The 144,179-nt window shown below is 37.5% G+C and overlaps 1 protein-coding gene and 1 pseudogene across 1 annotated transcript; both read left to right on the top strand.

Moving 5' to 3' along the window:
* Positions 1-1,044: 1,044 nt before the first annotated feature.
* Positions 1,045-2,134, top strand: LOC122452811 (annotated as a pseudogene).
* Positions 2,135-45,055: 42,921 nt separating this feature from the next.
* Positions 45,056-92,379, top strand: LURAP1L (leucine rich adaptor protein 1 like). Its single transcript, XM_043487019.1, has 2 exons — positions 45,056-46,037; positions 91,630-92,379. The coding sequence occupies exons 1-2, from the start codon at positions 45,753-45,755 to the stop codon at positions 92,002-92,004; spliced, it is 660 nt and encodes a 219-aa protein (XP_043342954.1). The 5' UTR covers positions 45,056-45,752; the 3' UTR covers positions 92,005-92,379.
* The last annotated feature ends 51,800 nt before the right edge of the window (positions 92,380-144,179 follow it).

The raw sequence follows: 144,179 nt of genomic DNA on the forward strand, positions 1-144,179 counted from the left end.
AGATTTTTAAGCCAAAATTGATCATATGTATATGTTTTTTAATTCATCTATATACAAAAATATTATTAATACCATTCTATGAACCTAGTCACAGGAAAAATAATTTCTTCAACAGCGACATCTTCTAATTCTTCCACAGTGTTACCTTCTAATTCCTACTTACTATTCAATATATTTGTGACTTTTTATTGTCAGTTCTCTATTGATAGATATTCAGGATGTCTGCAGATTTTCCTTCTATGAAATATCAAATTTTATTAATTCAACCAAATGAAATGATCTGACTCAAGCTGCTAAAACTTATTAAGGCTAATATAACTGGTTAAAACCCCAGATGTAGGGCACAGGTCAGCTGTGGTTCAATCAGAGCTAAGAGTTCTTGTCTCTGAGATCCTTTTGGGTCTGCTTTTGTCAAAGGGTCTGCTTAGTCCTTTGGCTGGTGAAGAAATGAGAGCAACAGTTCTGGGTTTCATACACAAACACAACAATATCCAGAACAGCAATCGCCTCTTTCAGGGCTCCTAACAAAAGGTCTCTTATGTCTCATATACCCACTTGTGAACCATTTCCTGAGATGGGCAGAAACCCATCAATAGGTTGGCAAAGCCCAGTGTTTTTCAATAATCATTGGAAACAGAAAGTGGATTTACCATAAGACCTATGAGGCTCTGCAGGACTGGAATAGAAAAATGTCAGCCCTGAAACAAGAGGGGTGAGATGGATAATTGAATGCAAGTTAAAAATACTTGGGAAGGGGAAAATAGATTAGATAAGCAACCAGTGATGTTCACTACAATAAATAATGCAGCAAACACCCTAGGAAAGGAAAGGTTGAGGTCCATGTGACTGTATTAGGTTAGTGCAAAAGTAACTGTGGTTTTGCATTGGTGAAATTTGCATTTGGTATTGGAATACATTGTTAAACATACATTATTAAACATTATTAAAAATGCAGCTATGTTATACATCATTTTAATGTGTATTTCTTACTTTATGTTTTCTGCTAATGACTTATTACTGTTTATTTTATATTTAGTTTAGACCATGGAAATGATATTAGACAAAAAGCAAATTTGAGCAATTTTCTTATTTGAATTCAGAATGGGTCTTAAAGCAGCAGAGACAACTCGCATCATCCGCAATGTGCTTGGCCGAGGAACTGCTAATGAACTTACAGTGCAGTGGTGATTCAAAAAGGTTTGCAAAAGAGAAGAGTGCCTTAAAGATGAGGAGCACAATGGCCACCCATCACAAACTGACAATAACCAACTGAGAGCTATCATCAAAGCTGATCCTTTTACAACTACACAAGAAGTTGCCCAAAAACTCAACATCGACTATCTTATGGTTGTTTGGCATTTGAAGCAAATTGGAAAGGTGAAAAAAGCTTGGTAACTGGGTGCCTCAAGAGCTGATGAAAATCAATAAAATTGTCATTCTGAAGTGTCATCTTCTCTTATTCTATGCAACAAGGAACCATTTTTCAACTGGATCATGATGTGCAAAGAAAGTGGATTATATATGACAACTGGTAATGACCAGCTCAGTGGCTGGACACAGAAGTGCCCAAGCACTTCCCAAAGCCAAATGTGCACCATAAAAAGGTCATGGTCATTGTTTGGTGGTCTGCTGCCCATCTGCTCCACTGCAGCTCTCTTAATCCTGGAGAAACCATTACATCTGAGAAGTATGCTCAGCAAATTGAAGAGACGCACCAAAAACTGCTATGTCTACAGCTGGCTTTCGTCAACAGAAAGGGCCCAATTCTTCCCACAACAACACCCCACCACACATCGTACAACCAGCACTTCAAAAGTTGAATGAATTGGGCTACAAAGCTTTGCCTCATCTGCCATATTCACCTGACCTCTCACCAACTGACTACCACTTCATCAAGCATCTCAACAACTTATTGCCAGGAAAATCCTTCCACAATCAACAGGAGACAGAAAGTGCTTTCTAAGAGTTCAGCAAATCCCAAAGCATGGATTTTTACACCACAGGAATAAACAAACTTATTTCTCATTGGCAAAAATGTGTTGATTGTAATGGTTCCTATTTTGATTAATAAAGATGTGTTTGAACCTCGTTATAAGGATTTAAAATTCACCATCTGAAACTGCAATTACGTTTGCACCAAAAACTCCAGTCCTTTGGCCACCTCATGCGAAGAGTTGATTCATTGGAAAAGACCCTGATGCTTGGAGGGATTGGAGGCAGGAGGAGAAGGGGACGACAGAGGAGGAGATGGTTGGATGGCATCACCGACTCTATGGGCACGAGTTTGAGTAAACTCTGGGAGTTGGTGATGGACAGGGAGGCCTGGCGTGCTGCGATTCATGGGGTCACAAAGAGTCAGACACAACTGAGCAACTGAAGTGAAGTGAACTGAATACACAATTATTTCCTTAGGAGTTATTCCAAGAAGAGGAATTTCTAGAGTAAAGGAGATTGTTTTTAATGTTTGTTTTGGGTTTGTTTTAATATAATGCTGAATTTCCAATTAGAATTGCTATATCAATTGATACTTCTTCCAGCAGTGTCTGAGTTTCAGGAAGTGAAGTATCTATTAGGCTGGCAAAAAAGTATATGTGACTGATGACTGATAAGACTAGACACACAGGCTGGACTGAACTATGGATATCTTAAATGCCAGAATGAGGAATCTGAACTTTACTAAGCAAATATTTTTAACTCTTTTAAAAGATTTGACATGCTATTTTTTTTTCTAAAAAGGGTTTTGAAAGGTTTAAATATATAATATTAATTAAATATAGATGTGGGAGCATGAGAAGACAAGACACACTGGAAGAAAATAGTTGCAAAAGATATGTCAATAAATGACCACTATCTAACATGGGGCTTCCTTGCTGGCTCAGACGGTAAAGAATCTGCCTGCAATGAGGGAGACTCAGGTCCAATCCCTGGGTCAGGAACATCCACTGGAGGAGGGAATGGTAGTGTTGCTGAGAAAATCTCATGGACAGAGGAGCCTGGTGGGGTATAGACTGTGAGGTTGCAAAAAGTTGGACATGACTAAGCAACTGAGCATGCCCAGCATGCTCATACATACAATATATAAAAAGATCTCTTAAACAACAATAAGAAAACAAGCAACCCTACTAAAAAATGGGCGAGAGACCTTAACAGACCTCACAATAGAAGATACATAAATGGCAAGTATATGAAAATATGTTCAATGCCATATGTTGCTAGAGAATTAAAAAAAAAAAAAAACACAAGTTACCACTACATACCTGTTCAGTTCAGTTCAGTTTCTCAGTCATGTCTGACTCTTTGAGACCCCATGAATCTCAGCACACCAGGCCTCCCTGTCCATCACCAACTCCTAGAGTTTACTCAAACTCATGTCCATCGAGTCGGTGATGCCATCCAGCCATCTCAGCCATCTCATCCTCTGTCGTCCGCTTCTCCTCCTGACCCCAATCCCTCCAAGCATCAGGGTCTTTTCCAATGAGACAACTCTTCACATGAGGTGGCCAAAGTATTGGAGTTTCAGCTTCAGCATCAGTCCTTCCAAAGAACACCCAGGACTGAGTTCCTTTAGGATGGACTGGTTGGATCTCCTCTCAGTCCAAGGGACTCTCAAGAGGCTTCTCCAACACCATAGTTCAAAAGCATCAATTTTTCGGCGCTCAGCTTTCTTCACAGTCCAACTCTCACATCCATACATGACCACTGGAAAAACCATAGCCTTGACCAGACTGACCTCTGTTGGCAAAGTAATGTCTCTGCTTTTTAATATGCTATCCAGGTTGGTCATAACTTTCCTTCTAAGGAGTAAGCATCTTTAATTTCATGGCTGCAATCACCGTCTGCAGTGATTTTGGAGCCCAAAAAAATAAAGTCTGACACTGTTTCCACTGTCTCCCCATCTATTTCCCATGAGGTGATGGGACCAGATGCCATGATCTTAGTTTTCTGAATGTTAAGCTTTAAGCCAACTTTTTCACTCTCCTCTTTCACTTTCATCAAGAGGCTTTTTAGTTCCTCTTCACTTTCTGCCATAAGGGTGGTGTCATCTGCATATCTGAGGTTATTGATATTTCTCCCGGCAATCTTGATTCCAGCTTGTGCTTCTTCCAGCCCAGCATTTCTCATGATGTACTCTGCATATAAGTTAAATAAGCAGGGTGACAATATACAGCCTTGACGTACTCCTTTTCCTATTTGGAACCAGTCTGTTGTTCCATGTCCAGTTCTAACTGTTGCTTCCTGACCTGCATACAGGTTTCTCAAGAGGCAGTCAGGTGGTCTGGTATTCCCATCTCTTTCAGAATTTTCCACAGTTTATTGTGATCCACACAGTCAAAGGCTTTGGTGTAGTCAATAAAGCAGAAATAGATGTTTTTCTGGAACTCTCTTGCTTTTTCGATGATCCACCGGATATTGGCAATTTGATCTCAGGTTCCTCTGCCTTTTCTAAATCCAGCTTGAACATCTGGAAGTTCTCGGTTCACGTATTGCTGAAGCCTGGCTTGGAGAATTTTGAGCATTACTTTACTAGCGTGTGAGATGAGTGCAATTGTGCAGTAGTTCGAGCATTCTTTGGAATTGCTTTTCTTCTAGCAGGTTGATAATGGAGAAGGTTGTGCATGTGTGGTGACAGGAATTACATGGAAAGTCTCTGTACTTTCTGCTCAGTTTGCCATGAACTTAAAACTGGTCTAAGAATAAAGTGTGTGCATGTATGTGTGTGTGGGTGTATACATGTGGCTTTTTTTTTTTTTGCATAAGATAGTAGTACATGCTTTAGAAGATTAAACCTGCAGTGTTGGTAAGGAAGAACTGAAAGTAACCAAAGCTGGTGGAAAAACACAGGTAGAAAGCTGCTGTAATCATCCAGACACAAAGTCTTAACATAATAAATTAGGAGGGTGTCAGTAGGTTACAATAGGCTACACATTGAAAGCAGAAGAACAGTGACATTTGCCATTGGATTGCCAATGGTGGATGTGTGGGGATCAATCTCCTACTGAATATTCACGGAATTTGAGGAAAACTGGATCTAATTCCATCATTCTCAGTTGGTGAAAAGTCACTTAGAGCTAACTTTTGTGTACCTTTACTTCCTCATATGCTGTAATTTCTCATTTATACTTTTACTCAGACTTATTGCATTATTCAGCAATCTTTAAATAACACCATGTTCTTTCATGCCTCTATACCCTACTCAATCTATTCTTGAAAACTAACATAGACCTTATCCTGACAGAGTAAGTTTAAGATAATAGATCTGCCACTAACTGGCTGTGTTACCTTGGGCAAGCTAATTCCCATTTTTGATTTCATTTTCTTCACCCATAAAATTGAAGCGATAAAATAAAAGTATATATTTCATAAGAATATTGAGCTAATTAATTGAGATAATATAAAATATTAAGCAAAGTGCCAGGAATGAACTCAATATATAATAGATTTTTCTCCTTTTCCAATGATCCTTCAAAACATACAAACACACACACAAACACACACATGTTGACTCTATCAACCTTATTTACTCTCTATCCAGCTCTTTTTAAAAGCCTGCTCTTGTATAAAGACCTGACAAAGTGATTCTTATAAAAGTGTAAATAACTGGTAACCGATGGAGTGTTCCTTGAGGTATTCACCAGATAATCTAGACTGCAGGCCAAAAAAGAAAAACTTTTAAAAAACCTACAACTGAAATTTAAGTATAAGGTGATGACTGCCAAAGGTATTTTCCTAGGCAGGAATCTTTCCCAGTGTTCCTTAAATGCTGCTACTTCCCTCCTGCTCAAACTGCAAGGCCTTCCATAGCACCACCAAGCCTTCACGCCTTCCTCCTTCCTCTGCGTTCACTGGTGTATAAATCAGAAATCAGACTGCATTGCTATCATTTGTATGTATTTCTTACCCACCAGCCTGTGAACTACTTTAGGAAAGGACTTAGTTTTCTAAATTTGCAACCTGGGGCCTTGCAGGGAAGCTGGAAATCCATGGAAATGATATAAAAATTATTGATAGCAAAGTATCTGTCATTTTATTAATTTAGTGCAAGACAATCCTGACCCCTTCTTTTCTGGAGGCCATATCTGTGAACATAAATATTCTAAAATATTACCATTGTCACAGATAAGTTCTGAACTATTTCATGGGTTTTTGGCAAGAGAAGGCATGGTCCTCTTTCTTTCCTCACCCATATTATATCCCCAATTTAACCTTGATCTTCAAACCTGAGAGTTAGAGGGTGGTGCCTTCTGTGGCATATACTTACACTAAGTGACACATAATTTTCTTTATTTTTATTAATGAAGAACCAGTCTGACATAGTCAGGCCTCTGTCAGAAAAATGAGCTTGTCACGGTAAACTGAAAATAATATGCTCCCAGAGATATGTCCATATACTTATAGTTCAGGAATATGTGAATGTTATCTTATTTGGAAAAATGGTTTTTTGTAAACGTATGAACTCAATGATATTAAAGTAAGGAGACTCTTCTGGATTATTTTGGCAGGCTCTAAATGCCACAGCAAGTGTCGCTATAAGAGACAGGCAGAAGGAGATCAGATACACAGAGAAGAGGAGGCAATACAGAAACGGAGGCAGAAGTTAGAGTGATGTGGCCACAAGCCACGGGACATATGAGTCACCAGAGGGTAAAAGAGGCATGGACTCGATTCTCCCCCAGATTCTGCAGAGTGAACATGGCCCTGTTGACACTTTCCATTTTTGACTTCTCGTCTCTGTGATTTTAAGAAAATAAACTTCTCTTGTTTTAAGCTACCAAATTCATGGTGATTTCTTACAGCAGCCACAGGAAACTAATCAGGAATGGAAACTAAAGCAGATAAGCTATCAATGACCTCGGTAACGTCAGACATTGTCCATTTCCCTGTATTTCTCCTATAGAGAATGCCCAGGTTTTTAATCTGTCCTATTCTTCTTTTTCTCAATGGAGTTTTTCTCCTCTGCTACCTATAGTTCTCTACCTCATAGTTCCCATCAGCTCTTAGTCTGTGTTACCTCATAGTTTTAGCTTGCAATTCATTCCACCTACAATTGATACAATCATTCTTCTCATCCTTTATGTGTTCATTCCTATCTCTACCTGCCAAGTCATTTCACTCCTTTCCAGTTCAAAATCCTAAAAGAGTGAAAATAACTGACCTAGCAAATCATACATTACTTTAGATTTGTTTCTTTGGGGTTACAACTACAGTCCTATCAGCTACAGCTCATGTCTCACGGCACCAAATGGCTGCCTATGGCTGGTCCTTCGGCAGGGATCCCATAAATATGCAATTTCCCCTAAATATGGCTGTAGGTGTGACCCTCTGTGACAAACAGCCTGTCATGCTTCTTATGTTCAGAAAGTTATAAACAGGCTAGTGGGAGACTAATTCACCCGTTATCATGGACACAGAGCTTTCACATGACCTTTCCCTTATAATGCCTAAAACCAAATGGGAATTTTGTAGTCTCATGCCATAACAGGGTTCATTTTCCTGGACCCTTGGGTTAGATTTTACATGTTTATTACTGGAGTAGTTTTGACAGAAAAATAACAGTGCTTTGACTAATCTATTTTGAACATATTTGTGTGTCCTTAAAAAGTAAAAGAACATGTCTGTCAGATTACAAGTCGATCTAGGTGTACATACATCAGAGGCTCAAAGTTATTATGAAAATGGAATGCCGAACAACCATTACTAGCAATACATTAGATCATAGCTTTACATTGCTGTGCTTTTATGAGGTCATTTTACTAGACTGAACAAGTAGCAAACCTATCTGAGTTAGGACAGTAAGAGGAACTAAGCGTGCTTCTTTTTTCAAGATATCCTAAGTAAAGTTGCACTTGGGATGCAGGAAGTTTCAGAAATACTTTTGGGGGATTTCCTGAAGGTGGTTACTGAGATCCACTAATAATTTTAAAGCAGCATTTGGCATAGGAAGACAGCAGCAACGAGATATGAAGCTATACACAAAAGCACACGCACATTCAATAGCTCTAAATACAGGCAACAGGACAAAGACCATTGTTCACCTTCCCAGTTCCATCTGCTTGCACTCAAAAGGTAATTCAAAATGCTTTAAACATGATACCTGTAGGCATCAAGGACAATGAAACAGAGATAAAAAATTTAAGAATATTTGTAGTTTACCTGCCCTAATATTTTAGTCATATTTCCAAACTTGTACATCTAACCACCATTTTTTAAAAATATTTAATCATATTTTCCCTGTGCCATTTCATTTATTGTTATTTAAATTTTTACTTAATAGACTGTGTTTCAAAAAATGCACTATGACAATTTAGACTTATAGTCAATTAGTATAAGAATGAATGATCAGAAATTACATAAAATGATCAGGTTATTTTGATGAAATAGTAAACTATTTTTAGAAAACTTTTATTCTGCTAAACTAAAATGAGATAATTCAAAGCGCTGTTTTTTCTAATGTAGGTATGAGTTTACTCTGGATCTGTGTTAACTTTAAGTAGCAAGTCTGATTACAAAGTTGACCTTTGGTCTGACGTAAGCACATCTATAGCTCCAAGTATAGAGACAAGCTGTGTGCAGCCCTGGAGCTTTAGAATCACAGCAGCTGGTCTGACCTCCAGTATCCTCATTATGGGAATCAAATTATACACACAACGCTCAAGGAGATCCCTTCCAAACATGTTGGCACCTCCAAGACTTGGAGATTCCCCTAGAACTCCCACCAGAACTTTCCATCTCACTTCTGTTTTTCCATCTGAATAAACTATTCTTATCACATTATTGGCCCAGCAATGACCTCATTTTGAAGGTGAGCCCTCAACATGTTCATGTAGAAGCACTGCATTGTGATTCAAGTCGGTGGTGGGTGTTTAGTCCCTAAGTTGTATCCGACTCTTTGTGACCCCCATGGACTGTAACCCACCAGGCTCCTCTATCTATCGAATTTCCCAGGCAAAATAACGGAGTGAGTTGCCATTTCCTTCTCCAGGGGCTCTTCCTGACTCAGGGATCCAACCCCATGTCTCCTGCATTGGCAGGCAGACAATGCAGGCAGACTCAGACTTTACCATCTGAGTCACCTATAATTCAGGTACATCCCTGTAATTATATCTTAAATCAACACATCTGTGGTTTTCCTCAAGCAGGTGACAGGGAACAAGGAAGTGATGGATATTTTAGTAATATTCCACAGAGTATTTGCTTAAAGAAGCAAATACTGTGTTTTAGTCTAAATGAGTTGCAAACCAATACCAGATGAATAGTCAGTCTGTCAGTCAGTTAGTCAGTTCAGTCGCTCAGTCGTGTCCAACTCTTTGTGACCCCATGAATTGCAGGACGCTAGGCCTCCCTGTCCATCACAAACTACTGGAGTTTACTCAAACTCATGCCCCTAGAGTCGGTGATGCCATCCAGCCATCTCATCCTCTGTCATCCCCTTCTCCTCCTGCCCCCAATCCCTCCAAGCATCAGGGTCTTTTCCAATGAATCAACTCTTCTCATGAGGTGGCCAAAGTATTGAAGTTTCAGCTTCAGCATCAGTCCTTCCAAAGAACACCCAGGACTGAGTTCCTTTAGGATGGACTGGTTGGATCTCCTTGCAGTCCAAGGGACTCTCAAGAGGCTTCTCCAACACCACAGTTCAAAAGCATCAATTTTTCAGCACTCAGCTTTCTTCATAGTCCAACTCTCACATCCATACATGACCACTGGAAAAACCACAGCCTTGACTAGGCGGACCTTTGTTGGCAAAGTAATGTCTCTGCTTTTTAATATGCTATCCAGGTTGGTCATAACTTTCCTTCCAAGGAGTAAGCATCTTTTAATTTCATGGCTGCAATCACCATCTGCAGTGATTTTGGAGCCCAAAAAAATAAAGTCTGACACTGTTTCCACTGTCTCCCCATCTATTTCCCATGAGGTGATGGGACCAGATGCCATGATCTTAGTTTTCTGAATGTTAAGCTTTAAGCCAACTTTTTCACTCTCCTCTCACTTTCATCAAGAGGCTTTTTAGTTCCTCTTCACTTTCTGCCATAAGGGTGGTGTCATCTGCATATCTGAGGTTATTGATATTTCTCCTGGCAATCTTGATTCCAGCTTGTGCTTCTTCCAGCCCAGTGTTTCTCATGATGTACTCTGCATATAAGTTAAATAAGCAGGGTGACAATATACAGCCTTGACGTATTCCTTTTCCTATTTGGAACCAGTCTGTTGTTCCATGTCCAGTTCTAACTCTTGCTTCCCAACCTGCATACAGGTTTCACAAGAGGCAGGTCAAGTGTTCTGGTATTCCCAACTCCTTCAGAATTTTCTACAGTTTATTGTGATCCACACAGTCGAAGGCTTTTGCGTAGTCAATAAAGCAGAAATAGATGTTTTTCTGGAACTCTCTTGTTTTTTCGATGATCCAGCGGATATTGGTAATTTGATCTCTGGTTCAGTAGCAGACATCAAATGTTTCAAAAAATACCAAGGGAGAAAAAGCCAAAGTTAGAAAAATCTTTAATTATAATATTACTTTGCTGAGTACTATAATAGTCATGCTGCGGAATTTCATTTCATTGTGGAAGACAAGCATTGCACAGGAGCATGGATTGTGAATGATTACAATCCAACAGAGAGAGTAACATAAGTATAATGTTGCCCATAGTATAACGTGGACAAAATGGATAGCACTTGGGATATTAACTGAGTATTATAGAAGAGAGAGTGGTTCTGCGTCTTCAAGGACACTGACTTCAGGGATATGAGCTCTCTTACAAAACATTTTTCTTCATCTCAGTTAGGACAAAAGTCCACCAATAGAGTCTACTTCTGCCTAGCATTAGTAAAATGAGATTCTAGCACTCTATTTACAGCCATTAAACAATGGCACCAAAAAAGAAAATGTGTGGAAATTTAGGCTTTTGGAACTTTTAAGTCTAAAGACACAAAGCCTCTTTAGTTGAACTCATTTTAAGTGACAAAACTTGACTGGATTTTGAGGCAAATTTGGGTCCAGCGTGAATCAGTTTGATAATCTTGATAATGTATCCTTGGAATTCATTTATTATTATTTTTAATGGGATGAAGCCCATTACTCCCCATTACTCATTGTTGTTCAGTTGTTAAGTCGTATCCAACTCTGCAAACCCAGGCACTGCAGCACTCCAGGCTTCCCGTCCTCCACTGTCTTTCAGAGTTTGCTCGAACTCATGTCCATTGAGTCAATGATGCCATCCAACCATCTCATCCCATCCCCTTCTCTTCTTGCCCTCAATCTTTCCCAGTATCAGGGTCTTTCCCAATAGTCAACTCTTTGCATCAGGTAGCCAAAGTACTGGAGCTTTAGCTTTAGCATCAATCCTTCCAGTGAAAACCCAGGGTTGATTTTCTTTAGAATTGACTGGTTTGATCTCCCTGCAGTCCAAAGGACTCCCAAGAGTCTTCTCCAGCACCACAGTTTGAAAGCATCAGTTCTTTGGCACTCAGCCTTCTTTATGGTCCAACTCTCACATCCCTACAAGACTAATGGAAAAACCTTTGACTAGACAGACCTTTGTTGGCAAAGTGATGTCTGGGCTTTAAATTTAATACACCGTCTAGGTTTGTTATAGTTATCCTTCCAATGAGCAAGCTTTTAATTTCATGGCTACAGTCACCGTCAGCAGTGATTTTGGAGCCCAAGAAAAGAAAACCTGTCACTGTTTCCACTTTTCCCCCTCCTATTTGCCGTGAAGTGATGGGACAAGATACCAGATACCATGAACTTGATTTTTTTTTAATGTTAGGTTTCAAGCTAGTTTTTTCACTCTCTTCTTTCACCTTCATCAAGAGGCTTTTTAGCTTCTCTTCACTTTCTGCCATTAGAGTGGTGTCATCTGCATATCTGAGGTTGTTGACATTTATCCCAGCAATCTTGATTCCACTTGTGATCCATCCAGCCCAGAATTTCACATGACGTACTCTGTATATAGGCTTCCCCAGTGGCTCAGTTGTACAGAATCTGCATGCAATGCAGGAGATGTGGCAAGAGCATGGTTTGACCTCTGGGTTGGGAAGGTGACCTGGAGAAGGAAATGGCAACCCATTCCAGGATTCTTGCCTGGAAAATCCCATGGGAAGAGGGGGCTGGGGGGGGGCACAGCTATAGTCCATGGGGTCATAAAAGAGTTGGACACAACTTAATAAATAGACAATAACTCTGTATATAAGTTAAGCAAGCAGAGTGACAATAGATAGTCTTGTCACAGTCCTTTTCCAATATGGAAAAGTCAGTTGTTCCATATCTGATTCTAACTATTGCTCCTTGACCTGCATACAGTTTTCTCAGGAGTAAGGGAAAGTGGTATGGTATTCCCATCTTAAGAATTTCCCACAGTTTGTTGTGATCCACACAGTCAAAGGCTTTAGCATAGTCAATGAAACACAAGTAGATGTTTTTCTGGAACGTCTTTGCTTTCTCCATGATCCAGTGAATATTGGCAATTTGATCTCTGGTTCCTCTGCGTTTTCTAAATCCATCTTGTACATTTGGAAGTTCTTGATTTATGTACTGCTGAAGCTTAGCTTGAAGTATTTTGAGCATAACCTTGCTAGCATGTGAAATGAATACAATTGTATGGTAGTTTGAACATTCTTTTGCATTGCCCTTCCTTGGGATTGGAATGAAAACTTATCTTTTCCAGTCTTGTGGCTAGTGCTGAGTTCTGCAAATTTGTTGACATATTGAATGCAGCACTTTAACAGCATCAATTTTTTAGGATTCACCTTTGTGGTTATCTGGGTCATTAAGACCATATTTGTATAGTTCTGTGTATTCTTGCCACCTCTTCTTAATCTCTTCTGCTTCTCTTAGGTCCTTAATGTTTCTGTCCTTTATCCTGTCCAACCTTGCATGAAATGTTCCCTTGATAGCTCCAATTTTCTTAAAGAGATCTCTAGTCTTTCCCATTCTATTGTTTTCCTCTTTCTTTGTATTGTTCATTTAAGAAGGCCTTCTAATCTCATTGCTATTCTCTGGAGTTTTGCATTCAGTTGGGATAACTTTCCCTTTCTCCCTTGCCTTTTGCTTCTATTATTATTATTATTACTAATAATGCTGTGAAGTCCATTACTCCCCATTACTGTTAATGAGCATAGTTTTAAATGAACCTAGTCTCTCTTTCCCTCAGAGACCCTTTAGGAATCTTAATCAGATGCTGAAGCAGTAACATCTGCTGCTCATTTCAGATCTTCTTAATGGGACTTCTGCATCTCTCACAATAGAATAATATCATTTTATATATAGCCTCTGCCTTCAATAAGACTCTTCAGAAAGAATGTTTAACAACCCTCTTGACCTATGTAATTCATTATAAAAAGACTGTAGCTCTCCCTCATGCTTAGGTGGGCTGAATAAGCTATGTCATGAGGGCTTCCCTGATGGCTCAGGGGTAAAGAAGCCACTTGCCAATGCAGGAGACGAGGATTTGATCCCTGGTCTGGGAAGACCCTACATGCTACAGAGCAACGAATCCAGTGTAGCACAATTACTGAGCCTGTACCCTGGAGCCTGGATGCTGCAGCAACTGAAGACCACATGCCCTAGGGCCCATGCTCCGCAACAAGAGAAGCTGCCTCAATGAGAAGCCTGTGCATGACAGATAGAGACTAGGCCCTGCTCGTTGCAACTATAGCGAAGCCTGCACAGCCACAAAGATACAGCATGGCCAAAAATAAGAAATAAATAAATCCGTCATGAACCAAATTTGGGATCACGTTATCTTCTTGTTGGCTTCGTGTTTCATCTTCTCACAAAATCTGTGAGGAGTAGAGCCCCTTAACTGGCATAGGCCGGGCTTTAATTATTTTATCCCAAGGAGGATTCCATCAACCAAGCCTGCCTTGGAAAGCTTGGGACCACTGTCATGCCTCTGGTCACTCTGGTCTCACACATGCCCAGATGAGGAGAGGTGGTATGCTATGCAGTCACCATCACAACCAGCTCACAATGTTTCCTACAAGGGGAGTCCATGAACACCTCTTCAGAATCCTTTTGGGGTGCTTGTTAAAAATACAAAGTATTGTATCTCAACCCAGATCTACTGAATGACAGGGTCCAAGGGTGGTGCCCAGGGAATCCACACTGTCCAAGGAATCTTAGACACATTCATTTGAGAACATGAGAGAAAGTAGGATGATAATATTATAGTTCCTAAACAACAGTGGTTATCTAAATGTGGTATCTAGTTATTATTGGGAAATTAATTTGGCCTGAAAATAAATTTAAATGCAGAGAAAGCTTTCCCCCTCCCTCCCCTTTCTTTAGAAACTCTAACTCAATGAAACCCATGTCATCAGAGTTGACTTAAATCTAACAGATTGAATACTAGTCCATCTGGGTTTTAGTATTTTTATGTTCCTACTTAAAATTGACTGCAATTTTGACTTTGCAGCAGAAATCTATGACAGCATTTCAACTATATCATTAAATCTGGTGTGTAACTTCATAACCAGTAGGAACATCTGGGAACCAAGCTCTACTACAAGTCAAGTTTTAAGTCTGTTGCCATTGGCATCCAGGAACTGGTTTTTATGCTGCTCTAGGAGTCAGTGAGAAAAATGTGAGTAGAAGAGATGCTTTAGTGGTGACATATGCTTCTGTGCAAGTTTTATAGCTCTCGGTACAATTACTTGATTATTTGCAGGGAGTCACACTACCTTTGCTTAGCAACCATTTTTCTTGTGTGGTCATTTTCATGTTAATGTGCAGCTGGCTAAATATTTCTTTAACTACCCATAAAAAATAAACACTTCATGCAGTGAGATCACAGCCTGGGTAAATGAGAGGACGAGGGCAAGAGGGAGTGAGAAAGAGAATGAATGGACTAGACCACTCAGTTGACACTTGTCTCAGAAATCTGATCTCTCACTGCATTTTGAGAGGGCAGTGGCTGAAAGAGGCTGAAGGATGGAAGGCACACTGGACTGTAAGACAACAGGTCACCAGTCTTCATTCTACCCTCTTACTATTTGTGGGATTGGATAAATACTTTAAATCGCCAACCTACCATGTCCTTTTCTGTAATACAAAGGAACTATGTGCCTCAAGGGTTCCTTTAATTTCTAACACTCTAGTACTAAACATAGAAAACTTTCTCTAACTTAGTAGAAAAGTAAAATACATCACAGAAATTCATTAATTTTATTTATGTTCAATAATAAGGAGCAGTGGTTCAGAACTTTTTATGGATGGGAAGCTCTTTTTTTAAATAAAATACAATAAATCTCACATGGAAGTATGTCTATTTTGTTTATAGATGGATTAAAAAACAAAATCTAATTCTTCCAGAAATTCCCAAATACACTTAAGTAAAATTTTATTAATCGGAGCAGCATCCACATACTCTTGAAAAATAACACCTATAAAATAAAACTCACTCAGTATAAAAGCAATGCTTAGTTTATATAAAGATTTTTGGATCCCTTGAACTAACTCCAAAAGTAAGTGAGGAACTACCTAAATAGTGTATGAGAGATAAACCTGAGCATCCCTAAATAGAAGTTAGATCTTTGCATCTCAAGAAGATATCAAAAAATAGAGAACCACTCAAACAAAATGGTCAGGACTGTCTTTCTGAGGAGGTGGTATTTGGGGCTGAAATCTAAAAGAACAGAAAGATCTAGGCACACAGCATTAGGGTGGTGCATGCCAGAGACAGGGTACCGCCTGTGAAAGGTCCAGAAGATAGAACTTGCTGCACTTGTAATGCTATAAGTAGGATGGCCTGACTTGGGGACAGACAGATGAGTGTTGTAAAAAAAGTCTTCTGGTTCACTGCAAAGACGGTGGATTAGAATAAGCACAAGAATGGAGTGGGAAGTTGGTGTTAGCAGATGTAAACTTTTATGTATAGAATAAATAAACAAGATCCTAATGTATACACAGATAGTTATATTTAATATCCTATCCATAAACCATAATGGAAAACATAAAAGCAGAGAATATAAAAGTGAAGAATGTATGTGTGTATATACATATGTATTACTGAATCATTTTGCTGTACAGTAGAAATTAATACAACATTGTAAATCAATTATACGTCAATAAAAAATATTCGGGGGAAAAAGGCTATGCACAGGAGATAACAATTAAAGGTTTTAAGCAAAATAGTGACACAATGCAGCTACATCTTGAGAAAAATAAATTCCACTGCTATGAAGGTAATGGATTGGAATGAGAAGAGAGACCAAGTGAACAGGCCAGTGGAGACTTGTGCCATAGTCCAAGGAAAAAATTATGATCATCTAGAATAAAGGTGAAGACAGGAAAGACAAAATGGAAGAATTTGAGATCACATGGAATTAACAAGACTTGATGATAGGTTGTGCACTGGGGATAACGAAAATTGGGTAACCAGAAATTACTTCTAGTTTTCTGCCCTGTATTACTGGGTGACTGATAATTCTTCTAAGATGTGAAAGAGGAAATTAGCGGAGTGGGGACAAATACAAATTATACTTGAAAATTTTGTAATAAACTATGCAATTATTATTTGGGAAGTAAATAAGAGCATGAACAGGAAACACTAGGTGCTAAAGGAGAATGTGTTAATTAACTGCAATTTTTTCAGATAAAAATATTCTAATAAACCTGTACGATCTCTCAGGGACGTCAAACTTCACTGTCTATACTCATTTGACTCTTGTCCCCTTTGTACCTGTGTTCCCAGTGGGGACTTGTGTTTCGGTTACTGGCAGCCCTGGGCTGGAGGCAGCATGCTGGAATGGGGAGTGGTAAGTGAGTGCTTATTAACTAGTCATAACAGTATCCACCCACCCTGTGACTTCATTTCTGCATTAATGGAAGGGTGGGTGGGTTGTCTGCCTAAGAAACAGGAGACTAAATTATTATCTTAAGCCTAGCAGATGCTGGAAAATGCAAGAAAGAACAGTTTCCATATCTTTATTCAGAAAATTTTCAATACAAAGGAAAATTTTTAAGATCTTTACAGTGAACCTCTATATATCTATCACTAGATTCTATCAGTAATATTTTAACAAAGGTGCTTTATAATGTATTTATCCACTTATCTATCCCTCTATTGATTTATCTTAACTTTTAATGCATTTCAAAGTAAACTGTGAAAAACAGTACACTTCCCACCCTACTTACTCCAGTATGCATACCCTTAGAGTCAATGTTTGTGTTTTTCTTTCAATGACAAATTATATATGTAATGCACAGTTCTTAGCTGTACATTCATTGAATTTTGATAAATATTTACATCTGTGAAATCCAAATCCCTATATGTCAACATAAAGAAAATCAACATTATTCCAGAACATTTTTCCACTCTTTCCAATTCAACCTCTGCTTCCACCTCCCCAGAGGCAACCACTGTGCTGATCTTTTTCATTCTAAAATTAGTAGAACTAATAGAAAAGAATTCATACTGAATATACTCTTTGCGTGTGTGTGTGTGTTTTATTGACTCAGCATAACATTTTGGCTGGTAGTAAAGAGTCAGCCTGCCAATACAGGAGACACATGAGATGCAGGTCCGATCCCTGGGTCAGAAAGATTCCCTGGAGAAGGAAATGGCAACCCACTCCACTATTCTTGAATGGAAAATTCAATGGACAGAGGAGCCTGGTGGGCTACAGTCCATGGGATCACAGAGTTAGACACGACTAAGCACAAATGCACACACATATGTAACATTTTTATTTGTGTAAATTTTGTTTCTCCATGTTGTATAAATCAGTATTTTATTCCTTTTTATTGATGAGCAGTATTCCAATGTACCATACTATTTGATGGATATTTGAAAAGTTCCAAACTTTGCTATTATGAATAAAACTGCTATGAATATTCTTAAGCAAGTTTTTTTTGTAGAAATACATTTTTGTTCTCTTGGATAAATAACTAAGATTAGAATTACAGAGTCATTATGTAGCTGCATGTTTAGATTTTTTAGTAACCTCCAGAACCCTTCCCAAAATAGTTGTACCATTTTATATCCCAACCAGTAAAAGTTTCAGTTGGTCCACACTCTTACCAACATTTGGTTTATTTATTTTTAAAATTCTAGATGTCTCAGTGAGTTATCACATCACTGTGATTTTAGTATACATTTTCCCTGATGACTAATGGCATTGACAATTTTTTGTTAGATGTTCATTACCATTTGTATAATTTCTTTTTATGAAATATCATTCAAATCTTTTGCCTATTTTTTTAATCGGGTTGTCTCTGTTTTTAATTATTAAGTTGTAAGAGTTCTTTATGTTTCTTTGAAACCAGTTCTTTCTCAGGTATATTTCTTGCAAGTATTTTTCCTGTCCTGTGACTATTTAATATTTTCCTAATGATTTCTGTTAATTAACAGACGTTTTAAGTTTCAGTGAAGTCATTGTTCTTTTTCTTTTATGGTTATTTCTTTTTATGACACAAATATCCTTTGTTTACCACTGAATCCAAAGAGATCCTTCCATGTTTTCTTCCCAGAGCTTTTTAGCTTTAGCTGGGGACTTCCCTGGTGCCTCAGACAATAAAGAATCTGCCTGCATTGCAGGAGACCCAAGTTCAATCCTGAGGTCGGGAAGATCCCCTGGAGAAGGGAATGGCAACTCACTCCAGTATTCTTGCCTGGAGAATCCCACAGACAGAGGAGCCTGGTGGGCTGCAGTTTATGGGGTCACAAAGAGTCGGACATGATTGAGCGACTAAGCACACACATAGGTATATGTTTTGAATTTATTTTGAAGTATGGAGTAAGACAAAGATGAAATTTATTTTCTTTTTTATAAAAAAATGATTATCAAGTTACTTGGTACCATTTCCTGGAAAGACTTATTTCCCCAGACAAGGAATTGCCTTCCCACCATTCCTGTACTTCTTTGAAATACATTTTAGGGGGCTGGGGGGGAGGGTACAATTTTATGTTCTTATTTACTTTAAAGAGAAATGTAAAATAAGTGAGCAGTTCTTACTTTGTGCAAATATTACAAAACTTTCCTCATCCTCCCCCAGCAAAAGCCAGTCATAATAGACCAGTTGAATCTGGCCCTTGTTGTCATCTTCTTTTCGCAGACAAATTCTGTTTATTACACTGAATAGAACAACTCTGTTCTCTGATGAACAGCTCTGATGATTCAGAGATCCAGGAAAGCGATGAGTTAGCTTTGATTCATGGGGCACTTCCTTTAACGCCACTCACTAGCTGTGGTTTGTGGGTGGCTCATCTCCTACCACTCTCCAACAAATACCCTGCCTTTGACAATTCTGAAATCCTTATATCCAAAAAAGTTCAGGTTTTTCTCACTTCCAGGGATCTGAATGTCTTATTTTCTTTGCTCATAATGCCTTTGTCCTAATGTCTAAGAAATTCTATTCATATCACAGGGACTTTCTTCAACCTCCTCGACAGTGTTAAATATTCTCTCCTGGATGACCCATGCACATAGGTCATAATGGATTATATCACTTATCCACAGTCTTCTGATTATTCATCCTGTATTTATCTCTCCTTCTCACATATGGCCTTCTCAATATCAACCTCTAGAAAGTATAAACCTATCTTTCTTTGAACCTTAGTAAGTCAAAACAATAACCACAACAATAGTAGATTTTCTGGATGAAAGAATTTAAGTTTTCCAATGTAGTTTAAATTTCAAACGTCTTTCACCTTACACTTAAGTATATTTCTATTTATTAGATCTCACAGCCTTTGATCATTTGGTTTGGAAGCTGTAATCATCTTCCTATGTTCCAGAATAGAGGGGAATAAAACTTCCTGGAAAGAATAACAGACACCTAGTAGATATTTTTAAGCTTCCTTATATATGAAGATTGAAAGAATGATTACAGTAGGACCTTTGAGGCACATCTTCTCAAGAAAGTGTCCTACATGAAATCTACTGTTTACAGTCTACACACTAAACTTCTAACACACTGTTGAGATTCTGTAAAGAAAATACACTAATAAATAGATGGAGCCCCACGTCTGCTGTTGACTAGCTATGTGTGTATATCAGTGAGGGGAAGCTGGACTTTGCTACAGTCATAGCTATCTTGAACACTGTAGTTGTCTCACTCACACTGCAAGACTCATCATGGGTCAGCCACAACCCTTTTTTCATGTTGCCTTCACTCTAAAAATCAGGAAAACTGCCATCACTGAGAAAAAGGGAAAAGAGACAGACATGGCAATCTATACCCTGACTCTTAAAGCATCTTTCTGAGAATGTCACTCACATTACTAAAGGCCACTCCTGAGTTAATCAGAGCAGAATCTTCAGTTGGGGGGATATTTAGAATGCAGTATTTGGTGAAAGTAATTCAATCTACCAAATAAATAATTTTATAGAAAACATATATTGTACCTGAATCTCAGTTTCCTCAAATACAAAATGACAACTATGCAATGATAAAATAATTTACTTCATAGGGTTATATGGATTAATGGAGACAATGGTTTTTTAAAAAATACTTAAGCATGTTTCTACAATAGCCAGGACATGGAAGCAACCTAAATGTCCATCAATAGATAAATGGATAAAGAAGATGTAGTACATACACACAATGGAATTATTACTCGGCCACAAAAAGAAATAGAACAGTGCAATTTGAAGAGACATGGAAAGACAAAAGTAAATATAATATTGCTTATGTGTGCAGTCCAGAAAAATGGAACAGATGAACTTATTTGCAAAGCAGAAATAGAGACACAGATGTAGAGAACTCATGGATACCGAGGAGGGAAGTGGGGATGGGATGAATTGGGAGATCAAGATTGCCATATATACACTACTATGCATAAAAGAAATAACTAATGAGAACCTACTGCAAAGCACAGGAAACTCTGTGTGGACGGAAATGCGAGAGAAATCTAAAAAAGAGGGGGATATGTGTACATATCACTGATTCACTTTGCTGTACAACAGAAACTAATATAACACTGTAAGGCAACTACACTCCAATAAAAATTTAAATATTCATTAACTAATTAAAAAACACTTAGCATGATACCTGGCATGTAATTACTGCTCAGTCAATGTTTGCTTAAAACATTGGAAAAAAGAAAAAGGACCTTGGTTGCTCTATCTGTCAAATAAGTAATAAACTCAAATAGCTCAGTGGCGTCAGGGTGTTAGCTGCATGGTTAAAACAACTAGAGATAATTGAAAAGTGTTAGTCGTTCAGTCATGTCTGACACTTTGCAACCCCAGGGGCTGAAGCCTGCCAGGCTCCTCTGTCCATTTCTCCTCTGTTCATTCTCCCTTGGGAATGGCTATCCACTCCATACTCTGGCCTGGAGAATTCCACGGACCATACAGTCCAGGGGGTCACAAAGAGTCAGACATGACTGAGTGACTCACTTTCACTTCTCTCTGGGCCTTTTGGGATGCTGTTCTTGTGGAATTCCCCAGGTTAGAATACTAGAGTGGGTAGCCATTCCATTCCATTCTCCAGGGTATCTTCCCAACCCAGGGAACGAACCCTGGTCTCCCGCACTTCAGGCAGATTCTTTACTTGAACCACCAGGGGAGCCCAAGAATACTGGAGTGGGTAGCCTATCCCTTCTCCAGAAGATCTTTCCAAAAAGAGGGCTTATTCTGATGTTGCCTCACAGATGCAGAATATCACTTTCCATGTATTTTATAAGTCAAGTAAATCACTAAGGTCTGCAGTGTTCTTATCCCCTTACTAAAATAAGTTAGCTAAAAAACGAGGGTTTTGTTACAGGGAAAAATATTATAATAGGTGAGTGGTGGCTTATTTATTTATCTCACATTTCCCTAATGGCTAATTAGGTTGAACATCTTTTCATAAGCTTATTTGATATCTGCCTATGCTCTTTATGAAGTGTCTGTTCGGATTGTTGACCCATTTTTAAATTTGCTTTCTTATTAAGTTTTGAGAGATTTTTAAAGATATACCCTAAATATGTCTTTTGTTAAATATGAGATTTATAAATTTTCCCAGTCTCTAGTTATCCTTTTATTCTATTTATAGGCCTTATGCAAAAAGTTGCTGTTTTCTTTTTTTAATTGATGATGTCCAATTTACCAAGTTGTTTTATTTTTCTTTTACGGATCATGTTTTTGGTGTCAGGTCGAAGAAATCTTTGTTTAACTCAAAGTCACTACGTTTTTTCTCCTATATTTTCTCCTAAAATTTTTGAAGTTCTAAATTTTAAACTTAAATCTATAAACCATCTTGGGTTAATTTTATATAGTGTGAGGTATAAGTCATGGTATGACATTAGCAAAAAGATTTTTTTGTAGATGTTCTTTATCACCCTAAGGAAGCTCCCATTTTTTTTCCTAGTTTGCTCAGAGGTCTTTTCATGAATACTTGCTAAGTTTTGTCAAATGTTGTTTCTGCATAAATAGCTAAAAACATGTGGTTTAACTTTTTAGTCTGTTAATATGATGGATTACATAAATTGTTTTTCAAATGTTGAACTAGCATTCCGTCCCAGGACAAATCTTACTTGGTTATTATATATTGTTCTTTTTATATGTGGCTAGACTCTGAATTGCTAATATTCTGTTGAGGATTTTTGTGGCTATGTTCATGAGGAAAATTGGTCTCTAGTTTTCTTTTCTTGTACTGTGTTTTGGCATCTGGGGAATCCTGCCCTCATAAAATGAGTTTGGAAATAATCTTTCTTCTTTAATTTCTTGGAAGATATTGTGTAGAATTGGTTTTTTGATTCCTTCTTCAAATGTCTGGCAGAATTCACCATTGAAACCATCTGGAACTGGAGATCTCTGGAAAATTTTAAACTACAAATTCGATTTCTCTAATAGACATAGATGTATTCATGTTACCTACTTCTTTGTTGAATTTTAATATTTCATAGCTTTCAAGGAATTGACCCACTTCATCTAAATTATTAAATGTATGTGCATAGAACTGTTCTTGGTATTTGCTTATTAATATTTCAATGTCTGTAAAGGTATATTCTTTTCATTGCTAAAAATGATAATTTTGTCTTTTTGGTAATTTCAGTTATAGATATATCAATTTTATTGGTTCTAATATAAAATTTCCTATTTCATTTTTTTCCACTATTTTGTTCTGTTTTCTGTGTATTTCTGATCTACCTTATAATTCCTTCTGATTTCTTTGGGCTAATATTCCTCTTCATTTTCCAGTTTCCTAAGGTGAAAACTTAAATTGTTGATTTGAGACTTTTCTTCTTTTCCAACACAAGTATTTAATGCTACAAATTTCCTTTGAAGAACTGTTAAGCTTCATTTCCTTTGAAGAACTGTTAAGCTTCATTCATATATTGTACTTGTATTTTCATCCAGATCAAAATAAAAATATCTTTCAATTTTCCTCAAGGTTTCATCTTTACTCATGGATTATAAAGAATAATATTTTTATTTGAGGATTTTCCAGCTATCTTTCTGTTATTGATTTCTAATTTAATTCAATTGTTTTCAGACAATGTACTTTGTATGAATTCACTTCTTTCACATTTGTTTTTTATTTTATTTATTTTTTTATGATGTAAGATTTGGTCTGTTAATATATTGATGAATGTTTCTTGGACACTCAAAAAGAATGTATATTCTACTGTAGTTGGATAGGGTGTCCCATGAATATCAGGTAGACCCAGCTGACTGATGGTGATGTTGAGTTCTTTATACTTGATAAATTACTGTTACCTTGTTTCAACCAATATAAGAGACAAGTTTCAAAAGTTACCTTCTAGCTATCTTTTGATTGGTGTTTGAATTGTATCTTTCTTCATCCTTTTATGTTTAACACAGTTTACTTAAATCATATGGGAAATGTTGAATTGTTGTAGTTGTTTTATCTTTTTTTAAATATTTACTATTTGGCTACACCAAATAATAAATGTTAAAAAAAAAAAATACAGTCAGCAAAAACAAGACTGGGAACTGACTGTGGGTCAGATCATGAACTCCTTATTACCAAATTTAGACTGAAATTGAAGAAAGTGGAGAAAACCACATTCAGATATGACCTAAATCAAATATCTTACAATTATACAATGGAAGTGACAAATAGATTCAAGGGATTAAATCTGATAGAGTGCCTGAAGAACTATGGATGGACTCCTGACATTATACAAGAGGCAGGGATCAAGACCGTCTGCAAGAAAAAGAAATGCAAAAAGGCAAATTGGTTGTCTGAGGAGGCCTTACAAATAGCTGTGAATAGAAGAGAAGCGAAGGCATAGAGAAAAGGAAAGATACAGCCATTTGAATGCAGAGTTCCAAAGAATAGCAAGAAGAGATAAGAAAGCCTTCCCCAGTGATCATTGCAAAGAAATACAGGAAAACAATAGAATGGGAAAGACTAGAGATCTCTTCAAGAAAATCAGAGATACAAAGGGAATATTTCATGAAAAGATGGGCTCAATAAAGGACAGAAATGGTATGAACCTAACAGAAGCAGACGATATTAAGAAGAGATGGCAAGAGTACACAGAAGAACTATACAAAAAAGATCTGCATGACCCCAATAATCATGATGGTGTGATCACTCACCGAGAGCCAGACATCCTGAAATGAGAATTCAAGTGGGCCTTAGGAAGCATTACTAAGAACAAAGCTAGTGACGGTGACAGAATTCCAGTTGAGCTATTTCAAATCCTGAAAGATGATGCTGTGAAAGTGCTGCACTCAATATGCCAGCAAACCTGGCAAACTCAGCAGTGGCCACAGGACTGGGAAAGCTCAGTTTTCATTCCAATCCCAAAGAAAAGCAATGCCAAAGAATGCTCAAACTACTGCACAATCACACTCATCTCACAGGCTAGTAAAGTAATGCTCAACATTCTCCAAGCCAGGCTGCAACAGTACGTGAACATGAACTTCCAGATGTTCAAGCTGGATTTAGAAAAGGCAGAGGACAAACAGATGGAGAAATATACCATGTTCATGGATTGGAAGAATCAATATTGTCAAAATGGCTACACTACCCAAAGCAATCTATAGATTCAATGCAATCCCTATCAAGCTACCAACAGTATTTTTCACAGAACTAGAACAAATAATGTCACAATTTGTATGGAAATACAAAAAACCTCGAATAGCTAAAGTAATCTTGAGAAAGAAGAATGGAACTGGAGGAATCAACCTGCCTGACTTCAGGCTCTACTACAAAGCCACAGTCATCAAGACAGTATCATAACTAGCACAAATACAGAAATATAGATCAATGGAACAGAATAGAAAGCCCAGAGATAAATCCACAAACCTATGGACACCTTATCTTTGACAAAGGAGGCAAGGATATACAATGGAAAAAAGACAGCCTCTTTAACAAGTGGTGCTGGGAAAACTGGTCAACCACTTGTAAAAGAATGAAACTAGAACACTTTCTAACACCATACACAAAAATAAACTCAAAATGGATTAAAGATCTAAATGTAAGACCAGAAACTATAAAACTCCTAGAGGAGAACATAGGCAAAACACTCTCCGACATAAATCACAGCAGGATCCTCTTTGATGCACCTCCCAGAATATTGGAAATAAAAGCAAAAATAAACAAATGGGACCTAATGAAACTTAAAAGCTTTTGCACAACAAAGGAAAGTATAAGCAAGGTGAAAAGACAGCCCTCAGATTGGGAGAAAATAATAGCAAATGAAGCAACAGACAAAGGATTAATCTCAAAAATACACAAGCAACTCCTGCAGCTCAATTCCAGGAAAATAAGTGACCCAATCAAAAAATGGGCCAAAGAACTAAACAGACATTTCTCCAAAGAAGGCATACAGATGGCTAACAAACACATGAAAAGATGCTCAACATCACTCATTATCAGAGAAATGCAAATCAAAACCACAATGAGGTACCATTACACGCCAGTCAGGATGGCTGCTATCCAAAAGTCTATAAGCAATAAATGCTGGAGAGGGTGTGGAGAAAAGGGAACCCTCTTACACTGTTGCTGGGAATGCAAACTAGTACAGCTGCTATGGAGAACATTGTGGAGATTTCTTAAAAAACTGGAAATAGAACTGCCATATGATCCAGCAATCCCACTTCTGGGCATACACACTGAGGAAACCAGATCTGAAAGAGACACGTGCACCCCAATGTTCATCGCAGCACTGTTTATAATAGCCAGGACATGGAAGCAACCTAGATGCCCATCAGCAGATGAATGGATAAGGAAGCTGTGGTACATATACACCATGGAATATTACTCAGCCATTAAAAAAATTCATTTGAATCAGTTCTAATGAGATGGATGAAACTGGAGCCCATTATACAGAGTGAAGTAAGCCAGAAAGATAAACACCCATACAGTATACTAACGCATATATATGGAATTTAGAAAGATGGTAATGATAACCCTATATGCAAAACAGAAAAAGAGACACAGATGTACAGAACAGACTTTTGGACTCTGTGGGAGAGGGCGAGGGTGGGATGTTTCGAGAGAACAGCATGTATATTATCTATGGTGAAACAGATCACCAGCCCAGGTTGGATGCATGAGACAAGTGCTTGGGCCTGGTGCACTGGAAGACCCAGGGGGATCAGGTGGAGAGGGAGGTGGGAGGGGGGATTGGGATGGGGAATACATGTAAATCCATGGCTGATTCATGTCAATGTATGACAAAACCCACTACAATATTGTAAAGTAATTAGCCTCCAACTAATAAAAATAAATGAAAAAAAAAAAAAAGAAATAGGCTACTTGACACATTAAAAAAAAAAGAAAAGAAAAGGCAGAGGAATCAGAGATCAAATTGCCAACATCTGCTGGATCATTGAAAAAGCAAGAGAGTTCCAGAAAAATATCTACTTCTGCTTTATTGACTATGCCAAAGCCTTTGACTATGTGGATCATAATAAACTATGGAAAATTCTAGAAGAGATGGAAATACCAGACCACCTGACTTGCCTCTTGAGAAACCTGTATGCAGGTCAGGAAGCAACAGAACTGGACATGGAACAACACACTGGTTCCTAATAAGAAAAGGAGTATGTCAAGGCTGTATATTGTCACCCTGCTTATTTAAGTTATATGCAGAATACACCATGAGAAACATTGGGCTGGATGAAGCTGGAATCAAGATTTCCAGGAGAAACCAATAACCTCAGATATGCAGATGACACCACCCTTATGGCAGAAAGCAAAGAAGAACTAAAGAGCCTTTTGGTGAAAGTGAAAGAGGAGAGTGAAAAAGTTGGCTTAAAACTCAACATTCAGAAAACTAAGATCATGGCATCTGGTCCCATCACTTCATGGCAAATAGATGGGGAAACAGAGGAAATGGTGACAGACTTTATTTTGGGGGGCTCCAAAATCACTGCAGATGGTGACTGCAGCCATGAAATTAAAAGATGCTTGCTCCTTGGAAGAAAAGTTATGACCAACCTAGACAGCATATTAAAATGCAGAGACATTACTTTGCCAACAAAGGTCCCTCTAGTCAAAGCTATGGTTTTTCCAGTAGTCATGAATGGATGTGAGAGTTGGACTATAAAGAAAGCTGAGCACTGAAGAATTGATGCTTTTGAACTGTGGTGTTGGAGAAGACTCTTGGAGAGTCCCTTGGACTGCAAGGAGATCCAACCAGTCCATCCTAAAGGAAATCAGTCCTGGGTGTTCCTTGGAAGGACTGATGCTGAAGCTGAAATTTCAGTATTTTGGCCACCTGATGTGAAGAACTGACTCGTTTGAAAAGATCCTGATGCTGGGAAAGACTGAAGGCAGGAGGAGAAGGGGACAACAGAGGATGAGATGGTTGGATGGCATCACCAACTCAATGGACATGAGTTTGAGTAAATTCTGGAAGTTATCAATGGACAGGGGGCCTGGCATGCTGCATTCCATGGGGTCTCAAGGAATCGGACATGACTGAGTGACTGAACTGACTGACTGACTGAATTTGCTATACCAGGTCTTAGTTGCAGCATGAGAACTCTTATTGGTGGCATGTGGGATTCAGTTCCCTGACTAAAGATTGAACCCAGCCCCCTGCCATAGGAGTATGGAGTCTTAGCCACTGGACTATCAGGGAAGTCCCACTGTAGTTGTATTTTTCCTGGTGTTGTTTTAGAAGGCTAGTTAGACTCTCCACATACTTTGATTCACATTCTATGGACTGTGGTTCCAATATAAATTAATTATCCAAAGTCTTTGCTGGGCCATTTACAACTTCCCCGTGAGTCCCCCACCCAGTGGCCAGTCTGGGACCTGGGCTGTGTCTACCCCACAGTTCAAGTTTCAAAGCATTTGATACATTCTTCAGCATCATATCCATTCCTGGCTTAGGGGTGAGCCCAAGAATTCAAATGCATTTTATGGGATCATTTTCACAAGGCTGTCTCCATCCAACTAGCTTGCTCATTTAAAGAAAAATTTACTTTAACAAACTAGTAACCATTCATGTTCTTCATTCAAGTTAAGTTTTTGAAACTGTGAGATAAAGTCACCCAAACTTTTCTATCCATATTTCACAGTCTTTCACTCAAATCCACTCTAAATGCGTCATAAGGATTTATTCAGTGTTCCATTATTCAACTTTCCTTCTTTTTATTTTTCTCTCTCTCTATGGAAATGTCCCCTAGAATATAGTCTCCCTGGCCTAGTGACTTATCATGTATCTATCATCTATCCCCTGGCAATAGTGACTGTTGTCTGACTATGCATTAATCTTACTTTTTCAGATCAAATGCATGAAGGAAAAAGCACATCAACATTCACTTGAACAGCCTCTCTTCTTTTCACAAGCAGTGAATTATACTGGTCTTTGTGCATATTAACACTGCAGAACCCATCATCTGAATACCAGAACTAGTCCTAAAGCAAATGTTTCAGTAGGAGATGTGCCTTGAGTTGCCTTCTGCACTCTGTCTCTGCTGGCAGTTCTTTCTGTCCTCTCAGCTCTCAGCCCAAGCTAGTTAACTGGCCAAAATTCCCAGGCTTGTCTGCCCTCTTGTGTAAGATGGGAAATTATTAGATAAATGAAATCATACTGAACTGCTCAAGTCATACTCCTTCAGAGAGCATGTGCATTTTAAATAAGCTTGTCAAGACAGGTTACTCACACTTAATTCTGGATTTTCTAGCATGCTGACACCTGAAATGGCGGGTTAGTGTGAGGCAGAGATGCCCCTAATTTTTAAAAATCCTTCTGCTAATACAGAGGATTAAAAATGAGATGAGTATTTTGCTTAGTTTGACTGGAGAGGGGAGGTGTCTGTATGAGTTTATGAGGATAATTTTTACAATTCATTGTCCATAATGCTCTAAATTTCAAAATACTTATAAGATCAGATGCAGAAATGAGTGACAGAAATGTAGTAACTTCCCTTAAAATTCATCTCTCGGTTCTCCTACTCAAACTGAATGCAAAACAAACTACTTCACAAGCTATATGTGGTGATAATTAAGATCTGCTATGATTTGTAAAATACTTCATATTCTTCAGTCATATTAATAGGCTCATAAGTACAGAGAAAAGATCTAGTTCAACTCACAAATAGCTATTATATTATAGCTGACAACATATGTGTGTTATATATTTCTACTTAGACTTTAGAAATCTAACATTTTTGGCCAAACTTTTCCTAAACTGATTAGACTACTGAACTCTTCTCTTCACATGACACTCATTAACATCATGAGCCAGTGTACTGCATTGCACACCGTGGGGAACATTCTAATAAATTCTTGGCATTTCATAGGGATATATTCTGCAGGTTTTATAAATCCCCAAAGTCATGAACAACACTGTAGTATATACTTTCCACCATAAATTAAATTAAAATTTATTCTTATTGGAACAGTTTGTTGAATTGTTTTTCCTCTTCCTGTGAGTGATACACAGCTGATTCAATAATGTCTTCAATTCCACTACCTTCCACTGAATTAGGCATTTATCTCTACACCAATCCGAAGCTTCTTTGGTTAGAAACACCACTTTTAAAAAATTCCAACATAAGGATTAGCAAAGGATAATTTAGGGAACAATTTTTGTCTATTACTCTGCTTCCTGCCTCCATACACACGTATGTGTGCGTGGTAAGTCACTTCAGTTGTGTCCAACTCTGTGTAACCCTATGGACTGTAGCCCACCAGGCTCCTCTGTTCATGGGATTCTCCAGGCAAGAATACTGGAGTGGGCTGCTATGCCCTTCTCCAGGGGATTTTCCTGACCCAAGGATCGAATTCTCATCTCTTATGTCTCCTGCATTGGCAGGCAGATTCTTAACCACTAGCGCCAAATTTCAGACACAATTTTCATGCTTTTGTTTTTTTTTTAGGCAACGCCTCATGGCATGTGGGATTGTAGTTGCCTGACCATGGGTCAAATCCATGCCCCCTGCAGTGACAGCACAGATTCTTAGCCACTGGACCACCAGGGAAGTCCTTCATGCTTTTGTTTTATTTTATACTCTGTGGAGAGGTGGTGATGGCTTAGTCACTAAGTTGGGTCCAACTCTGTAAACCTATGGACTGTAGCCCACCAGGCTCCTCTGTCCATGGGATTCCCAGGCAAGAATACTGGAGTGGGTTGCCATTTCCTTTTCCAGGGGATCGTCCCACCCCAAGGATCAAACCCATGTCTCCCGCATTGAGGCAGATTATTTACCACTGAGCCATTAAGGATTCCCATTCTATGGAGTAGTAAAAAGTAATTGTGACCTAAGCTCACAAGGTACTATATTAAATAAGCAGAAAAAAATACGTAAGCAAATATATATAATCAGCCTTATCCCTTAGCCCATAATGACCTACCCATAATACAGGAATTTGGGGGGGGGGGGGATGTTGGTATTACATTTAAGATGGTTTTGGAGTCAGACAGAATAGGGTGGATTCCAGATACCTTGAGTAAGTTACTTTATGGGATGTGCTATCCTCATTTGTTAAGTGGGATTATAATAGTTATTTGAGGACTAACTGACATAAGATGGAAATACACGGCACCCAGTAAGTCTTCCAAACGTAGTAGTAATTATGTAAGCAATAGTCTCATGGCTGACAAGTCATTAAAATCTAAGTCTTTAAAGGTTACATGTGTGCCCATGTGTACAACAATCAAAGCTAAGAGAGCCTTGATTTTCTCAACACCTTCTGCAAGCTAATTCAGATTTATGCCATGTTAAAATTCAATAAGCATCTATTTGGACACTCTTCCTGTCCTACAGAGAGAAAGCAATATTATTTGACCCAAATTCTGGGAGCAAACAACCTTCCTGTACCAGTTTTCTTTCTGAGTAGAGACTAATAGGACACTAATTTTACATACTTCTCCATAAGTTTTATTTCTTCAGGAATTAGTCTTTTTCTTTAAATAGATGCTTGGACAACAACTTTCTTCTTACTTCTATGTAGGTCAACACTCTATTTTTTTAGTAAAGAAAATGAATATTAGATAAAATTATGAAGAGTAGGTATTTACAGCAATGACCAATATGGAAAGAAAAATAAAATCACACCCATATACCCATTTTCCCAAATACAAGCTTTTTTTTTTAATTTTCATATCATTCTTCCACCTCTCAAATACTCTCTATATGACCTAAAACAAAAAAAATTTGTGACTAAAACATAAAGTAGAAAACCTTCACGTTTACTCCTGTATTCAACTTCTCTTCGTAGCAATGAAAAGGCACAAAAATGTCTCTGATGCAACGCATCAGAAACAGTGGCAGAAACACAATACTCAGGGCATTATCATCTCTCTCTGTCACACACACACACACACACAGATGGACATCCATAGCACAGTAGATGGTGTTTTCTGTGAGAAAAATTAAAACACAATGGCTGGATTGCTATGACAACAGAGTACATGTCATGGTTTCTGGGAACATTCGGGACGGCTGTTTTTCATTTTGAGTGTTTGCTCCAGTACTTTCTATCATATTAACAGCTATGTAGGCCTTAGAAATTTCACTCATTCTGTGTGCTTCTAAGCATACAGAAATTAAGGCCACAACAAGTGAGTCATGCTCAAGTCTGAACCACTTCAGAAGACACACTCAAAGAGAACCCAGAGTTCTTCTCATTCTCCCGTAAGCTATGAAGAAACTACAGTAGCTAAGTCTGGACTGGCCAACCTTTTTAAAATTACCACATAATTCTTAATTTCAGACCATGTGAGTTTTAAGCACTATCATCTTTTCTTCCATGGAGAAAAATATTCTGATATGAAATAAGAAGTCATCTTTTTAAAACAAGATTGTTTGATAAAATTAACTTAACCATCCAAAGAATTCTGTGCTTTAAGTATTATGAGGTTTATTTTATGAACGATAAAAGTTGAATTTAGAGGGGTAAATTAATTTGCACCAAACCCACAGTCTGAAAATAGAAAATGCTAAATTAAAACAGTTACTCTGAAGCCCTATTTGATTCTTCCTAATTTGGACTTTTCTATGTCTTTTACTGTATCCATGAGCATGGCTCAGGAAATAATGTTTTGGGAACATCTTTGTCTAAGAAGTATTTAATGAGGACAAACAGTACAACTAACAATAGTGTTTATTGTCATCAGTCTCCTTTAGGTATGTGTGTACATATGAGAAAGTATAAAAAAAAATTCAGTGAACATTTTTGAAAGTTAATAGATGCATTTTAAAAGCAAATAATAACCTTCTCTTATAGATAACTCCTAAGAATTTTAGTGGAAAATGGAAAGATGTGAATGTTTTAATCCCAGGTCACACTGAGGATTTTTCTACTCCTGGATAGATTGTTTAATCCTTTTATGTGTAGGTTTTACCAGCTAAAAAATAAAAATTATACAACTTGGGTGAGTTGTAAAACAATGAATAACTAAATGGTGGTAAACTTAAATTCACAATATTATGGCCAGTATAATTTAATGCTTATACACAATCAACAGATCATCCTTTATTGTCCACATCAGATCTAGATGTTCTAGGAGACAAAAATAACATATGAAAACACATGGTCTCCTGGAGAAGCCTACCAGGTAGTTAGGGAGATAGAATTTGCAGATATAAAAGAATCAATATGTACTAGAAGACAACATATTAATAGAATCAAATGGTATAAAACATGTTGCCCCCACCTAGCAACTACTGTTAGTCATATTTTTCCCCCAAAACAACTAAAGCTCCATTTACTCTGGGAAGTCTTTCCCAGATTTTCTGATTCATAGATTCCTTCCTTGATCACTTTTTACTTGAGCCACATTTTAATCAACTTTTGTCAATTATTATATATATCTGTGAATTTGTTAATATACAATCTGCTTTCTCCACTAGATCTTAAGTCTCTTGATCAAAAACCACATATGATCCTTTATTATATCTTCAAAACCAGATACTTTGCTTTGCACACTGGATGTACTCCTGATTGTTTTTCCTGATTACCAAGAAAACAATGATAATTGCTAGTGAGAAGTATAAATTCACAGAATGGAGCCACCGCAGGAACAACACTTACATGAATGAGGTTATGTTACAAACACATTGGTTTCACTTGATCTTGAGTTTCTTAAGCACAAGGATTAGGTCTTTTTCACACATGTCCTTTATTTTCATCCTAGTGTGATTCCTGACATAGTAGAAATGGTAATGTTTGACAAGGAAGGAAAGTAAGAAGGGGAGAAGAACTGGAAGAAGAGAAGAATAAGTCTGTTTACCGAAGAATGGACTCATGAAAAAAGGTAGGAAATCCTAGACAAGAAGGACATTACTGGGAAAGGCAAAGTGGTTTACATTGGCAGGGTGTGAGTGTGTACATGTATGTGAAACTATGTGGAAGGCATTCCAGCTGGAACAGGCAATTTTCTTTGTGAGGACATGTTACACTGTGTTGAACAGGTAAGATATTTTTCATGCTGTAGAGCTCATACTGTGAAAGTTAGAATGAATAATTTAGAACCAGGACCAGAGGCAATGGAGCCATTACAGGTTCTTAAGATGATGAAAAGCCTTTTTAGGAAAACTGCTTAGAAACAGCAGCATGCGAAGTAGATGAGAGGAAACATTAAATGTGGAAAATCCATTTAGATCCAATTGTGATAATGTAATCATGGGGTGATGAACCTGAACTATAGCAGAGTCACCAAAATAGAAAATCTTTTTATTAAAAAATATCAGTAGGGTTTGATTATTAACTGAATAGAAGAGTAAAAGAGATAAAGGCATAGTAAATATTCTCAAACTTGTAAATGATGAAAGAGGTTGAGTTCACAAACTGTGGTACAATGGGCTTCCCCAGTGGCTCAGATAGTAAAGAATCTGCCTGCAATATGGGAGACCTGGGTTTGATCCCTGGGCTGGGAAGATCCCCTGAAGGAGCATGGCAACCCACTCTAATATTCTCGCCTAGAGAATCCCCAGGGACAGAGAAGCCTAGTGGTCTACACTGTATGGGGTCACAAGGAGTTGGACACAACTGAGGGACTGAGTACATCACAGCACAAATTAAAATAAGGAAGTACAGAAATAGCTAGCTTGAAGAACATGACAAATTTGAGACATGATGATTCTATGTAGCATGAAGTAGTAGAAAGAACATCACAGTTAAGATAAAATAAGCAAAGACTTGGGCTCTGTGCAGAGCATGAAGAAGGTACTGGTTGAATTATTATTTTCATTAGGTCATTTAACATCTCTGGGTATTTATGTTTCCTAAAATATTTTTAAAAGCACATAAATTCCTGTTATAATTACAATGCTGTTAGGATAAAATAGATGGTGATAGTTCGATTTCTTGGTTATTGTCAAATCTTATGTAAGTTATAAATTCAAGATCTAAGGCAGAGGTATACGTTTTTCCCTTATTCACATAGAAGTGGTTTATCTGCTCTTTCCAGGGTCTCACAGAAGTTGTTACTCACCCATATCTACTTTCAAAGAGATGGAAGATAAAACTGCAGTGAACATAGGAGTAATTTTCTAAAAAAAAAAAACCAAAAAACCCATATCCTAGGATAGACTGAACTTTCTCTTGTCACCCAAGCACCTACCCCTATTTTCCTAACTATAAAGTAAGAACAAGACACCCCAACTCATTTAACTGATTTGTTCTACAAATTTCAGCAAACACAAGGACAGGTACATTGGGAGGGTAGAAGAGGGAGAAAGTAGTTATGAGTGACAGGGGAACACAGTCTACAAGGAGATAGCATCAAATAGAAGGAAGGGACCTGATCACAGGCCTTTGATGAAAAGGGAAGAAAGCATTCAGTAACGATTAAGTTAAGTGCATGGACTCTGGAATCAGATAGAAGAGCGTTTATCTTGAGATAAAACACAGCTCCTAGCTGTGTGGCCACAGGAAAACTGCTGAAGTTAACTAAGCCCTACATTGTAACCTGGGGACCATAAGAACACCCACCTCCTAGAGCTGTGAAGATAAGATGAAATATAAGCAAGGACTCAATAAACACTAATTAACATTATTAAAAGGAAACAGTGTTAGATCAACCCAAATCAGCATGAGACACCACTAACTGTTTTTAGTCTTTAAAACTAAGGATTAAAAAGAGAAAATGGAAGAAAGGAGAGCAAGAGGGAGAGAGAGAAGTACTAGCAACCAGGATAGGGAAAGGAGAAATGAGATAAAAATGAAGAAGGGGGAAAAAAGTGACAGGAAAGAACGGACAAGAGCTGTAGGGAAAAGGGACAAGGGAGGGAGTCTTATTTATTTACATATTTTAACAAATTAATTTAACTGGAGTATATTTGCTTTATAATGTTGTGTTAGTTTCTACTGCACAGTAAGGTGAATCGTCTATACATATACATATATCCCCTCTCTTTTGGATTTCAGGAGTCAAAGTTGACATTTCCACATATCATTCCTTTGTCATTGAAATAGAAGCAGAACACAATAAAATTATGAATGAAACTGGAAAAAAAATTTAATGGCAGAGGAAAGCTTAATTGGAGAGCAGAAACATAAGGGAGGAAAAAAACCTTAGTGTTGTACAAGTGGGAATTGATTAAAAGAAGAATATAATTTCATCTAATTATTTTCTGTTCTTTTTCATATTTCTATAGCTACATAAAAATGCTTGTTTAAATAATGTGCACTGCAAGCCTTCTTAGTCAAATATGTTTTGGCCCTTATACACTCTTTTAAAGGAAGTTCACATATAATTAGGAAAGGTACCATAATACAAAGCGAAGATATTACATTACACCAGGAAACTTAAGTTCTATAAAAGGGAGTCTACATTCTGGCCAACTAGCAAATTTTTTTTTATAATCCCTATTCATACACAATTCAGAATGATGTAATGCCAGGTTACATGCCAACTAAGCCATTCTTTCAATGAATCTCTGACCCAAATGCCTAGGAGTCTGTCTGGAGTTGATGGTATGTTGAAGAAATGAATAAACTCTATGGTATAACTATGTATTATGGATTAATCCAGTTCTCACACAAGAACCAAAAATAATTCAATTTACAATGCTCATATTACACTAAGGAAATGAAGATGAATAAGTGATACAAGTTCACTGAGATAAAACATGCAGTTTTCTTGTGAGTTGAGAAATCATTCATATAAACAGAATTACAGACTTGATGGCCAAGAAACTTTAACACGTAAGGCATGTACATTCATGAATGACCACAGGGAAAACTGTAGCATCAGCACTTGTATCTGATGACCCATCTCCTCTCAACTCTCTTTTCCTCCTGTATATCCAGATACATGTACCCAGACACTCATCTATCTCTCCTCCAGACACAGGACTCCAGACCAAGTCCCTATACTCCATTTATGGCTTTGGACCCTTCCCATAATATTATCGCATCTCTCAAGTACCCCTACCAAGTTATTTGCTACCCAACATGGTACAAACAAACCAGGCTAAAGGGTTCCTGAACATTCATAGATGAATTCCTTTCTAGTTAACATATTTTGAATGGGAATGTGAAATAGAAAATAGTAAAGTCCAGTGATAATGCCGTGGGAAGATAACTTTGCTAGATCGTTTACTAAAAATATAGAGCACCCATTATTTTATGGCACACGTAGTCTGCTTTTAACTATGACATTCCAGGTTATATCAGGCAATAATCCTAACCAAAATGTGTCTTTTCAGAATCCTATTATCTCCTTAAATCACTTGTAGCACAAAACCAAAACTGAGAGGATGAGAATGGAATGAAAGGTGCTTCTGTTCCCCATTTCTCCACAGCTGTCAGATGAAACTGGTTGCTGTTACAAGAGTGATCTTCACTGGCTGCGTGGAATTGCTAGATGTACATCTGTCAGAAGCACTATTCCTCTCCCCCAATTTCTACTGCCCATCCTTTTTTTTTTCCCCCTTCCTTCTTTCCCTCCTTCCCTCTCTCTTTCTGAAACCACATCTTGTCCTACAGCACCTCAGATATTTAGGACCACATCATTTCCACGGACTCCTAAGGCCCAGCACTGATGCAAACTCAATTCCAACATGAAGTGTTTCTGGTACAGCATACTGAAATGTACATATAATTGAGCAATGTTCTTAAATCAAACCTGGGCATGTTTGAAGTACCAAAGTATAACCTCAGGAAATAAGCCAAAGGTTATGGAAAGGAGGATCAGCTACTGCAAAACCAGCTACACCACGGAGGTTGGGTATAAAATGAGTGCAAAAAGAAGAGATTGAGCCAGGCCATCTCAGTTGCCTTTCATCTTCTGGAATGGCTAGGGGCCTTGGGCTTTTTCTTACCCCTGTGAATTTGCATTGCCCTAGGCGGTTGTCACATCACACTGGAAAAGAGCAAACTCCTTGGACAAAAGGTCGTAAACCCTTCTGCCCAGCGCTGACTATTGCACAAGCTTCCAGACAGCACCTTTTTATGACCTCTCTGCTTGCCTGTGTCTATCTTTTCTTATAGGGCCATCACTCTGTGAACCAAACAATTAACTCCCGTATCTATTAAAATCTGGGCTCCATGAAGTGCCAGATTCAGCCTCAAACTCCAGCTCCCTGCTAGAGGAGGGAGTGATAATTCATTTGAAATCAAAGATGGAGAACGGGAACAGCATTTTAGAACATCCTAAATGCTCCCTAATGATGCAGTGTAAATGAATCTCCCATGAATGCACTTTTACTTTTTCTAAACTATTTTACTTTTTAACTCTACCTCATTTGGAATACGAGTTTCTCTAAGAACACAGGAAGCACTAATTCAATGTTGGTTTCTTAAAAATATGTGTAGCAGTGGAACCCATAACAGTTCTGAAAGGGCTAATGCATATCTTCAAAAAATAAAACATAGAAGCAACAGGAGTTTGGGAGTCAGTATGAAAGTGAAAGTGAAAGCTGCTCAGTCATGTCTGCCTCTGTGACACCATGGAAGAGTCCATGGAGTTCTACAGGACAGAATACTGGACTGGGTGGCCATTCCCTTCTCCAGGGGATCCTGCCAACCCAGAGACTGAACTCAGGTCTCCCACACTGCAAGAGGATTCCTTACCAGCTGAGCCACCAGCGAAGCCCTGGGAGTCAGTATAACTGAGGGCAAATCCCAGCTTTCCCACTTATGCTCTTGGAACACTAGGTGAGTGGTTTTACCTCTTGGAGCTTCAAATGAATCTTATGAGATTAGGGTTAATAACATTTGCTTCTCTGGGTTGTTTTGAGGATTAAACGATACAAAACATGTAAAGAATCTGCCACAAAATAATGTCTAACATATAACACTTACTCCTTTAGCCAGTTCTTTTTCAGAGTTTCCTCTTTACTTTTAAATTATTTTTAATTACTTTTTTATTGGGATGTAATTGCTTTACAATGTGGTGTTAGTTTCCACTGTAGATGCATATAGAACCGATACATTCTCCACTTGGTCACTGTGATTTGTGCTGCTCTGGTTTAAAAGTGCTTTTTAAAACTCCAAAAAGGTTCTTGCTTGCTTCATTAAATACGTGTTATAACCAGTAACTTTCAGCCTTAATATTTGAAGACGTAATTACAGTATTTATCTTTTATATAAGATGCATATGCTCAATATGTCTCATTATGGTCACATAAGTATTCTCATTGAATCATACAGACTTCTGAAAGAAAATCACATTCTCTCTCTTTCTGATTGTCCATGCAACAAGGTTTTCATTTCAACTGCTGAGTAATGCTCTTAAGGCCTAAGACTAAGATCTATCACTCTACTATGAGAAGTTCTTGAGTTTTCACTCCCAAATGATACTAACTAACCTTATGTGTGTCTTTATATAGAATCTTTATGATCTTTTTGAAATTAAAAAATGCATAAAACTTGTTTTCCACATTCTCTTCCTCCCATGCTTTTGAAAGGCATTTTTGCTTTTCCGTCTGTATCTATAACCCTAAGAATAAGGAGAAACTAGAAGCCTAAAATACAGGTAGGAATTGAGATATTCATAGGACATTGCCAGAAATGGGCATTGACCCTGAAGCCGTGCATCCAGGTTCAAATTCTATGGCATGAGCCACATCTACAGGTCGAAATCTTTGTGGAAAAGCATAGCTCTCTGTAAACTTCCTGGGCAGCCTCCTCTCTGTGAGCATTCAGCATTGCTTTCTTCTACCGTGATTGAGGTTCTAGTTCAATATGCTTAGCTTCCGTGTTCTATAAAACCAATACTTCAAATAAAATTTGTCAAATCATTTTCAAATCAAATTTATAAGTTTGCCTCTAAGCTAGGACATAGAAAGATGATATTTCTTTAGTCCCTTTATGTTTTGCTGGTGCTAACTTGCTTAGTTGTGTCCGACCCTTTGCGACCCCAAGGACTGTAGCCTATCAGACTCCTCTGTCCATGGGATTCTTCAGGCAAGAATACTGGAGTGGGTTGCCAATTCATTCTCCAGGAGATCTTCCTGACCCAGGGATGGAACCCACGTATCTTAAGTCTCCTGCATTGGCAAGTGGGTTCTTTACCACTAGTTCCACCTTTTTGTTTTAGTGTTATACCATACACTATTAGAGCCCACGTCAAATTCAGTTTCAGAAATTGTCAAGGTATTGGATGAAAGATATCAAAAGTGGATTGTGTGAATTATGTCAAAGACTATGCCATTTAAAGATCAGGATGTTTCAGTGATCCAAGTTTCCTAGTCTATAAAAGCTAATAGCTGTTATTATCTACCTCATAAGTGATTATTAATAGAAGGGAAAGAGTCGGTTAACTATTTCCTTTCTGTGGTTTCAGCCTTTAAGGCGACCTCTATACATCACTACCAAATATAAAAAAGTACCAAATAAAAATAAATTTCCAGTTCTTTCATATGATTCACAGCCTCATGCCTGAAGCAAATCTATAAGACTAGACATTATTTCACAGTGTTATGGGTTGAACTGTGTCACTGGAAAAGCTATGTTGAAATCCTAGCCCTATCACACCCCCGTTGCTATTGTTTAGTCTTGAAGTCATGTTCAACTCTTTGCAGCCTCATGGACTGCAGCACACCAGGCTCCCCTGTCCTTCACTGTCTCTGGGAGTTGGTGCAATCATCTCTCAGAATGTGACTTTATTTGAGAATACAGTTGTTACAGTTTTAATTTGCTAAGTGAAGATATACTTGAGTAGGGTGGGTCCGTAACCCAAATTGCTGACCTCCTACAAGCAGACAGAAATTGAGATACAGACAGAGAAGGAAAATAGCCACGTGATGACTGAGGCAGAGATTGAAGTTATGCTATCCAAGGAATGTACAGGGCTACCAGAAGCTGGAAGAGGTGAGGAAGGATCATTTCCTAAACTCTCCAGAGGCATTATGGCTCTGTCAACCTTGATTTTGGACTTCTTATTCTCAGAACTGTAAGACCATTTTGTTTCAAGCCATTCCATCTGTGTTGTTAAAGCAGCTCCAGGAAACCAACACAGTTTTATAAGTCCTCTAAACTTCTGGCTCCAACTTCAGGACTCACTTTCCCATTACCACTTTACCCAGCCCTTAGGTTTAAAGCTGCACTGCTTTCTCTGGTTTTAGTTTTTATCTCTTAACTGTAATTAATGATCATCCCCCAAGACTTTATGAGACAGGTACACTGGAGCCAGCCCATACCAGTTTATAGCAACCAGTTGGAATTTTGTAAGCCAATTGCTAAACACAGCCATAATTTTAAAAATTGCATTGCATAAGCTTTAAATTAGGTGAATTATACTAAGACAACAGTAATGAATATCAAAAATCATCACTTCCTAATTATTTGACTACATTTTACTACAATCTGTGCTCTTGACACTACTTATGTCAATTTATCTGTTTGGTGGAAACAGTAGGGAAAAAAATGTACTACTGCCCATTTTTTTCCAAATCACACTGGAAGCTTGAAATCAGCTACGGTGGAAATATTTACACCATGAAAACTGTCAAAAGCTACAAGTCAGCAATTTCTATATTTTCAAACAGTCAATTGTAAACATTTACCAGCACTTCACTGAAACAACCTTTAAGTCCATTCAAATTGGGATGGCTACAGAAGAAAAGAGCAAGTTAGGTTTATTAAAGGTATCTATTTTCTGGGCTCTGCTATACACCATTCAAATTCAGAGTTTAGGACATCAAGTAAAAGGAAATAAAAGACTATTACAAACAATGAAGGCAGAGAGATTTGACAGGGATTATGAACAGGGGATAAGACAGACTTAAATGCTGGTGACCTACTTTTAGTATTGTCTAGTGAACCTCTCAGGAAAGTGTTTAGCTCTGGTAATAAATATTAATTAGATTCCAATCAGAGTACTATTTAAAGGATCTGTGCTTCTTAGGAGTAAATATTTCAGAAATAGATGGATATATAGAGCATACACATGTATAAGTTGTTCAAGTTGGCAACAAATCAGATGATTTTACTTAGTAAAACAGACCCAACTCAGCTACAAAATTATACACAAATTGAATGACAATAAACAGGCAGGGGAAAATCTTTGCAGCTTTAGCAGATATGTAATTCCACTATGTATGAATAAGATTCAGTTTTGCTATGACACCTTCCTTGTTAAACACATCATCAGCTGAACAATAAAAAAGAACACTACCTCTACACATTTAAAACAAAGATTGAAAGAACCCCATACCCATTAAATATAAATGATACTTCCTAAAATTATTAAAGGTAACCTGAGGCTGTTAATTGCTTGTTATTCCTCTGAACTGTGGGGAGTGGAATCTCAGGTTAGAGACTTTGTCCTAACCCTTGAACTCTGTGCCAGCAGAGCTGGGAAAGCTGAAAACTTCCAATCAGAGACACAGAGAAGGTAGACGACCTGTTTGGTTTTTTTTTTTTTTCCTTTCACCACAAGGCCAGCAGCAGATTAAAGAGTGACATTACTCACAACATACACAGTCTTAGTGTACTTTTGCTCTAAACACTGTCTCATACCAGGAAGTGTTCTAAGGGTGGAATGTGTGAAGCTTACATCACATCACTCTGTTTTTGTGACTGAGGCATTCTTTTAAAACTTGTCATCTGAGTCCAACAATGTTCCCACTTCATTAGCTACTGGATTTTTTAAAAATGATAATAAATAAGAGGCTCTCTTTCTTTCTCTGTGAACACAACCCAACTGGGGAAGAAACACAGTCTCTTAAAGTTCCCCATAGTTTAATGACCATTCTTAGATTCCTAGCTAGTTGCTCAGTCGTGTTTGACTCTTTGCAACTCCATGAACAGTAGCCTAACAGGCTCCTCTGTCCATGAAATTCTTTAGGCCAGAATACCAAGTGTTTCGCCATTCCATTCTCCAGGAGATCTTCTCTACCCAGGGAAGGATCAAACTCAGGTCTCCTGCGTTGCAGGTGGATTCTTTACCATCTGAACCACCAGGGAAGTCCTAGATTCCTTAGGCATTTAAACGGATAAAGGGCAAATACAGCTCAAATATAATGCAGTCAGATAAAGGATGCATATAATAAAGTAATCTGGGTTTAGAAAATTATATTACAAATAAAAATAATACAGTAACCCTAACTTTAACTTTTAGGATTTTACTTTTCAATATATTAGGCTTGGGGAAACATCCTGAATTTAGGTTGTTGCTGGAAGATGCAATCAATTATGGAAAAAAGAGGTGGTTGGAGATGGATGAGAAAAGCAGAAGTAGGAAGGCAACACTGCTAAGACTGAGAGCTTAATGAAATACAGGAAAAAAAAAATTTCTAAGAGTTTTTCTCTATTTTTTTTTTTCTCTTTACTCCCCCTGTGCCCTCTACTTGTTGATGACCTTACTTACTTCTCAGCCCGAATCTTAGACCCAGTACTGCAGTTCTTATCAACTAATCCCCCAAATCAATGTGTGATATAGGGCTAACAGCAATTAGTTAAAGCTCTCACACATTTTTTTTCATCATAGAAAAATCTTGAAAACAAAATATTCTCAAGACCCACAAGTAAAAAAGATCATTATTTTTGAATATTTTGGGTAAGGAATGTCCTCAGATCAAACCAGATAAAGCCATAGTGATAAGGTTCATACAATCTATTAGAGCCTGCTAAGACTACTGTGATTCTAACATGTTCTGAAAATGATCATTTTGGCATTCAAAACATCTCTATTTTAAAGTAAAATGTCATAAAGCATTAAGTTGAGAAATTTTAAAGGTATAACATAACTAAACTTTTCCTAAAAAGTTTATGTTTGTTTTATATTGCACTGGCACAAAGTATTAATTTACATATAGATCACATTTTTACTTTTGGAGATGCTTTCTCTGCATAAATCTAAAACAGAAAAAAAAATTTTCTATTTTTTAATTACCTTCAGTATCAAACACACATTTTACCGTCTGTGACTCACAGCAAAGAGGTGTTCTTCTTTTGTACAGTTGCATTGATGATAATTTAAAAATAAACTATTTTTATCGACCAAGTTCAAGTTAGATACTGTGTTTGTATGCTACTTTTCTTAACCAGCCCTATGCTGAACTTTGTAAGGGCTTTATGACAAAAAAAAAAAAAAAACCTCTTCATTATAATTCCTACCCAATGAGCTTGTGGTTTTCCAAATTTAGGACAAAGCATGAAATTTTATCAGTGAGTTGAGATTTAGTTTTGTTCCCCTTTGATTGGGTCACTTAATTTACAGCTTTTTTGTTTGTTTCATTTCTGTTTAAGAGAAGAAATAACCTATAATTTCTGACATGCTGACAAGAGAACTTTAGCAACTTTCTCCCGATATGAAATATTTCACTCAGAAGGCCTATTTTCTATCCTTAGGCTTCCTGGACGTGGCTCTGCTAAAAACATACTCTGAGATGTACCTGCCCATGTTCTCATAAGTGTAAAACCTGATGTACCTGCCCATGTTCTCATAAGTGTAAAACCTAAGTGATGTCTCTGGGAAAGACCAAGAACAGAAGTACTTATTTGTCCCAGAAAGAGAAGGGGTCCCTATTTTGAAAAATCCTAATGGAATCCCAAATATTAGTTTAGTAGACTGAAAACAGTACCCTCTGCTTGAAGATTCTTAACACAAATTCAATGTTAAATCAAAAACTATAATCCACAGAGTTCATAATAACTTATTTGGCAGAAGTGTCTCAGATCCATAGACAGCATGCTTTGGGTTTCTTTTAAATAACTGAAAAAAAAATAAGATAAATTACCAAAGACAACTTTTTATTAGCTATATTCAATATTCTTCCTCCATAATTAAGGTAAAAGTATCTCAGCAACTTTTCCCTTTTAAAATCTACCACTCAGTAATCATATAGATTATTCTGGCTATTTAATTTTTCACATCTGCTTGTGCTGCCATAGTGTAACATTTGATAAGACAATTAACTGGTTGCACACTCAATGAACTTTTGGTGGGATTATTACACCTTACATTAGTACAAAATTATCAGGAAAGGCTTCTGAAGCAAACTTTTTGCCATATAGGAAGATGAGGGATGGGGAATGATACTACAGTTAAAGACATTTTTCTGCCTCTAATGTTTGTTACCAGTTCTAGAAGTTGTAGTTACCCGGCAATTTTGAAGAACTGAACCGAAAGTCTAATCAAAGTATAAGTGCCTTCAACTAAGACAGGACGTTGAAACTACACGGAGCAACAGGGGTGGGAAATTTTCTGTTGCTCTTCTTGCCTATGCTTTACGGTACAAGGGTTGGCCCTGGTTTGGTCCACCTGCCAAGCAGAGTTTAAAGTTTCCGAGGCTTGCAGGAACACAATGACTTGGATCTAACAGCCTAAATGGGAAGATGGGAATTTCTGCAGCATTGAGGAAGCCGTTAAACTCCTGTTAAGCAAACTTTTTTTTTTTTTTTTTTCAATGTGTCTGTGCCCACGACAGACCTCCTCTCTCACGGACCAGAAATTATTTCTGATAATCCAGGATATACCAAAAGCTTGAAGACATATGGCTGGGAAATGAAACAACCCTGGAGTGTGGCCACATCATTATTTTGTGTCGCATGGTACCAGATGGGCAGTTGGTGAATGGCGCTGGGATGTGAATGGACAGTTTTATAACGTGAATTTTTCCCCCATAGAGCTGAAACAGACATTTCCCTCTCTTGTCTTTTGGTCTCTAGCACTCGGAATTTCCCCCTCTCTGCAATATCAATTAACTCAACTTTGCAGTGGGGTGGCCAAAAAGGAAGAGGATGAAGAGGGCTTTATAATCCTATAAGTGCTGGGCGAGTCACAGCGCCCCGGGAACTGCGGCTGCGACCCGCCGCGTCCTGTGCGGATTTCAGGACTTACACGGTGCGCGGGCGGTTATGGAGTGGACCGTGCATTTGAACCGCGGAGGATAGACACCCGGGCTCGGGAGGGGTGTGCCGATCTCCAGGCAGCCTTGGAGGCCGCTGCTGACTCTCGCCAGTAGCATTTGATTACCATTTTCATCGTTCTTGAAAAGTCATGGAAGACGGCCCGCTGCCCGACCTCAGAGACATCGAGCTGAAGCTGGGACGCAAAGTGCCCGAGAGCCTACTGCGCTCGCTCCGTGGGGAGGAGCCGGTCCCCCCGGAGAGGGGCCGAGACCCCGGAGGGGGGCGCGGGGGCGGCGGCAGCTGCTGCAGTTTCCCTCTCTCCTCATCGTCCTCCTCTTCGTCCTCCCCCACCTCTGGCTCCCCACAGCCCAGCCACTCCAGTAGCACCCTGGAGAGGCTGGACACCAAGCTTCACCTCCTCAGGCAAGAGATGGTGAGTGTGGTGCGCCGGCGGTGGGAGTGGGAACCCGGGCGGCAAGACCCGGGAGGCGGGGCAGGGGAGAGAGGGCGACAGGGGCGGCCGAGCCGAGGGCTGGGTTCGTGGGAAACACGGGTGAGAGGGGCGCGCAGCGGGTGCGCGTACGGATGTGGCTGCAGGAAGCCTGTTTACCGGCGACTTTGCTCGGTCGCAGTTCGCTAAGACGGGAAAGCCTGCCCTCCCTGCTCTGCGTACTTTCTGAAGCTTACTCGCTGCTACCGGCTCTGACCATTCAGCTGCCGGTACACAGCCTCCCAGGCATAAACCCGCCCGAGGGTCTGCAGTTACTGCACCCATCTGGGGCCTGCGGTCTGCCGTTCACACTTTCGTTTCCAAACGTGGGTCGGTCCGTTGCGCTTATTGCAAAAACACTTCTTGGTTTGCCGAAAGGTGGCGCGGCGGGGTCCCTGCAGCCCTTGTTCCTGGCTCACTCCTCTTAACCACTGCTGCTCCCGCCCTTTGGTGCAACCCCCAAGCCACCGTGGAGCTGATTCCCCACTGCTGGTTCTGAAAACAATGGCTCAGTCGTCCTCGATGTCCTTATGAATAGCTTGTTTCACGGTTAATCCAAAAGAGCAGGTGATCCCCTGGCCCAGGGATTTGCTAATACCCACTTCCTACCCTTCCCCCTCAGTCCTCAATCTGCAATTGTTTTCTGTGCTGTTTGCAAACGTTAGCCTAAGAATAGGACAATGGGGCTAGCGAGGGTCCCAGAATACTTGTTATTCCGGATGTACTTAGAGACACTTTATTTACTTGCCGTGAACTCGGACAAATTACTTAACCTCTCTGGACCTCGGGTTAATTTTTACTGTGAACTGGTTGGAGGAAATGATTCCTTCCTAAATCCTTTTAAAGATGACCACACAACAAAACCGCATTTCCCACCAGCTTGGAAAGGAGGAAAGTAACAACCGGAGCCTCAGCCACTTCTGCATAAGTGATCCTATCTATAGGGGCTTTGCATGAAAAAGAAGTAACCGGTAGTGTTACCCTAGCTCCTCTCTTTTTGCAGTTGGAACACTGGGAGGGAATACATTCCACAGCATAAAGTAATCTTGGCAAACAAATTAGCACAAAAAGCCATTCTTCAGAGATCATGTCCCATGTTCAGAATTTTTACCACACTTATCAACACAAGGGCTCCAAAAACCTCTCTTAAGATCTCTTAAACTGGTCTACTTAAGAACTTTACTTTTCATGCCTCAAGTATCCATTTTCTTCCCAACTGGAATGCACCAGATGTTGAAAGCAAACATGTAGAGATTCATACATACATAGTTCTATGTATGCATGTATATATATGTAATGCAAAGATATCATTACTCTATTCCTATTACTATATTTCACTAAATATATACACACACCACAGGTTATACATATTATTCAATAAGTATTCAGTAAGTGCATTTACTGTATCTGGTAATTAACCAGGTGCTCAAAATATACAACATAAAAGTTCAAGGAGCCTATTTGCTGCTGCTGTTGCTAAGTCGCTTCAGTTGTGTCCAACTTGGCGACCCCATAGATGGCAGCCCACTGGGCTTCCCCGTCCCTGGGATTCTCCAGGCAAGAACATTGGAGTGGGTTGCCATTTAGGGCTCTCAAATCTCTTGCACTTACCATTTATTATTTATATTAACAGTATATCAAGCCAAGTGTACTGAAGAATTTTGTAAGATTTTTAGAAAATTGTTATTTTTCAATGAAAGGTATTTTCTAGCCTTGTTTTTCTCCATGAAAATGTCATAGAATTAATAAAAATCTGTTTTCCCAAGCCAGGTCTTGCTATATAACTATGTTATATAAATAAATAAATTTAAAGATAAGAAACAGAAACAGCAACAATATTTTCTACGCAGCATAGTTATCTTCGGATCCGGGAGAATTTATGCCAGAGCAGATGTTTTTGTCTTCAACTTTGTCCTCTAATAAAGGTCTCCACTGAGCAAATGATAACACTGCCACTGGCCATGGGAGTTTAGAGGGAAGGAATCAAAAACAGGTATATTCCCCTGCCAATGAGACAATTTCGCCCCCATTTTATGTAACTCTTGTGGGTGCTAAAACCTCCAGCGTCAGCATAATTGCAAAGCAACATATCTGTTTTTATGTAGACTTGGCAGTTTTGTTATAAATGTGGAACAGATGTAGCTGTACAGTCCTTTCTATCTCCTTCTCGCATCCTCCTGGAGAGAAGTTGGGGCGAGGCCTCTGTGAGTTGTATGTTCTTTTATGCCCTCTCCTGTGAGCACTGAGTCAGCCTGTTTGGACTTATGCCTGACCCACATTTTATGCTCATTACTTTGTATTCACAGATTTTTCTTCTGGATGATCTGGAATTATCAGGCTTGGGTCCTGCCCTCAGAACTCCTTCCTATGAAACACCTTAGCCTTGTACAAGACTCTGGACACTTGCAGGAATTAAGACTTCCTTCTTTTCCTATTAAAATGTGTGTGCTAACCATTGACCAAAGGCACCATAGACTTTTGTGAGATAGAATCTCAACACTTGCAATTCTTTACACGCACCTGGTTTTCTCATTGTCTCTCTCTCTCATCTCCTTTTATGGTTTTGTGAATCATTACCTTAACTCTTTTTTTTTTTTTTTTAATTATTACCTTAACTCTTATCTGTAAATATTACAATCAAAGCTCTTAGAGGTCTGTGAGACTCAGGTGTAAAGAAAGGAAGATGAAAGAGATTGAAGTAGGGAGGAGCTGTTTCTGTAGCCAAACTTCTTAACCTTGAAACTCTTGTTAGCAACATGAATAGTGCATGTTCACGTGGGAAGGAAGGGTGTGGGAAGGAAAATATTGGAAAAGAAAATTTTCAGGCATATATTTGATCGCTGCTGTTTTTGTTTTAGTCGCTAAGTCATGTCTGACTCTTCTGTGGCCCCATAGACTGTAGCCCACCAGGTTCCTCTGTCCATGGGATCTCCTAGGCAAGAATACTAGCGCAGGCTGCCATTTCCTTCTCCAGGGGATCTTCCCAATGCAGGGATGGAACCCGTGACTCTTGCATTGGCAGGTGGATTCTTTACCACTGAGCCACCAGGGAAGCCCATATATTTGATACAGTAGGCCAATTCAAAGTTACCATCAGGATATTTTTGAGAGGGAGCACATTTTTCCCAATGGGTAAATTATTTTTCAATTTAAAGATAAGGAAATTTGACAATACAATAAGCAAATTCAGGGATATATATAGGAAATTTATAACAAAATTGGAAATAGATGTCTGATGTCTTATGCAAAGTCGGCCCAGTAATATTTGTTCACTGCTCTTCAATTGACAGTGTTTTACTATCGGTCATATTATTTGAGCCTCAGGTCATAACTGAGAAGGAAGTATCTTCACATTTTGGGAATGAGATCATTGTGGCTTAGAGGTGGCTGAGAAAACAGGCCAGGGTCACACAGCTAATTAGTAAACAGAATCACAATTTGAACGCATATCATCTGACTCCATGTACTATGATTTTCCCCCATTCTAGTCTGCATCCCAATAATTTCTCTTCAAAATACAGAATAATTTTTATAAATCTGTGATAAGTCACAACCCCTACAGTACTTAAAAGGACCAACAAAAAGAAGTCATGATGTCATGTCACGGGTAGTTTCAGATATTGGTTCATTCAATAACCAACAAATATTTATTAACTGCCAACAATGTACCAGGCCTGCCTTGAGACACTGGGGATTTAGTACAAAATGCTTACTTTAAAAAGTAAGTCTTTGGAGGCCCTGTCCTATATTTGGACTTTTCATTCTAACTACCTATGCAGACTCCACTTGCAAAGGTTTCTTAAGAATAAGACTTTAAATATTGCTTATCAAATACTGTTCTAAGTTTGAGAATGTCACATAATATCTGAAATATTTTTCTAATAAATGTAAATAATCTCTGTCAAAATCTGTGTATACCAGTTAGTAGTAAATTTTATACTGCAATTTTCTTTAACAAGATGTTCCATGGATTTTAGTGTTATCTCAATAACATCTGTACCATACCTCTAGTTTAAGAGTGAACATTATGTGTGTTGATTTACTCTGGAAAAATTTTGAAATGTATAAGATTATAATGGTAATCACTCAAGAATCAGAGTCTGGAGTTAGAAGGGATCTAATAGACCCATTCAAGTTTGCTTTCCTAGATAACTACTGTTCAGAACAACAAAGAATGCTGAATGAAGTATTTACTACTTACTTATGCCACATTCCAGATTTTTGGAATTTTAGTCAATTCTGTGTCATGCTGGAATGGTTAATGTTGTGCCATTAAGAATGACTAATCTGAAAATATTGTTTCCTCATCCCATATTTAAGCAACTACATATTTGCAACTACTTTTGCAGCTGTGTAATAGTCAGGGATAAACAATTTCAAGTTAGTTATTTGTCTTACTATTAAAGCATTCAAATATCCCACCTAATTCTTCAACTCGTGCTTTAATACAGTTTTCTAGATAATACCCAGGGCTAGACATAAACACACATAAATACAAGGCACATAATGATACTAGAACATAAATTAAAAATTTTTGAAAAGGATAGAATTGTATTTGGTTTTTATCAATACTTTCTCTTATCTATCTTTTCCATGCCCCTTCTCATAACAAATGGTTTGTCTATTTTGTAATAAAAACTAAAGTTACTTTATATTTCCTCAAAAAGTGATCATAATTTCATTAAATTAATTTCACAATTGCTTTGGACGTGTTTCAAATTAGGCTAGGAGATTTCTATCATTTGTTCCATAATACTGTTTCAGTAGTATTTTTACTGTTTTATCACGTAGTTGTGTTTTTTTTTAATTGGACAAAACTTTATGTAAAACTCTTGGGTATATACTTGAGAAGTCATAACATGGAAGGCATTTTCCTTGATGAGTTCACAAGACAGCTGAAAAGATAAAACGGGGATATAATTTTGCCAGGGAAAGATTACAAACCAATATGTCAGCATGCCATAGTGGAAATCAGACATAACTGCTGAGATTAAAAGATAAGGCTCAGGAGATTTCTCATGGCAAATGTGTCTTGTACAAGGAATTAAAAGTGCTGATAACCATGCAAATTAAGGGCTAAATATTAGTGATAAAGACATCAAAGAGATAAGAAAATCTGATTCCTAAACAGTAGCTTCTTCTGTAATTTTGCACATGGAATATCATACTTAATCTAGTAAATTATGTTGGTATGTGTTTCCTTACACAGTGACTTAAAACTGACAGCAGTGTAGGCAAAGATAGTAATTTTTCTTTGCTAGAAACACATAGAATTCAGAGGATTTATGCATAACTTAAAAAAAAGTAACATATCAAAGAACTGATGAGCCCTGCCCTGTCCCCAGGAATGTACATCGAATGGAAAGAATTACCTTCCATTCAAGTTGTACAACCATACTGCTTCAGTCTTGAGAGACCACAAACTTTATGAGGATTTTTTAACTTCTCATAAAAGATTATGTTTACTTCCTTGGTAGCTAAAAACATTCCGTTTACATTCCATTTTATGGTAATGAATCATAATTAAAACACTTTCTCATATAAGACTTTAGTTCTTGAAGATACTACTTCTGAAACTGTGATTCATGGCTGGAATCTCTGGGATCCCTGACAAGTTGTTATTTTTGGTTTTTTTTTTGGCGGGGGGGTGGAGTTCTTTGAAGAACATTCCTTTTTGATTGTCTTTTAAAGCTTGTTCAGTCACTACTCAAGTGGTGAACCTCTGGTTCGGTGGAACCTTCGTAAATTTTGGAATCGGACAAGTTGGGATTCCCAGTCAAGCCTAGAGCAAGTCAGGGTGCAGACAGACCACAGGGCCCACCAGCCTGCCAAGGCCCCGAACCCTGTTCTTGCAGAGACGTTTAGTCCATCTTTCCTGGTGGGAGGGCCTGTCCAGTCCTTAGCAACCCTCATTCTAACCTTGGCTCTTTCACTCACTACTGTGTGGCATCTGCAAGTTATATAACTACTCTAGGACCCTGCTTTCTGTTAACATAGTGATTAGAGCATCTCTCATAAGGCATTGTAAGAATCCAATGAAACAATATTAAAAAAAAATCAGCTATCATTGATACATCCAAAAGCAGTAAGAGAGATGACAGTAATAGGTGTTCTGTCAATTACACGGCCGTCCTGTTGATCATACACAGAGAGCCCTTGATGGGACTGATGAAAGTGCCGCTACCTCTTCTATCAGACTGACCGTCATGGCACTTCTCATGCATCAGATCTTCCACAGAGACCGCCTTTCCATAAAAAGCAAAAAAGAAACCTGTGAAACCTTTCCCCAGCTTGAGTGCAAGCAAAATATAGTAGCATAAAGAATTATGGAACTGAATTTCTGGTAGTTTAACAAATCTGAGGAATTGAGACTAGTATTTGGTTATTTATCGTGAGACTTTTCTATGTAGAAGGCACTGTGTTAGTTTAACAATTATATGTACTATCCCATTCTTATAATAATCATAACTAAATATATTATTCACAAATATTGTTTTATAGACAAAGCATTGAGGCTTACTGTTAATGCTCAAAACTACTGAGAGAGTGGGGATAAGCTAGGCTGGGGTCAGAATCTGAGCTTTAAACCTGTGCTGCTACATTTCACCCTTTAGAGAACCCTGTTGCCCATGTTGATACTCAGGTTTAAATGTACATGTGTGATTGTCTTCTAGAATTTACAAAATGAGTTAAACTGTGTGGTCATTTACCATAAACCCTCCAGGGGGGAACAAGAACTAAAGACATCTGACTTAGGAACAACCAAGATTTGGACGAACATGTTTAAAATCAACTTGTATCTAGCAGTTGTACCCTTTCTCTTTGCCACCATCACCAACATCTCCATAAATACTTTTTTACAAAAGCTGCTGGTGAATAATGCCCTGCCTTGACTAGTTCAAGGCTCAGAGTTCAATACTGGAGCTCAGTTGTGTCCATGACTTGGAATTTTAAAAACTTACCACTGGTCGCATTTTAGTTCCCTGAGATATTCTCTGAAATTAAGCTTGGCTCCTAGATAACTCACTAGAAAGTAGTAGAAATGAGAAATCCTTACACCTGCGAGGACTTTACAGATGTGTGCTCAAAACACCTTGATCCAAACTGTGCTCAATGTAAACTAGTCATAGAATTTCATAAGGAAAAATAATATTTTCAAACATACATTTCAAAAGCCTCAGTCTTTAAAACCCAAGTAACTCTCCTTTTAAAAAAGGCGATAAATACTGTGCTCAATATTTATTATATCAATTTTACAGATAAGGAAACTATGGCTCACAGGGATTACTAATTTGACTAAGTCACCATAAATGGTTTCCCAGCCATTCATTCAAACAAGAACCACTGGGTATCTGCTGGATCCAAATTACTCCCAAACAGTGCTATATCTCAGCACCGTGAAGTGTGCATTTATTGTGAATGGACATTTTTACAATAATTTCATCACACAACTACCAGTGGATATTTTGGTATCCCTTTAAAATATTATTGTTTCCGTATATTATCTATGGTGAAACAGATCACCAGCCCAGGTGGGATGCATGAGACAAGGGCTCGGGCCTGGTGCACTGGGAAGACCCAGAGGAATTGGGTGGAGAGGGAGGTGGGAGGGGGGATCGGGATGGGGAATACATGTAAATCTATGGCTGATTCATATCAATGTATGACAAAACCCACTGAAAAAAATAAATAAATAAAGGAAATCAAAAAATAAATAAATAAATAAAAGTAAACAACAACAACAACAACAAATATTATTGTTTCCTTTTGAACTTAAATATACGCTCTCTTATTATAAAACTTTCAGAAATATTATATAAAGGAAAACAAAAGTCCCTTTTCACCTACCCTCAACACATCTTCCCTCTTACTCCTGACCCCAAAGGAAACTAGTGCTGGCAATCTGGTATGAATCCTCTTGGGTCTTTCTCTATGTCTTTGCCTGCATATATAGGCATATATACACTTATAGAATTTAACATGTGTGGATTTCATTTTTCTTATTTTACACAATAATACTTTATTATGCCACCTGGCATTTATTGGATTAGTACAATGTACCAGTTGGAACTGTAAATAGTTTTCATGAATAGTGCCATTTCATTCTCACTCCTAACCTACTTGTGAGGTAAGACCTGTGGGGTGTTAGGTAATATAAACAGATTACTGATAAGAGTTTAAGAAACATTTATCTAGTCAATTTGTATCTTATAAAATCAGTTCACTTATATGAATCTCAACTAGTCACTCATTAAAATGAAAAAGGCATTAGTCTGCTTTTAATAATAAATGATTATCCAAATATTCAGTAGTTCTTTTAGAATCAAATTCCACCCATAGAAATCTGACTTAATCAGACCATTTCATCACTCCTTTGAAGAAAGTAACCAAGTCTTCAAACTGGAATGTATTTCTCATCAGTCACTTGCCATTTAACATAATCTCCGTATTGAGTTTTTTTTTAATAATAATATCAACAAAACTTTTAAAAGTTGGGTCAGAATGCTAACATGGCACAAGATGATTCATGCCACATGGAGGAACCAGAATGGCCATCCTTGAAACTAAAGTGCCCTCTGTGGTCATGGCTCAAAACCATCTTAGATTTGTTCAGACTTTGGAAGGCTCATGAGGACAAGACAGGTTCTACTCATAGAGGTCAGACATAATTACAACACTGGATTCTTTATTTGAAGAAATAACTAATATCCTTCAAACTGATTCTTACATGAAAGTGATATATAAAAGTGGAACTATATTACTGACCAATTTGCCCTCTCCCTGAAGGCACATCTTATGGACAGTTGGAAGACTGCAAAGCAAAAAATCAGAAGAGTGAGCTATTAAAGGGCTTCCCAGGTGGCACAAGTGGTAAAGAAACTGCCTGCCAAGGCAGGAGACATAAGACATACAGGTTCAATCCCTGGGTCAGGAAGATCCTCTGGAGGAGGGCATGGCAACCCACTCCAGTATTCTTGCCTGGAAAACCCCATGGACAGAGGAGCCTGGAGGGCTACAGTCCATGAGGTCGCAAAGAGTCAGACATGACTGAAGCGACTTAGCATGCACACACACAAAATATCTTCTTGTCCTGCACGAACTATATCCAGGTTGCTAAATAGGCCTGGAACATACTTTCACAAAAGCAACATCTGAAATGATTATTGCCCAAGTATGAAATGATCATTTCAACACTGACAAGTCCTTTCTATTGAGTAAGGTGAATTACAAATCAACTGACTCCTTAGGATCTTAGTTGCAGTGGCTGATGGTAATCACGGACAAGACTACCACAAGGAAGGTAATGGATTGGACGACTATTCTTTGAGAACATTTACCAAGCATTCCACAGTTTCCTCCTATGAGCCCATGCCTCCTGCCAGAAATAGGTGGGTAGAAAATATTGACTCTGATAGATTTTACATAGGATTTTAGTGAGAAAAGCAGTCATTGCAGAATGCAGAAAAGGACAAAAAGTAACTGATTATAGACAGACAAAGCCCTTTATAGGATTTCATGGATAAGCATCTGAAACCATATTCTAGCCTCTTACCATCTTACAAAGGAAAGGAAAGGAAAGTGAAATCGTTCAGTTGCGTCCAACTCTGTGACCCCATGGACTGTAGCCCACCAGGCTCCTCCGTCCATGGGATTCTCCAGGCAAGAATATTGGAGTGAGTTACCATTTCCTTCTCCAGGGGATCTTCCCAACCCAGGGATCGAACCCGGGTCTCCCGCATTGGAGGCAGACACTTTAACCTCTGAGTCACCAGGGAAGCCCTACCATCTTACAAGATGATGATAAAACAGTAGTGCCAGAAGGCCACCAGTTTCATCACTTAAATCAGTGATTTTATAACCACACTATAAAACTTAATGATTTAATGGTATTTTAAATATTGTTCATTGACACAATTTTTCTGCAGAAAAAGCACATGATTATTTAAGACATATTTATAAATCTCTGGAGCTAAAGAGTTCCATAAGGTGAAAGTCTGATAAAATCCTATGTTCAGTTCAGTTCAGTCACTCAGTCATGTCCAACTCTTTGGGACCCCATGAACCACAGCATGCCAGGCCTCCCTGTCCATCACCAACTCCCAAAGTTTACCCAATCTCATGTCCATTGAGTCAGTGATGCCATCCAACCATCTCATCCTCTGTCATCTCCTTCTCCTCCTGCCTTCAATCTTTCCCAGCATCAGGGTCTTTTCCAATGAGTCAGCTCTTCGCATCAGGTGGCCAAAGTATTGGAATTTCAGCTTCAACATTAGTCCTTCCAATGAACACACACTACTGATCTCCTTTAGGACGGACTGGTTGGATCTCCTTGCAGTCCAAGGGACTCTCAAGAGTCTTCTCCAACACCACAGTTCAAAAGCATCAATTCTTCAGCATTCAGCTTTCTTTATAGTCCAACTCTCACTTCCTTACATGACTACTGGAAAAACCATAGCCTTGACTAGATGGACCTTTGTTGACAAAGTAATGTCTCTGCTTTTTAATATGCTGTCTAGGTTGGTCATAACTTTCCAAGGAGTAAGCATCTTATAATTTCATGGCTGCAGTCACCATCCACAGTGATTTTGGAGCCCAAAAAAATAAAGTCTGACACTGTTTACACTGTTTCCCCATCTATATGTACATGACTTCATTTGTCACTTTCTATTTGGGCCACATTTTGGTTGTATATTTCAGTTTGGTTAAGAAAACTACTGTCTTTTTCTCCCTCTCTATAATAATCCTGAGGGCAGAAGCTATGATTAAACACTGCTTATGTTTCCCTAACGCCCAAGCAATCATTTAGGGACTCAGCATTTATTTAATGTGTAAATCAAAGTACATCTTAGTCCTGGTTCTAATTTTTTGCTTTGGAAGGCATTAACAACGTTGCCTTTTGGGACTCGAACATAGAATCCCAATCCTTCCACTGCTTCCCACCAGCCATGCCCAGTCACCTGGAACTTAAGTTCTTGGTTAAGAAAGACAGATGTTTTTCTTCCTATTATCTGTTACTGTGACACTTAACAGAGAGAGAGAGAAAAACAGGAGGGAGGGTGGGGAGAAGAGAGAGGAAGCGGGTGGGGGAAGGAGGTTGAAGAAAAGGAGGAAGGAAAAGAAAAGAACCTTTTTTCCTCTGTGACGTGATACAGAAGAATTTTTCTTGGTTTCTGGACCTGTTCTATTCTCACATATGGTCAGTTTCAGAATCTGTTACTCTCAGGGATACTGGCCACATAGGAATGAAAGGATTGTTTTCCATCTCCATTAGGTGCACAAAGAAATGCACATTTTAGTTTCTGCCATCTTCTTTTCCTATTCTGGAATGAGGTTCTGAAATCCCAGAGTTAAAAAAAAGGAACTTATAAGAAAGAGAGACATCATTTATAATATTATGTACAATACATATTGATATATAACACAGTTTGTGTGGTTTTGGTTGAAAATGATAATTTATTTTGCAGTCTACCTTGGTACTCAGAGAGCACTGATTTCTTGGGCATACTTCTCTGACTCTCCTTGGCACATCCTCAATACAGACTTGGGAACACTGTGTCTGAGGTGTTTAAGGCAGTCTGCAAACTCACGGTGAACATCATCAGCAATGTCCAGATGGGTCAATTAGATTGACAGAATGAGAAAAGTTAGGTTTCTTCAGTATTTATTATAAGATTCTAGAACTGGAGGCTGTTTCAAAGAATGAACCAAGTTTTCTGTTTTTAATTGGTAACTAGATTTCAAAGATGAAAAATGGCTATCAGATATGTTAGTATCACTACTCAACTAGCAACTGCATGGGTTTCCTTCAGGACTTTTTTTGTCCCTATGTGAACTTTTAAATACTACTCACTTTCCAAAAAGCATTGGTTTTATCCCCTTCCAAGAAGCTACACTGCATAGTCTTTTGCTGCTTTTAATCTTCCTACTTCTTGTTTATATTACTAACAGGAAAAATTTACAAATATGTGGGGAATTTTTTTAAAACTGTATTTTAAAATAATTTTGGATTTTACATAAAAGCTACAAAAACAGTACTGAAAGCATGCTATACCACCCTCCCAGGCTCTCCCATGTTACCTTTACCTTTTCATTCTTTCCCTCTCCCCTTCCTCTTTCTCTCCCTCCTACACACATATCCACATACCCATACAAAAACACACTTTTCCTTAAACATTCTTCAACTTAAAAGTTTCCCTCTAGATACTTCAGTGAACGTTTCAGCACAAGAAGTTATAAATATTGTCCTTCCTCCCTCCTATATATAGCATATTCATAATTAATGACTTACATCACTTTTTCCTGCTGAATTTAGAATATTTTTCAACAGAGCACTACAGATGGCCACCTTACATCAGTCAGAAGCATACCTCAGGCCAGCACTTGGTTAAATTATACAAGTGTGTCTATACCTGAAGCGTATTTGGAGCAATTGGAAGAACATGCTCTCAATTGCCTACCTTCTTATTGACTTAATGCCAGAAACTGTGTTCTTACAAAATCGTCTTTTCAGAGTTTGGGCTCCATGTGAAAAAATGAAAGGGTAACTGGAAGATTTTGGACCCTAGGTGGTATTCAGTAAATACATTTTGAGTGTTAGACACTTTCTACTACTGATGTTTAAGCTGTGTAGGGGCAAGGATGCTGGAAGCTAGTTTTGTTAAGTGAGGAAGAGCAGAGAAGACCACGTGGACAAAGGAAATAACCTTTTGGCATTTTTTTTGTCTAAGAAAATATTTCCCCTATGAGTTGTTATTTTGCACTGTACACCATAGTTTACAAAGCATTTTCACATATGCTATCTTCTTTTCTCAATCATGGGGTTATGAGGTTACAACAATCAGACAATGAATGTAACATTTGCAGCATATGCTGTTTTACAATGTTTATAGAATTCATTTGTTAGAATATAGTATCTGCCTTGTAAATGTGACTAATAATAACAGCCTTCTGCCTGATATTATACTCACTTGGCTAAAGAAGTAATAAATCAAGCTTTGCTATGACCACCATCGTGTTACATTAAATTTAGCATTTAAAATTCAGACAAACTCATTTTGGGGATTATATTTAATAGTAAAATCTATATATTGAATTAAGTCTTGAAAAATACCCACTTGTTTTTCCTTTAATCTGGCTATGTTCAGAGTTTGCCAGGAACTACGGCTCTGACAAGCTTGATGAAAGAGAATTTTAACTTTTATATTCTGCTTGTTAATTTTGAGCTTACTACTTCAGTTTTTAAATGTCTGTTTCCTTTATAAAGTAATACTTGTTCCAATTATTCCTTATTTGGAAGTTTTTAAAAGTTAGTTTGGAAAAGCCAGAATAAATATGTGAGAAGAAAGTCGGGATAACGAAGAGTTGAGATTTATAGTTTTCTTTCTATGTGTATTTTTGTCAGTGGGAAAAAATGAACTAGAATATGACAAGGATTATTTTGGTAGACACTGGACCTATGATGATGAACCCACAGATTTTCATGGAGACCAAGCTTACATAAGGACTTAGAAATGGATTTTGAAATTTCCTCCACTCTGTCCAGTTCCCCTCCCTCTAACCACCACCCTTCAGTAGTCTATGAAATTACACAGAAATTAAACTGCCATGTCTACCATCATGTGTCCTGCTTGAAGATAATCTGGTACCACAGGGAAATGAAATTTGAATTTTCCATATCAGTATGCTTAATGCATCATGAAACTATTTTCTTAGATGTCTGTATTGGTATAATTTCTTTGGGTTATTATTTGAGTTGATTTTTATCAGCATAGTATTGTCCTTTGCCTTGATCTGTACTTCAGAGTGGAGTCTGATGAATATCCTGTGGGTCCTGGTAAGCATTTTTTGAACTGGTTCAGATGCTCACTGGCAGTAATTTTTAATGGCCCTCCATTCCATCCAAGGGTTGACTTACATTTATAAGTGGGATTAAAAAACACCAATTTCAAAAAAAAAAAAACAAAACACCAATTTCACAGAAGATGGGAAACTTATTCAGTGAAGCAATTGACTACTTCTATTCTGTTGCAGTTGAAATGTCATCTGGATTCATAGATGATAAAAAAGTGAGTGTTAGTCACTCAGGCGTGTTCGACTCTTTGCGACCCCAAGGACTATAGCCCACCAGACTCTTCTGTCCATAGAATTCTCCAGGCAAGAATGCTGGAGTGAGTAGCCCTCCTTTCTCCAGGGGATGTCCCTGACCCAGGGATCAAACCCTGGTCCTCCTGCATTTGCCGGCATGATGAGATATTTGGAATTTTGGAGGAATTTTTAAGATCATGAGATCTTAATGGTTGTCATGTATTATATTAATTTAGTATTGTTGTTTAGTCGTTAGGTTGCATCCATCTCTTTTGTGATCCCATGGACTGTAGCACGTCAAGCTCCTCTGCTCATGGGATTTTCCAGGCAAGAATACTGGAGTGGGGTGCCATTTCCTTCTCCAATATTAACATATACTATAGCTTTAAAGGGAATTTAAGAAGACAGTGAAAGAATTTCTTTAAACAGTATTCCTTCCAGTCACAATACAAAGCAATCTTTTTAGTGAGCCATAACTTTACTTGGCAATAGACAAGGAAAATCAACAGGCTTTGAAGGGTGGTGGCAGCACAAAATGGAATTGTTCAAACATTTTGATTTAATTAATAAACAAAATGAGTTCAGAATATTGTCATTAGCAGTCAATAAATTAAAAAACAAGGCTAAACTCACAAAAGGATACTACTTTCTGTGTTGGATACTTTTAAATAATCACAGCACAACTATCTTACCTTATTGACATTAACAAGCAAGTGGGTTAAAATGATTACTGTTAAGAGTCTGTAACACTTTTACTTAAAACCACGAACCACTAATTAAGTTTCCAAGGAGCGCTATCAAACTCTCACATTGCTGAGTCGGAAATGGAGATAGAGAGACAGAGTGATTTACAGTAGACTGAGACAGGCCAGACTTCCCACTTTCCAAACTGGTTGTTCCGGATGCTGTGGAACAGCCAACATAAATAGAGGAGATGCGTTTCTATTTATATGCTAATTCCCAAAGTCCAGATATCATTATGGGAATGCTCAGAAATTTCTTAATACTAAGTGTTGTGTTATGTTTGTTTGCTTTCAGTCTTAAGACAAAATGATTCTGTTTGGATTTCACCCAATATTCCTTAAGGAGAGATACACTGTTCCTTTTTAGTTTTTTTTTTATATCTTTGAGTTGATTTTTTTGTCAATAGGATCAAATAACTTGAAAAATTTACCTACATAAAACCCAGTGCCTTTTTGTAAGCAGAATTCTGTGCTACTCAAGGACACTAACTCCTCTGAGAACAAATAAAATAAGTATATACTAAGAATGTCAAGTTGATTCTTGTTAGACTCATTTCCAAGTGTGTGAATCTATTTTCTCTCTCTTGACATTATACATGAAATTAACTTTTCCCCAGCCAAAAATTTTAATTGTTCCACTATCTATAGTAAATATACATCTTTCCAAATCCTCACTCTTTGTTGGCCCTTAAAAACTCTCAATTGCAAATCATTTAACTATGTAAATGTCCACCCTGGACACTATTCCCCATCTCTGCTTCTAGAAATGTTTTCTAGAATAGAGATCAAGTAAGTAAAACACATTCTAAACATCATCTTTATCCCACTCTCATATAAACGCCAGGAAAAATACAAATGAATTTCAGACAAGAATTTCAGGTAACTTGCAAATTAATCAGATAAGGCATGAGGTTGTTACTAAAACAATAGCAATATTTAACCTCCACATTATTGAAAATTCTGGTCTAATGCCAAAAGGTTCTGATCCATAATAAAATGTAATTTTTATTGGAAACAAATTATATCTAACTATTTAATATTGTGCATACACATGTATCTTTTACATCTTAATATATCACCCCACCTCAAGTTCTTCAACGTGCTCTGTGTATACTCTTGTCTTGACATTTGTACATGTCATTCCTATTGTCTGAATCCTTTTTCCTCTCCCATCCTTATCCTTCCCACATTCTGTTAACTCTGATTTTTTATCCTTCAAGTCATATCATGGATAATACTGTATTTTGTTGTGTTTTTTTATATCCCTCATAAGACTATAAGTTCTCTCAAAGCCAGAATCTCATTCAGTTATTTCATTCTAGAATTCAGCAGAGTATAAGAGCTCAGTATTGGAGGAATAAATGAATAAAGCTGTCTAGAAAGTAATTAGGAGAGTAACTATCAGTAGAAATAATAGCTTGAGCAAATTTAGGATGATTGAGGTGGATGGGAAGATTATGCTGGAGTCAATGAAAAGAATATTGGAAAGGTAAAATTATCTAAATGAATAGAAAATACTAATCTAAGAAGTTTGAATAGGATTTGGCTGGCAATAAGGACCAATAGTGTCTACCCACTCCAGTATTCTTGCCTAGAGAATTCCATGGGCAGAGGAGCCTTGTGGACTATATATAGTCCATGGGGTCACAAAGAGTTGGACACAACCAAGCAACTAACACTTTCACTTTTTTCACTAAAGACCATGTAACAAAAGCCGTGTTATATTTTTTAAAATATTATTTTTCTCTTAAGTTCTATTCCTGAGAAGTAAATGGTTTCCATGTGTTTTATATTACAGGATCCTTAAAGTATGCTGTCCTTTTGAAATACTCATAAACAAGAAAGCATGCTGTTTATTACTGAGCAATGAAACTATGCAGAAGAATAAAAAAAATGACAAAAATATTTTTGGAACAAGGAAAGAGAAAAGATTCTACTTATTCAAAATATATATATGTCAAAAACTTTTGTTTTCTTCCTACTAGGTATAATTTCATAATTACAGATTATATGATTACAATATATACCCTCAATAAATTTAAGTTGCCTTTATTAGTATGCTGATATTTTCTAAGAAAAAAAATTATGTTTTAATTATCCAAATGACATTTATCTATGAACTAATTATATAATTCTGTTTATGACTGTTTGATTTATTTTTATTATTATATTTATTATTAATTTTATTTTTAAATTAAAGTAATTTTCTGATTAAAATGTAATATACATTCCTGATACATACATTCTTTGTACATAAAATACAAAGAAAAGATGGAGGGACCAAAAAATGATTACATTACTCTGAGGCCACTGGTGTAACATTTTTGTCTTAAAGTATTTTTCTCCTATAATTTTTCCTTTGCATTGTTGAAGTTACACCTTATATTTTACTTTTTGGAGCTCTTTTTTTTTTTTTTTTGCTGGACATTGTATCATAAGCCTTTTCCTATATGATTTTTCTAAACTTAATTTGTATTGCCTGAAAAATACAGTTTTGTGTGCATTTCCCTAACACTGGATAGTTAACTTGTTTCATATATTTTTGTTGTAATGATATAATATTTCCTTGATAATTCCTAGGCAGGCAGAATAATTCCTCTTGCAACATGATTTTCCAACTCTTCATTCCTTTTTCTTTTGTCAGACTGAATATTTGAGTACTTTGTTTTTCTTTAAAGGGTGCATGAATACTGTTTTCTGATCTCCTGCAGAGGGGAAAAGAGCAGATAAGCACCTGGGTGACCATACCTTATAGATCTCAGTCTGAATCCCAGCTCCATCAGTTTCCAATTGTGTGAAGCTGGCAAGTTACAGATCTCTTTTGAGTTGCAATTTGAAGATGATGATATCCATCAAAGTTTTTGTGAAAATTAGGTGAAATACACACATACACACATCATGAACTAGTGCTTTACCAAAAACTAGCCTATTTTGTATGCAATATGATTATTGTTGGAGTTCTTCGTTGTCACTTTGGAAGTTATTCTGAACTTAGTAACACTTATTAAACTTATTAAAACATTAAAATTTTCTAAGTGGGATTACATAAGCAATACAACAAAAATTAAAACTGTGAATACTTTGTCAAAATAAACCTCCACTACCTTTAAAAAGCATTGCTACCAGGATTCCTCCTGTTTCTGACATCGGTCACAGGGCTTTACTTACAGTACCTATGCTTATTTCCCAGAATTCAACACATAAGCTCCAGCTGCTGTTTATCTGAGCAGTGAATTCTGACATTGTATAACCAGCCCAGAAAGATGCCGTTACTGCAGAATTGTAATGGGAATCACTCTGATAAGTTTAGAGAAGCCACATAGACAGACTCTTAGGTGGGACTAATGTCAAGTTTTAGCTGATTACAAGAATTACATCTCTGAATCAGAAGATAGACAATGGGAAAAGAAAATAAAATTCCCTAGTTTTGGAGGAACCTAGGCACAACATTGGTTATGTTTTAAATTGCATCCAACAAAATTTTAACTTCTAGACAATAACTATAAATTCTAGTGATATTTGAATGTAAGTTTGAACTTTCATTATAGTAGTTTTGCTTTTATTCTGTATTAAAATAAGGGCTAGGGACTTCCCTCATAGCTCAGTCGGTAAAGAATCTACCTGCAATGCAGGAGACCCAGGTTCAATCCTTGGGTCGGGAAGATCCCCTGGAGAAGGAAATGGCAACCAACTCCAGTATTATTGCCTGGAGAATCACATGGACAGAGGAGCCTGGCAGGCTATATAGTTCATGGGGTCTCAAGAATCAACATGACTTAGCGATTAAGCCACCACCAGCACAATATGGGATGGGGCTTCCCTGATTGTTCTGAAGGACAGGGAAGCCTGGTGTGCTGTGGTTCATGGGGTCACAAAGAGTTAGACATGACTTAGCGACTCAACAACAATATAGAATGGGGCTTTCCTGATGGCTCAGTGGTAAAGAATTCACTTGCCAATGCAGGAGACTCAGGTTCTATCCCTGGGTCAGGAAGATCCCTTTGAAAAGGAAATGGAAAAAAAAAAAAAATGAAAAGGAAATGGCAACCCAGTCCCATGTTCTTGCTTGGGAAATCATATGGAGAGAGGAGCTTGGTGAACTACACACAGTTCATGGGGTTGCAAAAGAGTCAGATAGACTTAGCAACTAAACAATGACAACAACAATAATAGGATAAGCTTTTGACTTTTAACTTCAGAAAATTCTTCAAGGACTTTTTTTCAGTTGGAATTATGTATTTTCTTTAATAGATATCGATAGACATTAATAAAGAGCTTTATTAAAAAGATTCACACCCAAAGGAAAAGAAATGATTTGGCATCATCTTTGCTAATTATGTGGCACACACTTATATAAAATCCAGCTATTATGTAGTATAACATGAAAAGTGAAAGTGAAGTCACTCAGTCATGTCCAACTGTTTGCAACTCCATGGACTGTAGCCTACCAGGCTCCTCCATCCATGAAATTTCCCAGGCAAGAATACTGGAATGGGTTGCCATTTCCTTCTCCGGCGGATCTTTCCGACCCAGGGATCAAACCTGGGTCTTCCGCATTGCTGGCAGACTACTGTCTGAGCTACCAGGGAAGCCAATATAACACGTGTGAATGCAAATATTTTGTTTCTTTTTTATCACCTGAGTTTATGGTTGTATTTGTAGAACCAAATCCAAATAGATCATTGACTATATCTTAAAAATGAACAGTAGTTTAGAGGCTAGTGCATTAGGCAAGCATCGCATCTTAGGGTATCTCTGCAGTGGTTTATGGTTATTAAGTAAGTTTTATCATAGGCATCATTCTTATTTCAAATTTATTAAAAAAAAGGGCATATAAAGTTATAAAACTATAAGTGCTTCATAGATGAAATTTTCAGTGTAATATTAGGATCAGGCATCATCTGAGTAAAAATAGTAACACTTCATATTATTATGAATCTGGGTGTCTAGACATGTCCTGATGAATTCATCATGTGCCATCTGTTCCAATAATTCTTGCCACCAGCAGCCTTATTTTTTGCCAATAGGTATTGTAGGTTTCTATCCATATTTGTGTGACTCTTTCTATTATTGATTTTTCTACATGGTTATACTACATGGACAATACTATGATGTAAAACATAGGGGCAAACTACAAGTCCTGTATTTTAAAAACACATTTTAAAACTATAGGAAAATTGGACCCAATTAAGCCTGCATTGCCTTGACTGTTTTCTTTCCCATCCTTTTCACTTTATGTGATAAGAATTAAGTAAAGTGAACCATCCTGTTCCCAGTAGCTCTTTTTAAATGTGGTGACCCATCTGTTGCCATATGCCAGGCATCTGTTTTTATCACCCTCATTTGTGATCTTTCAAAGCTAGAAGTGATAAATTAACATTGAATTTATGCTAATTTTTCTACTGTAAGAGAACAGTTATTTGCAAACCATTTAAGCTGGCCTCAGTGATTTTTCAGGTGGAACAGAATATGCAAGGATAAGAATAGAAATCAACAATATATTTTGATTCTCAGTTACCATTTTGAATAGGTGTGTAAGTTTTAGGTAATTATAATACTTCCATGGCTCCACTTTTTCACAGCAAAATGTGAGAGAGGATTCTTGATTCTAAGATACATGTTAAATTTAGATCAAAGAAATATAACATCAAATATAATAAGATCAAATAGTTCATGAATCCTTATTCAAATCAGTGCCTGTTTAATCCAAGTAGTAGATTTCTTTAAAAAAAAAAAATTCATTTTTATCCAATCCTAAACTATCATCAAAAGGTGTGGATGATCTATTAAGGGCTAATGCTACAGACCAGACCATAATTTAACATATCTCAACTTTTTAGTGTTGTGGAAATATCAATGAATTGAAACTAGAAGCTAGAGGTGTCAGTACTATTTCTGCCAGTAAGTGGTGATACAGTATGGGGCAAGTCATCAATCTTATGTAGACATACAGGTCTCACAGAATATGGTAGCCTGATTTAATTATTAACTGTGGTTTCTTTTACCACTAGCAATCTGAGATTCTTATTCCTGTCTTCAAGGTATATACTTTTTGGTTGCATGGAATTAATCATGCATGCATTCATCAATTCATCTAACTTTTCATTGTGTACATGTAATTCTGAAGTATAATAGGTATCAATGATATTAGATATTTTGATTGAAATAGCAATGACTTTAAAAATGAAAATAAAAATGACTTAACTCATGTGTATCATGCAGATTTTCTATCCTGAAACCACAGTATAATCTTTTTGAGCAAGGGAACAACCAGGTTTTTATTGGAAACAAATTAAGTCAGTTTCATTGACCTGCTAAATTACCTTGAATTTCAGCCCTTTTTAGAAACAATTCAGGATGTCAGATTTGTCAAATGCTTTCTCTGCATCAATTGAGATGATCATGTGGCTTTTGTCCTTCAGTCTGCTACTGTGGCATATTTAATTGATTTTCCTATGTTGAATCATCTTTGCATTCCAGGAATAAATCCTACTTGGTCATAGGCCCTTTTAATTTATATTTTAATTCTATTTGCTAGCATTTTGTTGCAGATTTTTGCATCAGTGTTAATCAGGGCTATTAGGGCTATATTTTACATTTTATATAGTGTCTTTGATTTTGGTATCAGGGTAATGCTGCCTCATAAAATGACTAAGGAAGTACTTCCTCCTTAACAAGTTTTTTGGAAGAGTTTGAGAAGGATTGTACTTAATTCTTTAAATGTTTGGTAGAATTCTCCAGTGAAGCTGTCTGGTTCTGGTCTTTTCTTTGTAAAGAGGTTTTTGACTGATAATCCAACTTTCTTACTAATTTGTAAGAGAAAAAATTTCCTGACCCTCTTAGGTGCCCTAACTGGGTGTGAAAATTAAACAAAGACAAATTAACAGGAGGAAAGCATGAAAATTTATTTAATATAAAGTTTATATAACACAGGAGTCTGCATAAGGAAACAAATATCTGAAGAAAAGATTAAAACTGAATAGTTTATGTTAGGTTTGCTGAAGAGTGGACACTCATGGAGAAATAGCATAGGCTGAAGAGTATGAGCTCAGTATAGTGAACTGGAGGAAATTTAACAAGGCCTATATGCCAGCAAATTTGGAAAACTCAGCAGTGGCCACAGGACTAGAAAAGGTCAGTTTTCATTCCAATCCCTAAGAAAGGCAATCCCAAAGAATGCTCAAACTACCACACAATTGCACTCAGCTCACATGCTAGTAAAGTAATGCTCAAAATTCTCCAAGCAAGGCTTCAGCAGTATGTGAACCAAGAACTTCCAGATGTTCAAGCTGGATTTAGAAAAGGCAGAGGAATCAGAGATCAAATTGCCAACATCCGCTGGATCATCAAAAAAGCAAGAGAGTTCCAGAAAAGAAATCTATTTCTGCTTTATTGACTATGCCAAAGCCTTCGACTGTGTGGATCACAATAAACTGTGGAAAATTCTGAAAGAGATGGGAATACCAGACCACCTGACCGGCCTCTTGAGAAACCTGTATGCAGGTCAGGAAGCAACCGTTAGAACTGGACATGGAACAACAGACTGGTTCCAAATAGGAAAAGGAGTACGTCAAGGCTGTATATTGTCACCCTGCTTATTAAACTTATATGCAGAGTACATCATGAGAAACGCTGGGCTGGAAGAAGCACAAGCTGGAATCAAGATTGCCAAGAGAAATATCAATAACCTCAGATATGCAGATGACATCACCCTTATGGCAGAAAGTGAAGAGGAACTGAAACGTCTCTTGATGAAAGTGAAAGAGGAGAGTGAAAAATTTGGCTTAAAGCTTAACATTCAGAAAACTAAGATCATGGCATCTGGTCCCATCACCTCATGGTAAATAGATGGGGAGACTGTGGAAACAGTGTCAGACTTTATTTTTTTGGGCTCCAAAATCACTGGAGATGGTGATTGCAGCCATGAAATGAAAAGACGTTTACTCCTTGGAAGGAAAGTTATGACCAACCAGACAGCATATTAAAAAGCAGAGACATTACTTTGCCAACAAAGTTCCATCTAGTCAAGGCTATGGTTTTCCCAGTGGTCATGTATGGATGTGAGAGTTGGACTGTGAAGAAAGCTGAGTGCCGAAAAATTGATGTTTTTGAACCATGGTGTTGGAGAAGACTCTTGAGAGTCCCTTGGACTGCAAGGCAATCCAACCAGTCCATCCTAAAGGAGATCAGTCCTGGGTGTTCATTGGAAGGACTGATGCTGAAGCTGAAACTCCAATACTTTGGCCTCCTCATGAGAAGAGTTGAGTCGTTGGAAAAGACCCTGATGCTTGGAGGGATTGGGGGCAGGAGGAGAAGGGGATGACAGAGGATGAGATGGCTGGATGGCATCACCGACTCGATGGACATGAGTTTGAGGGAGCTGGTGATGGACAGGGAGGTCTGGCGTGCTGCGATTGATGAAGTCACAAAGAATCGGACATGACTGAGCGACTGAACTGAACTGATTTGTTCAGATTCTTTTTAGCATACCCTTGGTCTTTAAATAAAAGGATGTGTCTTTCCTCTGAAGAAAGGGAAGGTACTTCTTACCTGAGAGTTTCAGCATGTGTATCAGGAGAAGAATGTGGGAAGGTGGTCAGAGTGACCTTCCTGCTTCTGCTATCTTCTCAAATTCCTTCAGCTTGAAATAATTCAATATACCAAGGTGCCTTTTTCTTAGAGGTAGCCTGTCATGAATAGGTCTGTTTAGGTTGTCTTATTTATTTATGATTCAGTCTTGGTAGGTTTTCTAGAAATGTAGCCATTTCAACTAGGTATCCAATTTGTTGGTGTATAATTGTTTATAGTAGTTTCTTAAAATCTTTTGTTTCTGTGGCTTCAGTTTTCATGTCTCCTCTTTTATTTCTAATTTTTCTTATTTAAGTTTTCTCTCTTTTTTCTTTAGTCTAGCTAAGGTTTTGTCATGTTTTTTAATCTTTTAAAAGAACAACTCTTAGCTTCATTTATTTCTTTTTTTTTATCATTTTGCTGTTCTTTCTCTTTATTTCTGTTCTAATTTTTTTTTAATTTCCTTCATTTTGCTAGTTTTCAGTTGTTTGTTCTTTCTATAGTTCCTTGAGGTATATAACATCAGGTTGTTGATTTGAGACTTTTTTTTCTTTTTTCAAGTAGGCATTTACTGCTGCAAACTTCAGGAGTTAATTACACTTTGTTGAGCACCATTGGGCCAGGCTCTATGTTATGTGTATATATTATTTCATATATAATTTCATGCAGTTCTTCCAACCATACTAATACAGTAATCTAGTGGGTAACATATACCACTTTATGGATTAAAATTTTAGTGCAGAGAAAATATTAAATAGCATGTCTCACTGACAAAACCTAAGAGCTAATTAATGGAATAACTGGATTTTATACCTGAACTTTCAAGATCCAAACCCTAGTTCTTTCCAGGATACCAAACTGCCTGGGATACCATTTTCCTACTTGTTTGAGACTGGAACTTCATGAAGAAAAGAAATGCCCAAATATACTAAGTCAAAAAGGAAAAGATAAAATAAAGCAAAAATGTCTATTTCTCATAGTTTATTTAGAGGAAAGAGGTAAAGTCTTTCTGTAAAATGGTATTGCCAATGTGAGAGCAAAAATCTGTTAAGATCATTTGAATGTCTGGTACCTTTGTAATTTTCACATTGAAAAAGAAATTATTTCTGAACAGCAGTCTCTCTTGAGAAGCTCAAAGAGAAACCGATACCTCTTAATTTGGACTAATCATAAAATTAAGGTATAAAAGCAACTGAATCTATTTAGGTCTTTTATTAATACATAGAGATAAGGATCAGATTCTTACCCTTGGTACGAAAAATTTCCCCAGTGAGTTGCATAAGCTAAGAATATGATTTCTTAATTATGATAATCACATTGCTATTCCACACAGCACCTTTTTTCCAAGAATATCTAACAACTCTACCAGCTAGCAGAGTCTCTAAGGTAGCCTCAGGATATTATTTTAAAAGTGGTTAAATATGTAAAAGATAGCTAAAGCTGTCAAGAAATGGCTCACAATGAAATGAACCAGGTGTCACTGTATATCTGAGGAATCTATATCCTTGTTTATAGGATGGAGTATCAGACATTTCTTCTAAAGGGAAATGTGAGATTCTCAATCATCACTCCTTTTAAGAAATATTTACTACATTAACTTCATTAAACTGCTGTAAGGATGCAATTTCAAAAGGAAATCTTGCTTGTTCTCTTGAGAACACTTTAAATGCACTCATTTAAAACATAAAGTTTGTTTAGCAATTTAAAACATAGTTTGTTTAGTAATTAAGTTAGAAACAATGTTATTGCATTTGAAAGGCATATAACAAACTTCCTTTGTAGTCACACACAAAAAAGGCAGCATAAACACAGACTTCAGAGAAACTTAAATATGTCCCTAAATAGGGAGAACAAGTCAAAACTCAAGAGGAAATGCATATTTCTTATGAGAATTTTAAGAACAGTAAGACTGGGTTTATGGGGAGGAAATCGGAGATCAGAATAAGAATTTGGAGTCAAGACCTCTGGGCCTTTCTCTGTCACTTCACCCACATCTTTGCTTCTGACTGAAAAACAGAAAACAGCCTTGCTTCACATGTACAGACTTTTATTTATTTATTTTTATAATGCTTAGCCCAGTTCCTCCTAAACATGAATCTATCATTTTGCATTCAGGAGCATGAACTAGTAGGTTACTTAGTTTGGCAAATTAGTCCTGGATGAGTTTGCATCCATCCAGAAAAAGAAAATGAAATGCAAATAGGCAAAACAGTTGTCTGAAGAGGCCTTATAAATAGCTGAGAAAGAAGAGAAGTGAAAGGCAAAGGAGAAAAGGAAAGATATACCCATCTGAATGCAGAGTTCCAAAGAATACATTAAAAGCCCTCCTAAGTGAACAATACAAAGAAACACAGGAAAACAATAGTATCAGAAAGACTAGAGATCTCTTCAAGAAAAAATTAGAGACACCAAAGGAACATTTCATGCAAAGACGGGGGCAATAAAGGACAGAAATGGTATGGATCAAACAGAAGCAGAAGATATTAAGACGAGGTGGCAAGAATACACAGAACTATACAAAAAGATCTTAATGACCCAGATAACCATGATGGTGTGATCACTCATGTAGAGCCAGATATCCTGAAGTGCAAAGTCAAGTGGGCCTTAGGAAGCATCACTACGAACAAAGCTAGTGGAGGTGATGGAATTCCAGCTGAGCTATTTCAAATCCTAAAGGATGATGCTGTGAAAGTGCTGTACTCAGTAGGCCAGCAAATTTGGAAAACTCAGCAATGGTGACAGGACTGGAAAAGGTCAGTTTTCATTCCAATTCCAAAGAAAGGCAATGCCAAAGATTATTCAAACTACCGTACAATTGTACTCATCTCACACGCTAGCAAAGTAATGCTCTAAATTCTCCAAGCTAGGTTTCAACATTACATGAACCGTGAACATCCAGATGTTCAAGCTGGATTTAGAAAAAGCAGAGGAACCAGGAATCAAATTGTCAACATCTGCTGGATCATCGATAAAGCAAGAGAGTTCCATAACAACATCTACTTCTGCTTCATTGACTATGCTAAAACCTTTGACTGTGTGGATCACAACAAACTGTGGAAAGTTCTTAAAGAGATGGGAATACCAGACCACCTCACCTGGCTCCTGAGAAACCTGTATGCAGGTCAAGAAGCAATAGCTAGAACCGGACACGGGACAAGGGAGTGGTTCAAAATCGGGAAAGGAGTACATCAAGGCTGTATATTGTCACCCTTCTTATTTAGCTTCTGTACAGAGTACATCATATGAAATGCCAAGCTGGATGAAGCTCAAGCTGGAATCAAGTTTGTCAGGAGAAATATCAGTAACCTCAGATATGCAGATGACCACCACCCTTATGTCAGAAAGCAAAGAGGAACTAAACTCTTGATGAAGGTGAAAGAAGAGAGAGAAAAAGCTGGCTTAAAGTTCAACATTCAAAAAATGAAGATCATGGCATCTGATCCCATCACTTCATGGCAAGTAGATGGGGAAACAATGGAAACAGTGACAGACTTTATTTTTTGGGGCTCCAAAATCACTAATCACTAATCACTCCAAAAACCCTAACTAGGGTTAGGGTTAGGGTTAGGGTGGCTGCAGCCATGAAATTAAAAGACATGTGCTTCTTGGAAGAAAAGCTATGACCAACCTAGACAGCATATTAAAAAGCAGAGACATTACTTTGCCAACAAAGGTCTGTATAGGCCAAGCTATGGTTTTTCCAGTAGTCAGGTATAGATGTGAGAGTTGGACCATAAAGAAGGGTGAGCGCCGAAGAATTAATGCTTTCAAACTGTGGTATTGGAGAAGACTCTTGAGAGTCCCTTGGACTGTAAGGAGATCAAACCAGTCCATCCTAAATGAAATAAGTCCTGAATACTCACTGTAAGGACTGATGCTGAAGTTGAAACTCCAATATTTTGGCCATCTGATGCGAAGAGCCAACTCATTAGAAAAGACCCTGATTCTGGGAAACATTGAAGGCAGGAGGAGAAGGGGATGACAGAGGATGAGATGGTTGGATGGCATCATGGACTCAACGGACATGAGTTTGAGCAAGATCTGGGAGATGGTGAAGGACAAGGGAAGCCTGGCATGCTGCTGCCCACGGGGTCACAAGGAATTGGACATGACTGACTGAGCAACTGAACAAGAAGAAAAAGATGCACACAATAAAGCTTTCTGGTGGCAGTTTAAGCTCCAGTCCTAGCTAATGTCCCTACATGGCCAAATTGTTTTCTGTAATATCTTTTGTTGCTGCAACTAGTAAAATTTTGCCTGTACTAAAAATAGGCCTGAGGTACTAATGAAGCCCTCTGAAGCTCCCTTGAGGGCAGCTTAGATTCAGTAACCCACAGCACAGCGGTGTGGTGAGATTCTGAGAGCTTCTGTTTAAGAGAATGTGGTGAACTCTTCTATGGCATGGACTGTTAGAGCATCTTATCCCTGCTCAGCACTCCAGACTCCCTTCATGATATGCTTTCAAACTACATTCCCACCTCCAACCACATTCTTGATCCTCAGGTCCTCTGGTCGGCTTTCCACTGCCTGAGCAGGAAGTGAACTTACACATTTCTAGGCCTTTGCCTATTTCCCTCATTACAGGTTCAAATTATGCTGTCCTTCTTGATACTGGCCACCGGTACCCATCTCTCTCTATCCAAATCCATCATGCTTTTCATTAGGCAACTGAAATACATCCTCTTTTCCCAAAGAAAATTAATACATACTTATTCTCTGCTACATTATCATATGCATATGGACCTGTTTTTTCCATTCTCACTCATTTCTTCATTCAACATACCTTTGTAGATTTGGCATGTACCAATAATCCCAGTAAGAAAATAGGATGAATGGACAGGACAGACCCACTGCACTGGAGGAGGCTCTGCCTACTACTTCCTTGTTGTTTGTCTCTATATTCGATTGTTAGCACTAAGTTTGTTGCCTTCATGTCTTGAAAAATTCTCTATCTTGAAAGATCCCCTTGTTCCTGCGTAAACTCTTTCTACCAATGTTCTCATCTACCAGAATCAAATTCTGGGATCATCCCGACAGTGTTCTATTGGACAAATGGAGGAACTTCCAATTTCCTTTACAAAGTGTATACTGGTCATATACTATTAACGTGTTACATTTGAGAATCAAGACAATTTAGGGCTGAAAGGAATCTTAAAGATGATCTCCAATATTCTTATCTAATAGGGAAATGGAGGCATGGGAAGATTAGGTGACTTGTTACAAGTTAAGTTACTAATGGAACCAAGACTAGACTCAAAGTTTTAGGTTCTCTTGCCATCCTCACTGAACTCCACCATCAATGGGTATTTGAATCACAGGACATCACCAGTATCAATAAGTAACAACTCAGTCATCACCTCTGTTTTAAAAGCATCATATGTTATTTCTTCCAGAAATAGATCAGTATAGTTATAAATAAGACAAACTACATCACATTCAAAGAACAACAAATTCTTACATATCCAGGTGAAATCATCTATTAGAGTAAAATTCTAGGAGAGTACTAATTTGGGAAAATGAATATAGCATTTGAGGCAATGTTAAAGAGCTAACAAATTTCATTTAAAATAAAGCAAACACAATTTTTCAAAATCATATTATGCAAAGGGGCAGTTTAAACATTTGAGTTTCTAAAACACTAAAGATAGAAGCATATAAATTTAGTTACTGATAATCTTTGGGGACAGAGATATCATTGAGCTATTTGTGGAAAATGTAAAGTGCTCAGTAAAATGAAGAGCACTGGATCATCACAATACTAGATAAATGCTGAATCACAGATAATCAGAGAGACAGGAAGCCAACCAAAATGAAGAACTAATCCATTCCTTCCTCCTGGAATTCACCTTGACCCACCCAGAAGAAACAAAGCTTATGGAGTCTTACTTGAAGTATTAAATTAAGAGTATGCATGTTCTATTATACAATAAAGGCAACTTTTTGGGGGAATAAATTGGAGATTAAAAGTGATTAAAGATAAAAAGGAGTTAAAGACTGAGTGACGCATACTTAACAGAAACTTTGTCACAGCAAAGTCACATTTTTCAGTTCCTTCACATACATCATCTGTGTTACAAATACTTTCCTCGACCCATCTGCATTGATGCCTTTTCTAAGTAGATTTCTGGCTGTGGCTCTGTTTGAGTCTACCAAAGCACATTATTCCAAAAAATAAATAAATAAATAAAGGGGGAAAAAAAATGACTCATACAAACCTAAAGCTAGCATATGCTAAGGTTTCTTTAGCCCTTTAATGAGGGGAAACTATAAGGATGGAAAAGGTGGATAAAGGAAGAATAGAGGTGCAGAGGTCAAATAAGTCCCTGAAAAAAGATATACTGAGTTTAATTCATTAGGATGTGTGGTTTTGTTTTTTTTTTTTTTTTGGTTTGTTTTAATACCTGTAAGACTAGGACCCTGGCAGCCACTGCCTAAATCCAGTTCACATGTTTTTGTAAATACTTTTATTGGAACACACGCATGTTCAGTCATTTGCTGTCCCTGCTGTCTAGCAAATGGGAACCTTTGCAAAGATTATAAGGAACAGCTTGGGTGTAAAAGACATTTAAAAAAGTTTCCCCCTGAATTTAGGGTCTTATCTTGGGCAGGTAAAATCAAAAGTGCGAAAGTATTATTAGCATAGCTGTAGCTGTTTGATTAAAACACTAGCATTATATGCTTTGAAATAATGAATGATCCTTGTTTGGCATTAAGAATGCAACACAATTTTAAGTAATTAATTCCTTAAGTAACTTGTTTTTTTTTTTTTTTTTTCCAAGGACATGCCAAAATCAAAGAATGGAATAAAGAATGGAAAACTTTCAGGTTAGATAAGGCATCTCTACTATCTGGGCAGATAACACACAAGAATAACCTTTTACTATCTCTTACTAAGAGCAAACTAAATTCTTCTACACCAATTTTTCATTCCAACAGAAGAGGGCAAAACAGCAACTTTGAGCTTTACATTGGTAATATAGTATTTTATCCATAAACACCTTTAAAAAATTGTTTCCTAACATATTGACTAAATGTCTTTGGTAACTAAACTGTTTAACATTTAATGAAATTTGTTATTCATTATTTTAAACCTATTTTTCTTTTAATAAAGATTTAGATTTAAAAATTTTATCTCCTAAATAAAGCCATCAAAACTGAGCAAATTTTACCAACATTTTTACACATTACATTGCTTTTTTCCCCATATAATTCTTTGTGTGTTATTCACTCAGTCATTTCTGACTCTTTGTAACCTCATAGACTATATATGCCTGCCAGGCTCCTCTGTCCCTGGAATTCTCCAGGCAAGAATACTGGAGTGCTAAGCCATTTCCTTCTCCAGGGGATCTTCCTGACTCAGAGACTGAACCTGGGTCTCCTGCATTGCAGGCGGATTCTTTACTATCTGAACCACCATGGAAGCCTTTCTAGATATGATATTTAAAGGCAAATAATTTTGGGTTTTTTGGTGTATTTAGTCAGTTTTCAATTTCAGTTCAAGCTCTGTTCTTTATTATCTCCTTTCACATTCTGGAATTAACTACTTTTACTGAGAACAAAAATACTCTTCTTTTTTGACAAGCAAAAACATATTTTAGTTATAGTTCTTTGCCATGATTATTTCTAGTATAGTCTGAACCATCTATAAGCCATAATTTTTAATCAAATTTACTAACCTTTCAGAGAAAAACTGGAGAGTAACCATTATAATATACAAGCATTAAGGAGACCAGCAAAGCTTACACAACTACATTATAAGATCTTCACAGTCAAGTGCACACCTTTAACACTTTTGTGGAGACAAAAATATGTTTATTAAAATGACCCAAAGATTCAGCCACTCTGTTACTACTTAAATAAAAAGCAATGATATACATAACTGGTGACACATCTCAATATTCTATTTTCCTTAGAAATTATACATAGCCATAAATTTTTATTAACTTGATTTATATTAGTTTAAGTTCTACAATTTATATACAATTTATATACAATTTCCAAATTATGTTTGAACTGACAGAACACAATTACAGTTGAATAAAAAAGATTAAGAATTATAACTCAATGTTGTTTTTGTTCAGTTGCTAGGTCGTTTCTGACTCTTTGCAACCACATGGATTGTAGCACACCAGGCTTCTCTGTCCAGCACTATCTCCCTTAGTTTGCTCAAACTCATGTCCATTGAGTCGGTGATGCCATCCAACCATCTCACCCTCTGTTGTCCCCTTCTCCTCCTCTTGTCCTCAGTTTTTCCCAGCATCTGGGTCTTTTCCAGTGAGTCAGCTCTTCGCATCAGGGGACAAAGGGTTGGAGCTTCAGCTTCAGAATCAGCCCTTCCAATGAATATTCAGGATTGATTTCCTTTAGGATTGACTGATTTGATACCTTGCTGTCCAAGCAACTCTCAAAGAGACTTCTCTAGCACCACAGTTCCAAAGTCTCAATCCTTCGGCACTCAGCCTTCTTTATGGCCCAACCCTCACATCCATACATGACTACCGGAAAGCCCATAGTTTTGACTATTTGGAACTTTGTCAGCAAAGTGATGTCTCTGTTTTTTAATATACTATCTAGGTTTGTCACAGCTATTCTTCCAAGGAGCAAACGCCTTTTAATTTCATGGCTGCAGTCATCATCCTCATTGATTTTGGAGCCCAAGAAAATATAGTTGAATACATAATTGTATATTTTTTTAATCTCAGTGTATGGAAGGAACCTTAGCTTATTTCAACAGTAAACCAGTTAAAGGAATTCAGGAAGTTAGCAATAAATGGTCTCTTCATGAGAAAATAAATCCCAAATCTTAAACAAGGAAAATTAAATGATATGTCTAGTCTCCATTATGAAAAAAGCAAGGAAAAACATTTAGTTATTTATAACGTAATTTACCAAACCAATTCATGTCTAAAGATTTACTTTGATGTTTCTAAGCTAACATTGTGAAGGATTTTTTTTTCCCCTTAAAACTGTCAGTACATTCAAAATATTAAAGTTCAATTTACGTTCTTGAAATTCTGAGTATATTAAAATTTCCAAGTATTTATTATTATCTCTAGTGAGAAAATTCTCTTTTTTCCAGGACACTATAACTTAATTTATTCGAGAAGTAGGGAAATATTTCATTTTCTTATCTATGAGCAGTAAAAGGTTTTTCTCAAATACACAGCCACCAACAGGACTTAAAACTTCAGTTCTACCACCCAAGGCACAGGATGCTAGAAAACACAAAACACACATTCTCAAAAGTGTTCTTCTGCTAGTCAGTGGAAATAATATTTTCTATGTGGACTTGAGCACAACAAAAGACAAACAATATAGACCAACTGACCATACTCTGCCATCTCTTGCCCAACAGAGAGTAGATTCCCATCATCCTACAGAGATCCCAAGTGAATACATCATGAAACCAGATTGCCAATTAGAGCTACTCCAAACAGGAAATAATTTATAGATTATGGGACCTTAACTGGTCTGTTGGTTCAGTGCACAAGTTCCTGAAATTGGCTGGTTTTGCATACTTTTTTTTTTTTTTAATACAGGAGGGTTCAGTATCTAGTTGAGAAAATGGACATTACCTACACAATGAGTTAACCAAAACTGGTAACTATTAGCCGAGGATCCAAAACAATAATAACGAAGCAAGCAAACCAGAATAAAAGGCACCGAATCAGAAGAAAATCAAGAGTCAGGATTTCACTGCAGAGGCCACTTCTCTGGAACTGTTTCACTAGTTCCAGCAGGCAAGCATATTATGTATCTTGACGGCAACCTCCAACCCTATCAAAGTGTAATTTTTAAGTAGTTGAAAACATGGTTCTTATACAAACATAGAGGAAGCATTTGCTGAAGATTTATTTAGCTTATTTAATGAAAGAAGCAGCAAGATGATACAGCTGGCCCAAAAGAGAATTAGAGTTTATGTAATTTCTCAGGAAAGACATATGAAATAATCTGTTTAGAGACAAAGCTGTTTAACATCAAATAGGACAATAAAACCATAACTTTGAGATGTTTTTCTTTCCACTGGGCCAAAATCATTTTCAGGTCTTCAAAACACACATCTACACGTCAACTTACAACTTCATAAGTCTGAGCCAAATTAGTAGTAAATTACAGGTCATACAAACCTATCTCTCCATTTGTAATTAAATTATGCTTTGGTAAGCCTCTTAGGCTATGCTTCAACACATTGCTGAAGAGATTTTTTAACTCTTTGAGCTCATGGATCCTTTCCTTAGCTGTGTCCAGTCTACTGATATATTCATCAAAAGCATTCATCATTTATATTGCAGTGTTTCTGACAACAGCATTTCCTTTTGATTGTTTGTGCAAATGTTATCTCTCTGCTCACATGACACACCTGTTCTTGCATGCTGTTTACTTTCTACATTAGATTCATTATCAAATTAATCATATTTACTTAAAATTCCCAGTCTAATAATATAAAAATCTGTACCATATCTGAGTCTGGTTCTGATGCATGACTTGTCTCTTCAGACTTTTTGCCTTTTTTTTTTTTTTCAGACTTTTTGCTTTTTCAGAATGTCTTGCAATTTTTTGTTGTAAGCTGTGTATGATATAAAAGGAACTGAGAAAGACCTGAGATGTGAGGTTTTATATTTATCTGAATAGGAGTTAAATTGTGTTTACTGTTAGCTGTAGGTGTCAGAGACTAATATTTCCTCTAGTATCTTTTTCTTTTTTGGTCTATTTTTTTTGCCTTTGGGTTTTCCTAGAGACTCCTTAAATAGAGTCTGAGGCCTGTGGGACTTTCAGCTGCAGTCCCTGGTATCCTCAGGAGCCCTATTGATGTGGTGTAGGGCGGAGAGGCGGTCTAGAGTCCATGGTTAGGTTTCAGTCTTTTTGTGAGCCTGAGATGGGCATTTCTCTTCACCCCTAGTTGGTTCTCTGGTGGTTCAGTAAAGAATCCACCTGCCAATGCATGAGATGCAGGAGATGAGGGTTTGACCCCTGGGTCAGGAAGAGCCCCTGGAGAAGGAAATGGCAACCCACTCCAGTGTTCTTGCCTGGGAAATCCCATGGACAGAGAAGCCTGGCAGGCAACAGTCCCTGAAGTCACAAAAGAATTGGATATGACTCAGCAACTAAACAACAACAAAAAAGGTTGGTTAGGCTTCGGTAAAACCCCAGTCAGTGAGGCTCTGGTAAACAGTTTTCCTTGACAGCAGGCCCTAAGAAGGAGAACAGAGAGCTTTGGGCATTTTTAGAATGGTTTCTTTGCTCCTGTCCCTATCAGAGACAAGGAAAGCTGGGACCTGGTGGGGCTGCTGGAGGTAAAACTCATGAAAGTGTGGGACTTCCCCTGAAGTTTTTAACGTGGAGTTTTTAACTCTCAAGCTGGTCTACAATAAATCTCCAACGATTCTTCAATTATAGTTTTAAGTCTTCCTGCTAACTCCAGCAGGGGCCTTCTGCTTTTGGGCATCTGTTCTTGGTAAACAAAGATTCTCTGTATCCAGTTCTTTGTCTCCTTGGGGGCAGCAGTTTACCCTGTGACCTTAAGTCTCTGGGTGGATGTACAAAGAGTTGTTGATCTTCAGTTTATTCCATTTTTTTCTAGTTGGGGAAACACGAATGATAACTTTCAACCTCTTTGTATGTCAGACTGGAACCACAATGAGAATCATAATCAGCTTTATAGACTTATTATGATAATGACATTAAATGTATTAGATAAGTTAATATTTAAGACATGATATACAGGAAGCAACTAATAAATGGAAGATATGTTTATTGATATTCTTTTTTTTTTTTATATTCTTAAAGATTTTTTTAATCAGACAAAATCACTAAATAAGAAAGTCGGGGTGTTATCAGTGAGTGATGGAATATGGCAGTTGTTTCTCACTGGCCACACTTCAGAGTGAGATCACTGCTGCACGGCAACTCACGTCATCTGGAGAGCCCCACCCAAATTTTCCCAAATGCCAATATTTAGTTGGTGTTTAGGCATCACATGAAAAATAAAACTAATCTTCATCATAAAAGGAAGCATTCCAAATATTATAGAATTATTAACATTAGCTAAAAAATGAATGGTTCTAAAAAAAAGTTTGTGTCTTAAGTTATATTCCCTATGCACAAGGACCATTCTACAGAGGCCCTTTCTAAAAAAATGGGTTAATATGTGAAACACAAAGTCTGGTTCATGGGAGACAATAGACACATGTGTCGCTTTCCTTATCTCCTCCTTTCTTTCCCCTAGTGAGGACACATTAAAGTGAATTCTTCAAATTAAGTGAATCCAGAAAAGCAGGATTAAAATGTAGTCAATTTGTCAGTATTGAAAATTCAAAGATGTCACTAGTCTTAGTGTATTCTAAGTTCTTAAGCTATCTGAATGTTAACATCTAAGCTTATTATCTTATCATTGTATATCCTACTTTTTACGGCCCTTAAATTATAGGAGTATTATTTATAAGTGATCTCTATTTAAAGCATCACCTGTGTCACTAAATATCAGAGATATCATTTGTTATTTCTCTTTCAGGATAATAAACCATGCATTTGTCCTGTGGGTGATGCAGATGGCCCTTCAAAGAAGACCATGACTTCCCTCTAATATTTCTTGTCTCCATCAATGTATATTTCATTATTTACTCAATTTTTTACTTTTTTCAAGCTATAAAACAATATGCCAATAGACTAGCATTCCACAGACATGGTGGTCCAGCATCTATCACCCCAAATTACCCACAAATAGAAAAGATATATTAGGTCCTTGCTACTCAAAGTGTAGCCCATATACCAATGGCATTGATGTATGTTTATCCATGCTGTGTAACAAATACTCCAAAGTTTAGCAAGGCAAACAACAAATGTGTTAGCTCAGTTTCTGTGAGTCAGAATCTGGCACAGGTAAACTGAGTGTCTCTGGCTTGAGTCTCTTCGAAGTCTGCAATCAGCACATCAGATGGAGCTGCAGTCATTTCACAGCCCCCTCACTGCTTCATGCTCACTCACATAGGCGGTAGTAGTGGGCAGGCCTCCCCCCTTGCTAACTATTGTCCAGAGATATCAGTTCCTTATCATGGAGATCTCACAATAGTACACCTCACAGCCTGGCAGATGCCTCTCCTCTCAGCAAGTAGAAGAATGTACCCAAGACAGTAAACAGTCTTTTTGTAATCTGTCCTCAGAACTGACATCCCATCATTTTTGCCATATTGTATTCCTAAGAAGGCAGCCAAAAGGTCCAGTCTACACTCAGGCAGGGAATTACACAAGGATGTAGATACCAGGAAAGAGGGGGTTTTATTGGGAGACTTCTTAGAGGCTGCCTACCTGTACTGGCATCTGCTGAGAATTTGTTAGAAATGCAGGATCACAGAATTAGTGAAGAGAATCTGAATTTTAACAAGACTCCAAGATAATGTGTATGTCAAGAAGCACTGCTCCAGGGAGCAAGGCCCACGTGCTTTACTCTTTGCAAAGGCTGCTTCTTCACCTAATTTTACTCACTGCTTAAAGTCACTTTCTAAGAATTGCAAAGGTTAATTTTCCTTGCAACTCAGTTCTCTCATACTCAACAAATAGGAAAATTATAGTTACTGTAGTATTACTGAAGTACTGCTCAGCTGCAGATAGCAGATTAGAAAGAAATGAGGGACTGAGGAAGAAAAGGGGGCGTAAGAACTGTGGCAAAGAGATCTAATATCAATATCTAGTAGTTACTGAAAGAGGAAGTTGAGCACTTTTATAAGAAGGGACCATATGAAAAAAGGACTAACAAGCTATTACCTCAATAACCCCTAAGTGCATTGTTGAATAACTCTGAATTAGAAATACTCTGTTCATGGTGGTGGCCTCTTACTACTACTTGATTCTGTTTGGTTCTACTACTTTGTTACATTTACAGAGATGGAGAAGTACACAGCATATTTTAGAAATAAATCCATGAAAAATTATAACATAAAAGTTTAAATACTAAGTGGGTTCTAAGTATCTTGATTATTCCTTTTCCAAATAGATTTTATATCTCAATGATGCTTAAAGAATAATCTATATTCAGTATTTGAACTCTTTCCATAAAAGACCACTAATAACTTTGGTATAAATATTTTACATCTCCCTCAAATTCTACTTAGGGGAAAAGATAAAACTCCATTCCATACCAACTGTATGTTTAGTGACATCATGTTGGCAGCTTGACACTGGCCATTGTAGGAGTATTTACAGCATAGAAACTGTAAAACTTCACAAATCAGAACTTGACTTAACTTTGTTGATTAAGACAATGATCTTAAGGGGAAAATGATCTAATGGGGAAAATGCTGATACTACAGATTCAACTTAAAACTGTGTCATGTTCTTAGCTATTACATTATCCATAACACAAAAAAGTTACTGGGAAATAACTGTCTATGCAGTCGAAAACTCATCCAACTCAGCCAAATTGCTCCCATCACTGACAAATCCATAAAGCTCAGATGTAACTCATGCTGAGGCTGAAACAGGTTTCAGTTTAATGAATATAATTTGCACTAGGGTGGAAAATGGTTAAACAACAGATCACATATCAGACTTAAGGAAGAAAAATTATTTAGAAAAGAGAGGACTGGGATCAATTCTATTTGTTCAATTATTGTTGGACTGAAACTAGAAGTTGCTGTACGTACAATAATTCAACAAAAATAAACAAAAGGGGTCTCTGAGAATCAGTTTACAGTAATGAAATTTACAATAAAAGGTACTGTATATTTTATGAAACATTTTATATACATTATACATATTATTTTATATAAATATTTTAGTATTATTTGTATCAGCACAGTTTCTATTACGTGCATGTATGCGTGTTTGTGTGTGTGTAGTTTTCCAGGGAGCCAACCATTCAGCATTTCCCAGCACACCACCCTGCCTCCTGTTTCCCTCCCGTTGGAGACACAGGCACTACAAATCACAGAGGGGCACGTTACCAAATCCGAGCCTTCCGTGTAAAAATCCCACTTTAAATTCTAAATGAGAAAAATGAACATGCAGAAAGAACATTTATTATGAGTTAGCAGAAACTCTTCTGGTCTGTGTTCTGTGTGGGAGCTCTTCTATTACAAATATGGGGAGTCCGTGTCTCAGTGACATCATTCCAAATGAATTTCAGCTCAGTTGATTTATAGTCTCATACATTAGCCAGAATTATACTTTGCTTATACATATTGAAATCTCTCAAGAAAAAAATTTTCACTGTATTAGGTTATGGTAAAGGAGTTTTCATCAGAGGCATCTAAGTATCAACTGGAGCTAAAACCTGACCGAATAAGGCGGTAGAGTTCTCTGTCTTACTTTGGTAATCAGAGGACTCATCAGCAGACACTACACAGATCTCATGAGCAGGCCTGATGGCAGGAATTTATGTTCAGGATTCAGGAGAGTCACATGTGCCCCTTTCAAATAAACCAGATGCAGCTATCTAATTTATCAAAACAATATCAATTGGTCAGCCGTGCTGATGATAGTGTTTTTATGTATGTAATTTAGTCTTTGGGGAAATTACTCCTCCATGAGGTTTTGGGAAAACAGTGAACTGTTTTAGTTATTGTTCAGTTTCACATAAAAACAATTCAAATGGAGGAAGACAAAGTTGACTGATATAAAAATGGAATCCTCTGTTGCCCAATTCAAAACAAATTCTGTTGTAAATTTTGAACTGGCTAAGAAAGCAGAGCAAAACTTTGGCAGACTAGCTCTGACTTGCAAATGCTGCATGGTCTTCTGAAGCATTCTAAACCCAAAGCGTTGGATGCAAGTATTGTACTGTGTCTTCTCAGACTGCAGTAAGATGGTGCTATCCTTATGGGTCCTCTGGACAAAACAGGAGTGTTTTAGAAATACAGCTATTAGTAAAACTGCTGGAAATTTTAAGGATTAGTAGACAGGAAATCTGTATTCTTCAAATTGAGGATGTGGTGAATTTGAGGAGGGAGTACATTTAGACAAGAGGAGGTTATACACAGGGAACATGCAGATAAACTGGGAGAAACTATTGGAGAAACAATATTCTAAGTATTTTTACAACAGCCCTTTAACTTAGTACATTAGATGCTTTTGATTTTTTTTTTTTTAGATATTTAGAAATAAATACTGCTAGAAAAAAGGCCTTCTACCAATTACAAATTTGAAAAAAAAATGCTGATTGGGTTCTTCACCTTAGACACTAGAATTAGGGCATCACATTAAAAGGCAAATCTAATTTATTCTCCTTCCTTCATGTTCATGATCACAAACTTGCTTGCAAAGTAGTCTTCTTCCTATAACAGCTTGCTGGACATTTGAGATTTGGGTCATGGTTACTGTGGATTTTACAGTAGGTTGCATAACTGGGAGATGGCCTGCTTTTATCTGATTAGTCAATTCCCATAAATAAAAAGATAAGAATGGTACAGGAGAGCTTTGTGAGAGATATGAACACTGGTGCTGTGTCAGCCTGCAGGATGACAAGATGGAGTGAGCAATGTCCCTATCTGGCAGATATATTCAGCAGCTCGTGTGCACATTTCAGTTAATATATAGACCCATTAAACATGGTATGTATGTTTATCTTGGCACAGAACACAAATATCACTTTTAGTGAAACCCAAATGGCAAGAGCTAAAATTACTATCGCCACAGAATTTCTGATAAGGTGATTAAAATTCACATAGAGCTCAAACTCTAGCCATGAGCTTTTACTAGCTAAGTAATTTGCCAGAGATGGAGCAGTAAATTAATTGCTCTGTCTCCTGTATAGCTTGAATGATTCTCTCATAGCAGAAACAATTTAGTAATCAAACGGCCGCAGGAATGACAATCAGAAACTGTGTTAGAATGAAGGGAAATCCTGAGACTATCTGATCTACAGAATCTTCTTATAACATTTTCAATGAAATCTCAATACAAAGAGCAGAGAAAAGTGATACGTGGATTTCTCTACTGAATTAAATTTTCAATATTGGGCAGAAATTAGACTGTTCACAGACTGCTTTACTATGTCTATTGAGTCCAGGGGCTCACCGCAGCTGAAAATTAATCCCCAGGATTATTCTTGTATAAAAAGATTGTATATGCCAAGCCACCTTGCCCAAAGGTAGACTGTGATAGTGACAGGCCAGAGCTCTGTCTGTGTTCCTTACACACCACCACCAAAGAAGTCAATTTATTTGGCAGCTTTGTGATGAAGTGAAAGCATGACCATATTCTCTCTTTCTCGGATTCCAGTGAGACAATTCATAACGTTTGTATTTTTGTAGTATTAAAAAATAATAGATTGGACAAAAACATAGATCTGGAAAAGTTTATTATTAAGAATATTTGCTTTTTTCAAGACACCACCATTAAGTTCTTCTATAGACCAGTTCATTGATCATAATTGACATGAAATTGCAGTCTTCATTCTGTCTAGAGTTGAGAGACCTATTATGCAGCAATATTGAAGCATGAGAAGCTTATTAAGTATGAAAATGGGCTGCATGGCAATAATTGTAAGGGCCAGAGTGACAAGTGAAGATGAAAAAAGGAAAGGACATTGACATCTCTTTGGATCAATGAATGCAAACCTTAAAAAAAATCTTTTTTTGGGTAACATCCTATTTGTTTGTTCCCTTTGTTTGATTTCTTTCACCAAGTGTTTACAGAACAATGGTGCTATATTAGTACGAGTTATCACCTCAGAACAAACAGAAAAATGCTTAGAGTGTGATTTACATCGTGAAGTCCACTTCCTTTCAGAGATACTATCTTGTAACCTGTACATTTAAGCTGGGAATAACCTTGCCCTAGTTACTCAGTGTTTGAACTCTGTGAATCAGTGGGAGTGGGATTTCATGCTTGGAATTCTTTAATACTGAAGAGCTCTTTCTTGCTACCTTGTTCTTTACTCTCAAGCACTGTATCACTAGCAAGTGTTAGTTGGTCATTTGTGTCCGACTCTTGGTGACCCCGTGGACTCCTCTTCCCATGGGATTCTTCAGGCAAGAACACTGGAGTGGGTTGCCATTCCCTTCTCCAGGGGATCTTCCCAACCCAGGGGTTGAACCTGGGTCTCCCATATTACAGGCAGATTCTTAACCATCTAAGCCACTAGGGAAGCCCTGTTGTATTACTGACTTACAGCAAAACTCAAGGGAGGGGCATTCTTGACAGATGGTTCAACCTACGGCAATCAATCAGGCCTTGGACAACTAAGACTTGTACATCCACTGTGCGTTAAGCAGTCTTGGAGGTCTTGGGCACAGAGTGGCGAACAGGATAGACCAAGTCCCCTGCCCTCTGTGATGGCTTACATGCTCATATGGGAGACAGAAAATAAAAAATAAACAGGTAATAAATAGGATGATTTCCATTAGTCATAAGTATTATGAAGGGAATATAAAAACATAGAAATGCTGTGTACAACTAAGCATAGAAATTAGATACTATGATTGATCAGGAAGGGGCTCTCCAAGGAGGGATCACTTAAACTCAGACCATGAGGAAGTCCTCCCAACAACCACTGTCCTCAGAGAAACGTCCTGGGATCTTGTAAGATCTCAAGTGAGAAAACCACACAGGTTCCTGCCCACTGGGCAAGACTCTTCTGAATGAATGGGCAGACTTCCTAAGGACTGATGTGCATACCAGTGAGGGAGGGCAGAGCAGCTGCTGGTGAGATGGTGATTTAGTCCTGGCGGTGGATCCTTCCTACTTTGAAGGTTCACCAGGAGTGGTGTAACTGCACCTTAACTCCAGGAGAAAGCACTGGTAGGTGGGGTGCCAGGTAACAGGCAGGCAGCCGTGTGAACCAAATGGCCCAGGGCTCCCACGGTGGGAAGCTGTTTACTCTCTCCCCCGAAGGACACAGGGTTAGATGTAGTTACATGTGTAATCATTATCAGCCTGACCAACACGTTCTTAGTGACTTGCTTTCGTCATATTTTCCCCTACAGTGGTTCAATGGCCTGTGAATGTTTGCTTTCAGAAGAAAAGAATTTTTTTATTTAAATAAATCATTTCATGGTCAAAGGAAGCTTTTGTTCCTTTCAGAGTCTACTCCCCTCTCATTCATATTGCTCAACAAAACTGAACACTTCCTATGTGATGCAGCCACTGTGTAGCTCAGACGAAAACTGCTGGAAAAAAGTATAAGTATGTTTTAACCCTCCAGTGACACAATTGCTGGGAATGGGCATTATTATTGTCTGAAGAGCTGAACTTTCTCAGATCCTAAAATTACAACTATTTCCCCTCTGCAAAATCAATCCATCCTTAAAACAGACCACAAGAGATGCGCGAAACATAAAGACATGGCTTTTTTTAAGGAACTGAAGGCTTAGCTGAAGAAACAGCTAAAAGACACAATAATAGGTAGCAACATAAGTGTACAAAATTAAGGTAGACTGTCAGATACAAACTACTCAGTAGAGGGTAAACAGGCCAGCAGAAGAGACACTTCATGGAAGAATTAGGACGTCAAGAATGGGGAGGGTTTGGAGGGGAAAACAGTCAAGTATTTCAAGTGAAGGGAGTAGCAGGGAATACGTCCAGATCTGGGCATGCGCAGGAGCATTCTGCCAGGACAGGGTGGGGATGTGAACAAATGCAGCTGTGGTTCATTTGGGGAGCTGTTGGGAAATGGTCACACTTACGTTGCACTGTGCCTGCAATGGGCACAGCGTGTTTTATTGGCTACAGATGCTTAACTGAACAATTTTGGAAGACTTTGACTCCTATTGATTTTCCTGGCTCCTCTGTGGACGTAAGCAAATTGTTGATGATTTGTAAATATTTGGTGTATTACTTGTAATTTGAACAGTATCTTGATGACTCATAGGGTGTGGGGGTAAATTCAGATATAAAAAATTGCCACAAAAGCTCCTTCCCCCACACAACCTTAAAGCAGGGTCACTGAGACATCATCACAAATAGAAAACCATCTTAAGACTTACTAAGTTCTGTTCATGAATATCTCAGAGAAAATTGATTTTCCTTGCTGACTCCCTAAGAATTTTTGGTACATTTCTCAGAAGATAAGGTAGTCTCCTAAGTCACTTTATTTAATATCCTAGGCAGGTTAACAGTTTTTAAATTATACTTCATACAAACATACATACAAACGTAAGCATTTTTATACATATACACATGGACTTTACCTGCGATCTTAAATCTCTGAATTTGTCCTAGAAATTTCATCTCTCCTAATAGCTGTGTGTCACATTCACTCAACCCAAAGTTCCCCTTCAGAGATGGATTGATTCCTAGAAATACGTTTACAATATGAATGCATGTATAAGCTTCTTTCTCTCTTCTGACTTGAGTCACTCACAACTGAGTGCCTTGGCTAATTCTAGAAACCTGCAAATCTGAATTAGTCCTGGGTATTCAAGAGAGCATAAGCAAGGCCCAGTCTCCTGGGTTAAAAGACCTCAGGTGAAAAAAAACTGGAATTTCATTTAAACCCTGATGAATGTGACTAGGAACTCTGGTGGCTAAATCTGTCCTTGCCTCACAGTCCAGTCCACTGGAATCTCTGTAGGAGCTGTATCTCTTCAATTCCAACCAGAACAAGGGCTGTCTTGCAGCGTCTCTCCCCCTACTTCCTTCAGAAATACCCTTGATGTTAACAGTTATTCCTGTTAAACTGTAGGGCCTACAGAGAAATTCTGCTTTGTAACTAGAGAGACAGATTTCTCTGAAGTAATTTAAAACCATCAGAAAGACTATATACCTAGAAGTCATTTAAGGGGACCTTCCCAGAGTCCCATATCCCAGTTTTGATTGGAGCTGCTCTTGACACATCTGAAGGAAATAATTAAATCTACAGAAAATACTTGTACATTTCATTGTGTAAAGTGGATCAGTCTGATTTATTAGCCTTTCGGATTCAGGGAATATTGAAACAATTTGGTTCTTGTTAAACATGAAAGTTCTTGTTAAACTCAGCACTACGTATTTGTCAGTATAGTCATAAAAGGTGGAGACATTTTCTGTACTCTTTTTTATTTGCAGATTTCAGCTTCTTCATCTATAAAAGAGGGATAAAAATAATAATACTTAAGGCACAGGGCTATTATTATTATCTCTCTTAAGTCTCTCTATTTATTACGATGATTTTTCTCCCTTCTTTCACAGTGGCACAAATAAAGTAGGGGGAAAAGAATAAGCAATAATTATATCTTTGCTTTTGTTTTCAGAGCAAGGGGTCAGGGATTACAAGATAGACTTCGCTAAATTTTACAATAAACCAAAGTCTGATAATAGCTGATTTTGTTGTCTGTATTCTTAAATGATTCAAAGGTTTGTTTTCCAGAAGACACAGGTTTATTACTGTTTTTATATTAGGTTGGGCAACATGCTTGGGACTAAGCTAGGCATTATTTTGAGGCCACAAGTTCCTAGTGTGAAGTCAATGTGAAGTTTTTCTGTAACATCGAAAAATCTGAACGAACTTTTTGGCCAACCCAATATAATGTGTGTTGAGCTTTTATTAATGGTGTTTGTCATATAATCATTCAAAAATAGGAGCTGCTACAATGATGATGATGATTCCTTAATTTCTACAGATTGCTATCCCCCGCTTCTTTCAATATCCACACACATACTCTCAATAAATAAGGATAAACTATTAAATCTGAGCTTCCCTGGTGGCTCAGTGGTAAAGAATTCTGCCTGCCAATGCAGGAGACACAGGTTCAATCCCTGGGTCAGGAAGATCCCCTGGAGAAGGAAATGGCAACCCACTCCAGTATTCTTGCCTGGGAAATCACATGGATAGAGGACTACAGTCCATGGGGTCACAAAAGAGTCAGACACAACTAAGCAACTAAAACAACAACAACAACAAACAATCTGGCCATAGAGAGAACAAGTCTCTTGACAGAATCTGTCATTCAATAGGATATTTCCAGGCAGCTTGGTGAGGGTCAGAGATGCAGTGAGAGTTTATAGTCCCTTTCAGAACCTGTGAGGGCTGGCAGGAAGTGAGTTCTTTGATTATGACTCCTACCCTTTGTCACCAGTTTTCAAAAAGATCCTGGCTCAATTAAATTTGTATTTTATTCTCTGAATGTAAAATGATGGACTGCAGGAGACAGAATTTAAATGACTCTGGGGTCTTTCAAGAACACAGAATAACTGGCAGGTCTCTCCCCTCTCCCTGCCCTCCACAGGTTAACCTCAGAGCCACAGACGGGAAGCTCATGCGCCAGTTGCTCCTCATCAATGAGAGCATCGAGTCCATCAAGTGGATGATTGAAGAGAAAGCCACCATCACCAGCCGAGGCAGCAGCCTGAGTGGCAGCCTGTGCAGCTTACTGGAGAGTCAGAGCACCTCCTTACATGGCAGCTACAACAGCCTCCATGACGGCAGTGACGGGCTAGATGGCATCTCCGTGGGGAGCTACCTGGACACTTTGGCAGATGACGTCCCAGGCCACCAGACCCCCTCAGACTTGGACCAGTTCAGTGACAGTTCAGTCATAGGGGACTCGCACGCACTGTACAAGCGTCCCAAATTGGATTCCGAATACTACTGCTTTGGCTAATGCCCCAGTTTTTTGCATGGGATTGGTGTGCAATTAACTTGTATTTATCCTCCTTCTCCGCTGCTATATTTTTGGTGTGTGTGTGTGTGTGTTGTTTTTTTTAGTATGACAACCTTTTAAAAGGAAGCTTATTTTGAATGGCTTGATGGTATTTCTGTTGCTCCTAGTATTTCTCATCTGGACTGATTTCTCTTTCTCTCTTAAGTCTCTCTATTTATTACGATGATTTTTCTCCCTTCTTTCACAGTGGCACAAATAAAGTAGGGGGAAAAGAATAAGCAATAATTATATTTTTGCTTTTGTTTTCAGAGCAAGGGGTCAGGGATTACAAGATAAACTTCGCTAAATTTTACAATAAACCAAAGTCTGATAATAGCTGATTTTGTTGTCTGTGTTCTTAAATGATTCAAAGGTTTGTTTTCCAGAAGACACTGAGGTTTATTACTGTTTTTATATTAGGTTGGACAACATGCTTGGGACTAAGCTAGGCATTATTTTGAGGCCACAAGTTCCTAATGTGAAGTCAGTAACACCGTTAGCCACACAATTCTCATGACAACCAGTAGGAAGCCCCAACTCTATGCAATGTATTCAGTTCAACTTTGTGTTCATACTGTAGATGACCATTTTGTCACCAGTGATTCTAACTCAAGCTGTAGACAAATTTGTGTAATTAAATATATGATTCTCCCAAATTTCAAAGAATAACTGAAATTAAGTAAGAAGGTGATTAAAGGTTAAGGTGTCCTAGATTTATTGTATTCTGAGATTTTGTTGATGTTTACTATAAGCATTTTACAATTATAGGATATATAAAAACAGATTCATACAATGGATGGATGATGGATGGATGGAGTGGGAAGTAGAATCACTATTTACTTACAAAACCTAATAGATCCTTTCATTCTGAGAAGAATAAATAATTTCTTTGTTTTCTGGAATGATATCTGAAAATAGCATTCACGTACTGAAACTTTCAATGTGATATTAATCTTCTACATTTCTTTTACCTTGATGATTCCTTGTGAGTAAATCTAACTGAGATTTCAAACTGTTCTCTGTAATGATATATGTTTCTGCACTAAACACTTGACAGTGTAAACCAAAAACTCTACTTGTAACTGAAAAATGGCCATACTCCAGAAATATTTCCCCCAAATTTCCTTTGTTATTATACGTATTATACAAGTCAAATCTATTAATTCCAAGTTATATATTATTCAATTTCCAATTAAGATCTACAGGGTCTATATTTCACACTGGTCCTTTTTTCATAAATTGTAGATAAAATCCTCATCAACAACAATCTCAGGATGTCAGGATTGTCTCCCTTCTGTGTTTGAAGAAAATGAAACACAAAGAAGGTAAGTAACTGGGTCAAATCTCCCTGTAAGTGTCAAAATTGGGATTTAAACTTGAGCCTATATTATTCTAAGAATAAAACTTGGTAATAAAACTTGGTACCTATGGAAGTTAAATAAAGTGGAGATGAGAAAGCTAACTTAACCTGTGACAAAAAGTGACCTGTCATTTTTCTTCTAAATTAGTAGGACCTACATGCTCAAATCCTGAGGTTTTTGAGTCCATTCCTGAAATCACAGTCAGTGTTGTGTTTATAGGTAAACCAGGGAGTTGGCCACACGCCAGCTATTCCCCATCTTTTCACCCCTTTCTACTTGCTTTCATTTTAAACTTAGTAAAGGCTAGTGGGTTGGCTATTTTGTTTGGTTTTAATGTGGAATTAAACCAAGCAATTTTTAGCACAGATTTTTTTTTTTTTTTTACCAGATTAAAATCCAAGAACACACATTATGATCAAGTAGATAAAACTAAGACTAACAAGTTTCAAACGGAGAGTAATGACATTTGTAACTATACGTCTACAGCACTGCAAGAACATGTTCAACAAGAGGGAAATGAGGAGACAGCAAAACTGTAAGAGGCATCAAAGCTAAATTCTAACTTCTTCAAAACCTGAGATTTGTCTAGAATAAGCCAGGCACAGGAAAGGTGAATTCTGTCCTTGGATCACTGTTTCACTTATAAATTCAATCTGACCAATTTCTTTAGCATGCTCCTTTTTCCAATCATCTTCCCCTGCTATCTGTCCATCCCAGGCCCTCTATAAATTTCCTCTCTATAGAAAGGAAATGAAAAATCCTGAATACAATATGAATGAAATGTGTAGAACAGTTTTCATTTATGCATCTTATTTTAAGGGATCTATAATGAACACTGGCAGAAAACTTGAAAATGTTTTGGCTATATGTTTCATTTTATATACTTTTTTATATACTATTTTATATACTTATTTATATACTGTTTTATATACTTTACTGTAATTCCTATTTTTTGTAGAAGATACCAAATGTAGAGTCTATGACTGAGACATATGGAGTCACATATAAGCCAACAATGTTTTGATAGTTGATTTTACTAAGAAGAGGGGAATATGCAGCTAAACACTAATTATTGACATATTCATTGGTCTCAAGAGAATGGATGCATTTTCAAATAAATAACTCCCATAGCCAACCTATGAGCTGTAACGCTTGATACTTGATCTCCGTCAGCATCATGAGGAAATGGGGTAAAAAGTTAATGCCTTCAAACTATTCCACCTGCATTGAGTTGTGTTCTCCCAGAAAAATGGAATTTATGGATTTGTCTGTCTTATATTTGGGAAGAAGACAATTGGCGGTAAGGAATTTAGGCAATTTAAAGCTGGTACATATTTGGAGATTTGCAGATAAAGAAACTCAAGATAATCAACTTAGAAGTCTTAATTTCAAAGAAACTCCAGTATTTATATTATGTCAGTCCCAAACTGCGTACACAGCATCGATTAGTTCTAGGTATTTACCAACCATTAGAAATGCAATGTTGGGCTTTCCAGATAGCTGAGTGGTAAAGAATCTGCCTTCCAAGGCAGGAGACTTGGGTTTGATGCCTGAGTTAGGAAGATACCCTGAAGAAGGAAATGGCAACCCACTCAGTATTCTAGCCTAGATATTTCCATGGACCAAGAAGCCTGGTGGGCTACAGTCAATGGGGTTGCTAAAGAGTCAGACATGACTTAGCAACTGAACAACAAGAAATGCAATGTGATTCTTTGTTGCTGAGTGAATTGTAAAGGTACTTGGGGCTCCACGATCAATGTTGTCAATGTGTATTCTTGTTCCTGAGTCCATCAAAACACCATTGTCTCCATGATGCCAAAATGAATAGTTATTTTGAGGTTCTCATCTCATTGACATCTCAGCAATAACTGACAAATTTGATCACTCCTTTCTTGAAAGACTGTCTTCATCTGACATCTAGAACATCACTATCTCATGCATTCCCTCACTCCTGCTGCCTGCTTGTTGGAATACTCTGTTGCTAGATTTTCTTCATTCTCCTGACCTCCACACACAAGACTGTCTTTTGGCTCAGTTCTGGCAATATTTATTTTCTGAAATTGTTTCCCTTGGCATTTCATGCAGTTTTATAGCTTTAAATGTCATCTACATGCCGAGATTCCTCCAAGTCTACCTCTAGCCACAGTCTCCCTTCTGAACTCCAGTCTCCCACATCCATCTGATCCCACAGCATCTCTGCTTGACCTCTGATAAGCATCTCAGTCAAAACATAACCAACATTGAAATTGTGCTCTTGTTCTGTAATCTTCCCCAGTTCAGTAAATGCTGCCTCTAATTACCAAATGCTCAGCCCAGATTCTTGAAGTCATTTCTTAAAGTGCTCTCTTTCTCTCACACCACGTCTACCACATGCAATCTGTCATGTAAATCATAAAAGAACCTTAGAAGTATATCCAGAATGAGCTATAGATTTTTAAAAATTTTTACCGAGTACAGTTATTTTACAATGTTGAGTTAGTTTCCATTGTACAGCAAAGTGAAGCAGTTGTATGTATACATATACCCCTTCATTTTAGGTAGAATTTCCAGGTGGCTCAGTGGTGAAGACCTGCCAAGCAGGAGACATGGGCTTGATCCCTGGGTCAGAAAGATCCCTTGGACAAGAAAACGGCAACCCACTTCACTATTCTTGCCTCAGAAATTATATTGAACTGAGGAGCCTGGCAGGCTACAGTCCATGCATTCGCAAAGAGTTGGACACGACTTAGCATCTAAACAACTACAAATCCCTTTCTTTTTATGGATTTCCTTCCCATTTAGGTCATCACAGACCACTGAATAGAGTTCTCTGTGGTATAGAGTAGGTTCTCATTGGTTATCTATTTTATACATAGTAGTGTAAATACTGGAGAAGGCAATAGCAACCCACTCCAGTTCTCTTGCCTGGAAAATCCCATGGACGGAGGAGCCTGGTAGGCTGCAGTCTATGGGGTCGCGACGAGTCAGACACAACTGAGCAACTTCATTTTCACTTTTCACTTTCATGCATTGGAGAAGGAAATGGCAACCCACTCCAGTGTTCTTGCCTGGAGAATCCCAGGGATTGGGGAGCCTGGTGGGCTATCGTCTATGGGGTCACACAGAGTCGGACACGACTGAAGCGAATTAGCAGCAGCAGCAGTGTAAATGTCAATGCCAAACTCCCAATTTATTGCACCCCCTCTTCCCCACCCTGGTGTCCGTATGTTTGTTCTCTACATCTGTGTCCCTTACCCCTGTTATGACTCTAATCAAGTCAGTGTCATTTATTCCTGGGATTAAATAGCCCAGTCTTGTCTTACTGCTTCTACCCTTACCTCCCCACAGTTAATTTTCATCACAGCAACAAGAGTAATCTATTAAGAAACAAGTTGGATTTTTGCCAGCCTCTATTCCTTTTGAACTGTGGTGTTGGAGAAGACTCTTAAGAGTCCCTTGGACAGCATGGAGATCCAACCAGTCCATCCTAAAGGAAATCAGTCCTGAATATTCATTGGAAGGACTGATGCTGAAGCTGAAACTCCAATACTTTGGCCACCTGATGTGAAGAACTGACTCATTGGAAAAGACCTTGATGCTGGGAAAGATTGAAGGTGGGAGGACAAGGGGACAACAGAGGATGAGATGGTTGGATGACATTACTGACTCAATGGACACGAGTTCAAGTAAACTCCAGGAGTTGGTGATGGACAGGGAGGCCTGGTGCACTGCAGTTCATGGGGTCACAAGGAGTTGGACATGACTGAGCGACTGAACTGAATTCCAATGCTGTAATGTTTTTATACTTCGTATCTGTATACAAGTCAACTCTTTACCATAGACTACAAAATCCTATGCAGTCTTTCACTTTTCTAGTGTCTGAACTCACCTTATACCATTCTCCACCCTCTCTCATTGTAAGCCTTATTTACATCCTTACAACTCTTTAAAAATTTCAAAATCTACACAAGTTCCTACCTTAGAATCTTGCACTTCTTATATCCTCTTTCTGAAATGTTCATGTGCCAAAATGTTCATAAGTCTTGATTACCCAGTTCTTTCCAATCTCCAATCAAATGGCAAGGGATTTCTTACAAAGCACACTTAGAACATTTTCTTCTTACTCTGGTTTATTTTTCTTCATATTACCATCTGATATCTATTTTTTGTGTAGATCTTGTGCTTTCTCACACTAGAATATAAGTTCTAGGAAAACAAGAACAATGTTTCATCTACTACATCCCCCATCAGTTAGAAAATCTGTGTCTTATAATAGATACCAAATACATTTTTATTTTTACTGAAGCAATTATTAATTTGCTGAGTGCCTTCTAGGTAACAGGCACTAACTGGTCTAGGGATTTGTGATGGAAAAAGGAAGGTATAAACCCTGATCTCAAGAAATTTTTGTGTAGTATGTTTTCATGGTTCAGTTCAGTCGCTCAGTCGTGTCCAACTCTGTGACTCCATGAACCGCAGCACGCCAGACCTCCCTGTCCATCACCAACTCCCAGAGTCCACCCAAACCCATGTCCATTGAGTTGGTGATGCCATCCAACCATCTCATCCTCTGTTGTCCCCTTCTCTTCCCGCTCTCATCCTTCCCAGCATCAGGGTCTTTTCAAATGAGTCAATTCTTCACATCAGGTGGCCAAAGTATTGGAGTTTCAGCTTCAACATCAGTCCTTCCAATGAACACCCAGGACTGATCTCCTTCAGGATGGACTGGTTGGATCTCCTTGCAGTCCAAGGGACTCTCAAGAGTCTTCTCCAACACCATAGTTCAAAGCATCAATTCTTTGGCGCTCAGCTTTCTTTATAGTCCAACTCTCACATCCACACATGACTGCTAGGAAAACCATAGCCTTGACTAGATGGACCTTGGTTGACAAAGTAATGTCTCTGCTTTTTAATATGCTGTCTAGGTCGGTCATAACTCTCCTTCCAAGGAGTAAGCCTCTTTTAATTTCATGGCTGCAATCACCATCTGCAGTGATTTTGGACCCCAAAAAATAAAGTCAGCCACTGTTTCCACTGTTACCCCATCTATTTGCCATGAAGTGATAGGGCTGGATGCCATGATCTTAGTTTTCTGAATTTTGAGCTTTAAGTCAACATTTTCACTCTCCTCTTTCACTTTCATCAAGAGGTTCTTTAGTTCTTCTTCACTTTCTGCCATAAGGGTGGTGTCATCTGCATATCTGAGGTTATTGATATTTCTCCCGGCAATCTTGATTCCAGCTTGTGCTTCTTCCAGCCCAGCATTTCTCATGATGTACTCTGCACATAAGTTAAATGAGCAGGGTGACAATATACAGCCTTGATGTACTCCTTTTCCTATTTGGAACCAGTCTGTTGTTCCATGTCCAGTTCTAGCTGTTGCTTCCTGACCTGCATACAGGTTTCTCAAGAGGCATTCAGATGGTCTGGTAATCCCATCTCTTTCAGAATTTTCCACAGTTTATTGTGATCCACACAGTCAAAGGCTTTGGCATAGTCAATAAAGCAGAAACAGATGTTTTTCTGGTAGGAAATGTTTTCATGGTAGGAAATAATAATACTCACTCCCACCACCCAAAGATGTCAAGTCCTAATGCCTGGAACCTGTGAATGCCTTACATGGAAAAAAGAAACTTCACAAATGTGACTAAGGTAAGAATCTTGAGATGGGAAGATGTCCCTGGATTGTCCACATAGGCAAAGCTTCTAGAAGCTTCAAAAGACAAAGGGAAAAATATCACCTAGAACTCTACTCACACCTTGATTTTAGCCCTGTAAGATGTATTTTGGTCTTCTGGCCTCCATAATTATAAAACAATACATTAGTGTTGTTTTAAGTCACTAAAGTCACGAAGTTTGTAGTAATTTGTTAAAGTAGCAATAGGAAACTATTAAGACTTTTGTAACAAAAAGTGAGATGCTGCTGAAAGAAGTATCTAAAAATGGTTTTGGATAGATACTGGATGAATTTTGAGGAACATGATAGAAAAAGCCCAGATTGCTCTGAATAGACTATTGGTAAAAATATGGATTTGAATGACTCTGCTAGTAAAGACTTGGAAGTGAGAAGAAAAGTAGAGAAAAGCTGTATTTTCTTAGAGAATACTTAGTTATCATAAGCTGGCTCTTGAAAGGAATGTAAAAGCATTGTTGGTAAAGGCTCAAAAGGAAATGAGAAAAACATTACCAGAAATTGGCAGGAAAAAATTCTGGTTATATAGCAGAATTGTGTCCTACAGTTACATGGGAAGCAGAACTTTTAAATGATGAACTTGGATATTTTTTCTGAACCCAGGAAAGTGTTGAAGATGTTGAAGATATGGCTTGGTTTCTTACTGCTTCTGAGAGTAAAATGCAAGAGGAAAAAGATAAGGAAGAGGAAAGAGTTTAGTCAAAAGGAAGTCAGGACTTGATGAAAGAGAGAGTTCTTAGCCATCTAGACTGCAAAAGACACTACTGTTAGCAGTGTCTGTAGAGAAGGAATATTCTGGAGGGAAAACCAAGATTGTGTCTGGACAACATTTTTCTAATGCTTTAGAAAAATCCGAAGTTCTGAGTATTCAAGCACAGTGATGTCTTTTTGAAGAGATCAGACATGTGACTGACTAATGGATTCCCTCAACTATGTGAGCGAAAGCCAAAAATAGAGATGGAATTTTCTAAGAAAGGCCTGTGGAAGGGCTTCTTATCTAATGGAATGAATTTCTGTGACATACACAGGAGACTTATAACGTTCTTGATAATCTTATACCAGCAAATCTTTTGTTAGCTTGGACTGAAAGCAATAGAGATATCAAAATTACGGCTATCCTATAAATGCCCCACCACTGTATTTTGGGAGCATATAATTTATTTTTTGAGTTTCACAGGTTTGAACATAGAGAAGAATTGTGCTTTGGGAATGGATTATACCCAAGCCACACACATACCTGATTTAGATAATTTAGCTGAATAAATGTGGGATTTTGAGGTGATGAGATGCTATGTTGAATTGAGACATTTGGGAATGCTGAGATGGAGTGAATGCATTTTACATGTGAGATGGATATACATTGTGAGGTCCAGACAGCAGACTTTGTTATGAAATATAATGAACCCCCAAAGATATCTACCTCCCAATTTTTAAAAAACTGATTATGTTACCTAATATTACCTTACTAAAATAGTGCCTCTACTCAAGTGTCTTTCTCTGTTGTAGTTCTATGCTTTTTTAAAAATTATTATTACCAAAGAAGATGGTAGATACTCAACAAGAAAGAGTTCTGGGCTATATTATAAGAGAGGATACAATAGGATGAAGCTAGGTCATGTATGGATGTGAGAATTGGACTGTGAAGAAAGCTGAGTGCCGAAAAATTGATGCTTTTGAACTGTGGTGTTGGAGAAGACTCTTGAGAGTCCCTTGGACTGCAAGGCGATCCAACCAGTCCATCCTAAAGGAGATCAGTCCTGGGTGTTCATTGGAAGGACTGATGCTGAAGCTGAAACTCCAGTACTTTGGCCACCTCATGCGAAGAGTTGACTCATTGGAAAAGACCCTGATGCTGGGAGGGATTGGGGGCAGGAGGAGAAGGGGACGACGGAGGATGAGATGGCTGGATGGCATCACCGACTCGATGGACATGAGTTTGAGTAAACTCTGGGAGTTGGTGATGGACAGGGAGGCCTGGCGTTCTGCGATTCATGAAGTCGCAAAGAGTCGGACACGACTGAGCGACTGAACTGAACTGAACTGAGTTACACACAATTTTCACAAATCATGCTTTAAGATAACCAAAAACTCCTATTCCTTCTAATTTCATGAATAAACATGACAAATATAAATATGCCTGGGCTCCTAACAGGTGAAGTGATACCAGTAGTAACCTCCATTCTGGGAAAATGTTCTGAAAGTCATATCTTTCTAAGAAGCACTTAGGACACTTAGGAGGGTGACTTGAACGATATTACATGAACCAGCCAGCTGTGTACTCTATGGTATCCCTCCTAGCACCCTGGTTAATCAAGAGATAAGCCACCTTTTAAAACCAGGTTTTTAATTTCAACAATATAATTTTCATTTTCTTATTTCCTCAGTGATTCTTATGACTCATTCAGAGTTACCCTTCATCTTATGTTTATCATTTGATGGCCATTTGTTCTGAAGAGTTGTTGAGCTTCAAACACATTTTCTATACTGTCAAAATGGATATTACGACAGTACTATTATTTCAATAAAATGCATTTGTAGCCAATAACATTGCCTCCATTTCTTCATATTTTAAATACCACCTGAACCACAGCCCCCAAATTTTAAAAGCTGCTAAAATATTTTTAGTTATTTGTCTTGCTTATATAAGAGCTTATGATCTAAGGAGGAATGAAGACAATTACAATACAGTATGACAGTTGCTGACTAAGAAGTATGGTCTAACATGAAAAGTGGTACTGCTGATTTAATGCAAAATCTGTAAAATACATCCTTGGTAAATATCAAAAGCATAACTTAGGGACCCTGATTTATTATTTGTTTTCTCATTACTGAGAGAGACATAGTATAATCCAACTATTTCTGCATAAATCTTTCCACTTTTAAATTCTGTTTAATCTTGGATAATTTTTCAATAAAACTTAAGATAATGCTAATAAATTGGTGGCTTAGAGTTTGTCAATAGATTTCTTGCTAATATAGCATTCATCTGTTACCTGTTCCAAGGGGATGGACTTATTGAACAGAATCAGAATAAAAATAAAAGAGAATGAGAATTACCTATTTCAATGATTACTACCAGATACTGAATACCAGAAACTGCATCTCATGGAATCGAGAACGTTTTTCTGCTGGGAGTTGTCTAATGACCATGGGTACAATAGCAAACCCATGCTATTTTCAACCCAAGTAAATCTTTAAACAAATTACTCAAGTTCATTCAAATAATAATGGTCAGATCGAAGATTCTAAATTAAGCATTACAGACTCCAAAACTTAAAGTATGCAGAGTATGGCAAAAAAATATTATGCTTAACTCAAAATATCTTTTCTTGGCCTGACATATACTTGTCTGCATACAGTTATATATATAGCTAACATTTTTATTATAGCCCATTATCATGCTAACTGTTTAAGTCTGGAAGACTTAAATCCAGTTTTGCAAAGAAGAAGGATTTCTCAGAATAGGTATGAAAATATAAGAGTGGTATGAAGGAAGTAGAGAGGAGTTAGAATTGATTTGCCCAGGGTTTTAATTCCTTGCACAGGATACAGTTTCTGCTTGGATTTTGTTGACTGGTACATCTCACACTGTTTCTATGTAACCACAGTTACCATTGTTTAAATGTTTAGTAGAGCCTTCCCATAAATGTTAAACAACACTGTTTCAAAGCTTCTCACCTATTATTCTGGATTATTGCATAGCATGCTTCACAGAAGGCCTGGTCAAACCAAACCAGAGCCAGTACTAGGATCATATGACATCTACCTGTATTTATGAGCACTAGTTAAATTCCAAACATTGCCTCACATTGGCATTCTTTCAAGTCATTAATATCCTGCCTGTTTGTCCAACGTGGGAGAAAGAATTATCAGAGCCTGCATTATTTCATTCTTTACTAATAAGGGATCATGTACCAATAGGGATATGTTGCATTCTTGATGTTTTTAGATTATTCTCAGAGTGATTTATAATTATTTTTACATCAGCCAAATCCACCTATAAATCAAATACCATTTTAGCTATTAACTCTGCATTTTTTCCCTCCTATGCAAAGGGATATATGTGAGAAGTCAGAAGACCTCCTACTCCTTTATAACTGATGCATTCCAGTTCCTTGTCACTTGGCCCTCACCTCAAAGCATTAGTTTTGTCTTTTTTTATTGATGATTCTTTGCAAACTTACTAGGGATGACTCTCTCAAACCATCTGACAATTTTGTCCCTCATAAAAAATGAACTGAGGTCACTTATTTTGCTGGACCCTCAAAGATCTGATTTTTTTAAAAATCAGAGATTATATGATGATGGATCTTGAAGGGCTGTTAGAGGGCATGGAGAATAATCTATCATTTTGCAAATATGCAAAACAAAGCATTCTTGGGCAGCTTGTAACATATGATAGACAATGTGGACAAGTCTTTCTGAATTATGATTTAGAAAATTATCTGATCTTAGATCTGATCTTTAGAAAATGTCTTGCTGCAAAGAATAAGGCTCAAGTTTTTTTTTTAGGCAAAACAAAGTAATGAATTCTACTTAAAATATTAATAACATAATACAAAAAGGGAAAAGAAAGACATTGAAGAAATGAAATGGCATAGTCATTAACCTACAATTAAGGCGTGGGACAAAAGTACAAAGACACTGGTTTCAGAGTGTTTCCTTCTGCTAATTACTAGATATATTAACTTTGAAATAACTAACTTTATTTCTTTGTGCCTCAGTTTTCTCATCTGTAAAATGGGCTTAATACAGCCTGCCCCAGAATTGTTTGGAAAGTGCTTGAAATATGACTGAGCACACAGAAATGCTTGATAAATTATGTTACTAGTATTACAATAACTAGTTTAGTAAAGGAATCTGTTTAAATTGAAGAAGGGAGAAATTAAGGATGGCCTATTGTGGGGCATATAGTTTGGGTACATATACTGCTGTATGATCCAATATTATTTGCAACTAAATTCTGTGTTGATAAACTCCCCCTTCCCAACAGAAGTTAAATAGCTGTCCTGGAGCTAGCCATGGTCGTGGGACAAAGCTTTGTCCAATAAGTTGTAAGCAGAAATCTGACAAGTTTCTGGAAACCCTTTTGCTGACTTTGAGTTGTTTATATAAACCATTCCTGAACTCAGAATGTTTTGAGCTTCTCACATTCTTATTTCCTATGGCAGTTGTAAAACTCTTGCAAGAAAAGGCATTAAAAGTACAACTTGCATTTTAGGACTGTTAACACTCAATACCAGCACTGAATTAGACAAACTGAACACAGTTGTTTTTCTTTTGCCCTCAGGGTCATGATAATACTGCTAATAAGTCTTTTTTTTAAGCCAAACAAACTTTTGTTTTTACAGTACATGCTTTAGAGCAACAGTCAAGTCTTTAGAATGACAAGAAAATGCTGAATTCAGAGTCTAGTTTTTTTCAAATTTAGCTTTTGGAAACCAATCACCTATATAGAGAATTCTTTAGACATCAATATTTTCTGAAACACTGTTAATCTGCTATCTCAAATTTCATGTGGAGCTATGTTTAAAAAAAATGGAAAAGGAATATCTATATTTAACTTTTTTGCTTTAGCTCCCATATACATACAGTAACAGAAAACCCACTGTTATTTTAGTAGATTTATTATAGAATGAAAAACAAAACCAGTATAAATATGAACAAAATTTAACATATAACTATATCATACCCACTTTTCCCACTAGGTTCGTCCTATCAGTGGGAAAACAATAGGTGACAAAATGATAGCCAATGATATCATTTATAGTCACAAGTACCACTTGTCATAGAGTACATTTAATTCAGTAGGAGTTCAATGATTTATTTTTTGAAATCCTATCATAACTATCTTCTTTCAAATGTTTACTGCCTATAGAACTTTGGAACATTAAAATTCTGGATTTTCACTAGCTTAAATATCTAGATCTTTAATATGGATCTAGGCTTAAATATCTGCCAGTAGTTAGGATGAAAAGTTATCAAATTGACGATTAGAGGCTTGCTCTTGAATTAATAAGAGGCACAATGCAAGTATGCCCGAATTCTAAAAGATGGGCAGATCTAAGAAAATGGTTAAAATTTCATGTAGTGTATTCTATGATAACTAATTAGGAAATGTTAAAACCCTGAGACTCTTGATGAATTTGCAAAATCAGACAAATTGAGATTTTTTAATGCTTTTTGGAAAAATATCACCAGAAAATGTTTTTTTTTTTTAATTTGAGATCCTTACATTTTATGAGAAATACATATGAACTCACAGACTTTGAAGGCCTTCAAATATCAATGTCAAAATTTTGCTCAGGAATGAAGAACAGAAAATAAACAATATATAGTTTTCACCACAAGATTGTATCTTAAGAGTTCTTTAGGGAAATCTAAATTACTAGTTACTGGGATCACTGTTATTTGGTAATGGGGAATTATTTAATTTTAAGTTAAACAATTCACTTTTAAATAAATACTGTGATACATTCTTTCTGTTAGTAATGCAAATACTTCCATATTTTTGCAGAGACTTGTGTTCCTAAGAATGAAAGTCTATGCTATGTCACATTATACTTAAATTCCTTTTGAAGAAGTAACTATAAAACATTTTTATGTATAACTTCGCTTTAGTCATAGTTATTCTATAGTTATATACTGTAACATATTCCCTTTGAGACCTTTCTGTTGCTAAATAATTCCCATACCTTAGTATTCACACCTGCAATTTTATCTGCCCATGTTAGCTCTGCAAAATAAGAGTACTCTTCCTTTCTGATGGAAGGAGTAAAAAGACTAGAATTGTCATAAAGATCTAAGGGAAAAACCAAATAATGAATATTTTCTTCATAATCAAAGTCACTATTGAAGCCAATAACACACAGTTGCAAAGCCACAAATCATGCTCAACAACCAAAGTCAAAGGACCAGGAAGATCATCACAAAAAGACCACATTAGAGAGTAAATCTGGATACAAAGCTAAAAGTGTTTAATCTTGACAAAGGACACCAGGGAAAGAGGTTAGGGTTCAAACAGGGAAAAGGAGTAAACTCTCACCCACTATCCAAAACACGGGGCAGTTCTAGAGAATAGCAAAAGTGTGGCTCATGAGTGAGACAAGCTAGATAAATGAACCATGGATAGACCATGCCCACTATTCTCACCTTGAAAAGGTCTGACTACTCTATGAGTATACCTTGAGAATACTGTATCCATGTCTTTGCTCTTCCTTCCCCATGCTCAAGAATTCCTTTCTGCCTGTTCTCTATCTATCCAAACCCATTTATCTTTGAAGATCTTCTCAAGGTGCAGACAACTTTACTGCAAACCTGCAGTATTTGCTGACTGTACCCTGAGCTTTGAAACTTAAGAATTTTCTATAATATGATGTAAGTATATGTGTATGTGAATATACATATATGTGTAAGTAATTTGATGATAGACTCCTAAACTTTAGCTCCTTACTGCCTTAATGTTACATATTTCATAATATTCATTCTTAGTATATATTCAACAGATATTTCTAGAAGTAACTTAGTTGAGTTTATTTGTAAGCACTATCAAATAAAATTTCACAGTCATTAAAATCAGCAGAAAAATTATTCATACCATCAACATATAACCATTATTTAAACTTTCAGTTTATTTGCTCAGTCATGTCCAACTCTTTGCAACCCCATGGACTACAGCATGCCAGGCCTCCCTGTCCATCAACAACTCCTGGAGTGTACTCAAATTCATGCCCATTGAGTCAGTGATGCCATCCAACCATCTCATCCTTTGTCGTCCCCTTCTCCTCCTGCCTTCAATCTTTCCCAGCATCAGGGTCTTTTCCAATGAGTCAGTTCTTTGCATCAGGTGACCAAAGGATTGGAGTTTCAGCTTCAGCATCAGTCCTTCCAATGAATATTCAGGACTGATTTCCTTTAGGATGGACTGGTTGGATCTCCTTGCAATCCAAGGGATTCTAAAGAGTGTTCTCCAACACCACAGTGCAAAAGCCTGAATTCTTCTACGCTCAGCTTTCCTTATAGTCCAACTCTCACATCTATACATGACTACTGGAAAAACCATAGCTTTGACTAGATGGACCTTCGTTACCTTGGCAAAGTAATGTCTCTGCTTTTTAATATGCTGTTTAGGTGGTCATAACTTTTCTTCCAAGCAGTAAGCATCTTTTAATTTCATGGCTACAGTCACCATCTGCAGTGATTTTGGAGCCCCAAAAAATAAAGTCTGTCACCATTTCCTCTGTTTCCCCATCTATTTGCCATGAAGTGGTGGGACCAGATGTCATGATCTTAGTTTTCTGAATGTCTTTAATAGATGGCATTATCTTTAATAGATGGCTTAAAAATATGAGAAACAAAAGACATCAAAGAAAAAAACAATGGGAAATTTTATAAATACTAAATTTAAAATACATTCAAAATTCAAAATGGATTAAAGGCTTAAATTTAAGGCCTGAAACCATAAAACTTCTTGAAGAAAACATAGGAAGTAAGTTCTTTAACATCTGTCTTAGTAAAAAAATTTTGGCTATATTTCACCAGGCAAGGGAAATAAAAGCAAAAATAAACAAAAAGGACTATATCAAACTAAAAAGCTTTTACACAGCAAAGAAAATTACTAGTAAAATCAAGTGGTCACCACTTGATGAGATAAATATTTGCAAACTATATATCTCATAAAGGGTCAATATCCAAAATACACAAAAAATGCATACAACTCAACATAAAAAAAATAACACTATTTAAAAATGGAAGCAGATCCAAAGAGAAATTTTCCCAAAGGAGACATGCAGATGGCCAGTAGGCATACAAAAAATCACTCAACATTACTAAGCATCAGGGAATGCAAATTGAAACCACAATGAGATATCATGTCATATTTGTCAGAATGACTATTATCAAAAAGATGACAAATTACTATTGTTGACACAGATGTGGAGAAAAAGGCACCCTCCTGCACTATTTTTGGAAAGGTAAATTTATGCAGTCACTACAGAAAATAATATGGAGATTCCTCAAATAAAAACAGAACTATCTTATGGTGAGCAATTCTAAATTCTGGGTATTTAATCAAAGAAAACAAAAAGTTAATTAGAAAAGACATACACATCCTATGTTCATTGCAGCATTGTTTACAATAGCCAAGATAAGGAAGCAACCCAAGTGCTATTCATCAATCAATAAATGAATGGATAAAGAAGATGTCACATATTTATACCATGGAAAAATAGCCATAAAAAAAAAATGAAATCTTAACCATTTCTGACAACATGGATAGACCTAGAGGGCATTATGGAATAAGTGAGATAAGTAAGAAAAAGACAAATACTGTGTGATTTTACTTATACATGGAATCTAAAACAAACAAACAAACAAATGAACAAACACAACAAAACAGAAACAGCATTTTAGACAGAGATCAAATAGGTAATTGCCAGAGGAGAAGGGAGCAGAGGGAGGGGAAAAATAGGTGTAGGAAATTAAGAGGTACAAACTTTCAAGTTGCAAAATAAATGAGTCATGTCTATGAAATGTACAGTGTGGAGAATATAGTCAGTAATTATATCATATCTTTGTGTGGTGGCATACAGTAAGTAGACATCATAGTGATCATTTTGAAATGTATAGAAATAAAAATTTACAGTGTTTTGTAATAGGAACTGACATAGTGTTGTAGGTCAATTATATTTCAAAATCAAACTCATAGAAAAAGAGGTCGGTCAGATTTGTGGTACCAGGGCCAGCGGTGGGGGTGAGGGGGAATCAGATGAGGGAAGTCAAAAGGCACAAACTTTCAGTTATATGATAAATAAGTACCAGGGATGTAATATACAATATGATAAATATAATTAAAACTGCTGTATGTTATATATGAAGGCTGTTACGTGTTGGCTGCTCAGTCATGTCTGACTCTTTCCAACCCCATGGACTGTAGTAGCTCGCTAGGCTCCTCTGTCCATGGGATTATCCAGGCAAGAATACTGGAGTGGGTTGCCATTAACTACTCCAGAAGGCTATTAAAACAGATGGTAAACCCTACAAGTTCTCACTATATGAAAAAAAAGTTTTTATTTCTTTAACTTTGTATCTATATGAGATAATATATATGCACTAAACTTACTGTGATAATCATTTCATGACATTGGTATGTCTAACTATACATGTTAAACTTATACAGTGCTTTATGTCAGGTACATTTCAATAAAACTGGGAAGAAATGTGAAAACAGATATAAAAGTTATCAAAGAAAGAAACAATGAGGAAGTTACATCATATTGTGATTTTTTAGCAAAGCCAAAACTACCAAATAAAAATTTTAATTAGTAACTAAATTAAATCAATAAGCCAATAATTTTAAAAATATATCATTTTGCTATATACCAGAGTCATTTAAGAGATGTACCAGAAGATTTAATTGACAATAAGAATATATAAAATAATTAACAGTAATTTTAATGAGAAATTATTTGCCCTACTGAAAAAATGGTGAACTTTCCAGAAAGATAATATAAAAGTTGAAAGGATGAAAAGATACTATAAATGTGCAATTTTTTTCCAGTTTATTTGTGTTTATGGAACTATATATATAAGCAGGTGATACACACTGCTGCAGAAGTGGAAAAAAAAAAAAGAATAAGATCTAAATCAAGTAGGGAAGAATGGGTAAAAACATGAGAGAATATATTCAGCAAGGAAGAAATTTCCTACCAATCAACTTTTTTGGACCTATAATAATGATAGTACCAAAAAAGGAAAAAACCTTCCAGAAGGAAATAAATAAAATTGTACATAAAGATTTAATATTTACAAAAGAAGCATCTGAAACTAATGGGAAAACAGCTTATTTAATCAGTAACACAGATAAAATGTTAGAAATTTGAAGACAATAATTTGTTTTAAGAGCTACAACTTACAACATAAATCAAATTAATCCCATGTGCATTATACTGTTAGTTTTAAAAATTACCATAAGAGAGTTAGAGAAGAAAACATTTTAAATTTCAAACATTGGGATAAAAATCAGGAATTAATATGATAAAAAAATGTGTATTTAAAAGTTACAGCTCTGAAATTTAGAAAAAAGATAAACAGATTCAGAAAAAAACAATTTTCTGTTTTGCATATAGGGTTGTCGTTACCACCTTTCTAAATTCCATATATATGTGTTAGTATGCTGTAATGTTCTTTATCTTTCTGGCTTACTTCACTCTGTATAAGGACTCTGTGGGAGAAGATGAGGGTGGGATATTTCAAAAGAACAGCATGTATACTATCTATGGTGAAACAGATCACCAGCCCAGGTGGGATGCATGAGACAAGTGCTCGGGCCTGGTGCACTGGGAAGACCCAGAGGAATCGGGTGGAGAGGGAGGTGGGAGCGGGGATCGGGATGGGGAATACATGTAAATCCATGGCTGATTCATATCAATGTATGACAAAATCCACTGAAATGTTGTGAAGTGATTGGCCTCCAACTAATAAAAAAAAAAAAAAAACAATTGCAGCAAATAGAGTAAAAAGAATGTAATTACAGAAAGTAGCTTGACTGGAAAGCTTTTATCAATAATTTACTATTGTTTGGTGCTTGTGATGTTCATTTATGATTCATTTGAAATTATTTCAAGTGAAATGTCTATAAAACAAGATTCATTGATAATTCCATAGTTCTAAAAGTGAAAGAGGAGAGTGAAAAAGTTTACTTAAAGCTCAACATTCAGAAAACTAAGATCACGGCATCTGGTCCCATCACTTCATGGGAAATAAATGGGGAGACAGTGGAAACAGTGTCAGACTTTATTTTGGGGGGCTCCAAAATCACTGCAGATGGTGACTGCAGCCATGAAATTAAAAGACGCTTACTCCTTGGAAGGAAAGTTATGACCATCCTATACGGCATATTAAAAAGCAGAGACATTACTTTGCCAACAAAGGTCCATCTAGTCAAGGCTATGGTTTTTCCAGTGGTCATGTATGGATGTGAAAGTTAGACTATAAAGAAAGTAGAGTGCCAAAGAATTGATGCTTTTGAACTGTGGTGTTGGAGAAGACTCTTGAGAGTCCCTTGGACTGCACAGAGATTCAACCAGTACATCCTAAAGAAGATCAGTCCTGGGTGTTCATTGGAAGGACTGATGCTGAAGCTGAAACTCCAATACTTTGGCCACCTCATGCGAAGAGTTGACTCATTGAAAAAGACCCTGATGCTGAGAGGGATTGGGGGCAGGAGGAGAAGGGGACGACAGAGGATGAGATGGCTGGATGGCATCACCGACTCGATGGACATGAATTTGAGTAAACTCCAGGAGTTGGTGATTGACAGGGAGGCCTGGCTTGCTGCAATTCATGGGGTGGCAAAGAGTTGGACACGACTGAGAGACAGGACTGAAGAACCAAGCTATTATTGAAATCTAAGGTTTATATATTTTGATTTCCTGCTGTGAAATGGTCACAAAAGAATATCTGATCTCTAGCCACGAAAAAACTTTTACAACAGTAGTCAAAAGCTAGTATCACTAAGAATTGTTTTTCTTTCCAAAGAATGATTGAATTATTTAACTTAGTGCCAAACACATAGCAGAGAGTAAGTACATATTACATGAATTATAACATAAAATTATACCGCTTACAAGGAATTTTCCAGAAAGCCTTTTGTTGTTATTTGGTTAGCTTAAAAACAAGTTTATAATTTGAATTGGTGTAATATAATTTTGCAATAATAATGCTGTTTACTTCTTAGACTGGCACAGTTACCATTTTGATTTGTACGTATTCACATGTGGCTCTGCTTGATTTCAGAATTAAACTCAGAGTTAAAGCGGCTTTCATTGAAACCGCACTGAGTGTCTATTTTCAGCTGTGTATGCTAACTTTCTTTCTTCTCCGAAACTTACAAATTAACCGCCATTTTAGTCCAAGTCAAATTCTCACAAGAGAACTGAGAACCTCCTTTTAATCCCAAGAGTTTACTAGAGTTTCTTAAATTTGTAAAGAGAAAAAATATGTTTACCTACAAATAAAGGAAACGGTAGGAAGCTGATCTCTGTGTGGTTTTATGAAAGAAAATATTACCCTATTTTAAGATTTCTGACAAAATATAAAACATACAACTAATCTATTCCAGGTCAACACTCATACTTTTGGAAGAAAAGCAAGAGAACTGGGAAGATGAGAAACAGATTTATGAAAACAGATATAATCTTTCAAGGGATCATTCACTCAACAAACTGCTCTAACTGAGGTGGGTGCTGTGCTGGAGGTTAAGCTAAAAAGGGAAAGGCTTAATTTGATGTTGAATATTTCAACATAAGAAACAATGACAAAGTATAGTAAGTGCTATAAGAAGGTGGCAGAAATCACAATAATAAAAATACAAGTATTTGTCTTTCTCTCCACTCCTTCTAAGGGGTATCATTTGTAAGCAAGGCCTGATTACATGGCTATTGCATCTTAACCTCAAAGCTGTGATCCCATTATATTGTATAGCTAAAACTAATATAATGTTGCATGTCAGTTATACCTCAATAAAAAAGAGTGAAATTTATATTCAAATAAATGTGCAAATTTTTCTAAAAAAGGGTTACTTCTTCATGATGCATGTTTATATTTTTAAGCCAGCACAGAGAAAAAAATGTACCCCTAACACAATGAACCTGTCAATAATGAATTTGAAGATAAAGTGCCATTTATTAGAAAGAAATTTTGCTCTTTTTAAAAAAGAAAACTAAATGCTACTGAGATAGTACAAGTATGGCTTTCTCAAGCTGGCTTTGGATTTACTATAGCAAAAGAGGGCAGCAAACATTCTCCCACAAAACAGCCATTCCACAAATGGCTAAGGATTTAAAAAAATTAAATGAATGTTGTTCTTTTTTCTCACTAACTTTTCCTTAAAATAAGATTTGGCATTAATATTAAAAATAAGTGAATGAATAATTAAAAGTGGTTTATCTCTGAAAAGAAGCACAGCTTTAAAAAAAATAGGTTGTAGATACACAGAATGAAATACATCTATCACACACACATAAAATTCGGAGGACATTTACTTGACATATAGTCAGTAACTACAGACTCATTACAACACACATTATTGTTATCCCATGTTTCTACACTTTCTCTATATGACATGGGTCTGTTTTATACTCCAATCATATATAAAAAAAATAAGAATAATAATTTTAAAATGCTACCATTAGTATACACTAATTTCATATTAGAAACCACATGAGGTATATTTATTTATTTTGTGGCATGTGTTTACAACTTAAATGTCATTGTCTCATTTTGCAGATGAGGAAATTACGGGGCTAGGGAAACTCTATCGATGTATAATCAAGGTCATATAGCCAGTAGAGCAACAGCAACAGAGCTAGAAAGGGGGATCTGTTCACTCTAGCATGAAAGTCTTCTCTGTCCATTACAATAACACTATGCTGCCATCCAAGATATAATACTATTCTAACATTGCCTGCACTGCTAGCTGGAAGTCTTCCTCACTGACACAGATCCAGCATCTGTGTATCAAGTTCATTATTGTCATCTAAAGCAGCAGCATATCCTCTTCAATTATCCATCCTACTAGCTGCATGATTATTCACATATTATGAATTTTATATGATTCACCTCCCCCATTAGTGGGTTACTGCATCAAGGCAGATAAAACTGACTCATAGTTCAGACGTTAAAAAGAGATGGGTTTTTAAGTAACTATACGCAGAGGAAGTGTATTCTGCAATGTCAGTATTCTGAAAAACAGAAGTACTACCCCTGAATTTGTCTGTTTTGCAAATTAGAAGTTTGGGGTTATAGCCTTTCTTAAAGCTAGCTATCTTTAGAGATGAAGCCAGTTCTCAACAATATGTGTCTTAAAGGAAGGTTTACTGTATGTCTAACCTGCAATTCATGGGGTCGCAAAGAGTCGGACACGACTGAGCGACTGAACTGAACTGAACTGAACCTGCCCTCACAGTATAAGCTGGCTTTTTACATTTACCAATCTAGCACCCTAATTGCAGAGCTTCCACTGCGGGGCTTCATGGAAGACAAGTCTTCTTAGCACTCTGAATATATTGTGCCACTCTCTCTCGTATGAAACATTTCCACTGAAAAGTCAGCTGATAGCTTTATGGAAATTCTTCTGTATGTTAACTAGTTGTTTTTCTCTTGCTGTTTAAGAGATTATTTCTTAATATTGATTTTTTTTTTTTTTTTTTACTTTCTCAGTGCAATGTAGATGTTTTGATGTAGATTTCTTTGGGTTCACCTTGTTGGGGACTCTCTGTGCTTCCTAGATCTGGATGTCTGTTTCCTTGCTCTGGATGTCTATTTCCTCCCCAGGGTAGGAAATTATTAAGCTATTATTTCTTCAAAAAAGTTTTCTGCCCATTTTTCTCTCTTGACCCCTATAAAGTCAATGTTAGTACACTTGACATTGTCCCAGAGCTCTCAAACTACCCTCAGTTTTTTTCTGTTATCTTGGGTGATTCCATTACTCTGTCTTCCAGATCACTAATTCATTCTTCTACATCTACATATTCTGTTGATATATTCTACTGTATATTTTCATTCCTAGTTATTGTAACCTTCAGCTCAGATTGATTATATTTTCTCTTTGTTAAAATTCTTACTGTGTTCATCCAGCTTCTCCTAAGTTCAGTGAACATCCTTATCTCAAACTTTTTACAGGGCAGACTACTTATCTCTATTTCATTTAGTTCTTTTTCCGGTACTTTGTCTTATTCCTTTGTTTGGAACATATCTCTCTGTATTCTAAATTTGCCTAATTTCCCGTGTTTATTTCTATGCGCTGGGCAAGTCCACTATGTGCTTTGATCTTGAAGAAGTGGCCTTATGGGATATCCTACTAGATCCAGGATCCATCAGCATGCTCCCCTCTGGCCATCAGAGCTAGACGCTCCAGAGGTACCTTCAGAGTGAGCTGCACACGCCCTTCTATTGTGGCAAAGCCAATAACTAGGTATTTATAGGCGAGCAGGCCCCTGGCTCAGCAGCCTGTGAGGACCTACCTTGTGTGGTTGTTATGGGTTTACTGGTAGGTGGAGCAGGAAACCTGGCATTGCTGGTTTTAACTCCAGACAGTCCACAGCTGGAGTAGATCCACTGGTAGGCAGGGCAGTCTACCCGAGAGGCTAGCTCTGCAGCCTAGTGGTTGATGACAGCTGCAGACGTGTTGGTAGATGGAGCATTTTACTCATGTGGCTGGCTGTGTGGCTCAGCCCTTCATGTCAATTGCAAGCCTGCTGGAGGGTGAGACAAGCCCCTGGAATCAACAGGCTAGACAAAGGATTCTGAAATGGTGCTTCCCAGCACTGGTGCCAGTGTGAAAGAACAAGATCTCAAAAATAACTGCTGCCAGTAACTCCATTTCCCAGGTGAGTTCTAGCAGCCTCCTGCCTCTCTGAGGAACTCTCTAAGAACAGCAAGTGGTTCTGACTCAGGCATTTTCCCACTACTACATCTATGGTTGCAGGACTCAGGGAATATGAGATTTCATGCATCCTTTCAGACAGAGTTCAGTAGTCTCTGACAGCCCTCTGGGTCTCCTGAATGTAAGCTCTTCTGATTTTCAACACACTCTCTGAAGGTTGTCTTCCTGGTGCAGAACCCTATGCCTGAGGGCTCCTTGTGGGCTTCAGATCCCTCACTTCTCAGGGAGGATTTCTGTGGTTGTGATAGTCTCACTGTTTGTGAGTCACTAAATGGGAGGTATGGATCCTAACTGTATGATGTCTCCATCCCTCCTATCCATCGCCCTGTGGTTTCTTCTTTATAGCTTCAGCTGCAGAAAATATTTCCTATTAGTTTTCAGGTCTTTCTCATAGATAACTGTCCTTGAGTGTACCCATGAGAGGTGGTGGGATCAGGGTCTTTTGACTGTACCATCTTGATCCCCCTGCCAAAACACTTTCAATTAACAAATTTCACTGAAAGTTTAAATCAAAGAAAAGGAGTATAATTGCCTCCAGACAGCAATATTTCTGTATTTTGATAATATGAATGCCAGAACACCTATGTTTGTATTCATATCTGTTTTAAGCGTAGGTATGGAAATAATCACAGAATTTGGATCTGCACTCCAGTCTCCTCCTGTGTTCCTTCATAAAAAGATGTGAAAACCTCCTTTATGCACATTATGACATAATAGAAGCTCATTGGCTGACTTCTGGCCTTAAATATATTATGCTTAATCTGATTCACCAGAATGGAAGGAGTAGATTTAGTGTTTCTCTCAAAGATTATACATATGATTCATTTTACTCTCCCTAAACAAGACTATTCCTTTTCATTTTAACATTTGAAAGAATCAGCCCATGTTTACAACAAAGCTATATAGGTAGATCAAATCAATATTATTTAGCTATTGGATTTTAGCATTTACTTAATTAACAGCAGGAAAACAAATGTGTTGGTTCTTTACTTTCAAACTGTCTGAAGCTACACCTTGAATTATGAGGTTAGAGATGTACTTTTTATTATATTGTGGCTGCTCACTTTATTTATTTACTTTCTTACTTATTTAATAATTTTCAATACCTGCTCTGAAATGCCAGACACTCTTAAAATTAACATAATATTTGAGTAACAGCAGAAAAGGATAGAAGACAAGTGTTTTGTGACAATAATACCATATCAACAGCTATATGAACAGCAAACACAAGAACTGTATAATAACATAATATAGTTAAGGATATTAGGGATACCATCTAGGCAGGAAGCTACCCCTGACATGATTGTCACATGATTGTAAATGGAGAATAAAGCAATTAACTCTTGTCTGATTAGGAATGGGTGACAGGGCTTGTAAGAATGACATTAAGCAGGATTATGTCAATTTTAGTGAAATGAGAGGCATTCAATATGTTTAGGTCTCATAATGAGGTACAAATGATGCAAAGTAAGGTTACAGAGTTTGACTGGGACAAGATTATGAAAAGCCTTATAGCTTAGCAAGGGTTCATAAGCATCAAAGATTTGAAATGGAGAAATTATAATAAAATAGTAAAATAATTTTAGAATCTTATTGTCCATATAATCTTCAGACTCACTTATGTAATGAAGACAGAGGATTCATGCAATCTTTAGCCAAATATACCACTGCTAACAGGTTAGGGGCAATATTAAAAAGAGTGGGTCTGCCCAGGTAGCACAGTGGTAAAGAATCAGTTTGCCAATGCAGGAGATGCAAGAGACACAGGTTCAATCCTGGAGTTAGGAAGACCCCCCTGGAGTAGGAAATGGCAACCCACTCCAGTATTCTTGCCTGGAGAACCCCATGGACAGAGGAGTCTGGTGGGCTATAGTCCATGGGATTACAGAGTCAGACACAACTGAGTAACTGAGCACACACACACACATTAAAGAGAGTACTGGAGTAATCAAAGAGGTAATCCATATTTAACATGTGACTCTCACAGGCTTCTCACCCACCAAGTGACTTTAAGTCTGTGTAATATACTTACTTTCTGCGCCCGCAATTCCTCTGATTTGTGTTCTTCAGTTCAGTTCCGTTCAGTTCAGTCGCTCAGTCGTGTCTGACTCTTTGCGACCCCATGAATCACAGCATGCCAGGCCTCCCTGTCCATCACCAACTCCTGGAGTCCACCCAAACCCATGTCCATCGAGTTGGTGATGCCATCCAGCCATCTCATCCTCTGTCGTCCCCTTCTCCTCCTGCCCCCAATACCTCCCAGCATCAGGGTCTTTTTCAATGAGTCAACTCTTCGCATGAGGTGGCCAAAGTATTGGAGTTTCAGCTTCAGCATCAGTCCTTCCAATGAACATCCAGGACTGATCTCCTTCAGGATGGACTGGTTGGGTCTCCTTGCAGTCCAAGGGACTCTCAAGAGTCTTCTCCAACACCACAGTTCAAAACCATCAATTCTTCTGCGCTCAGCTTTCTTCACAGTCCAACTCTCACATCCATACATGACCACTGGAAAAACCATAGCCTTATCTAGATGGACCTTTGTTGGCAAAGTAATGTCTCTGCTTTTAAATATGCTATCCAGGTTGGTCCTTAGGTAAGCTTTAATTTATGGAAGAAAACTATTAAAATTCAGAAAGGATCTAGGTGTTTCTTGCAGAAGAGAGGAAAAAATTAAACAAATCATTCATAGCTTCTACTAAGAAAAGATTAGTGTCAAGATAATGGCTCCTGATTTTACAACAACTTAGAATCCCTGTCTGCAGCCTTATGAACCCTTTACCTTTAAGAACTCCAGAAGGCCCCTATGTCAATAAGCAAGCTATATTTTTCACAAAAAAGAACCATGCCATTTACCTGAGACATGAAGACCTGCAGATTAACACAGAGTGTCTCATTTGTAAGAAAGAATTACTTTTAAGAAGACTAAATCTAAAACTGGGAGCCTGTGTTTTTAACATTAATTTATGAGTTTAAGAAGGTCACATGCATGCTGCTACAGTCAAAATACACAAAAGATCATTTTCAGTTTTTAACATGGTGAATCGAACCTAATATTACTAAACATTGTTGATATATCTACACTATTGTCCCTTTGCCATAACAACCAAAAGAGTTACAGATTGATAGAAAAGTACGTCATGTTTTAATTGGGAGGCACAAAGGTAAGATAAATGGATTCTCCCTGTGTGGATCCTACAGAGCACTTAAAGGCAGAACCTCTGAACTCAACTAGTTTGTCTTCCTGGCAGAGGACTTGGCCCTTATTTTATAATCGTTGTCTCATTGCTCTTTTCCACAAAATCACAATGGCACAAACTCCTGATACTTGCAATCATTTACGCTTGGAGAACAGGCAGTTCAGTTCACCATCTTGTATTTTCCCATGTTTCTGACCATGGTTCCTATCACTGAGGGGAGTAAACAAGACGTACCATCACAGTCAGCCTGAGAAGAGTGGCAAATATATTATGATGTAAATGCAGAAGACTTGAGAGATGTGGGTTGGATATTTGGGTAGGGAAGATCGTGGAATAGGAAATGGCAACCCACTTCAGTATTCTTGTCTAGAAAATTCTATGGACAGAGGAGCCTGGCAGGCTACAGTCCATGGGAGTCACAAAAAGTCTGACAACATGACTGAGCACACACATGCACCAACTGGCAAATGGATTTGGGAAAGATGTAATCAGGTGGTAAAATGAACAAGAAAAGACTCCACCTTAATATTAATTTTCAAGCATTTTTTCTCTTTCTTTATGTACATCTTGTGTGTTTGTGTGTGTGTACCAATCTCTTGCAAAAATTATGGTCTGGAGATGGTACAAAAGTAAAGGATATTTAATTGTTTAACAGACAATTATCACATCTTATTCTAGAGTACTTCTTCCTCACCCAGTTGATTATTAGATGGCTACTATTTCAAATCAGTCTAATAGTCTTACTTTCCATCAAAAAATTGACTGTGACAAAATATTGAGGACAGTGTGCCAAATTTTCAGCCAGAGATAGAGAATTAGTTCCTAGTAATCAAGAAGAAGAACAGGTTTCCTGTTTCCTAACTTACATAAGAGAGAATACATGGCTCAATTGTTACAATATGAAGATCAGTTGGTCCTAAAACCAATTAGCATATTTGGTCTCTTCCAAAAACAATTCCTTACCAAAAACAAGTAGTCAATATAAATGTGTGTTACAACCATGACAAGTCATTTGTCTTTATTAAATCAAGAATCTTTAAATATTCATACCCTTTGACCTGACAATTCCAACAAGCAGATGTCTGCTATAGAAGTAACCTCATATAGGGAGAAAATATATTCCTAGAGTGGGCTTCCCTGATGGTTCAGATGGTAAAGAATCTGCCTGCAATTCAGGAGACTCAGGTTCAATCCCTGAGTCAGGAAGGTTCCCAAGAGAAGGGAATGACTACCCAGTCCAGTATCCTTGCCTAGAGAATTCTATGGACAGAGGAGCCTGGTGGGCTATAGTCCTGATTCATTGGAAAAGACCCTGATGCTGGGAAAGACTGAGGGCAGGAGGGGAAGGAGGCGACAGAGGATGAGATGGTTGGATGGCATCACTGACTCAAAGGACGTGAGTTAGAGCAAACTCCAGAAGGACAGGGACCTGGTGTGCTGTGTAGTTCATGGGGTCGCAAAGAGTTGGACATGACTGAGTGACTGAACAACAAATATTCGTAGAGCATTCATTGGAATGTTATCTATAACAGATACCAAGAAGCCTAAAACAGAGTAACAATTCTATACATTGTGCTAAGAACACAAGCTAGAATACGATATAACAACTGGAATTTTTTATGATATTTTAAAATATAGGATAAATATTCCCTCATAAAGTTAAACAATTTAAATGATTTAAGAACACATGCACCAGGATACTTACATAAGAGTGTTCATAATAGCCCTAAACTAGAAACAGCCCAAATGTTGATGAATAGTACAAAGAATAAATAGTGTAATATTTAGACAAGGGAATCCTATAAAAAATGTAATTGAACTTTAGCCACAAGCAATAAAAGATGAAACATAAATGCTGACCAAAAGAAGAACAAAATATGCATTGTAAGATGCAATTATATCAAGATAAACAACAGTACTTAAAGCACTGTGCATAGGCAATATAAGTCCAAATAAAATAATATAAGTTTTTTTAAACAAAAGGGCATGATTAGTACAAAGTCAAGACAGAGATTACCTCCAAAGAAGAACAAAGAGGACATCACCATGGAGGTGAATCATATAAAGGACTTCTAAAGAGATGTTAAAAGAGTCTTGTTTTTTCACCTAGGTAGTGGTTACACAGATGATTCTTTAAAATTAATTGGTTTTGTACTTTTATACCTGATGTGATGTATTTTACAATAATATTTTAAAGGAATTGTGAACAACTAATGTTTTTCAAACTCTGGAGGATTGGCATAAAATAAAACCTGAGTTGGGACTTGAAGATAGAACTGACACAGGTAAAGATGAGATGAAAGGAATATCCAAAGATATGAAATTGTGTGGGCAAAAGGAAAGAACTAGGGCATCAGATAGATAAGTTTGGCTGTACTGATGAGTGTATGAAGGAGAAATAAGAGAATTAAGTTAGAACATTATCAGCAGAAGAAACCCCTCAGCACTAAGCAAAGTGGTTACAATGATAGGATTCAGGTGTTGGTATTTTACCTAACAGCTCTAGATTATTCCTTTGCTTTCCCTGTGCTCCATCTGTAAAATCAGTTATCATCCCAACACCCTGAATCATTGGGATGTAGACCCAGCAAGGTTGGAAAAAACTTCAGCAATTTCCTTCTTTTCCAGGACCGAGAGCAGTTTACTGTGTCTACTTTCCAACACCATGACGTTGAAATCCATCAGTGCGTATTCATTTTGGTCTCTGACACTAAAGTTCTGCTTTAGTTCCTGTGTATGTTGCTTTGTTAGCTCCTGTTCCAGACACAACCATAAAGCAATCTAGTCTTTCAGGTTACAACTATACAATTCAGGTTCCCTGCCTCTGTTTCATCTGCCTAGCAGGACACCTTTACTGCCCCTGGAATCTGGTGCTGAGTATAGTTTGCCTTTCCAAGGTCTGTGTGCCTGTCTCTGTTATCTAGGCTGCTCTGCAGGTAATGTGGGCTTAGGATCCTCCCCAAAAGCCTGGCTATAAGAAATGGGGACAAGTTTCATGATGGATTTGCATCTCCATTTTCAACTTAAAAATAGAAATGATATTCATTGTTCAGTAAATAATAGGAGTGAAAAACAACCGTCATATATGTAAAGAAGTAACGCTTTATTTCTTTGCTATTTTATGCTAAAAACATTAATATCGCTATTTCTAGAAGGGATGGAAAAACTGAATAAATATATGTTGGAATTATCAAGTATAGATTAATTTTTTTAAGTCTATCTTCATTTTTAGGAGAAACTAAATCCTATTTTCCCAGACATTTAACAAAAATAATCTTTGAAATATACCGTGGTAGTGTAACTTTATGACAAGAAGTGAGAGAAATTCAAGAGTAATTTCTAATGCCTGAAGTTTTTCCCTTCATTAGTTGTGATGACACATACATAACATTTTCCTTTCCCTTAAGAATGAACAGTCTCCATAGTAAAAACAAACAAACATGAGTACTATTTTAAAGTCTTGGATGTTTATAGTTTAGCTAAATGAATAATTTTTTATTTAAAGAAATGAAGAGCCATGTTCTCAGAGATTTTGTTTTAGTATCTTCCTAATAAAACAATTATAAAAGAGGGTGGTACAAAGCAACTAAAACAACTTTGGTTATAAATTATCCCTCCAGAAACTATGATTTGCAATGATACATGTTTTCATAAATAATGATTATAATAACACTGCTTGACTATGTTTTCTTCTATGTAAATATTTGTGTCAATCCAACTTTTCCCAAGTTACTCCCACTGAAACTGCTAATGATTTGTGCTGCTTAGAAACTTGAGTTTTTTGACATGTCTTGTTTCTATGTTTGTTTCCTTGCCTGTTGCATGAGCCAGTGTGCCATCCAAGGGAACTGTCAACTCTCAACTGTGTCATACTATTAAAATACAATGTTTCAGAACAGCATTGAAACATGCATATTATCTATAGTGAAACAGATCACCAGTCCAGGTTGGATGCATGAGACAAGTGCTCAGGCCTGGTGCACTGGGAAGACCCAGAGGGATGGGGTGGGGAGGGAGGTGGGAGGGGGGATCGGGATGGGGAACACATGTAACTCCACCGCTGATTCATGTCAATGTATGACAAAACCCACTACTATATTGTAAAGTAATTAGCCTCCAACTAATAAAAATAAATGAAAAAAAAATAAAAAATAAAATACAATGTTTCCATCTGGTTGTTTTTCGTGCAAAATTGTCCATTCTTATTTCTGGGAGTATAAAGGAGTATCTACCAGTATTTACTTATGTATTACTATTATTCAAGGCTCTTAACTGCAAATAATTGGCAGTTACTCAAGCTAGCTCCAGCTGAGGGGAAAAGAAGGAATTCAGACAGTCCTCTCAGGACAGAAAAGATATCAAGAACCTTGGTGGAATTCTCTCAACTTCCCTTATGTACATTCCCCTATGAAAATCGGCTTTCCCTGCTTTGAAGTGCACATAGGAAAATATGAATGTCCCATGTTCCTGAGTTAAGTTAGACTTCTCAACACACACAGGATCCAGTCATTGTTTGTTGGTCTCTTCTCAATTGTCAAGACAGGGAAAGAGGTTGCCTCAATCCCACCATGGTGTTAAACATTCCTCATCACAGGGAGTCAAAAACAAACTCAGCTACTGGAAATCCAACCTTTAGATAGGTACGTAAAATGGTTTTGTCAACAAGGTCAAATATTTTACATATGTCTATTCTAAGCTGTCCTACCCAAAACTAGCCTTTGTTTCTTGAAATATCTGTCTGCAACGTTAGCACTACCTTTGGCCTCACTTTGAATTGAGGTTCAGGGTCTGAAAAAAGGCCTAAGAACCTAAACACAAGTGTTTTGTAATAATTAGTTCCTTCTAGAGAAAACACAAAAGGCTTTCTGCTCTACTCTGTGATTCGGTTCCCTCAGGTAACTGGCATCCACAACGTGTTATTCAAGGCCACCGCCTAAATTCTCACACAGAAGCTTGCTAAGCAGGTAGACACGTTAAAGCAAAGGCCAGGAACGGAAGTTACAAGGAAGAAGCTCTGTGAGTATTAGGCAAAAACAATGCCCCATTCATTCCTCTTATTAAGGAGCCATTTCCCCTTCGGGCAAATTATTTCACCAGCAGACAATAATGAAGGGCTTCAGTCAGACCCTCTTGACAAACTGGGCAGAGTGCTGGACAGGTGCCACTGTCTTAGAAACACAAGGCTTTTTCAGCAGAACTTTCTCACAAAGCAACCAAGAGAGAGAACATACATCCCATCAGTCTCAGATGATCTGATCGGAAATGTCAGAGGGTATCTTTGGAGTTCAAAAGACAAGAAGGTATTTGCGCAGCTAGGCAAAACTAAGAGAAAGAAAGTCAGAGACAAATTTACTTAGTAGAAGAGAGATGGATAAGACCTACATGACAGAAAATGGGAAGCAGGAATATTATCCTCTTGGCCTTTTGGTTCTGATTTTAGAAAATCTACAGCTCAGTGGCAGAAGATGCAGAAAGATGAAGTGGTGTCAGTACAGCCAAGTACTCCCACTGAAAAAGCTCAGTTTTGAAAGTATTGCTGAAACACGCTGGTGCATATTTAACAAAACAAATATATTTGATGGGATTACATTTTATGTCATGAGCAATAGGATAAATTTAAGAAAGTTGTCATCTTTGCTATGATTCCAAAATTATAATACATTTTTCAGCAGAGAATTTTCTTTCTTATAACATCATGTAAGAGATGGGGAGTGGATGGCAATAGGACAAAACTGAAAGAACTGAAATTTTATTAATGGGAAAAAACGTCATAATACTATAATACTTTAAAGAGAGGGAATAAGGGGAAAGGGAAAAAAGAAATGGAGGGAGAAATTGGGAGAGGAAAAACAGTGAGATCCCCGTATTATTGCTTTGAGAAGTCCCACAACCAATATCAATTTGGCTGTTTCTCCCTTTACTCTGTCCCATTTTATAAGATTTTATGGTTTTAATCACTTTAGGGAAGGAAGTGCAATAAAGGAGCAGTGTGATTTTCTAAATACACAGACTCCAGTAATTCCTAGGAGATCCCTGTCAGGATTTTAGAATAGAGATTATGACTACTTTATGAAAAGTAGCCACTGAAGAGAGCGCATGTGTTTCTTTGCTTATTATAACCAGCACTTACACTGCATGAGGCAGTATCAAGGTGCTAACCCACACAAGGAATAGTGTTTAATATGTGCTTTGGCAATGAGTACGTTTAATATGTGCAGACTCAAATTAGGATACCTACCTGATTCAGGTTACAATTTACCCATGTCCTTCATCCTCAAACTATGTCACTGTAACCACTGAGGTATAAGATTCTGATTTTTCAGCTCATGGGATTTTCAAATTCACACTAAGGACAACATTGAAATATTGAAATACTCACCATGAAGAAGCTAATTTCCTTCCCCAACACCCCAACAAGCTCACTCCAGGACCACAGAGAAGAGACCTGACTCAGCTCCATCCTGGCACAGAGAATTAACAACTTTCAGTGAAAGGAAGGTGAAATGAGAGGTTTGAACAATAACATTTCATCTTTCCATGTGGTGTTATTACTGCTGGGAGATCGTATTGGATCTGATGTTCCCAAACTCTGAAAAACGTTCTGCCACAAAAGCCGTATAATCTTCCTACCTGACCTGTTTTTTTTTTTCTTTTAGAACTATTAATAGAATCCCTGTTATGGACTATCCAGCTATTTCAGTTGCAAATAATATGTTGTATTCCTTCATATGCAAATTATTATGTAGATGGGAAACGTTGAGAAATGGTTCTTAGACAACTCTGTTCATAGTAACACTGTTTCTGCGCTGGATCAGGATTCTTTGTGACAGAGAGTTATGTCTTATTTATTTTTGTATCTCCAACTTCTAGCTCAGCACTTGGCACAAACTAAGGGCTCAACAAATATGGAAGGAAAAAAGCTGACTTCAAAGGCATCAAATGGAAAAAGAAGCACCTCCATTTCTCTATTACACAGTGACACTGCTTAGAAAGTCCAGCTTGAATTCAGTTTGGGTATTTCTGCTTCAGCCACAAATCAAAATCACCAGAAAATATCTCACTTGTAAGGGTACCTAATGCCAAAGCCCCAAGAGTTAAGCTTGGGTTAAATATGAATCAACTATTGATAAGGCATTCAAAACTAAGCTTGATTACTGTGATTATATTTTGGAACTCATTCTGTTGATTTCTCTATATTTATTACTGTTGCAATGTTTATTTTGTAAAGGAATGTATACTTTTGGAAACATGCTGTTTTTGGAACAGATGTGTGATGGAGGTTGTATCCTTTGCTTAATGTGTTCCTCAAGAGTGGATTTTTAACACTTGATCTTCAATTGTACATAGGTACATGGTAGCTTCTTAAAGAATATTTTATCTCAGATTTTTTTTTATCTCAGATTTTTCAAAAAATACAACTCTCCAGTCATTGACCTAAAATTGAAATCATGTAAAGTAATACCAGTGTTTAAATTTACCTCATGTTTATAATCATGCCACATCAGTTCATACATATATTTTGGAATCATGTCAGGAGAATTTATTATACATAAATTCATCAAAGACAAATTCACTTCACTTTGGGCTGAAGTGTTTCCATGCTACCAAGTCAGTGTCAGTGTGAGGAATTATGTATTTTTTGTTTAAAGCCTGTAACTAATTTAAAAAAAATTGTTCTATAATGAATACCTATTTTTATATGAAAATTACTGGGAATATATTAATAATTGAAGGGAAATAATCTAACAATTAGGGGATGTTACAACAGATTAGGGCACATCAGTGGAACAATGAAATGAAGTATATTGTATATCTATGGAAATACTAGCTTTAAAGCATCCTCAATAGCATGATGTATCACATTACTCATGCCATAGTTCAGATCCTATTCACCTATTAGCCTTGCCTTTTATTAAATCTCTAACTCTGCTGCAGCAACCAACTTGGCCTAAGTTCTAAGTGATTCCCACAAGTTAACACAATTTGGTTCATGTCTAATATAGGGCCTCTTGCCTTTTATTGCAAGGTTTTCCTGTTGACCGTGAGGTGTGGCTTACCAGGAAACCTGCTCACACCCACACTCATGTGAGGGAGTTCACATGCTATGGGGCAGATTATGGACAGACTATGAACCTGGAAGAAAGAGTAGCTAGTAGATAAATTCATTTCCCTGTTCTCCCCCATGACTGACAACTCATGCTGTAGCTCATAAGCTTCTCCTGGAAAATGTTTCCATAGGACTGAGATGAAAACTTCATATTGGTTCTACCTGTTTCACTTCTTTTCTCCTTAGTCCTATTCCCTGGAGCTGCACTTTCTAATAAAGCAAAAGCACATAAGGTTTTGCCTCAAGCTCTGCTTTCTGAAGAAACCAAGTAAGACATTTAAAATGTCCTAGAAAGAAGACTTTTAGGCCAGCATTTTGGAGTTGGAATATCAAGTTGTTAGATGGCAACAAGCATTTTGGCTTCATATGGTGGGGATAGCAGTATACTTTCAAGATCTTTCTGCAGAGATCTGTTATCCTCTTTCTCCCTATTATATTATAGTCTATAGAGTCTTTGATCATCTTGACATCCGAGTGAACAAACTGGTCCAATAGTTTGACGATACCCTACTAATATCATTCTGTGAGTAAGAAGCAGCAAGTTTGCTAAATGCCCTAGTAAGACACATGTATGTCAGAGAGGTAGAAACAAGATCCATGAATCCTCACTGCTGCCACATTAGTGAAGCTCTTCCGGACCAAGTGGCTTCCCTGGCGGCTAAGATGGTAAGGAATCTGCCTGTAATGCAGGAGACCCGTGTTTGATCCCTGGGTCAGGAAGATCTCCTGAAGAAGGGAATGGCTACCCACTCAAGGATTCTTGCCTGGAGAATTCCATAGACAGAGGAGCCTGGTGGGCTATAGGCCATGGGGTCACCAAGAGTCAGACATGACTGAGTGACTAACACTGTCTGAACCTGGTGGCCTGGAGCTATTAAGGCAAAGGAGGTGGTTCCATCTGCACCTTACATCAAGAAAAAGGAGGCCAAACACTTGCACTCAGAATTCTGGAACAAGCACACACGATACCTTTGCTTAAGCCCCTGTATCTGGAGGCCCTTGATGGGCACTTAGAATAAGAGAGGAATCTGACATACACCAGGCGGAGGTTATGCTCCTCTGTCACCTGGACCCTCTGGCCAGTTATTTCACTCGTGGTGTCAGAAGTGTCCATAGTGGAATAGGCTGCCCTGTGGAGTCCCTAGAAAACCTCAACAGAAAATGCACATCACAAACCCCTAGAATTACGCAGCAAAACTATGCCTTCATGGACAAAAATTACTCTCTGTTTGATAAACAGTTCCCAGGGTACCCAAGCCCTCAAAGAGACCAAGTAACTGTGGTTTAGGAAGTGACTAATTGGTTTAGGAACAGCCCATCTTGAACTTCGAGTTATCAGACATGCACCATAAGGCAGGGTAGCAGTTCCATTTGATTATATTTTGGGGAGTGGGTCTCAGGAGTTCCACCAGAGTAGCAGGTAATCAGACTCCATGTCAGTCACCCCTATTGTTCTGACATCTTGGCTCCAACTCCCATCAAGGGCCATACGGGGATTTTCCTTTACAGTCAGTGGAGAAGAAATGAACGTGAGCCTGGTTCACAGGTGAGATGACACAATGGGAAAACAGATTGTGGGTTGCTGCCACACTGAGACCCGTGCCAGGCGGCCCTAAGAAACTGGGAATGGACCCCAAGGCCACATAAGCGGTGCATTTATCAGTCACTTTGCTATCACATTTTTTTCTTTTTTTTTGGTTCTGTTGGGCCTTCGTTGCAGCTTGCAGGCATTTCTAGTTGCAGCACACAGGTTTAGTTACCCTTGGCATGTGGGATCTTAGTTCTCTGACCAGGGATTGAACTTGTGTCCCCTGCATTGGAAGGCAGATTCTTAACCATTAGACCACCAGGGAAGTCATTATTAAATCTTTATACTAGCTTTTCCCCATCATTTCTCTACTTCATTTGCCCTCCCCTGTTCTGATCCCTAGTTTATACTAGTTTATCTATAAAGCCCCAGGTTCTGATTTCTTGAAAACTAGGTTAAGACACATGAAAAAAAATCATTATGATATAAAGTTATATGAACCAAGATAGAATACAAAATTATATATCTGAGTGACTTGCTTTGTACAAAGTAATATCTAGAAAAAATGTTAAGAATATATATTAAACAGGGTTAACAGGTGTTATTTCTTGGGAGCAAGACTAGAAATGGCTATTTGTTTTATATTCTACATTCTCCAAGTTTAATACATTGAACATATGTTATGTTCAAACCCAGAAAAAAAATGTTCTATAGGAAAAACTGTCAGCAGGTTTCTGTAATAGAAAGTAGTCTAAGGGCATGGTCATGGTATAAGACAGATACAAAGTAAACCACATTTCATGGGAAACAAGTATGCAACTCAAAATCAAGCAAATGCCAAGGAAACTGTCAGAAGCTAATGAAGGGTCAAGGGAAGATAAGCACTTCAGTCCTGAATAGTTTATCATGGTCTTATTTGGGGACTGGGGTCTCTTCTGATACATATCTGTTATAGAAAACCTGAAAAAGAAAATGGCAATCCACTCCAGTATTCTTGCCTGGGAAATCCCATGGACAGAGGAGCCTGTCAGGCTACAGTTCATGGGGTCGCCAAAGAGTCAGACACAACAGAGAAACTAAACAACAACAACATAGAAAACCTACCATCAATACCTAACAGAGGTATCCCGTGAGAAATATATTTTCCAGTTAAAAACTAGACAACATCTGAAAGTGTAAGTAGAGAACGCTAATGAAGTCTGGGTGGAAATGTTTGAAATATGAAAAAATTCTAGACTTCCTGGTCTCTGAAGTTATGGAATACAGAGGTAGCTAACTCCAGTAACAAGATAATATAGGTATGACTAGATAAAACACATGATTATATTAACATGTAAAAGAAATATATCTTAGGAAGTGGACTGTATTTAAGCAAATTTATGAGGACTTGAGGATAGAATACAAAACCACAAGGGGCTAGCAGGTGAGTAAAACAATTCTTGTCTGGCATGAGATGAGAAGGAATGCTCTTCTTGATTACAGGAAAGAGGAGGGATATACGGGATGTTAGGGGGCAGAGATAAGAAGAGAATGAACGAGAAGGAGGGTTGGTTAAGACAGGGAGTAAGACGTGACCTACTACGAGCCACGGCTCTAGAGCCCGGAATACTGGGTGGGAATGGATTTCCTGTAAATCCATGAACAAGCTCAGTTCGTTGCAAGGCAGAGATGGTGCTCAGCCAGGTAGAAGTACAGAAGGATAAAGTGCAGAGATCTAACATGGGCTGTGGCATGTTGCAGAATGAGGACTGGGGCCAAGGACAAGCAGACCAGATCCCTGGGTGCATGGACTTCTTGGGGGGTGGGTGCTGGTTGCAGAACTCAGGACAGTGAGATGTCATGTCAGCCAATGTACATTTGTATTACGTGGGGGTCAGGAGGAAGAAGCGAAGTTTGAGTTGATGGTCAGAGGGCAAGACAAGGAAACTAGATACCAGAGAAGAGGGTACACCCTAAGTGACTTCCTGGTACCTGTCACCCTCTCTGCCCAATTTTTAAAGTAAGAACAGAAATGTACAATAGCCATCCTGGAAGAAATTCCTGCAGTGATTTATTTAAAAAATAACACTAGACCCTGTAAATGGGGTTAGGCAAGTCATTATAACTTGGAAGTTCCTTCAAAGAATACAGTTTTAAAATAAAATAACAAGCATTTGGTGATGTTAATGTTGATTTTGCCCACAAAATCAGATAGGACCACAAAACTTCATGTTTCACTTGTAGCTTTCAATGATTGATTCCGATTTGGCCGATCCAGGGGGAGGAAATGTTCTTGGGGAAAGAAAAGACACGTGATGGTGCTCGTCAGAGAGAAGAAAATAGAGGGTAGAGAGAACGAGACTGAGGAAAAGAAGGGGGTGAAATTAAAGAGGGACTAGGCCAGCTTCTTGCAAGTGCACAAGGCCCTGTATTAAGATTCCCAGTGTGATTGAAGGCCCTTTTTTTCTGGGTTTTGAAATTCTTAATTTTTACTTTGTACAAGTTTTATAGCTGGCTCTGAGGCAGAGGTATAAAGGAAGAAAAGTTGAAATGGAAATAAAGAAACATAGAAATTATTTTACTCTAGCTAAAAGAAAAGAACTCAGAGGCAAAACAGGCTTTCCAGGGCAGGTACTTGGTCAAGATGGCACGATGTTGAGTTGAATGGGATGGGGAGAAACTGGGTCATGCAAGACATCTGATGCTGTTTGGTTGTCATTAAGTGCTCAAAGAAGCTTATCTGGGCATCCTCTTAGTTTCTCTAGACCTACAGGCATAGAGAAAGAGCTAAACAAATACACAAATGTGCTAAGAAGAATAAATGTAAACAATGAAGCTGACCAAGTACACATGCATATATAAAGGTTGATGGCAGGGTAGGGGCGTGTTCAGGGGTTTGTCCTTCAAACGATGAGACTGGGGCATTTGTGGGACATTGGGATCAGTGACTTAGAAGAGTAGAGAGGAGGGCCAGGCATACGATAAATTGAAGTGCCTTTATACCATATAATGCTGATACATTAAAGGGTCAAAAATCCAACCTCAAGTCAATCTACCTCACGGAAAGCTTCCTAACAAGTAGAATTATATGATAGCATTTTGTCTGTCACAGGCACTCTTTGAGACACTGGAAATCTGATGGTACATCAGAAAGGGCATGAATCTTGTCGTAAGAGAGCTTGTAGCTTAGTGAGCCTCCTTATATAACTTCATTATCAACATTGTAATCAGTGCTTTGAAGAAAACATAATGAGTTATAAAAATTTATATACTGGAGGCTTAATCTAGGATGAGAAAGGGAATTTGAGAGCCTTCTTGAAGAAGTAATATTTAAATTGAGATCTGCATGTGTAGAAGTCAGCCAGGTCTGGGGTGAAGGAATTATGGAAGTATTTTGGGTACAGAGCTACTGTAGCAATTACATGCATAATACCCAGTCATGCCTATTTGTGACCTCCTCGAATATAGCCCGCCAGGCTCCTCTGTCCATGGAATTTTGCCAGACAAGAATACTGGAGTGGGTTGCCATTTCCTACTCCAGGGATATTCCTGAGCCAGGGATCAAACTCATGTCTCCTGCATTGGTAGTGAATTCCTCACCGCTGCACCACCTGGGAAGCCACTTTATGTGAGGCCTAAAAGCCCCAGAACTTTACCTGACTACCTAGGGCAGTGAGTGACACATAGTAGATGCTCAATAAATACTTACAGGCTGAATGAATGAAAGAAAAAAAGAAAGATATGTTCTAGGATAGCACTAAACTTTGAAAAGCTCTAAGCCAATAGGATCAAGATAAAATTAACTCTTCAAAGAGTAAGTTGATTGTAGTCAATAAAAAATAGATGTGGAAATAGAATCAGGATACAGTGGGAAAAATGTTAGTCACTCAGTCGTGTCTGACACTTTGTGACCCCATGGACAGTAGCCTGTCAGGCTCTTCTTGCCATGGGATTCTCCAGGCAAGAATACTGGAGTAGGTGGCCATTCCCTTCTCCAGGAGATCATCCCGACCCAGGGGTCAAACCTGCATCTCTTGATTTGCAGGTGAATTCTTTACCATCTGAGCCATCAGATAGGCTTTATAGTGGGAAAAAGGCACCACTTATTAACCATCAAGGTCTGAAACAGCTTAAATCACTCCTATTCAGAATCCCAATCCTCAGAGACCAGCACTTTTTCACAAGCCATACATTAAGGAAGTCCATCCACTGTTTAAAAAAGCTGTATTGCCCTACACTTATGTAATGCAGTTCTAAGCAATGGATCATCCTTTATAGAAACCAGCTCAGCCCTAGTAATTCCATAGACCTTTGAGTAAACTATCAAGCATTGCTTATGAGCAATTAAGGCTTGAGGAGAAATGCTTCTCTTTTATTTTCTTTCAGTCTAAGCAAGCCTGACCACTGACCAAGACAGAGAGCTTTTATTGCCTAATTCTTAAGTCACTCTGCAGAACTGTTTGACTTGGATAGGAATGTAAGGCTTAATTAACAAAGACTCACTGTGGTGAGGAACTCAGGACTCCCTCCCCCTTTCTTTTCTGTGACTCCATTGTCTCCACTATAGGACTGCCCCACCCACAGAGTCAATTTTCTGAAAGAGTGACTCCAGTCCTTGCAACCAAAAGGAAAAGAAAATTGGAACCTCACTTAAATTATTGTTTGCACTTTTATACTTTATAATCACCTAAAAGAGAATTTCCTGTTTTAACCATCTAATCTTGCTGTCTCTAAGTGAATATAGTGTAATTTAAAATATTTATTTTGTAAATTAGTATTTTTTGCCTCTCACATGTAAAAAAAAGTCATAAATACTGGTAGACTGTATATAAAAATTACAATCTTTTCATCATTTCTTTGATGAAACCCACTACATATAATCACAGATAGACCAGGAGCTCTTGAAAAGCAAGAACTATGTCATTCATATTTAGACTACTGTAATTCTATTTTCAATGTGTCTGATACACATTAGCTTCCTGTCTACTAGTTTCCTCTCTATGATTAAGTTTCCGTTCTAGCCTATTTCCCCATTGAGAGATTTTTTTAAATCCATTTTTATTTATCATTTATTTTGTGCCAAACACTGAGCCAGGCAGGCAGCACATTCCCATAATTTCATTGGTTAAACGAGTCCATACAGACAAAGTCCTAATAATAATTCCAGGCACAGAGTAAGCACTGAGTAATATAGGCTATGAATTTATCACTTAATCAGCACGTAGCTGGCAATATCTGATAAGATAAGTATTATAATTCCCACAGCACAGCGAAGATAATACTCAGTGAGAGAAGCATGTAGCAAATTGCTTGAAATGATCCAGCCAGGTTGTGTCTGAAGTCATATGTGTCTCCTCTCTGCAATCACTCCTCACTGCACCTGATTTCAGAATATTCCTGGTACAGATTTTGTGGCTTGACAAAAATATGTACCCTGAAAATACAGAAACTGAAGCCTAATTCAGACTTATGGCATAGTGTAAAGTCCATGCAGACAGAAGAATACTGACTTTTCGCTTTGGGGCAATGAAGTCAGCAGGCTAAGGAACACAGGCTGCAGAGACTGTGGTAAAACCGAAGGAGAAGCCAGCCTGTCATGTGTGTGTGTGTGCACGTGCATTTGTGTTTTGTGGGTCCCACAGCACACACGAGAGTGCTCACTCCTCAAGCAGGTTTAACAGGCACGAGCTCTGTATTGTGCGCTGGGTTGACACTGGGCAGTCAGACACAGATGGGTAAGTTAGAAGGGCTAAACTGTCCTCAGGGAGCTAACAGCCTCAGAACGAAACAGACCCAAGACAAACAAGCAAAGCAAAATAACTGCAAACTGGGATACATCGTATGATGAAAGCAAATGAGATATTGAGGTAAGACATTTGGTTAATAAAATTTAGGTATTTAGAAAGTAGTCCTCATTGCTTTTGAATTTCATATTCACTTTTTAAATAAGTGCTATTACAAACCACAAAAATGTATCATGAATAAGTACAGACTGCCACATAAGTAAAATGATATTTTTAAGTATTTTTAAAAATCCATTAATATCATGCACCATATCCTGTTGAAGTCAGGATCAAAATAGGAACTCTCACTTCTACTTTATCATTTATAGACCTTAAATAGAAAAGTTAAAAAATAAAAGTATACATTTCAATGCTATTCTCTCAAATCATCCGACTCTCTCCTTAAAATATAAATTAAAAACATAAAAATAAAAGAAAGAAGAGTTTTAAAAGTTGAGCAGAAATAAAACTTGTCTTTACTTGTGGGCAGTGTGAAAGACAAATACAAATGGAAACATAATATACGAAAAATGGCATTTGGAAATTTCTTCCATAAGAACAAAAAAACAGTGATCATAAATTTAAAGACTGATGCACTCAATAAAATCACATTTCAAACTTCAAAAGACCCGTAACCAAAGTCAAAAGTCAAACAACAGGGTGGGTCAAGATTTACCTAAATACACAGACGAAGAATCACAATCAGAATTCTGACTAATCATGTTGAAGTAGACAAGCAATAGATAAGAAAAATGGTCACAGGATGTGAACAGCCATGTGTCGGAAGAGGAAATCAAGATGGGCAATAAATTTGTGAAATGGATGTTCAACTTCACTGGTAGTGAAGGGGGACACAAGTATTAATAACAAAATAATGAAAGAAAATTTCCTACTCTTCTGTTTTATGAAACTTTATAAAAAGCCTAGAAACTCTGGGTGTTGGAGACGACGCGAAGAAATGGTATCTCTTATCCTGGTGGAAGTAAAAATTGGTATAGACCCTTTGGAGAACAGTTTGGCTGTATCTGTTGTGCGTATACAAGAGGAAGAGATTAATGCTGACACTTGTAGATGATGTTAAGTATAAGAATGTTTAGTGTAGTACTGACAGCAATAGTAAATATCATGAAGTAATTTGTTTCCAAGAACATGGAAAAATCATACAGTGAACAGTATACAACTAGCCATTAAATATCCTTACTAGCATAGATATACGGTTTGAATGAGAGGAAAAAGTCAAATTCCAAAATGAGAACATTCGTAGGTATTTTGAAAACCTACAATTTAATACATTATATTTCATGTAATAAAAATATCACAATCAGACCAAGGGGGCCACCCATCAACTTTAGAATAGTGATGCACTTTTGGAGAGGGGACAGAAAGCTCAGGGCATCTATCTGTATTCCCAATACAGTGCCTTATAAAGCTTGCATCCGTCAACAAGCTCACCATGAATTCATGTTAGTAAAGACTCTAGTGACTCAGATTAATAAATTCCTTTCTTCTTTATTGATGATGGTGACTTGACACACTTTTCAAAAGATCTTGGCTCATTTCTGTTTAAAGTTTCTTTGGGAAAATTCAGTGATGCTGAATCCTTCCACAACTGCTAAAGTTGGCAGGTTGCCATTATTAAAATTGTTACCATATTGTGATGAACTTCTGGTAGTGCGTTAATCAAATTGCATGAGAATGTCATTCCCTTAAAGGAAATATTTGGTTTCACCAGCCTGTAAATCTGTATTAACAATTCTAAGTCACTGGCTCAAACTGAAATCCAGTACCTGGTTCATAGCAATCAACTGCAGATAAATCAGTTGGAGTCATTCAGCTATCTTCTCTAAGAGACGCTGTTAATATTAAAATACTCAATGGCACCTGCATAGTACGTTTGCCTTCATACACCATTGCTAGTTTCTTTGTAAGTTTGCCAAGTGTTTTCAAATGTATCCCCTGGGAAAATGACCTATCAGTAATTTTTCCTGCATTTTCTCAGGCTGATAGAGAGCAGGTCTTTGATCATGCTGACCGAGGGCTGTACTACCTCGAGTTCTAAGCACACAGACACTTTATGCTTGTGCAGCTAGGCAAAGCTTTGTGCCAGCGCTAGATATCTGTATGTCTTACATAAAGCTTAAAAGCTGAAATCATGACCTACAGGTTGCAGAAACAGAGAATGACTCGATATTTTAACTAAAATTATGTTAGGCTCTTTTTGATCCTCGGAAATGCCAGTAATTTGCCCTTTTCCATTACTTTTCTCCACCAAATCCTCTTTCCTTCCCACTCAATCCCTCCTCCCACACTCTACCTTAAAGATACACAGAAAATAACTGTTGTTTTTCACAGACAGAGGAATATTATTTTCATATTCCTGAGGTAAAAAGCTAATAGTAATAAAAGCCATAATTTTCAATGAACTAAGACAAAACTCATCATTCCTTTTTCTTTGTTTCTGAGTGGCAGGAGAACAAATGTTATTTAGATATATCATACTCTTAAGACAATGGAAAACATTAGGGGAATGGGTTTCACATCAGGAAATCTAAGAAGGAAAAAATCCTTTCTTGTGGAATGGTGTTAAGTTTCTTTATCCAGAGAAGGCAAAAGGTCCAGTAAGATGAAAGCAAAGCCAGGATGCCTGTGACAGCAGTGAAGTTCACTTGTTTTTTCCTGAGGCAGAGAAAGAAATCCGACAAATTAATTCTCATTGGAGGGTGTGTCAGATTTCATTTTCTGACTGAGAAATTTAATTTATTTTATTTAATTTCCCCCCCACACCCAACATCACTCCTTCTCACTACTCCTTCTCCTATGTATTACATTGAGAAATAAAGCAATTTCAAAAAATACTTGTTTAATTGTTTGACTCTGGTCCATCACATTATCACTGAGAATTGGTTTCCTCACTTGTGAAATGTGGCTTTCTTTACCTAACTCACTGAGTACTTATAAAGTTCAGCTGTTGGGAGAAAACTGGTCAAAAATAGAAACATTTACAGGAGTTTGGGGCGGGGGGTGGGGGGATGTCATTGAAATATGATCACCAAGGTGAGAGGAGGGTGGGCTCTATAGGTTTGGGAATGAGCAAGTATTCTCACAAAAGCATTTCATTCCTTAAAAAAAGATTAACCTTGTGCCAGACAAAAAGAAACAGAAAAAAACCAATCCACAAGTCTTTGCCCCCAAATAATGGTTTGCCACCCCTGTAGTAATAGACAGGATGGACTCTGGTTTAGGACAGTTTGAGAGTTAGAGATCACCTCCAAGTACTTTGGTTGTCAACTGATTTAGGAAATTTACTTAATTTCTACCCTCCACCCTGCTCCTGGTAGTTCTACTGCACAATAACATGTAAATTTAAGATGCACAAATGTGTTGACTTGGTACACTTACAAAGTACAAAATGATTATCATTAAAGCCTTAGCTACCACTTGCATCCCATCACATATTTACCATGTCTTTTTTGTACTGAGGTCATTTAAGATCTACTGTCTTAGCGACTTTCAAGTATAAGCTACACTATTATTAGCTATCATTGCTACACATTAGACCCTCAAATTTGTTAATCTTATAACTGGATTGCACCCTTTGACCAACATCACTCATTCTCACTTCAGTTCAGTTCAGTCATTCAGTTGTGTCTGACTCTTTGTGAACCCATGGACTGCAGCATACCAGGCTTCCCTGTCCATCACCAACTCCCAGAGCTTGCTCAAACTCATGTCCACTGAGTCAGTGATGCCATCCAACCATCCCATCCTCTGTCATCCCCTTCTCTTCCTGCCTTCGATCTTTTCTAGCATCAGGTCTTTTCTAGTGAGTCAGTTCTTTGCATCAAGTGGCCAAAGTATTGGAGCTTCAGCTCATTCTCACTACTCCTCCTCAACTCACCAGCCCTTGGTAAATACTATTCTGCTCTCTGCTTCTCTGAGTTTGTCTTTTTTAGTTTCTTCATGTAAATTATATTATACAGTATTTTTCCTTTTCTTACCTGGGAAGTTACTTCATTTCTTTGTCTTGATTTCCCACAAATGTTAGCATTGTATTTCCACATTGAAACATAAGGATATTAATTGTATATCCCTACTACTGTGCTGTGAGTCTTAAACAATATCATATATGGACAACCTACTTCCTCTATAAATATTTGTTTTTACGTATCATTAGAATACCTTTCACAAAACAATTTACTATACAGATGGAAGAAGCTTTTGGTTTGCTTTACTGTTGTTTGCTATATGATACTCAAATAAAAAATTATAAATATTAAATCAAATATGAGTTTCAAATAAGTTAATCACTTCCAGGATATAGAAGACATTATTTTAAATGTCATAATTCTTTTACATGCAGATAAATGTTAAGCTATTAGATCTTTGTGGGATACATTATTATGAATTTCAACAAAAGAAACTTATTTTTCAACCTTCACTGAGAATAAAACTAGATCTAAATAAGATAATATTTGTTGGGGGTGGGGGGGCTCAGACAGGAAAGATAAAAAACATTGCCATAATCCCTCAAAGGGCTTTCCTTGTGGTTCAGCTGGTAAAGAATCCACCTGCAATGCGGGAGACCTGGGTTCGATCCCTGGATTGGGAAGATCCCCTGGAGAAGGGATAGGCTACCCACTCCAGTATTCTGGCCTAGAGAGTTCCATGGATTGTATGGTCCATGGGGTTGCAAAGAGTCGAACATGACCGAGTGGCTTTCACACACACACAATCCATCAAAAATAGACCTACAAAGCTTCCTTTTTTTTCTTGTGAAATATATCATGCACATTGAAGTCTAAACAATGATATATAATTTGAAGAATAAAAATAAAGCAATCACCCATAGAGCCATCATCCAAGTTAAGTAACAGAATACTGCTAGTAATGTCTTAGCAGCTTCCTGTGTACCCCTCCCAAATGAATTTCCTTTTCTCCCCACAGATGTAATCATAATCATCCATGTGATAACTAATTTCTTTCCTTCCTTCTATGCATGAAGATTTAAACAATACACTATTTAGCTTGGCCCAACTGGGACTTTGTTAAAACAGAATCACATTCTATAAATTCCATATCCATTTCTTTCACTCAACATTGTGTTGATAGAATTTTTCTATGTTGTTGTGTGCAGCTGCAGTATGTTTATTTTCCTTGTAGCAAAATATGATAAAAGCTTCTCTGGTGGCTTATGGGTAAAGAATCTGCATGCAATGCAGGAGACCCATGTTTGATCCCTGGGTTGGGAAGATCCCCAGGAGATGGAATGGCTACCCACTCCAGTATTCTTGCTTGGAGAATTCCATGGACAAAAAGAGCATATGTGCACATATCATGATTTACTTATCCAATCTATATTAGATGAACATTTGTGTTGTTTTCATTTAAAGTTGCTCTAAATTATTTTGTATAAGTTTCCAGGTAAACATGAAAAAGAATTTCTCTAAAGTATGGATCAAGAGTGGAATTCAGGGTGAGAATAAATGCGTATCTTCAAATATGCACGAAAATGTCAAACTATTTTCCAAATCAATTCTATCAATTGACTCTCTGCTCCACAGGGGATGAGATTTCCCCTTGTTCCACATTCTCACCAATATTTGATACGGTCAACAATTTTTTTCCAGGCTCCATACAGCACAGGAATTTTTCCAGAACTTTAATCTGATCACATCTTTATTTTCAGCTCTTCAAAGGATCCTCTTACTATCAAAATAAAGTCTCTAATCCTTAGTCTAAACCGGAAGGCTATGCTTTATCTGATCCAGTTGTTATACATTTAAATGTTGCTAGCTTTATGGTCAAGAGTTGTACGCTATAGTGGTTTTAATTTGCATTTCCTTGGATACTAATAGAATTGAGCATCTTCTGTCAGGTTATCTTAAAGTCCATGAGTAAAAAAAAAAAGATAATAATAAAGTCCATGTTTTTCCGACTACATCTTTACTTAGTTTTCCCTAAGGCTGTTTGTTTCTTATCCTTTTGTATGAGTTTTTTTTTTTTTTTTTTAAATATGTTGTAGTAATTCACTCAGCCAGTTATATGTGGTTATAACAACTACAAATTCTATTTTTCATTCCCATATGTGGTATCTCTTGGTGAAAAGAAGTTAATTCCAACATAACTAAATTTACTAGTCTTTTCTATAATTTATAGCTTATGTTGTTCAGTCGCTCAGTAGTGCCTGACTCTTTGTGACCCCGTGGACTGCAGTATGCCAGGCTTCCCTTGTCCTTCACCGTTTCCTGGAGCTTGCTCAAACTCATGTCCACTGAGTTGGTAATGCCATCTAACCACCTCGTCCTCTGTCATCCCCTTCTACTCCTGCCTTCAATCTTACAATTTATAGTTTGTATTTTGTTTAAGAAAGTCTGAGGATATAAAAGTATTCACATTAATTTTAGAATCATTATAATTTTGCTTTTCACATTTATAACTGAGTCACCTGGAATGGATTTTTTATAAGGTAATGATCCAATTTCATTTTTCCCTCTATGTATAATCAATTGTTCCACATTCATATACTGAAAAGTCCAGGTCTCCCTCAGTAAGATGCCTGTTTTGCATGTAATTTTTACTATATCCAGTGTTCTTCTCATTTGACAATTTTTATATCTCTGCACCAATAGACACTCCTCTCATCAATAGAGCTTTTTAAGTCTTCATGTCTGATAGGAAAAGTATGCCCAGCTTGCTTTTCAAGAGTATCTTGATGGTTCAGGCCCTTTGCATTTTCACATAAATTTTTCATTCACTTTGAAAAATTCCATTAAAAAAATTAAAAAATTTAAAAGCATTAGCTTTACAGATGAATTAAGGGAAAAGTGACACAGTATTGAGCACTCTGTGCCATGAATATATCTGTGTATTTGCTTTTTGAAAAATGTATTTCCATAGAGTTCTGCAAGTCATTCCATAAAGATTTTGGACCAATGTTTTTGGATTTATTTCTAGTTACTTTAGGTTTTGATGTTAACATAAGTGATACACTTTTTAAAAAGACTCATTTTGACACTTTTTGCTACTATTTTTGAAGTGCAACAGATTATTGTACATTAATTTTCTATCTACATGCTTATCATACTCTTATTTCTAACAATTTACTCTTTGGGGATTTTTATTCTTTTGTATGTTCTATGTATTATCTGCAATAAATGACAGCTTTGTTTCTTCTGGTCAGATTTTTACAGCATTTATTTACCTTGCTTTATACAACTGGCTCAGACTTCCAATGTAATATTGAATAGAAATAGTAATAGAAAATATCTTTGTCTTTTTCAGATATTAAAGTGAAGAATTTTGGTTACTTACTATTGAATATCTTGTTTGTGTGTGGAAGAATGTTGAATTATAGAACATGAAAGGCTTTGAGGAGCCTATATTAGATGATCTATACATTTCAGTTAGGTATTTTGCATTTATGTTCATTAGCAAGTTTGAACTTTTTCTTAATGATATTCTCATTAGTTATTTTGGTATTAGAATTTTGTAGGTTAACTCTAAAAAATAAGTTGCAAGGGGAGAATATTTCTGTCTTTTTCTGTCTTCTCATATATTGAAATTATTTCTTTAGCACAGGCAGCCACAATGGCATGTGATCCATAAATCAATTTTCATTTTCTGCATGGCACACAGCTAGATTGTCATTTTCTGCCTCCACAGTTATGTGGGGTCATTGATTACCTTCTAGCCAATGGACTGTGGTCTACATTGTGAAAGCAAATGAAATATTGTATGTAAAAGTCCTTCACCATAATGAATATTTACATCTGATACATTTAAAAAAAACTTTCCTCATTTTTTAGTGGTGGGCAATAACATAAATAAGAAATGGTAGTCTGTGGATTAGAATTTGTAGATAAAAGGCCAGGAAGCTAAATTTGTGTCTAATAAATATAAACTGTTATTGTCAGCTGATGCAATAATGGTATGTTGATAATAATACCATTATACATTTCAGATATATATTTCATGTTAAAAAAAAGTGTATAACTCTAGTTTCCAAAAGAAATAAAGTAGAAATTAAAGAAATGTAATTATGGAAAATAAAACTGTTTGCAAATAAATTACCCTGTTAAAAAAAAGTGAATGTTGGTCATGCAGTCATGTCTGACTCTTGGTGACCTCATGGACTAGGCTCCTCTGTTCATGGAATTCTCCATGGAAGAACACTGGAATGGGTAGTCAATCCCTTCTTCAGGGAATCTTCCCAACCCAGGGATGGAACCTGAGTCTTCTGCATAGCAAGCAGATTCTTTATCATCTGAGCCACCAGGGAAGCCCCCAAAAGTTACCCTAGACAACTATTATACAAACACTCTATTTTATTTGGAATTAAGTGAAATAGACAAAAATGTGATTGTGGGAATATTCTCAGAACTCCAGAGCATTCTGTTCATCAGGCATCAAAATGGCTAAGAGGAAGAGCAGGAAAAGTTAGGAAGTCAGTCAGCCTTTGTATCCTTCTTTGCGAGGTTCCTTTCTGGCATGATAGAGACTAGAGATCTGAGAAACTTCTAGATCTTTCACAGACTGGAGGGTCTCTCAGTTCTGGAAGTTTCACCACCTCTGTTACATTTGGAGTAATAACAGGTTGAGCTTCAGCAGGAGTCATGATGTTTCCCTATAATGCCTGCTCCCTTGACAGTTGAAGTATAATTTGAACCTCAAAGACAGAAAATGGGGTAAAATATGGTGACTGTTTTTACATCAAACTTGGATATTGTTAGAATGAGATTGATGCTTTTGACCTGTGGTGTTGGTGAAGACTCTTGAGAGTCCCTTGGACTGCAAGGAATCAAACCAGTCAATTCTAAAGGAAATCAACCCTGAATACTCATTAGAAGGACTAATGCTGAAGCTCAAGTTCCAATATCTCCAACCTGATATGAAGAGCTGACTCATTAGAAAAGACTCTGATGCTGGGAAAGATTGAAGTCAGGAGAAGAAGGGGACGGCAGAGGATGAGAAGGTTAGATGGCATCACCGACTCAATGGACATGAGTTTGAGCAAACTCTGGGAGATGGTGAAGGACAGGGAAGCCTGGTGTGCTGCAGTCCATGGGGTCACAAAGGGTCAGACACGACTGAGCAACTAAACAACAAAGCCACCACACAGCTCACAGCATCTCTGGGTAAGAGACACAATAGAATCTTTACTAGAAGGGACAGGATAAGGACTAGGTATGTGAATGGGTAGGATTTTGGCCTGGCCTCCGTGATTTGGTCAATCACACTGGTCTGGTGAGGGTGATCGTTATTGACACGGTAGTAGTAAAATGGTAAGTGGTCTGGGAGGCAGTCAGGACACCAGTAAAGAGGGACACTAGGCTTGGCATGAGTGAAAATGAAAGAAAACTAGATTTGATTCCTACTTCTTTTCATTGTGAATTATTGTGAAATGATAATATTTTTTCACTTCTAAAATGGAGCCTGAGTACCTTAATTGTTCACAGCAAGGAGCAATGGGATAAGAAAAGCTACAACGACTTGAAAAACCCAGACACTTCAGGGGGAAAAGTAGGATCATATGATGGCTAAAACCACCTGGACAAATACTGTGCCTAGCAGAAACCTAACTTTATGGAACAAGCAGCTTACAAGGGTTTTATAAATTAAAAAAATATGTATACACATAATAAATAGTGTCAGGGAGACAAAAGGAAATAACACTGGTTATTTTGTGGCAGTCAGTTGTTTTCACTTTCAATATACTCTAAGTTCTGGGGCTAAAATCAATATTCTTTTCAATGTGACCTGTTTCAACATTCTCTGATATGATCACTCACTGAAATGCTGACATAGATGTGTCTTGGTAATATACTTGCTGCTAAAAATAAATATGTCTATTGTCCTCATCAGTGATGAAAATGAGTCCTTTTACACAAAACAAAGAGCCACAAATCCTTTACTGTGAAGGTGAGTTATCTCTTAATTATAAAAAAAACAAAAACAAAAACAAATCTCTTTAACTGGTATTAGAATGGGGTTGAACAAGTTTTATGCATTTTAGAAATATGTGTAAAATAATTGTGGGGAATCAGTATATGGTTTGGATAAGGCCAGA

This window comes from Cervus canadensis, chromosome 14 (assembly GCF_019320065.1).
Source record: "Cervus canadensis isolate Bull #8, Minnesota chromosome 14, ASM1932006v1, whole genome shotgun sequence".
Lineage (NCBI taxonomy): Eukaryota > Metazoa > Chordata > Mammalia > Artiodactyla > Cervidae > Cervus > Cervus canadensis.

Excerpts from the sequence above, each read along its gene's own strand:
- LURAP1L (XM_043487019.1), top strand. The coding sequence starts at position 45,753 with ATGGAAGACGGCCCGCTGCCCGACCTCAGAGACATCGAGCTGAAGCTG. Across the intron at positions 46,038-91,629 it reads ACCTCCTCAGGCAAGAGATG|GTTAACCTCAGAGCCACAGA; the intron begins GTGAGTGTGGTG and ends TGCCCTCCACAG.